Below are 136585 nucleotides of genomic sequence, written 5' to 3' on the forward strand. Positions count from 1 at the left end.
AAATTTCCAAAATGTTTGAATACAGTACTGGCTTCACATATGGCAAATTTAACCAACTGTGCACCGTTTTTGGAATTCCAAATAATCCACAAACCATTTCAATTACTATCCCGTTAAACTACAAACGCACTGATAGGGAAATTGATTGCCAGACAGTGCGGTATCATCTCACTATTCCAGAAAATGATTGAGAATGGCTATTTACAAAGAGGGGATGGCTTAATGGCCGATAAAGGGTTTTTGATCGAGAAAGACATTAAAGCAATCGGACTGCAGTTAAATCTTCCACCTTTTGCAAGGTCTAATAGGCAAATGGCTGCTGGATATGTGCTGGCAACAAAGCGCATTACAAAGCACAAGGTGCACGTTGAGAGGTCCATCGCTAAAATCAAAAAGTTTAAAATTGTGTCTGGCAGGATACCTAATTCAAGGCTTGGTGATATCAATCAGATCTGGTATGTGGTTTGCATACTTTCCAACTTCCAGCCACACATTCTTAAATTAGCGCACTGATCAGGACAATATGTCCACATGTATGTTCATTCATGAAATCTTACTGAAATGAAATTGTACTGTGTGCACGTTGTGACACAATAAACACTAAAACCAGTACAGGGAATATTGTGTTTTGTTATTCTATTAATCATCTCACCTGGTGGCTTAGACCCCTACCTATTGCATACTTCTTGCCTCCAACTTCTACCATAGATGCGGTTCTTCTATCTACAATGTAGCTTATGGGTGCATCTGTAATCTCCCTCAGTAGATCATATATGTCTGTCCCTAGAACTTTCCTATAATAGAAACACATCCTCAAGATCTTGGGAATGTCTATGTTACACAGCAAACAGACATACATTCATAATATTGATGGTAATGTAGAGTACACAGAGAGTATAAACGTACTTGTTGTGGGTATAATTAGACACTATAGGCTTACGCTTGCGGTTGACTTTGGCCTTGGCGACCACCAGGTTGAACACTGGTTGCCCAGATATCTTTTTCCCTCTGGCTTTGTGCCACTGTTGAGGTTGGCTTGTGGAAGATTCTTCATCTTTTCTTGGACGCTCAAGGTCCAAGGTATACATGAGGCCCACAACATGTGAACAGTAACCCGGTGACCTAGTAAAAAGCCATAACATTACATAAAAAACAGGGTAACGCTTTAGATTACAGCCCGGAAAGTACTGCGTAATTAAGATGAATTTATAGTGTAACTTTCGGTAATTATAGTGTACCTATAAAGTACTTACATGTAAGTAAAAGGGAATAATATGTAAAGTTTGGGGAATAAAGGGGTAACATCCAGGAGAATTTAAAATATATATATATATATATATATACTGTAAGTATTATAGAACTAAGGGGTACTTATTCTACTATTACAACAATTTTACATTTGGGAGCAATTTAGAGAACATACACTGTGCACTTTTTTGTAATAATTGTATACCAATAAATACTGTACAGGCTATTTTAAAATTACAGGGTACATATCTATGCATTTACGTAGTTTTATTTATAGCAAAAGTGCAGATGTTTAAGTTTGGGCTTATATCTTTCATATAACGGGGTTGCCTTAGGTGGGGATCGAACTCGGGTCTGCTGTGCTCAAGTGCAAGGTGTCTTCCACTGAGCTATCTCCCCAACAGTTGAACCCAAAAGCAGAAGAGAAATGATCCAGAAAGTCTGTGTTCCTTTCCAAAAATATAATCTTTACTTGAAGAAAAAATACAAAGTACAAATAAACAAGGAAAGCCGAGCTTCCATTAAACAGAGAAACAAAACAGACACGAGGGTCAAAAAGGCTTAATAAAGAACAAACTTAACTTGAGAACTGATCACAAAGCACTGAGACACAGAGTACATAGTCTCAAGACTGAACACAAAGGCAGGGAACAAACAGACTTATAAAGGGCTAGATACAGGTGATGGGAATGAGGGTTAACGAGCAGAGTGCTGAACAAGGTTAGGGACGTTGGCACCATCTGCAGGAGTGGAGAGAACAGGACCCAGAGTATAAGTGCCATCTGTAGGCCTGGAGTGAGCATGGCATAGAAGACTCAAGGAGAGCACCCCCTGCTGGTCAGGAAGGGAACAGCAACCCAAAGATGAGATCTTTACATTTCAAGGCAAGTAAAGCTAAAACTATTGCAATTTTTTTAAATACTGGAAAATATACTCTTGTTCTATGTAGTTATAGGGTAAGTGGTGCTTGTTACCCTCTTGTTTCATGTAGTTACAGGGTAAGTACAATAAAAATACATACACACAATCTAATGTTACTGATTCGGAAACCTTTATTTGAAAAACAACTTATTACAGTTGGTCTGAAGCGATAGTCTACAGTTTAAAAAGTTTAAAAAGTTTAAAATATTGTAATTTTTCTTACAAACACCTATCGTTTCACTTCAGAAGACATTTATCCACCCATTGGGGTCATATGGATTACTACAGTTATTGCAGTATATGTATTCCTAGAGATGTATTTTTTATTTTTCTAAAAACCCTCATTTGTGTTAATTTGAAGAAGGAACGTCAAATACATCTCGGATGGCATGAGGGTAAAAGATGAGTAAATAAATGGTGAGGACTTATTTCTGGGTGTACTGCATTTTCTTTTAATTAGGGCTGGGAAAAAATTAATCGTAATTAATCGCATCCAAAATAAAAGTTTTGTTTACATAATATATGTGTGTGTAGTGTGTATAATTATTTTGTATATATAAATACACACATATGCATGTATATATTTAAGAAATATTTGCATGTATATACTGTATATATATTTATACATCATTTATATTATATATAAATATACATATTTTTATATTAATAACACATTTTTCTTAAATATATACATGCATGTGTGTGTATTTATATATACAAAATAATTATACACACTACACACACATATTTTATGTAAACAAAACTTTTATTTTGGATGCGATTAATCACGATTAATTTTTTCCCAGCCCTACTTTTAATATATAATACAGAATAGCAAGAGACATGATTTCTTCTTCAGATTCATCAGTGGTACGATTTATTGTTTTGTTATTTTTAGTACTAATTTTTTATTATATTCAATGGTAACAACACAGAAAGACATTGTGACAAATCAAATACAAATACAAATATCCCCCCCCCCCCCTCCCCTCCCCTCCCCCCTCCCCTACCGCATGAGATACAACAAAAATATCAGTGTAGCACAGACAGAGTTAGAGAACAGTCAGCTTAATGTCCATCCAGCAGAATACTCTGAACTTTGGTAATTCCATCATTTCATGCTTGAATTGTCCGAGGTGTGGTGCAGTTGATCCTGGCAGAAGAGAGTTCAAGAAAAAGAATCTCCAGGAATGTATTCAGCCAATGCTTATGAGCTAAGTTGTGTGGTGGAACCAAAACTTGAACAATGATCTTCTTGGCTGCCGCTAGCCCAGCTAACCAAATTTTCCTAGACCTTTCATCCATGCCTTCAAGTTCAGAATCATCATTGAGGAGGTGTAAAACAGGGTCCATAGGGAGTTGAACATCTATCAGATCAGACAGTGATTGCAACACTTTAATCTAAAAGTCATACATTTTAGGGCAATCCCACATTATATGCATAAAAGTCCCCAAAATATTTTGTGAGCAAAGAGAACAAAAAGGGTGCGGGGCTTATCCAATTAAGTGCCTGACTCTAGGGGTAAGGTATGCCCTATGAGAGATCTTCATATGAATAAACTGATGGTTGGGATTCTGAGACGAGCTACATATGTTATTCCAGCTTGTGCCCCAGTTTATTTCCTTACCCCTGAGTGCCATTGATCGATCCCATGCCAGAGTACTAGGCTTAGGAGACAAAGATGACAGAAGCCTGGCATACAAAAAAGAAACAACACTTTTTGGGGCCACATTTATCCAGTTGATTACTGGATGTTCCTTCATCTCTGAGCCCCATACAACATTATGTGCTTTAAAGGGGTCATATAATGCCATTTTTGTACAAGCTAATATGATTCTTTAGGGTCTAAATTAAAAGTTTGTAATATACTTTAATTAAAAATTCTCATTAGTATTGTAAGAAAACACTTATTTTACCTGGTAAAAAACAGCTCTGTTTTCAGCACGCCGTTTCAGTGTATATGACTTTAAATGATCATGAGCTTTGCTGACTCCGCCTCTCTGTTCTATGCGTACACCAGAGCCGGCTCTGGCTTACACCGTTTGTAACACAATAACACAATAACCATAACACGTTGTTCAGTATAAACGTGGGATTATGCATTATATTGAGAACGTCATACATAGAAAACATGCCGTAATGTACCCTGAGTGTAAACCTTAGACGCATTCATTGTGAAGCGTGCAGCTAGCGATTTACAAGGATTAATATAAATATTAATATAAAGTTTAATAAAACGTTACACTCACTTCAGTTCTTCTGGAGCAGCTGCAGGAACACGAATAGATGGTACCGATCCTTTCAGGAGCAGCTTCTTAGCAAAACCAGCTTTATACCTCCTCGTTTATAAAGCAGTCTGGTGTGTGAAATGATTCGCGCAAACATGAGAGCATTGACGTTGCTCGTGGGGAATATTCCCTTCGAAAACAAACTCAGCCACTGCGTCTTCGGCGGTTCGGATTTAGGAACATTAAAATGACTGCTGTGTTCGTTATTACACCCAAGAACAGAACACCACAATCGCTTAGACGCCATTCCGCTCATAGACAGTGCTCCAGCATATCAACAATGACCGCGCCGGTCCGCGCAGACTATGATTGACAGCTAGCTCACGAGCGAGGGCGGGTCTGTGTTGAAAACCTTCTGTCAATCAACAATCGTGGGAGGGACGTGTGAGCTTGTGACGTCACAGGCTCGAACGGCTCGATTTGAGGCATGGGAAAACATATAAGGAGATTAAAACAAAACCACTGGATGGATTTTTATCATTATATGATGGCTGTGTACAGGCACTGCCAACACACATTTCAGTACAATCAACTTGTAAAAGTGCATGTACCATTATATGACCCCTTTAAAAGCTGATCTAAGTATGAAGTACAAGAAGTCTGGGGATACCATAAAGTGAAACCAAGTCGTTAAAGTTTAATAAAGAATCTTCCCCATTCAAGTCTCCCATGACCCATATACCTTTTTCTGCCCATACACCTTGAATAAATGGTTTATTTCCAGACAGTAATTTGTTATTACGCCAAATGGGAGATGATCTATGCCATTTTGATGCAAAACCCACTAGCCTCTCAACCTGTCTGGTAGTCTGAAGCATGTATGTCAGTACCGGGCCATACCTCAGTGTACAACGATTAATGGAGAGACCAGAAAATAAAAAATCCTTAAGCCTAATAGGGGCAATTATGTCCTGCTCTATTGTCTTCCATGGTGATGTATAATTTGGATCCAACCACTGCTTAATTGGACGCATAATAAAAGACCAATGATAATATTTAAAGTTGGGAAGTGCCCATCCTCCATCTAACTTGTTACGTTGTAGTGTGGTCCGTTTAATACGAGGTCGCATCCCATTCCACATATATTTGGTGAGTAGCGTGTCAACTTTAGACCAGTAATTCTTAACGCGTGGTAAAATGTTAATTTTCACTACTGCTATGCGAGATGGAACAGAAGCAGGCAGGGCAGTCCATCTTTTAGTATCCTCCTCAACCTTCTTCAACACACTTGTGTAATTGGATTTAGATAAGGCTGGGACAGATGTTTGAATCAACACCCCTAGATATTTGACCTCTTTGGTAATTGCAATAGTAGATAAAACCAACTGACTTCTATCCCCGTTAATTAACATCAAGGCCGATTTAGAGAGATTAATTTTAAAACCTGAGAGTGCAGCAAACATATTTAATGCTCTAATAGTGTTGGGAAGAGAATTTTGAACCTCTGACATATATTAAAGTATCATTTTAAAGACACTTTGTGAGTAGAATTGCCAATGTGAATAGGATAAATAGTTATACTGTTACGAACAGTGTTGTGCAAGTTACTTCCAAACTGTAATACATTATATATTACTTGTTACTGTTATTTGAAAGTAATTCATTACCTTACAATATTACTGTCTCAGAATTGTAATGCATTACATTACTCCTGTATTACTTTTGAGTTACTTTCACCAAAATAACTATACAGAAGTAGAACTTAACATTCTAAATGACTAGGGCTGTAACGATATGCGATATGAAACCGAAATCGCGACACTCAGATCCACGAACCTGCAGAATCGCGACACACCCCTTCCAACTCCCAGCGTTATCCATACCGTCCAGAATCCAGATCCAATGCTACCACATCTTTAAATTACTATTAGTATTATTTGAAGTTAACTTAACTGTTATGAGGTTGCAGGATAGACGAACCCAAAAGCAGACTGATTGCTCTACACACAATTTATTGAGGACAAAACAGAAAACAAAAACCCACGAGGGGGCAAAACAGGACAGATGGGGCAGTACAACTAGACTAAGACAGGAAATAAACTAGGACTAGATACTGACTGATAAAGACAAGATGAAGAAAACAAACAACTACATAAACTCACAATTCTTAATACAATATTCAGACAAAGTACTCACAGGACTCTCACAAAGAATATCACGCACAGGTTGACAATGTACCGACACAGGACAGCAAACACAAGGGGATTAAAAAGGGAGACACTAATGACAAAGACAGGTGAAGGTGACTAGACAAGGACAGGTGAAACTGACTAGACAATAATGACGAGACGAGGATAACAAGGGGGCGGGGTAACATAACGAGACAACACAAGCACATGGCACAAAACACAAGACCATGTGCTTGCACACAAAACATGGGTCTGTCATGATCCTGCCTCAAGACTAGAGAAAAGAAATGACAAGAGGGCAGAATCATGACAGAACCCCCACCTTAAGGAGCGGCTACCAGACGCTCCAAAAGAGGACATCAAACACGAGACATGACAGACTGGGAAACAGACACAAACCAACAAAACATGACAAATAAAAGCAACGGCATACAAGAATACACAATAATGGGGTTGGGATGCATCAATAAAAATAACAAACAAGGGAGGGGGGGGCGGGGGAACAAGAAAGTTCATAGGTGGTAGACCAGGGAGGGTGGGAGGGCTGGGGGTCTTGGGTTTACGGTTCGAGGGTTTAGGGCGAGGAATCCGGGCAGGTTTGGATCGGGACACATGAGGAGTCTTGGAGGAAACAGTCCGGGGTTGATCGGGGACAGGAGGAACAGTGGACAACGGAGAGGGAATCACGACAGGGGAAGCTGAGGGTGGCGAGACAAGACTTCTGACTGGGGAAACAGCGGGAAAAGGAACAGGACACATAACAGGGGACGTAGCAGACGGCTGTGGAGCGGGAACCGAACTCACAGAATCAGACTCGGCACACATGAAAACTGACTCGGATGAAGCGCTCAAATCTGACTCGGAAGGCTCTGTGACTGCAGCGGGCTCTGTGACTGCAGCGGGCTCTGTGACTGCAGCGGGCTCTGTGACTGCAGCGGGCTCTGTGACTGCAGCGGGCGAAGAACGGGAGGCTCCCCTCTTCCTCCTCTTTCTCCTAGGTCGAGAAGCTGAGACGGGTTGGGGAAGCTCAGCGGAAACCACCGCAGGTACAGCAGGCTCTGCGGAGGAGGACTCTGACGCCGACTCCCACGACAGCCGTCTTCCTCGTTTTCCACGAAGACTAACGGGTGTGGATGAGACCTCAGGAGAAGTGGAGTGGGCCTGCTCCCCTTGAGAAACGACAGCCAGGACCCGATCCTCCGGAATCAAGGGCAGCTTGGCTGGTGGCGACAACACGGAGGGACCCTGCGGCTCCTTTCGACTCAGACAGTCCACCATGTCCCGGAACGGGCGGTGAACCAGCCTCTCTCGTTTAGCCAGAGGTGGGGGAACCTTGAGGCCAGCGATGAAGTAGCGATTTAGGAGGATGTCAGGTAAGAAAAACCTCCTTTTTTCTGCGACTTGAGCGTACTCCTTCAACAGCAGATCACCCTGAGGGGGAATTGGGAGCTTGCCCCCCCTCGAGTCGGACATGGTCTTGAGCCACCAATCTTCAAGAGGATCCAACTGCTGATCTCCAGGGGAAGAGAAACAGTCTGCTGGGTTCTGCGTTGGTCGGTACATTCTGTTATGAGGTTGCAGGATAGACGAACCCAAAAGCAGACTGATTGCTCTACACACAATTTATTGAGGACAAAACAGAAAACAAAAACCCACGAGGGGGCAAAACAGGACAGATGGGGCAGTACAACTAGACTAAGACAGGAAATAAACTAGGACTAGATACTGACTGATAAAGACAAGATGAAGAAAACAAACAACTACATAAACTCACAATTCTTAATACAATATTCAGACAAAGTACTCACAGGACTCTCACAAAGAATATCACGCACAGGTTGACAATGTACCGACACAGGACAGCAAACACAAGGGGATTAAAAAGGGAGACACTAATGACAAAGACAGGTGAAGCTGACTAGACAAGGACAGGTGAAACTGACTAGACAATAATGACGAGACGAGGATAACAAGGGGGCGGGGTAACATAACGAGACAACACAAGCACATGGCACAAAACACAAGACCATGTGCTTGCACACAAAACATGGGTCTGTCATGATCCTGCCTCAAGACTAGAGAAAAGAAATGACAAGAGGGCAGAATCATGACATTAACATTATAAAATACGTAGACCTACACCACAAAACTAGTTGAGGATAAATTATTTAAAATTTGGGAATTCCAGCGTTGAAATTGAAATGTCTAATGTCTATTGAAATGTCTACTTGTAAACAGAACAATTCAAAACAAAAGAAAAAAGACTCTGCTTATGAAATTAAAAGTGCATTTCTCTCTGGTGCATTCACAAGCTGCGAAGATTTTTTTTTGTTTTACAATTAAAACTAAAAGTCTGTTGTAACGCAAGCCTTACTGAACATGTACCGAGTAAAATATTACTGAAAATTGATTAGTAATGCCTTACACTACTGCGTTACAGCAAAAAGTAATATGTTACTGTAATGCATTACTTTTGTAACGCGTTACTCCCAACACTGGTTACGAATATACTGCGCTAAAGGTTCTATAGAAAGATTAAAGATTAAAGGGGACATGGGGGATAACTGAAATAAGAGCAGTGTTAAGATCCTTGTGGAAATGTCCTTGTTCAATAGCAAAATTTATAGAATCCAGCCAGATAGGACCTAAAGTCTCCTACAGAACTGAATAGAGCTCGATCGGCAAACCATCAAGGCCAGGAGAACGCCCTTTCTTCATACTTCTTAACGCTAGATGTAATTCTTCTAGTAAGATAGGCATGTCAAGATGTTCCGCATCCTCTATGGAAAGAGTGGGAAGATTCAGATTGGTAAAGAAATTTGTATAATCACTCTCCGAGGGCTGGCATTCACTAGAGTACAGTTTGGCAAAGAAGGATGCAAACACCTCATTTATATCTACATACCTGCCAACTTTTGAGTTTTGCTCGGCGTGAGATTTGTTGACGGGGGGGGTCTCGCTCGCGCAAGGTCTCTCGCTCGCTCTACGCGGTTTGGAGGACAATCTCTGTCTCGCATGCACGCTCGCTCTAGATAACGGGAGATTTTTAACGAATTTGCGGTATAACTAGTCGATCACGAGTGGCTCAACAGGTAGATATATAGATAAACTCATCTTCCAGGCATTTGACCGACCGGGTTGACACTTCAGCGTGAGAAATCGGGAGTGTGGCGTGTGAGCGTGTGAAACCAATCAAATGCGGGTGTCTCACGGCCAATGCGTGAGAGTTGGCAGCTATGTATCTAGATTAGTTGTTGCCATTTCGCCCTGGTCCCTTTTGATGCATGCTATTGATCAACTTTCCTCCTGACGTTTCAGAGTCAGGGCAAGAAGATGACTCGGGCGGCTGCCTTGTGAATAATACTTGTGTTTAGTAATATGCATTAAATATTCCACTCTATGCCGTAGCAAACTGTTCAGTTCAGCTTGATGTGTCTTCAATTGAGATTCTGTGTCTTTACTATAATTCCTTTTAAGTTGAGTTTCTATTTGTTCACATTTTAGTTCTAAATCCGAAATCTGACGAAGTCTATTACGCTTAATGTAAGAAGAAAATCTATCTGATTACGTTGTTTCTGAGGAAACCTTTTATGGAGGCCCAGAAGAACATTGGGTTCTCTACACTCCCCTTATTAATGTCTATGAATTCGTTGAGTTCAAGCTTGAGCTGATTGAGGAAGTTTTCATTTTGTAGTAACGAGGAGTTAAACCTCCATCTAGAAGACTTATTGTCCCTAATATCTCCAAAACTAAATGTTGCTTCAATAGGATTATGGTCTGAGATAAGTCTGGGAAGAAGATTTATTGACGAAGATGTAGAAACATACTTGGTTACTAACGTAACCTCGGTTCTCTCTAGAGAGGGAACTCGTACTGCGTAATATCTTACGCTACGGGGAAACCTCTTTTCCACGAGATATTGAAGCCAAAAAATTATCCTCAATTTTGTATTAATGTAAAACGCTGTGCAGCAGCATGCAGACATAGGCAAGGCGGCTTGCGCGCCTATTGGCTGCCCTGCGGCAACAGCAGCAGCCTATCGAGAGAGGCGCTGCGTGACACCACATCCAATGGGGGCAATTCGCGCCCATTTCGTCACGTCCCACCAGAAAGGGCGTGGTCTCACCCTATAAATATAGCTCGATTAGGCTGGTACAACTGGTTTTCATCGCCGAAGCGAACCAGAGCTGTGTATGCACGGCAAGATACGCAGTACTCGTTCCCTCTCTAGAGAGAACCGAGGTTACGTTAGTAACCGAGTACGTTCTCTTACGAGAGTACTCTCGTACTGCGTAATATCTTACGCTATGGGGAACACTATGCAAAACGCCGTGCGTACTGGGATCCAACACCAAAGTCCCAAGGGCAGTAGCCCGGGGCTCATATAGTGCATAATCACCATAGACTCACAGAGAGTCGGAGAAGAGAGGCTGCAAGCATCATTCCCCATGAAATAGCATCCCACAGGAGCTAGTTATGTTACAGTGTTCCGTGCAGACAGGGTGAACGTATTCAGCCTGAACTGGGCAATAGAAAGGGTTATTCAACACCCCTGGGCTGTTCTATCGCTCGGTGAGCGATGCACAGGCAAAACTCAGTATCTGGGCCGACACAGCGGGGCAGATAGCACTGAATTCTATATCGACAGGAGCTTGGCTTGCATTTATAAGGTTATAAAACCTTATAAATGTAGACGGCGAGGCCCAGACCGCGGCCGTACAGATATCTTGCAAGGTAACCCCACTATAACACGCCCACGATGAGGCCACGCCTCTTGTGGAGTGCGCTCTGACACCTAAAGGACACTGCAGGCCCTTAGAAGTGTAAGCCAGTGCTATGGCGTCGACTATCCATCTGGATAAGCTCTGTTTTGATGCAGCCAGTCCCTTGGAGTGTCCGGCAAACAAAACGAAGAGCTGCTCGGTCTGTCTGAAGACAGACGAGTGGGACACATAAGCTCTCAGTGCCCTGACAGGGCAAAGGAGACTCGCATCCACCTCCTCAGCATGAACCGGGAGGGCGCACAGGGAAATGACCTGGGCCCTGAACGGTGTGTTGAGGGATTTGGGCACGTACCCGTGCCTTGGTTTGAGTATGACTCTTAAATCATTAGGCCCTAACTCCATACATGACGCGCTTACTGGAAGCGCTTGTAAGTCCCCTATGCGCTTCACTGAAACGAGAGCCAAAAGAAACACCGTTTTGAAAGACAGATGCTTCATGTCTGACAAATGGAATGGCTCGAACGGGGCCCCTTTCATGGCTTCCAGAACCGTAGAAAGGTCCCACACCGGGACTGAAGGAGGTCCAGGAGGGTTCAGCCTCCGAGCTCCCTTGAGGAATCGCACGACCAGGTCGTTTTTCCCCAGTGACTGGACAGACACAGGTTTTGCAAACGCTGTCATGGCCGCCACTTTCACTTTGAGCATGGATGGGGTCCTGCCCTTATCCAGCAGCTCTTGAAGGAAGGAAAGTACTTCCGTGACCCCGCAGTCTACGGGTGAAAAGCCCTGAGCTTGACACCAGGTAGAGAACACAGACCATTTCGCGGAGTAAAGCCGTCTAGTGGACGGGGCTCTCGCCTGTGTGATCGTGTTTAACACTCCCTCCGGGGGGTTAGCGGGTACCCGTTGATGGCCCATGCATGTAGGGACCATGGCTGCGGGCGAGGATGCCAAATCGAGCCCTTGGCCTGAGAGAGGAGGTCTCTCCTCAATGGTATTGGCCACGGGGCAGTGCTGGTCAGCCGCATCAGGACTGGGAACCAAGCCTGGTTCGGCCAGAGCGGAGCCACAAGCAGCACTGGGCATCTGCTTTCCCTGATTCGTTCCAGCACTTGAGGCAGGAGCGAGACGGGAGGAAAAGCATAGAGGGGACAGCGGGGCCAGACGTGGGCCAGCGCGTCCTCTCTCTTGGAGAAATATTTCGGGCAGTGAGCGTTCTCGTGGGACGCGAACAGGTCCACCTGCGCTTTGCCGAATGTCTCCCACAGCAGTTGGATCGTCTGCGGGTGCAGCGACCATTCCCCTGCTGGGATATTGTTTCTGGACAGTCTGTCTGGTCCCAGATTCAGGTGACCAGGCACATGCGCCGCTCTCAGTGAAAGCAGGTTGTGCTGAGCCCAGACCAGGAGGCGTTCTGTTAGCCTGTAAAGGTTTCGGGACTTGATGCCGCCCTGGTGATTTATGTATGCCACCACTGACATGTTGTCCGAATGGACCAAGACGTGGTGACTCTTTATCTGGGGACAGAAGCGCCGTAGCGCATTGTCGACTGCCATCATTTCCAGACAGTTTATATGTAGGAGTTTTTCCCGTTCAGACCACTGGCCAAAGAACGGTCTGCCCTCGAGCAGCGCTCCCCATCCCGAGGTGGAGGCGTCCGTGGACACCACCTTCACACTCGAGGGAGTCGCCAGACTCACATCTGACTGATACCAGTCGGTTACTTTCCATGGTTCCAGAGCTGAAACGCATTCCAGATCGACCCGGAGGCGAAACCGGCCAGCGGTCCATGCCCGGGGAGGAACTCGCGCTTTCAGCCACAGCTGCAGTGGGCGCATGCGAAGCAGACCCAGCTGGAGCACTGAAGATGCTGAGGCCATGAGGCCCAGCATTTTCTGAAACCTTTTGAGCCGGACTATCGAGCCGCGGCGGAAGGATTTCACGGCGCGCTGAATGTCCAGCCCGCGCTCTGGCGACAGGCGCGCTGTCATGGATAGCGAGTCCAGCACTGTTCCCAGAAAAGAGATTTTCTGGCTGGGAGACAGCAAACTTTTCGCCCAATTGACTGTGATACCCAGATTCTCGAGATCTATTGACATAAACCAGTCGTCCTGGCGAACTTGCGCAAGGATTTTCCTGGTTGTAATCATTCTGAACTGGCGCTTCGCGAGCGCTCTGTTCAGCTGTCGCAGATCTAGAATGGGTCTGAGACCCCCGTCTTTTTTCGGTACCAGAAAATACCTGCTGTAAAGACCCCCTTTGCTCTGAGCCTGAGATAAAGGTTCTATAGCCCCTTTGCTCAGTAGTTTCGCTATCTCGGCTCGAAGTAGATGAGATACTTCGTCTTTTACCGTCGTTTCGACTCGCGCCGCGCAACGGCGGGGGCGACGAGCGAACTGTAGCAAATAGCCTCTTATTATAGTCTTCAGCACCCATTCTGATACCCCGGGAAGCTTTGCCCACGCATCTGCATGAATAGCTAGAGGTAGAATGAAATCTGGGCTCTGGCCGCGGCATAACGGCGGCCGGAGAGCTCCGGTGTGCTGGGAAATAAACACTGTGTTTACAGTGTGCGAGGCGGGGGGTGCGCTGATCACAGCTCAGCTTCTCTCTGACATGTTGTGGAGAGAATGCGAGCGGGACGAGCCCCGTAGGGTTCGGCATGTCTGTGAGGGAATGTGGGCGCGGGATAGCGGGCACACTCACTGCACTGATAACACTGTCGGCTCGCGCCGACTGAGAATGTGTTGGTTTCGTTTTTACAGAAACCGTGGGACATGCTTTGTGTAGTGTTTGTGGGCACTGTGTTGTGGGCACGTACACTACATTTATTGCACAATCGACATGAGTCGATTTTATTTGTGCTAGCCCTGTATTGTGGCGGGCTGTGTCTGTGTGTGGGAATGGGCACTGAGACGTGGGCATTCTTACAACACTTATAACACCATCGGCCGTGGCCGGAATTCCAGAAAATACACTCTTTTGGGATTTATCTGGGTCGCCGTAAAATTGGCGTTTGTGTGCAGGCAAGCGGGCTGTGGTACCGGCTTGTTTACTGCAAAATACATTGGAACAGTCACATTGTTTGGAACTGAACGAGCGAGAAGTTTCGGTAGAGTCTGGCCGCGGCGAGACTTAAACACCGTGGGCCTTAGCTGACTGTATGTGTGTTGGTTTCTTTTACAGAAAAGGTGGCACATGCAGTGTGTAGTGTTTGTGGGCACTGGGTTGTGGGCACATTCACTATATTTAATGCACAATTGACATGAGTCGAACTCATTTGTGCGAGCCCTGCACTGTGGCGGACTGTGTCTGTGTGTAGAAATGAACACTGTGCTGTTGCATTTTTAATACACTCATAACACCATTGGCTGTGGCCGGAATACCAGAAAATACACTGCTTATATGATTTTTCTGGGTCGCCATGGAAGCGGCATTTGTGTGCAGGCAAGCGGGCCATGGTACCGGCTTGTTTACTGCAAAATACACTGGAACAGTCGCATTTTCTCGGAACTGAACGAGTGAAAAGTTTGGGTGTAAGTCTGGCTGCGGCGAGACAAAAATTTTATCTGCTGCGAGCGCTGGGATCGAACACAGGTCTCCCGTGCGAAGGCTTTGGGTTTCGCCACTGAGCCACAGGGGGAAACGACAAAAGCTTAAAATAGCCCGAGCAGATAAAGAGCATTTTCATCACAGTTTTGTGTGTGTCGCATTCGTTTGCAGGAGTGCGTGTTATACAACAGGCTCATTGCTGCAATATTTGACATTTCAGCCGCTCAAACTAAGAGGAGCTGAGAAATGTTTGATAAATGGAGATTGGTCCGGCCTCGGCGGGACTAAAACACACTCTTTCCTTATTTCGCCGGTGACGCACGCCCACGGGGGGCGTCGAGCAGATAAGAGAGCGTCATCACAGTTCTGTGTGTGTCGGCGTTTGTTTGCAGGCGTGCGTGTTATACAACAGGCTCACTGCTGCAATATTGACATTTTCAGCCGCTCAAACTAAGAGGAGCTGAGAAATGTTTGAGAAATGGAGATTGGTCCGGCCTCAGCGGGACTAAAACACACTCTTTCCTCATTTCGCCGGTGACGCACGCCCACGGGGGGCTGTCTAGCTGTCTAGCTGTCTAGCTCTGTGAGACAGTGGTTGGTGTCCTTTTTAGTCTGACGGAGCACTCCGTGCATTGTGTAGACTTTAGCGGTCACCTTTTCCATATTTTTGGCATGAGTGTTGATGTCGTTGTTCAGTGATCTCAGTAATGCCCCATTTTCAGCTATTTGACTTTCAACCGTAGTTAAAGCTTTAGCCAAAGTCTCACTCAGCATTTCGGTTACAAGGTCTCGTAGCGTCTCTCTCTCTGCCTCTACCGTCTGCCTAATGAGCAAGGAGATTTTTTTCGGGAGTAAACTAGCTGGCGAAGCACCAGAGCTCAGGCTAGTTTTGAATCGCTTACCGGGGCTTTGTTTAGCCGGCGAGCCTGCACTTTTCTTTGACGCCATTTTACGATGCTGATGTAAAAGAACAGAATAAAAACGAAAATAAACACTGTCCAGTATGTTAAATAAACAAATTGTTGCAAAAAAAGCAGTTAGGCTGCCATTTAAAGGCCTTTTGGCAGGAGCTCAATGCAATGAGACCATCTCGCTGCGCGCCTCACCGGAAGTCTCCAGATTCATCAGTGGAAAAAAACAGAGGTGTCAAAAGTATTCACATTCATTACTCAAGTAGAAGTATAGATACTAGGGTTTAAAAAGACTTCTGTAAAAGTTGAAGTATCAACTCAAGCTTTTTACTCAAGTAAAAGTGTAAAAGTACTGGTTTCAAAACTACTTAAAATATAAAAGTAAAAGTAATGTAAGGAAAAAAATGCCATTAAGGACAAAAGCTTAGGCCTCGCCACAGGGGCCTATAGTGCACTACCACCTCCTCAAAAAAAACATTTTTCTAAAGGCCATAATGTTATATTAAAATGTTAATGTTGAAAAATTTGGGATGCACTATAGGCTAAGTGATTAATCCAAGTGATTAATCAAAAATTAAAAATAACTCATAATCCTGATTGATACCTTCCTGATTGATACCTTCCTGGTATGTACTATGCTCAATATGCTCAATATGCTCAGAGCTCTCAAGTCTTGAAAACAGGCAAGAGTGACAGAATCACTTGAACAATTCCAAAATATGCTTTTTTTCATTAATTGTTGCGTTAAATCTTACCCAGATACAATAGTGCTATTTTCTGATTGGCTATTGTGTAGCCCCGTTCTTTTTTTTGATTGGCTGATAAGTGGCAGGCTCGACTAGGGCCATGTCCCAAATGGCACACTCCGGACTTGTGGACTTCCTCAGAGTCCACACTTCGGTGACGTCATGTAGTGCAGACCTATAGGGCCCTTAGCGCGAGTCCGCGAGGGCGCATTGAGAAGTATTTTTGGGACAGTCTTGATCGTCACGCCGGAAACAGGAAGACGGTCTGATTGTTGTTATGGACAGGAGCTACAGGTTCGGGGAAATATGCTGCCTATTGTTGTTGTGTTTACATATGACTCAGTAAAGCCCTGACATTCTGTTCTATTTATTTAATGAATCATAATGCTATCGTATTATTCAGCTCGCTATTATTAGCCTATGTTTGAGACATCAACCACTGGTCGATGATCATAATGTTTGTATAAACTTGTCATAAAAACCGTAATGATAATTACACTTAAATATTTTCTTCTCAGCCATGTTAACAATTGTCTGTGAGCGAAATCTCCTCCCATCCGTTGTCTGATTGGCCTTTCGCAAGGATTCCTGGGTAGTTAAAGTGCGTGGAGCCTGCATCTATGCGGGCTTCGCAGAAGACCGCTTCAAGGGTACAAAGGGGGCGCTGCTGAGCACACTTCAGAGCGTTAAAATGCTAAATGGGACGGCCTAAGGACTCGTAGACTCAGCGAGCACGCACAATTTAAGTCCACGAGACCGAAAGTCCGCATGAAGTACGCCATTTGGGACAGGGCCTAAGAACTCCAGGGGAGACACGCTTGATTCCTGCCGGTGTTCTGACGATTCATGCTACCCGTCGAGATTTGCTACTTACTGGTTATGCGCATGTGCAGACTATTCATGTGTTATAATGTAATTTCTCTTTAAAAAATGCTAACTACCATATGAATATTTGTACGGTCAGTCAGCTGAACAAGAATAACTGAAAGTTTCAGTTACTAAGCAAAGGTGTGCTTTGATAAGTCAAAGATGAATATTTGATGATAATTTTTACTTTTCACACCGTTTTAAAAATAAAAACAGTAGTCCACAGTATACAGTAGCTACTCATAACTTAGAATTGTATTATAATTGTATTTCATATAATATTAATCAACATTCTTTGTGATCGATTCGCGCTACGGTAGCATTTTTCGACAAGGCAGCACAAATCGTCAGAACACCGGTTCCATAGTGAGAGCGGCACAGCCAGAGACATTTTGGGCTCTGCGGTATATTAAATATATAATAAAAAAAAATTCTGCGTGAGAAATACAAAAGACCGAATGCGCTCAATGCGTGACACTTGAGAGCCCTGATAATATAGCTAATGGCAACAATGCCACATTGCAGGTACGATGGACCGCGTACAAACCAATAGGGTGTCGGAATGGTATATGTTTATACTTCTTATCCAACCACAATCAAATGCAGTCTATCCGGATGGCGCGATTTATCTGGATAGGTTTTTTTTTTTTTTTTAACGATGACAAGCCGGAATGAAAACAAGCCGAAATGAAATAGGAGTAACAAGGCTATTTTTAAAATGTAAGGAGTAGAAAGTTCAGATAATTGCGTGAAAATGTAAGGAGTAGAAGTAAAAAATTCGGCTGAAAAATAATTACTCCAGTAAAGTAGATACCCAAAATTTCTACTTAAGTAAGGTAACGAAGTATTTGTTACTTGACACCTGGAAAGAAAGAAAACAGTTACACTGTGTGACGATCTGCAGCTGGAGTGCCCACTTGAGCCTCTGGGGGGCACTCCTTCCTAGCTTATTGTTTCCTTTATGTTTTACCCTGGACTGATTATGGTTTATTTGTTGCACCTGTTTTAGATTTAGCGTCCCTGATTTAAGCCTGAGTTTTCCCTTTGTTCGGGGCTCAGTAGTGTAAGTGTCTTACTGCATCCTAAGCGTTTTCCTAGTTTCTTAGTGTTTCCGAGTATTTTCTAGTTTCACGGTTCCTGGATTCCCTGCCTGTATCTGGTCTTCCCGTTTGCCTTATCCCTGCATTGTTTGATCGCTTATCTGGACTGCTTACCTGGTTTTGACCCCTGCATGTTTCCCTGTACCTGTCTCTGGATTCTCCTCTTAATAAAGCCTGCGTTTGGATCACCTCTGTCCATGTTCCATGTGCAGTTTCATGACAGAATACTGATCCAGCGGCTGAGAGGAACACGGACCTCGTTATGGATCCCACAGCGCAGATCGTAAGCCTCCGCCAAGGAGAACGTCCTCTCAAGGTTTTTGTGACAGAATTTTTGAAGCTCTCTCGTCAGTCCTACTTAGATGATTTTTGTTTAATGATGTTCTTTCGGGGAGAACTGTCTGAACCGCTTGGCTCTGATATACCGTTTCCGAGTTCTAGCTGGACTCTTACCCAATATATTGATCTGGCCCTTTCCATGAGCGGTTCGCTTTTTACTGTGGTTTTTTTGGAACTTTTGCTTTACAGAAGACCCGACGATTCGCCATTTTACAAGGTACCTACTGTATCCACGCGTCTAGAGTCTCCCGGTGAACCAGCGCTTCACACGTGTTCCGCCGAGTTTGCGCTACATGAAAGCCCAGTTGAACCAGCGCTTCGTAAAGAGTCCTCCGAATCCACGCAACATGTGAATCCCGTGGTTCTAACACTTCACGTGAGCTCCGTTGTATTCCTGCCTCAAGAGTTTTCTACTGAGTCTGAGCCCGTGCCAGCCGAGTCTACCGAGTCTACCGAGTCTACCGAGTCAAGTGAGTCTACCGAGTCTACCGAGTCTACCGAGTCAAGTGAGTCAAGTGAGTCTACCGAGTCAAGTGAGTCTACCGAGTCAAGTGAGTCTACCGAGTTTACCGAATCAACCGAGTCAAGCCCAGTGACGCGACGTCGCAGAAGGAAGAGGAGGACTCGCTCCGCTCATCAGGCTCTGGTGAGCGTACCCAGACTTCTCGCCCTGCCGGCCCCGGGTCTGCGCCTCGCCCTGCCGGCCCCGCCTCTGCGCCTCAAGCTCCGGGAGGCCTTTCTTGAACCCGTGAATTTCCCCAAGTATTTTTGGGGGGGGGGGGGCAGTAGGTACTCTGTGAGGGCCATGGAGGCGACGCTGACATGGACCTCGTCTAAGTCTGCTCCGCCCTCGTCTCCCTCCGAGTCTGCTCCGCCCTCGTCTGAGTCTGCTCCGCCCTCGTCTCCGTCCGAGTCTGCTCCGTCCTGGTACCCTTCCAAGTGTGCTCCCCCATGGTCTCTTGCCCTGCTCTGGTCTCCAGGCCCCAGGTCTATCCATGGGCCTGGCCCCCTGCCTCTCCACGGGCCTGGCCCTCCATCCCATCCCCCGTCGACCTCCCTCCGGAGCTCTTAGGAGCGTCTGGAAGCTGCTCCTTAGAGGGGGGGTTATGTGACGATCTGCGGCTGGAGTGCCCGCTTGAGCCTCTGGGGGACACTCCTTCCTAGCTTATTGTTTCCTTTATGTTTTACCCTGGACTAATTATGGTTTATTTGTTGCACCTGTTTTAGATTTAGCGTCCCTGATTTAAGCCTGAGTTTTCCCTTTGTTCGGGGCTCAGTATTGTAAGTGTCTTACTGCATCCTAAGCGTTTTCCTAGTTTCTTAGTGTTTCCGAGTATTTTCTAGTTTCACGGTTCCTGGATTCCCTGCCTGTATCTGGTCTTCCCGTTTGCCTTATCCCTGCATTGTTTGATCGCTTATCTGGACTGCTTACCTGGTTTTGACCCCTGCATGTTTCCCTGTACCTGTCTCTGGATTCTCCTCTTAATAAAGCCTGCGTTTGGATCACCTCTGTCCATGTTCCATGTGCAGTTTCATGACACACTGACAAATAGTTCTCTAATAATAGGCTACTTAATTATTTTACACCTGTTACATAGGCTAGGACTAGATCGTAGCTTTTATCCTTTAACCTTTTTTTTATACATAGTAACAAAACAAAAGGAAATGCAAAGATAAAGCAGGAAGCAGGATGTCGAGGATGAATGATGAAAACATGATCGCAAATGTCATAGCCTAGGCCTACTGGTGACCATTTGAAGCAGAATGACAATGATGTAAACAAACAAAGCATGATGCAAATGTCCTATACTGGTGAATGCTTAATCTTCAGAAACGACGTCGTTTTACAAAGGCTACATTGTAAACAGAAATTATGTAGTGGTAAAATTAAGGGGCTGGGTAAACTATGAATTCGATGATAAGGGCTGTGACATGCAGTAGGAAATGTTTAAAGACACGTAGAACATATGCGATGATGAAAGGTTAAACTTGAGAGGTGGGTAAACTGTAGGCTACTTGTTTAGGCTGGTCGTCATTCTTAGCTTAGCTAGCATAGCTAACCTGTCATACCTCTGATAGAACAGGTAGAAACTGAATCTTTGTAACCTAAACTAGATTATTAGGTCTGATGCATGATAGAGAATGTTGGCTGGGAAAATATTTAAAATGTAAAACGTAGGCTACTTACCCGGCAGTGCAGGAACATGACTGGTCCACAAGGCTGTGCTGGTTGCATTGCAAGAACAGATCGTGAGGTTTCTCATTCTTGGACTGAGACCGGTACACCTTTGCCTCAATTTTTGTAATTTTCCCGTCTTTGCTTATTTTAACATCCCTCCACTGCATATTGCAGCCCTTTCTGTCGTGCCCTGGAGGATATGTCTGCTGCATTACTCCAAAACCAATCACTTATACCAATAGGTATGGAGCTCAAACCAGCCATGGTTATGTGTCTGGTTCTCAATTGTTTGACGGGCGTAGTAACAATAACTAGGGGGCGTGGCTTTTGCGAACGGTCAATTATGTAAATGTTATAATGCATTGAAAATATAATGATATCTGTGTGATATAGGGATCTCCCAGTCACGTGACCCCTAGCCGCGTGTCAGCCATTTTGACGGAATACTCATAGATCCATTGCCGTGGGTAATATATATTATTAGTATATTATACTAATAATATAATTATTAGCATATTATTATACTAATAATATAATTATTAGTATAATTAGCCTAAATATTGCAATACTTTGCGCTACAGTATTGATATAATTGCATGCGCAAAATCATGGTGCAAAATATCTCGATACTGAACAGAATCGATTTTTTCCCCCACCACGTCATGTCATCGCACTTATTATTAGCATCACAAAAATAAATATACAAGAGGAAGATAAAGGAATTAGGAATCATATATCCATATGAAGCACCACAAGATCTTTTTACAGGCATTAAATGTGTAGAAAAACTTCCTGACATTAAGTTCGGTGACATTACAGCTACCTTATTCACTTCCCATCACGCTACACCGGAGCTTCATTAAAAGAAAATGATTTTTCAATCATCACCGCAAAGGTTGGTCAATGTATTTTTATCACGAAATTATACCTGTAAAAAAAAGTTTACAGGGAAAAACACAAAACAAAATCACCAACACAATTAAGTGTATATTTAATTAATTTGTTTAATCTAGTTTGATCCAAGAAAAACGAAATATTATATACTTTTTTATACTTGTCACTGTAGTATGATAAACTGTCATTGAGACTGTTGTCTCAACCTGTGTTTCTAACGATTTATAAGAAGTGTCAAATAAAATACAAGATCAGCTTTTGGTATTTGAATTATGATAACCTCAGTCAGGATTTTTTTTCCTATGTGTTTTTATTGCTCTTAGGGCATGAAAAACAAGATTTGATTAGATTTTTTTTTTTTACAAAATTTTCAAAGAGATTTTTAGATGTCCACTTGAGTGGACAGCATGCATTTATGGTTTAAACTGAAGAGATACGGTATTAAACATAATACAATAATCAAACAGATAAAGTATGTGTTTTTAACAAACTAATCAATACAATTATATCAAATCATGTGAAAACTATAAAATATATAAAAAAATATATAAATCCGAAATATTGCAAAGGCAATTGAACTTCATACAAGTTGCACTTCGTGTATATTTGATATCAGAACATGAGGACGTGATTCCATCAGAATTTTCTACAGCCTGTCAAGGGACAACTGTGGAAACAGATGCTCCCTCCAGTGTGCCAGTATGTCCAGTATGTCAATTTACCCTTATTAGCTGATAATTCTGATTATGTTCAAGATGGACACATTTCTAGCATAGCCCTCTTCTGAGAAAACCTAGCGATACGTTTTTTTCAATCTCATCTGAAATGAGCAGTTTTGGGGCAGGCATAACGCATTCAGATAACTTTTTTAAATTTACATAATCAGATTTGTTTTAATGTTATGAGTAAAGTAATGTATTACAAGTAACATGCATTACCTGATCAGATTACTTTTTGATCTAACAAGTAATTAATTACAAGTAATGTGCATTACGTAATCAGATTCATTTTTGATGGTACGAGTAAAGAAATGCATTACAATAACGTGCATTACGAAATCAGATTACTTTTTGATCTAACAAGTAAAGTAATGCATTACAAGTAACATGCATTACGTAATCAGATTACTTTTTGATGTTACGAGTAAAGAAATGCATTACAAGCAACATTCATTACGTAAACAGATAACTTTTTGATCTAAGAAGAAATGCATTACGTAATTAGATTACTTTTTTGATGAAATGAGTAAAGCAATGCATTACAAGTCACATAAATTATGTAATTACATAACTTTTTTTGATGTCAGTGAAAATTACATTCTAATAATACAAATACATTTATTTACAGTCAAAAAAGTCACTGCAGATTAAGTATTTTCAAAAACAATATTCACAGTTTAAGTATGAATTGTAACTGAAATATAGTCATTGATCCATGAGGTCCACTATAGTGGACAGGTGATTAATCAGATTTTTCTCCCAATCTAAAATCTAAATCTAAATTAGGTTTTAGAATCTAAAATCTAAAACCTACAAGAGTCTCCTAGGATAGAAGGAATGGGTGGATATTCCGGAGCAACTTGGCATGTCTGACTGACCCTTGGCCATCTTGGTTAGGAGGGGGAAAAAATCAAAACACAATGGCTTACAACTTGGTTGCAATGTGTAGGATGATGCACCAGGGTCCAGTGAAGAGATGTGCAACTTTGCCATCAAAACCCTTGCAAATTCAAGAAAATGCTTTTTAAATAGCTGTCCACTGTAGTGACCACTATGCGTGAAAGGGTTCAGTACATTATATTTTAAGAATACTGAATCTGAATAATAAACCAAATCTGAATAATATAAAATACTCAAGTAGTATTAACATAAACCATGTGTCACTTTTTGACTGATTTATGACCCCTGTCACTCACGGCTGACAGGGGATGAGGGGATCCATGTGTCTCTGATTTACGACGGGTAGTGGAGGTTGGCGTCTGCGTGTCTAGTAAGCGTGGCGCAACGTGACATCATCCGTGCCGATGTCCGGGGGCTTTTAAAAGACAAACAAACAGATCAAACAGATGTTAAATTTTTGACTGGTTTTTACGACTGGGTTAATGAACTCACACTTCGCAACTTGCCATTGTAGTTTTTATGGTATGAGGTGTGCCTTTTTCACAACTACGTCACTACCTATGTCTTTTGTTGCAGTTTTAAATAAGGTTAGGGGGTTACACTGTTGAACACAGAAGACATTCTACGACTTTCCTGATACAATGGCTACTCCGAGAACTCCTAAAACCCCTAGAAAGGTTATGTGTATTTCGCCGACAAGAGGACCTGTTGAAATGAGAGAAGATCTAACTTTTGCTCCAAGGAAAAAGCTAAATGTTAAAAGCTTGACAAGATTTCTTCATGAAGACAGTGCTCTTGTGAAACAGGATTTCTCAATGTCTGGTGGTCGTGTGGTAAGGTATGTGTTTGACAAGGTGATGCGTACTGTGAAACTCTACACAGGAGATGTTGAAGACGATTTTACATCACAGACCCCATGTGTGATTTTCCACAAGAAGGACTGGTTTCTGTTTTTCAACTACGTTTGGAGAGATTTGAACGACTGTGGTGATGATCCGTTGTACGTAGCCGAGTGGGATGGCTCAATTCCTGACACAAGATTTCGTGTGGTCGGGGACCATAGTAAAAAGTTACCAGACGATTGTGTTTATATTTTCTGCTGCAACGACAAGACAAAGCTCTGCGAACGTGCGTGGCCTGTTCGTGAATCTGAGCATCACTTGTGCTACGACATGAAATTTTTGTTTCAGTGGAAAGATGTTCGTACGCTTGACAACGTATTTACATGCATTGACAAGATGTTTAGATGGTGCGACATGTATGACCGTTACAAGTCTGTAAAGATTAAATTGTTTCACCCTGAGCAGGGCGTTACCAACGCTGAAGACCGCCTCTTAACCCCACCCACGTATTACAGCCATTAAAAACGCCTGCAGATCGGTACAATTGCTACATTCATTCACCATGTCTCAAGAATCTACAACAGTCTACTGCTACACCAACAACCCTGAGGCTCCCCCAGCGATGCCTGATGACAATGCTACGCCGCTGGAGCCCCACCCACAAACTTGCGACAACAGTTGGTTGGATAAATTTTGCATGGATCTTGGATATCACAACATGACCTTCCTTACAACACCATACGGCAACACTGGTGCAATAGCTGGAGCTGCGGCCCTTGCTGGAATCGACAACACAGACAGTTGTATCCGCTCGGACGGATTCAAAATCATAAAAGCGACTGTTGTGGTCCTTCTGGAACACGTCATCAACAAAAAGCTGAAAGAAATCTGTTTGGGTTGTGAAGTGGATCACCCCAGTCAGATTAGACATTCCTGCCTGTTTGAACCGGGTCCCTATTTCTTTGACGCCTACTTTGAGGAACTGACACGTAATCTGGTGAAACCGGACCTTAAGCACATCGTTGCTCAAGCATTGAGCCGTTGTGGTTTAAGGGTTCACCCCCAGAGGATTCAAGGTTCAGTGGAGGCTATTTTACATGAACTGCGTGACGAAGTTTTCATTGTGGAAAAGCTTCGTGAAGTCAGAGAGAAAGTTGTGGACGTCAGCAGCGAACAAATTGTCTATGACGCTGTGGACAGCTGGAAAGGTATTGTCCAAGTTGAGTGACTGTAACACCGACATGGGGAATACGTGTTTTGCAACAGGTCTGGCAAAGTGTCTACTTAAACATCGTATTAGATGTGAGATGACCGGCTTGTTGTATAAGATTATTAATGAATGTGCCAATGTATCTGTTACTGTAAACAGATGTGCTGTAGATACCAATCGTTTTACAAACCTCATGAAACAAATGTCTGTTGTAAGAACTGTGTCAAATGAATGGACAGATTTGATGCGTTTATGCGTTAATGCTGGTGAACCAATTTGTGTGACTATCAGAAAGATTTTAGACCTGATGACTGAATGCGGCAGCTGTATTAGAATAGCTGATATATTGTGCTTATGTACATATGTGACTGATCTATGTGTAGACATATTGACAAGAAACAATCAGGCTGATGTTTGTGAAATTATTGAAACCCTGGTTGATAACATTCTTGAAAAAAACATTGTGATGTGTATAAATTTTTTACACTACATTGATGCTGTATGATACCTTTGTTTCCTTTTACTGTTTAAGAAATAAAAACCCAAATTACTTAGACCATCTGTGTTATTCTTTTTGTGGAGCGTGAAGTGGAAACATGTCAGAAGAAATGAAAAAGACTTATTACACACCTTCTAACCCTGGTTCTTTAGGGGGGGAAAAACGCTTAAAAGAAGCTGTTTTAAAAGAAACGGGTGTTCGTTTAACCAATAAAGAGGTTTCAGACTGGCTCGCTGGCGAGGATGCATATACACTACACAGAACGGCCCCACTAAAATACAAAAGGAATCGGGTTTTTGTCTATGGTATCGACATGGAGTTCCAGGCCGATCTAGTCGATATGTCTGCATATGCCCCGGTAAATGACAACAACCATTTTTTGCTGACATGCATCGATCTCTTTAGTAAATATGCATGAGCTTTAAAAAACAAGAGTGGTGTAGAGGTCTCTAAAGCTTTTGAATCCATACTGAAAGAGGGACGCGTACCACAGAAGTTACAGACAGATAAAGGAAAGGAGTTTTTTAACAAACATTTTCAAAATGTAACAAAAAAGTACAATATAGCCCATTTCGCAACAGCCACAGAATTAAAGGCATGTGTTGTCGGGCGGTTTAATAGAACCTTAAAAGGTAGAATGTGGAGATATTTAACTGCTACAAACTCCAAACGTTACATCGACATACTTCAAGACATTACACAAGGATATAATGCGAGCCATCACAGAAGCATCAAGATGAGGCCGATTGATGTGGGGAAAGAAAACGAGTCTGTGGTGCTGCATAACCTATATGGTGATACCAGACCTCATAGTGTTAACCCCGTATTTAAATACAAGATTGGTGACGTGGTTCGAATTTCTAAAGTCAGAGGACCGTTTGCAAAAGGGTATGAGGAAAACTACACACAAGAGTATTTTACTATATCAGCGTGTATCCCACGAGAACCCCCAGTTTACAGTTTGAGTGATTACGACGGGGATGTTATCGACGGCGTTTTTTATGCCGAAGAATTGCAAAAAATATTTGTCAGTAAAAACAAGACATTTAAAGTTGAAAAAAATTTAGATAAGAAGACGAAGGGTCGCAAAACATTAGTGCTGGTACAGTGGCTCGGATGGCCAGCGAAGTTTGCGTCATGGATCGACCAGAAAGAATTAGTTGATGTACAGAAGCCATAAATACAAACCACACATACAGGATGCATACATTTGTATAAAAACCAGACATGGCTGAGGGTGGATTTTATGTCACACTACCCTGCAACGCTTCGCAGTCTGTATACCCTAATAATAAAATCTCTAATTATAGAACAAGACTGGCTACCACTATAAATATAAAAGGAGAATGGGAGGTGGGGCTTGTTCAAATTGAATATCCTAGAAGCTGGTACACCTTTAACAGCAACGACGCCGTTTTCGAGATAAACATTGGACCCACCACGACCGATGGTGAAAAGTACACTAACAGCTTACGCCATGGTGTAGATGTGAAGAAGACCAGCTTATCGAAACTACGCATACCAATAAAAACAGGGTATTACGACAATGTCCCATCCCTAGTTAGTGTAATAAATGATTTAGTAGCGCCTCAGGGGGAATTCGGTTATGACCGCGTAAAAAACAAAGTATTTCTGAAAGCAAAACCTAACATTTCAATGACCTTCCATGGAAAACTAGCCATTATTTTAGGATTGAAACCAGGCGTCCCTATAGGAGATTCTATTCTGCAAAAAACAAACCCTGAAAAAACTAATTATGAAAAGGATATTGTAACATATGCAATGCATCAGTCGGACATACACGGTGGTTTCTATACTCTTTATATCTACACGGACATTATCCGTTACCAGTCCGTGGGTGATGCTTTTGTACCGCTCCCGGAGTGTGTACAAATAACAGGGGACAACAATAGCACAGTCAGTGTTCGATACGACAAACCTCACTACGCGTCTATCAACAAATCAGTCATCGCAGATATTGTTATAGAAGTGAAGGACGATCAGAACCAGCACGTCCCATTTTCTTACGGGAAAGTGTGCATCAAACTTCACTTCAGGCCTGTAAAACACTTTGTTTAAAATGGCATATTTCAACAATCACAATGTTGACCCTATGCGTTACGTTGCCTATTACCAGAATCAGGCAGGCAGCGGGCTCCCCGGGTATGCAGGAGGTGGAGTCATGTATGGGGCCGGTTTGGGGGGGATTTTTCGGGGGCTCTTTAGAATGGCTATACCCCTACTAAAACGAGGATTTAGCATAGCCAAGCCGCATCTTAAATCAGCTGCAAAAAACATACTAAGTGACGTTGTTAGTAATACGTTATCAAGATCTTTTAACAACAACTATGATGCTCAAGACGGATCCGGACTAATGGTAATGGCTCGCAAAAGAGCATCTAGGCCGCCAGGGGTGCGGAGGAGTGGCCAGAAGCAGAAGAAAACAAAACAACCTCCCAAGAAAACATCAGTTGTAAAACGCAAGCACAAGGAGACAGCTAAGCGTACTGCTTCAAAAAGATCAAGGAGCTCTGTTAAAACAATATTTTAAATCATGGCGTTACTACACAACATGTCAGAAGAGTGTTTAAAGACTGAACTGGATCTGTTTACTGTACCACTAACTCAAACAGCAATTGAAAAAAACACTTATATAGAAGTTCCACCACTATCAGCGATATCCGACACATCTCCGCTGGAATTTTTTATTGCGGGGAATGGGGAGGATTACATAGATCTAAACAGCACATTACTTTTTTTGCGCCTCAAAATCACTAATGCTGATGGGACGGATATTGCAGACGGAGATCCCGTAGGTCTTGTGAACTATCCTGGATCTACGATTTTTTCACAAGTGGATGTGTCGCTTGGAGATCGGCTTATATCACAGAGTTCTAGCACATACCCATACCGCTGTATGATAGAATGTCTTACCAATTATGGTAAAGACGCCCTTGAAACGCTTTTCTCAGCAGGGCTCTTTTACCTGGACACTGCGGGCCATATGGATGTGGCTGACCCGGCTGGGGGAAATCGCGGGCTGACAAAGAGAGCAGCCTTCACCAACGCTAGTAATGTGGTCGAACTACTCGTACCTGTTCACAGTGATATCTTCTTTCAGGAAAAACTATTACTTAATGGATTAGATCTTAAAATTAGAATGACTAGAGGTAAAGATGAATTCTGCCTGATGAGGAGCAACGCTACAGCCTATAAACTAAACATCATGTCTGCGTCGCTATTTGTGAAAAAAGTGTCTGTGTCGCCAGCTGTGAGACTGGGGCATGCACAAGCCCTACTCTCAACCACAGCCAAATACCCCATCGACAGAGTGTGTCTGAAAAACTTCTCAATACCTGCAGGCTCACGTGTCTGCAATCAAGAAAACTTGTTCTTAGGAACTCTGCCAAAATCTCTGGTTCTAGCTATGGTTGATAATGATGCATTTGTGGGTGCCTATAATAAAAACCCATTTGCGTTTAAAAACTATGATTTAGAATTTCTGGCCATTTATCTGGATGGGCAACAGTACCCAGCGAAGCCCCTGCAACCTGAATATGAAAATGGTTCTGCGGTGCGGGAGTTTTACCAGCTAGCGCTGGCTTCTGGAAGGCATCTTAAAAACCAGCCTCTATGTATCGATAGAGAGGATTTTCTGCACGGCTATACACTCTATGCGTTCAATTTCACACCAGATCAGGAGTGTAGCCAGCACGTATCGCTTATCAAAAGTGGCAATATTAGACTAGAAGCCCGTTTTAGACAGCCGCAACCACGTACGATTAACTTAATTGTTTATGCATTGTTTGATAGTTTGATTGAAGTGTCAAATCGCCGACAGGTCCTGGTTGATTACTACTAATACATTCAAATGAACACTGTACAGCTTACGGCTGTCATGGATAAGGTTTCATGCGATACTTATTTTCTCGGAGTTCTACCATGTGACTACCTACCAAAAACCCCTTTAAGAAAACTACCAGCAATGGTTTTGATCAATACACATCCTTCAGGACTCCCAGAGGAACACTGGTTGGCTATCTACATAAATGAGGATGGTGTAGGATGTTTTTTCGACAGCTTCGGTAATAAACCAGATTATCATGGTTTTCCGCCGATTATCAAAAACTTTTTAAAGCTCAACTCTAGTCAAGTACTACATTCAACTGTGCAAGTCCAAGATTTTTCATCAGATACATGTGGACAACATTGTGTGTTCTTTCTCTACCACATGGCAAAGGGATTTGATTATGATTATGTGATGAAATTGTATACCAACGATTTTATTAAAAATGACAAAAAGGTGTCAGCATTTGTGAGAAAACTAAAACAAGCACCATGTAGTGAAAATGTTTTCAAATGTGTTCAGTGTGTACAAATGGGTGAAATGTTCATGTCTCATGCTTAATATTTTTATAAAAACAACTAAAGAACGGAATTTTGTTTCTTTATCCCCACTTTTATTACACATTCATCACATCATAAGTTCTCAAAAAAAAAGAGAGAAATTGAGAACACAATACATACAAACTGTTAGTTTAAAAACTTAACCACCGACTCGGGTCTTTCTGTTTCTTACTCCTCTTAGATGATCCTGTTATAGACGTGGTCGATTTGGTTTTGAAAGAGTTAATTGCATGTCTGACATTGTGGTTTGGTACCACAGAGTATGGCAAATTTAAACTAGCAAAAGCCTCCAGAAATTCACGCCACCCGCCAGGTCTCCGCTCGTCAACAATCTTTTGTGGAGCCGTGACGCTTTTAACTAAGTCAAGCATGTGTGAACCAGGGATTGTTCTGCCTTTAAACACAAACTCTCCCGAATCAGTCCATGAAGTAACATCTTTAGTTTTAGACATTTTATCTAAAATGTAACGAACATTTTTCACACTCCTCTGTGGAATATTCTTTAAAATCTCATCTGCAAAATCACCTAAATCGTCATGGGCACGCACATGGCCTGGTGCGGGTGGGTCTTCTTTTTCAACATTACTAGGCTGTGGTAGCCTTAATGTTAATGTACCGGATTCTCTATCCCCTTGTCTAGTGAGTGTTAAAAACCGCTGCAAAACACCTGTGTACATCTTAGCTTTTTCATGGTGATCCAGATCAGACCTGTGCAAAATATTTCTTATAGTCATGTCCAGGTCATTCTCCACAACCTGTTGTATAGACTCACGGGTGTTAGAGGATTTCAGCTTATCCAACTGGTGTTGCGGTACTAAAAACATCTTCTCGGCATACTCCATCACCAAACTTTATTTAGATGTAACCAAACTGGTTATAAACGGGATTGCCGCACTTAACAAAGGTAGTAGAAATCCTCCTTGTTGGTTGATTAACAGTCTTTTACGTCTAACTCCAACCTTTTTATCTGCAACAATTTTGATCTCACTTCTTCTTCTCTTCAGTTTCTGATATTGCTGTGGTGTTAGCGGAATATTACCATGGACTACGTTAAGAGCTACTTCACACAATGTCACAATGAGTTCGTCTGCAGCCGCCTCTAAAATAACGCGTCTTTGTTTAGGCGTGGCTTTTAATAACAATTTTAAAAGAGGTAGGTTTCTTAAAAGTCTTGCAGACATTTTCAAATCTCTCTGTCAATGTTTTCTTTTCTGAATGTACACAACTGGATGTTGTGACAGAATATCTGTTCTGAGACGGTACTGTTCTGGTGTTTTCGCTTTAAAGTCAATCAATAGATACCCGAAAGGGGTGCTGGTAGCATTTTCATAACACTCCATAAAGTATTTTGTGTTCCTGGGGTACATCTGCCGCGCTAAGACATTAATTTGGGTATTGTCTCTAGGGTTTTTAAACAATACCAAATAATTAGTGTTCAAACTGATAGTCCTACTGGATTTACCTTGAAAAAATAAGTTTTGTACGATATATATTGCACTCAAGCTTCTATGGTGCACATAGTTGGTAAACAAACGTTCAACTTCTGAATTGCTGCTAGCATCTTTCATAACATCATCCAATATCACAAAATTGGTCTTGTTGGTGGGAAACAAGCGATCATCATTCAGAGTCTGCGGTATACCTTCAATAAATTTAATATCATACAGTTTCAACAATTCATCATACATAGGTTGCCAGCAGTCATAAATGTACACAATGTTTTCAATTTTTTTAGAAATTACACTTTTAGCATTTTCCAACAACTTTTTTACAAAAAAATGTTTTTCCTGAGCTAGAAGGACCGCTTAACACACATGAAAAAGGATGTTGTAATCTAAAATCAAAACCATCCGGGTCTACCACACCCCGGTGCCCAAAAACGTTGTCAGTAGCCATATGGTAGCGTAGTTAGGTCGGGTACACGCTTGTTGTATACGACTTTAAAATTTTTCACAACTGACTTGTTGTGCAATGTGAACTGCTTTTTGTTCCTCACTATACTGTCGGTGTACGCGAGAATGTAATTACTGTCACCCCGCCCCCTCACATATTGATCGACAAGCCCAATTAATGTGTCTAACCTAATGGTCTCGGAGTTTACAGGATTCAGTGTGATGCCTTTGGCTTTCATACAGACCTTACCCTTAGCAGTTCTGTACCCGTAACTTTTCGGACCACTTGCCGAAAATTCCACTATATGGTCTCCATCCCCAACTTCATCAGTAAGGTCACCAAGATATGGCCCCAGTGGGGGCTCATATTCACCCTCTTTAGACGTGAACACAACACTATCTGTGTCGCAATAAAGCAGTCTATCACCCAACCTGTCCATAAGATCATAAAGTTCTAACCGCGCGTGGGCCGTTGTAAAAGCCCCGAGAAAGACGTTAATGTCACGAGTCTGGGTCCCTTTCCCATTTGCGTAAGCCCACTGAACGATTGCAACAGTGTCTGACACAAATGAGAAATGCTTGAGGTCATACTCAGTGCCAAAAATGTATCGGGCAAACTGTTCAGGGTCTGTTAGTATTTCGGTTGTCGGTAACTCCTCGCGCATACTGAACCTCCCCCACAAAGAGTTAAGCAGTAGCTTCATGATGGATCTACGTGCAGCATTAAACTCAATCTTGTCCAGATTCAGCTTAATCCCTTCTTTCTCAAAGTAATCTCTAACATACGATTCTTTGTCGGCGTCGGTCACAACGTCTTTTGGAAAACCTGAACTTTCCTGTTTGAACTGTAAAAATGTTTTAACATAATCACAAAACAATGTTTCAGAGCGTTGGGGAAAATGCCAGACCTCATCGATTTTTGTCACTACATAACCCTTCTCAACGGCTTTTAACAGTTCAATGCTAACCCAGCACCCATGAATTGATCTTTCCTCATTAGTATGCACACACGGGTGTGTCTGGTTCTGCTGTTCAGCACATGTCCTGCAAAGCGCGAACATTAACTTACCCCCGGTCCTATAAGGCAGTACGGGGTGAAGCAACTTCCGTGGCGGAAGGACTGTTGCCTTGACGAGTCCGTAATAATCTTCAAGGTTTTGAAAATCCTTGTGTATTATTTCCGGATGCCCAATTGGGTAACATTTTCGAGCCTGACAGTAGGGATATAGTGATGTAAAGTCAACATACCTAATCCGCTCGCCCTCCGCAACTTTGTGATACAGTTTTAATGCGTTAGTTCGGCCGCCGAATAGAGCTTCACGGGGTTTCAATCTTTCAGTGTGTTTGTAAGTGGACATGAAATCCATAACTGCAACATCACTCTGTTTAGCGCGCATCCATGCACATTCCCAAATCACCTCGACCTGAAGACCGTACGCACGCTCCAAAATTTCAATCTTGTCGTCGCATTGTCTTCTCAAAACGCCATAAGGCACTTTTGATAAAGGGTTTAGGTCGTTGGGGTTCTAACATCGTTCACAACCATGAAAGAAACATCCGAGAAATTCGAATGCTTTTTTCACGTAGCCATCGTCGTAGAAACCATCCACATAGTATTTCCCAAATGACGCCTCACCAGTGTTTAAAGCATGTTGAATTTCTATGCCCCGTGATTTTCGGATGAATTCGAGCCATTCAATTGAAATGTTCGAATATGTTTTGTTCTGGTTGGTGTACGCATTGTTACGTGTCAGAGCTAATGTGTCTTTTGGGATGTAGTGTGTTTTATATGTGGCCATACATGTTGCTGCCAAAGTGGTGTAATTAAATGGATCAAGGCCTGTACACAAAATGAATTCGTCGCGGTACTTCATGCATGCCTCCCTCAGCAAAACGACATCGTTTTTACCATAAAGCGCGAGTTCTTTTTTAAAATCGAACACTTTGTCAGATATGGTATTGTACCAATCATCAAACGCAGCCCTGTCTTGGTTCGACATTGTTGCATACCCGTAAAATTTCTTGTCAGGGTACGGGCCTATGTAGTTGTCATTTTCAACGCGGTTAAAGTGGTGCGGAAAATACCCCTTCTCTGCATTAGTCAGATTAAATGCAACGGGTGTCTTGGCCAGACGCATGGGTATGAAGGAGTATGAATCAATAAAACGTTGCTTGAAAGCTGTGTCATACATTAAGATTAGCCTGCAACCTTGCATTGTGATTTTAGGAGCAATCCCCATCTTAGTAAAGAATTCCAAAATTATGAAATTGTCAAATCCTGATGCATTGTGTGCAAGCCATGTGTAATTAAGGTAACGTGGTTGTCTGAATTTTTTAACGAGATGATCCACACAATCGGCCCCTTCAGCCACGAATTCCTCGCCATTAAACGTGATAGCACATACAAAATTGGCAACGTGTTTACCATTTTCATAACGGGTCTCAAAATCGTAGAAAATGTAACGATCGTTCGGCATCTCCGGCTTAACTGGTTGGATAAAACACTGATGCATACCATCGGTGACCAAACTCTCACCACAGTGCACACAACGATCTGCAGGGCATTTATGGGGTTTGGGTTTAGTACCGCTGACATGGTAACGTCTATTGCATTTACCACAATATTTAGTCACGTCGCACTGCGCGTATTGCATACCCCGAGGTGGTTTTTTATGCATCTTGAAACAATAGTCAGACTTACAGTAGCGCAGGCAGTCGCCGCAATGTTTTGGCTTTTTGGGGTGTTTATGACATTCCGGGTCATTACAGACATCGCAGATGTACCGACATCTGTGATCTCTCCTACAGGTGAATCCTCGGTGGCAGAACTCACACACGTATGGGGTGCCAATAAATGCACGTAGATTTTTAATCATAAAATAATGATTGTCATGCAGGTACAAAAATACTGTTTTAGGATGCGGATCGTCTGTGTTTGTATACTTCTCCAAAACACCCGTATCAGACCGATAGAAGACAACTATTTTAACGCTCAGCATCTGTTCAAACCGTCTGATGTCATTAAACGCTATCTTGTATTGATCACCATAGCCAGCTGACTTCTGTATTGAAGATGCTACAGACTCAAGCTCTACGTGTGGTTTCTGTGGATTTAGGAAATGTGCCAGACAGATTGCAAAACAAAGATTGTTTGAAATGTTCGTGGGACAGAACAGATTAAGTCTGTTTTTGGTAATCACTTCATTGTGGGCAAGATCACGGATCTTTCGATAAACACCGCCGTGTTTACTTCTCGCTATCGACAGTCTTAAATTCAATCTCTCATCAAACTGTACGTCAGAGTTGCTCTGCATTATTTTTTCAAGGTCGTTTATAAATAGATCTACACTATAACCATTGCTACCCGTCAAAAGTGTACTAACATCTGATGTCAAACTCGATCCCCTCAACGTGATGCTGATTAAACACCCGTCTCCGCCTAACAGTTTGGAAAACTCCACAATTTCAGAAAGTGTGTCATGTAAAAACACTGTGTAGGCTGCTAAATCTGTCGAAGATATCTCTCGCAAATTTATAAGCCTGTGGACTTCCAGACCATTGAACCGTGCTCGTGGCAGTACCGTGTACCCACTAACATCACCACCTACTGTTACAAGTGATTCTATATCTCTATCTGTGAGACCCATATTGGGCGCTTCAGGGTTGAGTGTGCGATGTGTCTGTGTACCTGGGCCCTCGCCTGACTGGTGAAAAGACACAAGATGATCAAATGCAGAATTTGGTTCTGGAGGAGGTTCTAACACCTCTCCTGCTTGTTGGGTATTTACAACATGTTCAAAATCATTATTTTGGTCAGGATCCTCATCGGACATTGATCTCACGATGTTTAATAATTCTACCAACGTATCAGTTGAAGACTCAGACCTATTCATATCCTCCACAGTCTGTATTAAATAGAGCAATGTTTCTGTGTTACTGCACTGTTCGAGGGGCACCACGCTACCATCGTTTCGTCTAAACCTAGCTACCGGACCCTGATCACAACCATCTGGCTCCCGACAACGTTTAGGCATTTTTAAATCAGATCTTTTTTATTTTATTTATTTAAATCACATGTAGCAACACCTTAAAACTATGGATAATAAACCCTGTGTCCATACAGTAAAAAAAGATAGAATGAAAAACTGTGACAAATGTTGAAGAAAAAAAAAAAAGAAAAAAAACATAGTATGCAAAATATATATATATATAAAATGTTGTCAACTCACCCAAGTTTCTTTTTAAGCATGAGCACCAGTTGCTTTAACAATTCTGTAGTCAGGCCTTGTTCTCTGGCTACTTTTTGAACAGTACCACTATGCAACCGTTGCGCTGCTATGCATTGTTTAAGCCAAATTCCCTGTTGTTGTTGTGTTGACTCATAAGCATCTAAACGTCTCTCAATGGCATTAAGGCGTTTGTCAAAACGTACCTCGAAGGCATTCAATGCAGTCTTGACAGAGTCCTGTATCAGTCCGGCTATGTGCTGATTGTCTATAACGGGTTGTGATTCCTGTTTGTAAGCCTCGTGATTTGAAGGCAGCTGTTCAGGGTCGGATTCTTCCACGACCACGACCCGTTCGCTGGTTGGAACAGACTGCGGTGTTTCTTTAGGGTCGTTTGTAAATACACAGCCGTCCCACGATTGTATCAGACCCTCACTCCAGCTCTGAACATCATTTATATCGGGAACTACGACCACCTCTGTTAAGAAGTAGAAAAGGGTGCAAACAAAAAAAGTTAGTACAAATGTGTGTTAATATTATAATGATAACAGTAATATTAATATTAACTATATTTTCTAAGACTAAAAATAAAATAAAAATCAGTCTGGTACTAATGTAACATTAAAAAACAATACGTAGTGTCAAATTCTCTCTCTCTCTCTCTCTCTCTCTCTCTCTCTCTATATATATATATATATATATATATATATATATATATATATATATATATGTATATATAAACAAACAATCAAACAAGACCATGCTAATATGGAATGGCGCAGCAGCCTAAAATCATCATGTCTACACTTTTTTTACACACAGTTCTCCAATGGTGTCACCTAAAATTATAAATAATCACCTACTCTAAGAGATATGCAGGTTTTGTGTTTTATGGGTTTTTTTTTCAACAATTAATGCTAATGTATGATAACAACAGTTCTAAACTAGCGTATTGGCACATTATACATCCACAAACACATTCGACCTCTCACTATCACATTCAAATAAACAATATTTATCTTTCTGATTTAGTGTGAACAGAAACCAATCCATCAGCTTTTGTTCATTACTTACTTTTATCAGCTGATCGTCTTGGCTTTTTTTGGGACAGATGTCTGTGGTACGTCTCTCGATGACCCATCAGCAGAAGCTTTTGCGTCCGCATGGGACACCACTGCAGCTTTACGTTTCAACTTATTTTTCGGTTTCGCCACTATGCCCTTCAAACTAGCCTTATCCGGGTCATTCACACATTCAGACACACCGACATTGCTCACAACGTTTGATAAACCATCTGTAAATACATGTGTTAAAGTTTTAAAACAAAATCAACAAACCATAGCAGCATAACATTGTTTGATAAAGCCAAATTACAATGCACTTACCCAGGGGAATAACTTCAACGTTAGCAGACTCGCTGCTTCGCTGTGGTCCATGTACTAAGGCCTTGATAGTTACGCGTTTCGGCCCTGGTAAAAACAAAAAACCCAGAGAAGATAAGATATTTTCACACAGCCACAACACTGTTTAAACACGGGTGTAACAACATTTAACAATACCTGGCACAAGTGCTTCCGTGATCGCTCGTGAAGAGGCAACAGCGTTGTGCGTAGCAGCAGCTGTGCTAGGTCTAGCCACGCCTCCTGGCGAAAACAAAACAAAACATCATCCGTCACACACACGCACACAAACACACACACACACACACACACAACGTATGCAACATTTAAACATAATTATACGTACCGCTGGCTTGATTTAGGAAATTAATCTCCTCAACAAGATCGAAGAGACTCAAACTATCACCATCTGAAGCGGGCAGATAAAACCTTAAGTAACGCAATAGAACAGCGACACTCATATAAATAAATAATCATCCTTAACAATGTTACTAAATAATAAAAAATACTTACTGTTAAGACTGGATTCCATCTTCTTGCACTCACGTATCCAACAACACAATGTGGCTTGGAAAATAGTAACGTTATGAGAATGAGAAAAAAACTGCAGAGGAGCGTGACACGAGACACGAGACACTAGTACGCTTCAGTGACTGTGCTCGCGTTCAACACACATTTATACACGCAGCTTTTGGCGAAGTGTGAAAACGGGCCTCCCCAGCAGACAGAATACACAACGACATAACACCTATCTCGCGCAGGTAGACGGCCAATAAACCCGGAAGGCCAAGGGCCAGACACCTTTCTTTTACACCTCTGGCCAGGATGTCAACGCAGGAGGATGTCACATGGCGTCGCGCAGCCTAGACATACCGGAGCCTGTCAGCGACCCATCATAAATCAGAGACAGGGGAACCTCAGAACCATAAATCAAAGTCATAAAACACTTTTTTTGACACATGGTTTAATACTACTTACTCACCCTGGTATATATTTATTGGGCCATTGGGACTTTTGGTCAGACCATTTCATCATCTTGAAACATCTGATTAATGAGACCTGTGGGAAATGGCATCCAGTTTTGTTTATCACATTATAAACCCTTGATAAATCTCTTAAATCGCTTCAAGTAGACTCGCCAATTAGGTTTATCCATCTCCCTAATAGCAAACAATGTTGCTAATAAAACTTTGGGGATTTGTGTCACAGAGCCTACTGAAAAATATTCTAAATCATTTTTTAATCATATTTCTTAAACAACTAAACCTGCATGGGAACAGTTGTTGCACTTTTGCTTTCAAGAAATATTCCTATCATGAACTAAAACATGTTATTGTCAGATATCAGGCTTCACTTCACAAATTTCTGCATCCTGTTGTTTTTACTGAGAATGCGTAACATGAACAAATTAAACGTGAGTCACTGAACAACTTAAATTATAAATCCGTATCATTATAATCCCCATTATACACTTAAAATTAAGGTTCCAAAGTAGGCCGTATAAAATAATCATTTTGGGTTCCACAAAAATAGCTTTCAATATTCCTTTATAGACATATTATAATCTAAATAATATCTTTATAATGTAAAGAACATTTTTCCACTGTAAAGAACCTTTTGTGCAATTCAAAAGTTCCATGGATGTTAAAGGTTCCATAGATGCTAATAAAGAACCTTATTTGTAAGAGTGTATTGCAAATCGTGGAGGTCCCTTTACATAACAGGCTAATTTATTCATTAGCACATTAACACAGAGTTCATTGACCTTGATTTGAGGGTGTCAGATTAGTTAGACTTATAAAATGTGCAGTATTGAGAAGCACAGGCCCAAAAGAATACAGTTACCAAAGATTCTCTAGTTTATTTCAATGAAAACACTGACCCTACTGGGACTAAAGACCAGAGAGGATTCATATTAATTAAGTCTGTGAAACACTGGTAAGGGGACAGCCACTGTGAGCTGATTATGACTAAGGGCCTGAATTGAGTAAGTGAATTAAGCCTCAGGTCACTTTAAATGAATGTAGAATATATCAAGGCCACTTGTGGATTAGAGAGGCCTAAGTGGAACCAGGGGTTCAGAGTTACTGAACATTGTCCCTGCTGGTAGAGTTTGTAACTTCGCCTACACCAAAATGTGTCAAAAATGTGTTTTTACATTGAAAGCATTGAAATTAGCAATGTACTTTGATAAAATACTTTTGTATGTTTTACTCATTGTTCTATGGGTTCACAGAAACAAAACAGACATCTCCATGTTGTTTCTGTCAGCTGCAGTTCTAATACAGAGTGATCAGTGACATGATGGGTCATGATCCAATACATATGTATGGGTCATGACTCATGATATCTTTACGTCATGATCAATTAGTTCAGAAACATCTTTTGAGCCAATCATCTGACCCATACATATCATGTCACTGATCACTCTGTATTAGAACTGCAAAAGACAGAAACAACATAGACATGTGCTGCATGTGGAACTGTAAACAGTTTGAATCTTATTTCTGGAATTTATGAAAAGAAAGAAAAAAGAAACAATCTTCAAATAATTTCAAATATTGTAGAGGTAAAAGCTTTACAGGGAAAAACAATACATCATTTTCTGTTGTATTATTTTCAGTAGGCCTCTTGAGTGTATTAGTGTCCAGGGAACACATTAATTGGCTCTCTTGGACCTTGTCTCAGGTCTGCGTTGTTTTTGTTACTGTATCTGTAAGCAGCGAGATAATTGTCTGTCGTAACTGTTCCATAATAATGACTGTATTTGTTATTTCATACAGACAAACAACTGTAATGTAAAAAGAAAAGTCTGAAAATAAAATCATATTTAATAATGACAATAACAACATCACTATGTAACATTGATAGACCTGAAAATGTTTGCCAAACTATTCAAACATGTTTTGTGAAGCATAAAATGAAATACAGAAAAATAATACAGTTTAAAAAATGAAATAAAGTGAAGTAAAATAAAGTAAAAGAATATGCAGATTGTACATTATTTAATCATTTGTTATGGAGATGTTTTCAATCATTCACTGTAAAAAAATACCAAGTTGAGTAAACTTTAAGCAACTAGGCTGGATCTCATGTTGTAGAATCCTGGAATCCAGTCATTCAAATGGAATTTACAGTACTAGTGTAATGCCCGTGCAAAATCTGGTTTTGTGTGTTTTTAGTAATTGTTGGTTTGGTATGTTTGAGTTTGAATAGCCTAGGCTACTATTACACAGGAGCCTAAACTCTGAGAAAACGATAACATTAAGCGCACCAGAATAAAAAATAATATTCAGAATTAAGCAGTGTAGCTGACTTATATGGAGCTAATAATATGACAAAATGATTTGAATTTGAATTGTGTAAATTTGAATTATTTGCAAGTGTAATCTAACAAAATTGAATTTTAGGTGGTAGTTTAAATAGTTCTGAATTTGATTTTTTTAAACGAATATTGAACATTTGAAATTTAACAAATTGAAAGGTTTTTATGGCTGAATTTTATAGACATGTATTTTCAAACAGCTAGTTTTTTTGTTCTGAATTCAAATACTGCAAATATTCAGTTTAAAAAAATACAGATTCAAGTTTTCAAGATGAAGAAATTCGGAACTTCAAATTCAGTTTTCTAAAATTCAATCTCAAAAATTCAAACTCAAAAATTCAGGTCTTACAGAAAGTAGGTCAGAGGTCATCCACAGGGAAGAGTAGATGATCTCAGAAAAGTCGAACAGAGCATTTTGGTCCATTAGGGACTGCAGAAGGTTTCTTAAACATGAATGATTTTGTGTTTGTTAGCGTTCTCATCACTTGAGACATTTGTCTAAGCAGTCTCTGGTGTTTGTTTTAAAGTATATTTTGTGTAAAATTGATTAGAACGCCACTGTGTCACCTACAAAGACAGGACGCGAGCGGCGCGGCGCGACGCAACACAGTGCTTGAAGCGACTGTTGCAAAGAGCTGAGACTAGGTCACAAATAGGATGGGGAATCCGTGTGCTGTTGGGGATTTCACGGGTCGCATCGCTCCGCTCGCGTCTGGTCTAGACTGCGTCGTACATGTAGTAAGCATAAGGTACGAGTGTGAATTAGCCATTAAATGTCTTACAATAAGCCTACCTACCTAATGCAATTGTCCTTCAATATTAAAGTCTTCTCTACTGATTGATGACTGACTCAGTAATAAAGACGGTCTTTGCCGCCATCTAAAATTACAGGTGAAATATTTTAACTTATGCTGCTGTTCACGGCCAGGGACTATTTTTTTCCAGCGGAAGGTAGGCTTTTGGTGATTTTATTCATGAAAGTTGCACTAATATATATATATATATATATATTTAACTTTAATATGATCATTGAGTGGTAATCGCTTTAGAAAACAATAAGGTACTCAGGGCTAGTGCTGTCTCGTGAATAAGTCACGTCTGACGGCCGTTTCACACCGCATGCGTGAGCAGCGCGTATTTCTTTCGGCGTGCATGATTGCATCCACACCGGGAGCAGAAGAAGCGCGTGAGCGTCGAGCAGGAGCGGCGCGTGAGCAGCAGTGAAGCGGGGGTTTCGCAGTCGAATCTGTTTTTGCTGCACTTCTCCACGCTCAATTAAAGTAAATACACTTTTGATGGACAAAATTTCACACAAAAAGTGCCCATAATGTACAGAATAAGCATGTCTAGTGAGTTTTAACAAGAACTTGAGTAGGCAAAAAAAAGAAGAAAATGAAGACTAAAAAATAGTTAGGCCTATAGAAGATTAGGCTACCTGTTTAAACTTGTTTTTAATTATTCAGTTTGGGTGAATATATATTTTATAAATATATATTATATTTAAAATAAATATAATAGTGTATTATATTTATTTTAAATATATATATATATATATATATATTAATGGTGTATTATATATAAAAAAAAACTAGTGTAAACTAGCCAGAAAATATTATATATAATTTAAACTTTCTTTTAGTTTATGTAACACAGACAGCTACAACCCAAATTAAACCCAAGTGTGCGGTTTTGTGTGTGTGTGTGTGTTTTGTAGTCTTGTAAACATATCGAAAGTATGACTGAAACGAATAGATCGGAGCTGTTTTCTGGGTTGTTTTGTTGTTTAACATTTATGTGAATGTTGTACACCTCCCCATAACAAACTTTCAAGACTATCAATTTTATAGGCTAAATTACCAACTTCTAAAACTTCGTTGTAAAGAATTGCTCGCTTATATATGTAGCTTTGGAGCCGAGCTGCTGTGACTGTACAAAAGCTTCCAGTGTGAATACTCTCGCGCGTCTGCAGCTGCAGTGGCGATGTAGTTACGCTGACGCGCTGCTCAAGTGCCGCTCACGGATGCGGTGTGAAACGGCCGTGAAGCACTCCGGTTCGCGTCGTATTCACGATACAGCACACCCTCTCGTACCTTATGCTTACATGTACGAACGATGCAGATCTAGACCGGACGCGAGCGGAGCGACGCGACCCGTGAAATCCCCAATAGCACACGGATTCCCCATCCTATTTGTGACCATTGCAACAGTCGCTTCAAGCACTGTGTTGCGTCGCGCCGCGCCGCTCGCGTCCTGTCTTTGTAGGTGACACAGTGGCGTTCTAATCAATTTTACACAAAATATACTTTAAAACAAACACCAGAGACTGCTTAGACAAATGTCTCAAGTGATGAGAACGCTAACAAACACAAAATCATTCATGTTTAAGAAACCTTCTGCAGTCCCTAATGGACCAAAATGCTCTGTTCGACTTTTCTGAGATCATCTACTCTTCCCTGTGGATGACCTGTGACCTACTTTCTGTAAGACCTGAATTTTTGAGTTTGAATTTTTGAGATTGAATTTTAGAAAACTGAATTTGAAGTTCCGAATTTCTTCATCTTGAAAACTTGAATCTGTATTTTTTTAAACTGAATATTTGCAGTATTTGAATTCAGAACAAAAAAACTAGCTGTTTGAAAATACATGTCTATAAAATTCAGCCATAAAAACCTTTCAATTTGTTAAATTTCAAATGTTCAATATTCGTTAAAAAATCAAATTCAGAACTATTTAAACTACCACCTAAAATTCAATTTTGTTAGATTACACTTGCAAATAATTCAAATTTACACAATTCAAATTCAAATCATTTTGTCATATTATTAGCTCCATAGACTTACAGATTCAGTTAACATCCACAAATTAATAAGCGTGACGATTCAGGGAGCAGCTACACAGTGAACTCGGAGAAAACGCTACGCTTGAGAAAACAGTTTGTGAATAGGCTACTACAAATGATGGCTGTGAATAAAATATAATATTCAGATATTTTTAAAACACAACCCTCTAATGTCAGAATGTTTATTTTGGGGAGTGGCCACTCAGTGTGCAGTGTGGAGGGGGAGTGGCCACTCAGTGTGCAGTGTGGAGGGGGAGTGGCCACTCAGTGTGCAGTGTGAGAGGGGGGTGGCCCCACTCAGTGTGCAGTGTGAGAGGGGGGTGGCCCACTCAGTGTGCAGTGTGGAGGGAGAGTGGCCACTCAGTGTGCAGTGTGAGAGGGGGAGTGGCCACTCAGTGTGCAGTGTGAGAGGGGGGTGGCCCACTCAGTGTGCAGTGTGGAGGGGGAGTGGCCACTCAGTGTGCAGTGTGGAGGGGGAGTGGCCACTCAGGGTGCAGTGTGGAGGGGGAGTGGCCACTCAGGGTGCAGTGTGGAGGGGGAGTGGCCACTCAGGGTGCAGTGTGAGAGGGGGAGTGGCCACTCAGTGTGCAGTGTGAGAGGGGGAGTGGCCACTCAGTGTGCAGTGTGGAGGGGGAGTGGCCACTCAGTGTGCAGTGTGAGAGGGGGAGTGGCCACTCAGTGTGCAGTGTGAGAGGGGGAGTGGCCACTCAGTGTGCAGTGTGGAGGGGGAGTGGCCACTCAGTGTGCAGTGTGAGAGGGGGAGTGGCCACTCAGTGTGCAGTGTGGAGGGGGAGTGGCCACTCAGTGTGCAGTGTGAGAGGGGGGTGGCCCACTCAGTGTGCAGTGTGGGGGGGGAGTGGCCACTCAGTGTGCAGTGTGGAGGGGGAGTGGCCACTCAGGGTGCAGTGTGAGAGGGGGAGTGGCCACTCAGGGTGCAGTGTGGAGGGAGAGTGGCCACTCAGTGTGCAGTGTGAGAGGGGGAGTGGCCACTCAGTGTGCAGTGTGGGGGGGAGTGGCCACTCAGTGTGCAGTGTGAGAGGGGGGTGGCCCACTCAGTGTGCAGTGTGGAGGGGGAGTGGCCACTCAGTGTGCAGTGTGGAGGGGGAGTGGCCACTCAGGGTGCATTGTGGAGGGAGAGTGGCCACTCAGTGTGCAGTGTGGAGGGAGAGTGGCCACTCAGTGTGCAGTGTGAGAGGGGGAGTGGCCACTCAGTGTGCAGTGTGGAGGGGGAGTGGCCACTCAGGGTGCAGTGTGGAGGGGGAGTGGCCACTCAGTGTGCAGTGTGAGAGGGGGAGTGGCCACTCAGTGTGCAGTGTGAGAGGGGGAGTGGCCACTCAGTGTGCAGTGTGGAGGGGGAGTGGCCACTCAGTGTGCAGTGTGAGAGGGAGAGTGGCCACTCAGTGTGCAGTGTGAGAGGGGGAGTGGCCACTCAGTGTGCAGTGTGAGAGGGGGAGTGGCCACTCAGGGTGCAGTGTGGAGGGGGAGTGGTCACTCAGGGTACAGTGTGGAGGGGGAGTGGCCACTCAGGGTGCAGTGTGAGAGGGGGAGTGGCCACTCAGGGTGCAGTGTGGAGGGAGAGTGGCCACTCAGTGTGCAGTGTGAGATATATTTAATGATATCTTTTGCATTTCTAATCCAAACAACGTCAAATTTAGCACTGCACTTACTAGTGCCAGTAGCAAGACACCTGTCAAGTTGGAAATCCATCGACTAACGGTTCAAGAGATATGCGAATAACAGATATGACCGTTCAAAATCAGTTTTTGTGCGTGTTTTTAGTAATTGTTGGTTTGGTGTGTTTAAGTGCTTATTGTTACAATTACACAGCAAAAGTTCAGTGACATTTTTTTATTTGTGCATGGTAAAAAGCAAATACTGATACTGACATAATGACATACAATAAATATGGAAAATTGAACTACATGGTTGCATAACAATTTATAATGGTGATATTAGGTGTGTATTTGGGTATCTGTGTACAGGTAGCAGGAGTTTAGATTAGATTATATTAGATTTACATTAGGGTTAACTTTGTCGTCATTGTGCAGATTACAATTATAGAGACAATGAAAGGCAGTTAGCATCTTTTATGTTTAGCTGGTGAATAGCATACTATTACACAGTAGCGATAATGTTAAGCGCTTTATTTTTAAACCACAACCTTCTAAACATCATCTAAACATCTTCAATGTGTGCTTCTTTTACCGAGATATGCGAATAATAGAGACACAGACAGACATTTCTGTAATTTATATATAGATGTATGTGTGTCTGTGTATAGGCAATATTATATTTATATTAGTGCTGTCAAACAATAAAAATATTTAATCGCGATTAATCGCATTAATGTCATAGTTAACTCGCGATTAATCGCAATTAATCGCACATTCTTATCTATTCTAAATGTCTCTTGATTTCTTTTTGTCCCATTATTTTTCTCATTTTAATGCTCTTATCAACATGGAAAAGTGGATCGGCTTGCTTTGTGCAAATGTTTTTTATTGAAAACAACATTGGCATATACTGTGTTCAATTTCACACTAACATTCTCACTTGGAGCAAATAATCTCTCACACAATGTTACTGTCCATCAATAAAAGGGTGAAAGAAATATTGACGAGGTCCTGATATTGACGAGGGGGCGGAGAATTCACATCAGCTGTGTGTGTGTGTGCTTGGCCATCAAGTGGTATTTCAGACTGGACGTGCTGCGATGATGATAGCTCAGTTCACATTGACAAAACACACAGATCAATTTGGTCTTGTCAATGGAACCATTTGGCAATTTTTTAAAAGTAAACTTTCCATTCAGAATCTTATTGGCATCCATTTCGGCGTCTCGCGCTCGTCATCCACTCAAAACGTAACGTTGGCCGGCTCGCAACCCCAAACAAGTGTGTGCGGCGTGCCTGTTGTTTTGTTTCCGGTCTAGCTAGATCCGCTTGCGCTTTGGTCGACGAAGCAACAAAACGTCCAAAACGCGCATGCCGCGTCCTGTTTCAAAAGCATGTGAAAAAAACTACAAAGTTTGCTAGGCCAAAAAGGCCGTTAATCGCGCGCCAGGAAATGGGCTACAGGTGCCGCATTCCCCAGGTCAAGCCACTTTTGAACCAGAAACAGCGGCAGAAGCGCCTGACCTGGGCTACAGAGAAGCAGCACTGGACTGTTGCTCAGTTTTGCATGTCATTCGGAAATCAAGGTGCCAGAGTCTGGAGGAAGACTGGGGAGAAGGAACTGCCAAAATGCCTGAAGTTCAGTGTCAAGTACCCACAGTCAGTGATGGTCTGGGGTGCCATGTCAGCTGCTGGTGTTGGTGCACTGTGTTTTATCAAGGGCAGGGTCAATGCAGCTAGCTATCAGGAGATTTTGGAGCACTTCATGCTTCCATCTGCTGAAAAGCTTTATGGAGATGAAGATTTCATTTTTCAGCACGACCTGGCACCTGCTCACAGTGCCAAAACCACTGGTAAATGGTTTACTGACCATGGTATTACTGTGCTCAATTGGCCTGCCAACTCTCCTGACCTGAACCCCATAGAGAATCTGTGGGATATTGTGAAGAGAAAGTTGAGAGACGCAAGACCCAACACTCTGGATGAGCTTAAGGCCGCTATCGAAGCATCCTGGGCCTCCATAACACCTCAGCAGTGCCACAGGCTGATTGCCTCCATGCCACGCCGCATTGAAGCAGTCATTTCTGCAAAAGGATTCCCGACCAAGTATTGACTATTGAGTGCATAACTGAACATAATTATTTGAAGGTTGACTTTTTTTTTTGTATTAAAAACACTTCTTTTATTGGTCGGGTGAAATATGCAAATTTTTTGAGACAGGAATTTTGGGTTTTCATGAGCTGTATGCCAAAATCATCAGTAGGCCCAAGCTGATTTTTTACATGCATTTTTTAATTCTCTTTGCTATTTGGGCTTATTGGAACCTAATTATAATAAAAACTAAGAATCATCTTTTGATATGATGTACTTTTAGAGAAAAATGATGTCCACATATGTGGACTCATGGTCCGAATTTCCATAAAACACAATAAAGTCACCTTTGTGTAATAGAATGAAAAACCCTTTATTTCTGCCTTGAACACAGCAGTTTTTTTCCTGACTGTTTTTTAATGTATTAATAACACATACACACATATTTTTTAACATGTTTTGACTATCAGAGAGTAAAAACAACATGGAAACATTGCAATATTTAAAAATGTATACAATGGTTAATAGGGAGCCAATGCAATGTTGACATAACCGGGCAATATGGTCATACTTCCTGGTTCTGGTAAGAACTCTAGTGGCTGCGTTTTGAACCAGCTGAGGTTTGTTTATTAAGCGTGCAGGGCAACCACCCAGTAGAGCATTACAATGATCTAGCCTTGATGTAATGAACTAACTGTTCCACATTTTTCATTGAAAGCACATGACGTAATTTAGATTTTTTAGTTTTAAAGTTGGTAATTGCTAGTCATCCAGTTTTTTTATCAGCAATGCATTAGGTTTTTTTGTATTGGCAAGTTTCGTCGGGGCGTGAAGAAATATAGAGCTGAGTATCATCAGCATAACAGTGAAAACTAATGCCATGCTTCCTAATGATATCTCCCAAGGGGAGCATGTATAGAGTGAACAGCAACGGCCCTAGTACTGAACCTAGCCTTCTGCCTTGTGGTACACCATACTGAACTTGTGATCAATAAGACATCTCTAAGGGATCATCGTTATCAGACACATCCAAATCTGTGTTATCTCCATCAATTAACCCAAAGTAGCTCCAATGCTCTTTGCACAGAAAAACGCTCTGGAAATAAAAACATGATAAAATCAAATACAAATTAATTTAATTTATGTAGGTTTGCATTATTTATTTGTTATTTATTCCAATGGGATAATATACAAGCTAATTTACATGTGCACATTTTTACTAGCATATTACATTTTTACTAACATTTTCAACCCAACTAATTTAAGTATGTACGTATGTATTTAGTGATTTAATTGTTATTTATGTCATTGGGACCATGTGCACCTTTTTAGCTGCATCAGAGCTAGCTTTTTTCCCATTTTATGTGTGTGCATGTTTACTAGCATATTAGCTGTTTCGAGGAGCTTCAGTCCATAAGTACACATACGTGTACTTCATGTTTAGCGACCTACAAAGTTGGTAGTTTTGCACTTTTTTTTCAAATTTGCATGTCATGACAAATATACAAGGCTTTTATAAATATCTAAATCAGAATAAGCCATGAAATATGACAGAACTTCTTAACTGGTCGACGTTTGTGTATGGAGCTACCACTTGAATCTTTCCTTGTGTTTGCCGCCATTTTGAATTTTGACCATAGTGTGTTATAAATTTCTGACACTACCAGATGGCAGTATAAGTACCCCCCTACGTGTCCATAACACCACCAATTCAGCAGTGAACACAATTGTGGACATAAGAGCAAAAATGTGCTGTCCACGTATGTGGCCACTAAGCCCTAGGAGGTTAAAACAATAAAAGACCTGAAATATTTCAGTTGGTGTGCAATGAATCTAAAATATATGAAAGTTTAATTTTTATCATTACATTATGGAAAATAATGAACTTTATCCCAATATGCTAATTTTCTGAGAAGGACCTGTATGTGCAAAATCCATTTTTGTGTCTGTTTTCATTAATTGTTGGTTTGGTGTGTTTGAGTGCTCATTGTTAACAATTACACAGCAAAAGTTCAGTGACATTTTTATTTGTGCATGGTTGAAAGCAAATACTGATACTGACATATTGACATACGATAAATATGGAAAATTGAACTACATAACTAACTACGGACCACTAACTACTTCTGAATAACTACAATATTCAGAAGTAAACCGAGTAACTGACTTAATGTTTAGCTGACAGTATATTTATTTTTAAACCACAATTTTTATACCACAACCCTCTCTAATGTCAGAATGTTTATTTTTAAACCACAACCTCAATGTGTGCTTCTTTTACTGATATATTTAACGATATCTTTTGCATTTCTAATCCAAACAACGTCAAACTCGGCACTGCACTTACTCGTGCCCGTACCAAGACACCTGTCAAGTTTGAAATCCATCGGACTAATGGTTCGAGAGATATTCGATTAACAGACAGACAGACAGACACACAGACATTCCTGTAATTTATAGATAGACTAGTGCAATGCCCGTGCAAAATCAGTTTTTGTGTGTTTTTAGTAATTGTTGGTTTGGTATGTTTGATTTGCTTAATAGCCTAGGCTACTATTACACAAGAGCCTAAACTCTGAGAAAACGATAACGTTAAGCGCACAAGAATAAAATATAATATTCAGAATTAAACAGTGTAGCTGACTTACAGATTCAGTTAAATCGCTACTTTTTCAAAAATGAATCGCTACTTTTTCAAAAAATGAATCGCTACTTTTTCAAAAGTGAATCGCTACTTTTTCGAAAGAAGTGAATCGCAACTTTTTCAAAAATGAATCGCTGCTTTTTCGAAAAGAATCGATATTTTTTTCAAAAAAAGAATTGCTACTTTTTCAAAAAATAATCAATACTTTTTCAAAAAGAATCGCTACTTTTTCAAAAGTGAATCGCTACTTTTTCAGAAATGAATCGCTACTTTTTCAAAAATGAATCGGTACTTTTTTTAAAGAATCGCTACTTTTTCAAAAAGACTCGTTACTTTTTTAAAGTGAATCGCTACTTTTTCAAAAAAGAATCGCTACTTTTTCGAAAGTGAATCGCTACTTTTTCAAAAAGTATCGCTACTTTTTCAAAAAGTATCGCTACTTTTTCAAAAAGTATCGCTACTTTTTCAAAAATGAATTGATACTTTTTAAAAAAAGAATCGATACTTTTTTCAAAAGTGAATCGCTACTTTTTCAAGTGAATCGATACTTTTTCAAAAAAGAATCGCTACTTTTTCGAAAGTGAATCGCTACTTTTTTCAAAAAGAATCGCTACTTTTTCAAAAAGAAATCGCTACTTTTTCAAAAAAGAATAGATACTTTTTCAAAAAAGAATAGATACTTTTTCAAAAAGAATGTAACAAAATAATAATTTAACAAATGTATAATAATAATGTAACAAATGTAATAAATGTGGTTATTGAGGTCAATATTGCGATATGCGATTGCGATATAATAAACAAATGGTTTCATGAGTCAACTTGCTTGGTTCTAAAGCAAAATGCACACACAGATTAGTGATAATTCTGAAATGTGTATTTCTCAACTCAAACTAGCAACAACAACTAAATGATTGATAACACCTATAATGATCAATAAGCCATTGATGTCTGGATAAAAATTAATTTAATTTTAATTTAAGTGAACTTCAAACAATCCTCACATAAACCCATAATAAATGTCATATTTACCTGTGCTCTTCCTGTCTAACAGGTAGGACATAATACAGAAATTGAATAAAGTTATCAAACAGTCTGCGCAGCATAAATTATAAATTATATGGACTAAAATCCTATTTAAAGCTACACAAGTTCTTTGGTCAAGAGCAGTGAGTGTTTTTCTCTGTTCCCTTTGTTCTTTGATTAACTTTACTGACAGAAAGCATTATTGGATGCTGGCCCTTTAAGAGTTTCTGACAGAGATGCGGATCTCACACGCGCCTTATTCTCTCACAACTCTTTACGACCATCATAAGACTGCTCTTATGTTATGAAGACACTCGACAAATGATATTTTGGCATAATTGTGTGTGTTATTGTTCGTTCACTTCAAGCGGAAAGAAACTGTATTCTGGCGCGCGGTCTGTGCATGCGCATGATACTGGCGCCGCGTCTTTCAGTCAGGACATTCACAGGCAGCGCGCTCTCTTTAGCTCGATTCAAAACGGTAAGCTTGTAATTTTTTTAATTCCAGTGGTACTGGTGGATTTCCGCGGGAAATTCGAACATGTCTTTGCGTCATTACGTCACATCTGTACACATAAAGAATGAGTCTCGGCTAGTAGACTATATTGCGTGTGAGGATGTTGGAGGTGGAGATTATAGCCTTTTCTCACAGCAAGTGGATGTTACTTACTTGTTCAGATGACATTTTCCGATGAAAATTATTATGTTGGTCATACTTCCAAAAAGTACAATTATGTTGGTCATACTTCCAAAAAGTACAATCTGTGACTGTGAATGCCAGTATCCACCATAGACTGTAAAAAAAGTGTATCCACACCGGTGCGGCAACTGACATCCGCACATTCTCCTCAAAACATTGGATTCATCCACGCTGTGCCGTGCCGAGGCACAACTCAAGTAAAGTTGATAATTCCGCGAATAACTGCAATTGCAGTTTTCGAACAGAGATGGTGACAAAGAGGAAAAACTGCGGACTGCAGCTTTTAGATTCTTTATCTGCTTCATGTTTAAAATTAAATTAATTGCTTATTACAATAGGCTATTCTTGTATTCGTATTCAGCCCGAACCCAGAGTACTCCCCCCATATTCCTGGCTGTGGAAGGAACAGGCCAACAGTGTGGAGTCGGGGTGGTGGAGAGATGTTGAAAAACTGTAGAGAAATGTAGGTGAGTCGAGGAATGTAGGTGAGTCGACTGAGTGAATATATATATATATATATATATATATATATATATATATATATATATATATATGCTTCCTCTCATGTTGATAGGATAGACATGATGATTGTTGATGACAAGGTGATTGGATTGATTATTTGAACATGCTCCTCCCGATTTTTGAAACATCATATAATACAGTTACATGACCTATTTCGGAGTGCTCAGTCTTGTCTCTCGGTCTCTAAGCATGTTTGGCAACACTAAACCTAATTTATGGTGTGTGTAGCTTTTCATTTATTTAACAACTATTTAGGAAGACACATCATGGCCAGATTCCAGGGTGACAATACCAAGATTCATCAGGCTCAAACTATGAAAGAATGGTTGGGAGGGAGCATGAAGAATCATTTTCACACATGAATTGGCACCTCTTGAGTCCAGACCCTAAATTCATTCAGTCTTTGGGATGTGCTAGAGTAGACTTTACAGATTGCTGGACTCTTGCATTGCCAATACAAGATCTTGACCAAAAATGTATGCACCTCTTGATGGACATAACATCACAACAACAGCCTGTCAATCATCATTAGAGCACCACCCTCAGGCTGAACACAAAGCCAAAAGTTTGTCTGCATGTATTCAGTGATTCAAATATAAAACTTACTAAATGTTTAACATAAACTTGTCATGATTCTGCCATCATGTTATTGATTATTCCTAGTCTTGTGGCAGGATCATGACAGAACCATGTTTTGTGTACAAGCGCATGGCCAATTGTTTGGCCTTTGGGCATGTGCTTGTGGTGTCTCGTTACGTTACCCCGCCCCCTTGTTATCCTCGTCTTGTGATTATTGTCTAGTCAGTTTCACCTGTCCTCGTCATTAGTGTTCCCTTTTTAATCCCTGTGTATTTGCTGTCCTGTGCCGGTTCATTGTTTGATGTTGTGTGATTCTCTGTGAGTATCTCTGTTGAGCATAGTTATACCCTGTGAGTATTTGCCTACTGATTTGTCCTGAGAGAAAGTCATATTCTTTGTTTATCGTTTGTTCTAGTCTAGTTGTTCATCAGTCCTAGTCTAGTTTTGTCATTACGTTTGCTGTTCATGTTTTGCCCCCTCGTGGGTTTTGTTTTCTCTGTTTTCTGTTTATAATAAACTTCATGTCACTGCATCCTGTCTGCGCTTGGGTTCACCTTCCACCCTCATAACAGAATGAACCGGCCAGAACCGAACCCAGCAGACGTGCAGTCCTTGTCTGCTTGTCTTCAGCCTTCCGACCCGGAACTGTGGTGGCGCTCGGCTATCGCTGACAGTTCCAAAGGCAAGCTTCCTTTCCCCCCCCCAGGGTGAGTTGACCCTGAGGAGGTACGCACAGGTCGTTGAGGAGAGGAGGTTCTTCCTGCCGGAGACCCTGGTCAACCGCTACCTCGTCGCGGGTCTCAAAGTCCTCCCTCCCCTTGCTGAACGAGAGAGTTTGGTCCGCCGTCCGTTTCGCAACATGGTGGACTGCTTGTCTCGGAAGGAGCAGCCGGGTCCCCCTGTGTCTTCACCTCCTGCCACACTTCCAGTCATCCCTGAGGGTCGCATGTTAGCCGTCGTGACGCATGAGGACCAAGCTTCTTCCACCCTGACTCCCGATCCGCCACCCGTGTCCGCCAGCCCCCGTGGAAAGCGAGGAAGACGTTTGTCGTGGGAGTCAGCGTCGGAGTCGTCCTCCACGGAATCCCCCTTGTCTGTGGTGGTCTCCCCAGTACCTGCTTCGTCTCCCTCTACGCCCCCCTTACCGGTCTCAAGCCTGGCTACGGACTCAGCTCCTCGACCCAGGAGGAAAAGGAGGAGAAAGGGAGCCTCTTGTCCTCCGTCTCTGTCTTCCCCTCAGTTCGCTAAGGCTCTCCAACCCGCCGCTGTTTCTGAGAGCGCTGTTCCTGAGCCTGCTGCTGTAAGCACGGTTCCGGACTTTGCTACAGGAGATCCTGTTCCTGTACCTGCTGTAGAGAGCGCTGCGCCCAGGTCTGCGTTGGAGAAGGCTATTCCTGAACCTGCTTCAAAGAGAGCAGTATCTGAATCTGCAGTCGTGAGTGCTGATGATAGAGCCGCGGCCGATTCTGCTGCCAAAGCAGTGTTACAGTCTGTTTCTGCTCGTCAGGAGATGCCCATCTTCATTGCTGCCAAGACCCTGTCAGATTACCTGTCTCATCTCGCCAAGATCCTTGAGGTCCCTGTCTGTCCTGCCTTGTCCTCAGCTCCCGAGCATGTCCCTGTGAGCGCTGCACCCGAGCATGTCCCTGTGAGCGCTGCACCTGATCCTGTCCCTGTGAGCGCTGCACCTGATCCTGTCCCTGTGAGCGCTCCACCCGATCCGGCCCCTGTGAGCGTTGCACCCAAGTCTGCCACTGAGAGCGCTGCACCCAGTCCTGCCCCTTCGCCTGCCATGTCCCCCGTCAGGAGTCCCGTTTCCTCACCCTATGTGTCTGAATCTGTTGCTGCCGCCACCAATGCAGTACCCCGGACTGTTTCCCCGTTTGTCCCTGTCACCACTAGTTCTCGGACTGTTTTCCCTGTCTCCACTAAGCCCCGGACTGTTTCCCCCAAGACCTCTCCTCGTGTGTCTACGTCTAAGCCTGCCCAGAGTCCTCGTCCTCAGCCCTCATCCCGTGGACCCAAGACCCCCAGTCTTCCCATCTTCCCTGGACCTCCCCCCATGAACTTTGTGTTTCCTCCACCCCCTCTACCTTGCATGTTGTTTTTGATGCTTCAACCGAACCCTGTTATAGTTTATTTATGTATGCCATTATTGATGTTCACTATGTTTTGTTGGTTTTTGTCCATGTCTCGTTCTGTCTTGTCTTGTGCTTAGTGTCCCTTTGAGGAGCGTCTGGAAGCCGCTCCTTAAGGTGGGGGTTCTGTCATGATTCTGCCATCATGTTATTGATTATTCCTAGTCTTGTGGCAGGATCATGACAGAACCATGTTTTGTGTACAAGCGCATGGCCAAGCGCATGGCCTTCTCGTTACGTTACCCCGCCCCCTTGTTATCCTCGTCTTGTGATTATTGTCTAGTCAGTTTCACCTGTCATTAGTGTTCCCTTTTTAATCCCTGTGTATTTGCTGTCCTGTGCCGGTTCATTGTTTGATGTTGTGTGATTCTCTGTTGAGCATAGTTATACCCTGTGAGTATTTGCCTACTGATTTGTCCTGAGAGAAAGTCATATTTTTTTGTTTACCGTTTGTTCTAGTCTAGTTGTTCATCAGTCCTAGTCTAGTTTTGTCATTACGTTTGCTGTTCATGTTTTGCCCCCTCGTGGGTTTTGTTTTCTCTGTTTTCTGTTTATAATAAACTTCATGTCACTGCATCCTGTCTGCGCTTGGGTTCACCTTCCACCCTCATAACAAAACTACCGTTAAAAGATCCAGAATCTGCCCTACCTACATTTACAGCATTAAGCTACATCATGTCTCAAAGCACATAACATTACAATAATAATGAATTGAACAACTCAGAGAGCACTGACCTGTACCGCCTGACTGCTGTGGATTCAATTCGCCATTGATAGTGTTGCCATTGAAACGCATAATTTCGAGTCACAAACTGCTCTGAGTATAACGTCACAGGTTTCTATCACTTCCAAATTACAGTAGTTATGGGGCGAACGCAGCATAAGCTCGTTGTTTTGGTTCAGGAAGAACTATGGCTGTTATTTCGGTTGTGGTGCTCAGTGACTAACGTCTGACTAACTCTGCATGCATAGCATAAAAAATCTTTTCTCAAACAAAAAAAACATATACCTATTGATATATGTGACTTATTAAGTATTATTGAGACAATTCTATAAGCTTTTCTTGTAATGCAATTTTTTCTTTTTATGGGGGTGGGGGGGGGGGTAATATCTGACATTGAATATCTGACACTGAACAACGTTCAACAGCAATGAGATGAGTGGACTCATTCTTATTCATCAGCGGCCTCTAGTGGCAGTAGTTTACTATTACAAGTTAGTTTTTTTGACTGGTTAGGCCTACTGGTAGTAATGGTTTTGGTTGCACCCTTTTTTCTTGCCTGCTAATATAAATTTCATGAGCTTTATAACTTTTTTGTGATTAACTTAAACACTGACACTACAATAACAGCTTGTTGGATATTGTTGGTTGTATAATTAATTTAACAGGTAGGTTCATATCTTCAGAAGTTGTTTAGACTTAATCAACATGCTTTTTCTGTGTGCCATGCCTTTGACACTTGTTGTTGCTACTAGGCTGCAACTTTAAGAAACAGGTAATGGCCACTTCGTAACCTGATCAGAGGCTTTAATAAATGATGGAGCAGTATCTGGGTTCACTATTGCCACGGTTGTTGCTGTTTGCATTTCCAAGGACAGAACGCAGCTGAACAAAGATAATCGAGCTAAAAACACTTTTGTACAGCATTCTGTGATCAATTAACCAGAAGATGAATCCTGAGTAGTAAGTAGTTATTCCTTTCAAAGAATGTTGCTAACGGTCAACAGACTTTCTTCAATTACAATGACTAGAGAAGAATAATGGCCTCTAGTTTCTGCCTTTAATGCCAGTATAGTATCTATTGTGCCCATAATGAATGAGTAAATGCAGCTTGCACTGAGCATGAGCACCAGTAGAGTAACATGCAATGTTAATAATATGATGTTTTTTTCAGTGACTACCTGTTCAAATTGCTGCTGATTGGGGACTCTGGTGTGGGAAAGTCATGTTTACTCCTACGGTTTGCTGTAAGCAAAATCATTTTTTCAGTGATTGGTGTCATTCAATTAAAGCAGTTCACCCCAAAATCTAAATTCTATGTTATTTATTCATGGCATTTCAAATCTATATGCTGTTTTGTTTTTTGTTTTTTTGTTTTCATTTAAAACAAAATGAGTTGATTCTTCTGTTGATGAAACACATTTATTCCACCAGGATGACACCTATACAGAGAGCTACATCAGCACTATTGGGGTTGATTTCAAAATCAGAACTATTGAAATGGAGGGGAAGACTGTCAAACTGCAGATTGTGAGTTTAGAAATGTATTTCAATTCATATTCAAGTTTGCTTTTTTTGTTTGTTTGATCCAGTTATTAGTTCTGTTTTAAACAAACCCCTATGGAACAGAAACATTTCAAATCGAATTATTATCGTACAGTGACAATAACTGATCATTTGCCAATTATTTTTTACTGAAATGACTATCCAATCACTTGGGTTGGTCCCATTAGAGCAGGGGTCACCAAACTTTTTTCTCTGGGGGCCACATTATCGTTCCTGGCTGTGATGGGGGGACCGGGGCCGGGTCAGCAGGCCTCATTGTGTAGTAGAGATTACTAGCATGGCACAGCCATCCCCACTACTATATCCACACTACTATATCAACACTTGATTCCTGGCACATATTTGTTTATCTTTACTAGTGGTTTGCAAAAGTAGTAATCGAGTCTTCACACTTTGTTTTAATTTGAAATACCACAGATATTCCATTTATTTATTTTCAAATAAAAATAACATCAAAGCTGTCAAGGTAAGAAACATCTGCCTAGTTGAGGTGATTGACACTGGCAAAGGTGAGTGAAAAAATGATAAATTATAGGTAGGCCTGTTGATATTAATAATAATATTAATAATAATTGTGTGCAGCACAGGCCTATAAAATAAATTCATTCATTAAAAAAAAACATTGAAATTATAATAACATGAGTAGTAGAACAAAAAGCAATTAAAAAAAATAGGCCATGACGACTTTTGGGGATTGCCTCATTGGGCCGGTTCAAGTAGTGGGGGGCAGAGGGACTGGGGGGGGGGGGGGGCGGGGGGGGTTGGCGGGGGGGTGCAGTCAAAGGGGGGTGGCGGGCCTTAGTTTGGTGACCAATGCATTAGAGCAAAAAAGTCCTAAATGCCTGCATAAGGATTGACATCTTATCAAAGTTTCTGCAAACAACATTTTGCTTTTTTAAAACATGTGCCATGCTTTTCTCCGTCCTGAAGTGGGATACAGCAGGGCAAGAGCGATTTCGAACAATAACATCCAGCTATTATCGAGGGGCTCATGGGATTATAATTGTCTATGATGTCACTGAGCAGGTAATACTTTTGAATATTACAGAAGGTTTATTATTTTAGCATTTTGTGTAAAGAGAATTGCTTAATAATAATAATTAATAAAATACTTTGTTTATACAGGAGTCTTTCAACAATGTGAAGCAATGGTTAGAAGAAATTGATCGCTATGCATGTGAAAATGTCTCCAAGTTGCTAGTCGGTAACAAGTGTGACCTTTCCTCAAAAAAGGTGGTAGACTTTACCACAGCAAAGGTAAGCTCTCTGCTTATGCAAATTTTGGTGAGGTCTGTTCTACAGGATTGGCAGATCTAAGCTAAATTTATATATATTACATTTAATTTGTACTTTTTCAGGAATTTGCTGAGTCACTCAAAATTCCATTCCTGGAGACAAGTGCCAAGAACGCAAACAACGTAGAGAAGGCATTTTTAACAATGGCCTCTGAAATCCAGAAGAGGATCGGGACAGAGCGTGTTCAGAATGAAACTGTTAAAATGGGATCCAAAATAAACAGTGCCCCCCTATGGCCAGGTGGAGAGAAGTCAGCTGAGGAGGTCAGCTCTTGTTGCTAGTACTCAATATCATTAAAATTCAGGGTAATATGAAAATCCTTATTTTTTGTTTATCGTTCTGTGTTTTTGTTCCTTCTTTTCTTTCTTTTTCATTTTAAATGTAAAATAAGCCATTGACTTTATGTTTGCACATCCAGCTAATGAAGATGCATTTGGAAATGTTTCCGGATATCATTTTCTGATCACGCATGCATTGTTTTAGGTTAAATGCTCTTTCATCCTTTTGGTGATGGAAAAAAACTATAAACATACACTACTTTCAAAAGTTAGGGGTCTTTAAGTTTATTAAATGTTTTTGAAAGAAGCTTCTTATGCTTATAAGGCTGTATTCATTTGATAAAAAAAAAACAGTAAAATCAGTAATATAGTGAAATGTTATTACAATTTAAAATAACTGTTTTACACTTTAATATATTTTTAAATATAATTTATTCCTGTGATGGCAAACCCGAATTTTCAGCAGCTATTACTTCAGTGTCACATGATTCATCAGAAATGAATCAAATATGATTTTGCCTAATATATTTGTGGAAACCGTGATACTTTTTTTTTCAGTATTCTTTGATAAATTGAAAGTTTGAAAGAACACCATTAATTTAAAAATAGATTTTGTTTTTATAAAAGAATAGAAGTTTTTGTTTTTGCCTCTTTTGATCAGTATAGATGAATAAAAGTATTAATTTATTAAATCTTTCTGACCCCAAACTTTAGCATGTTTGCATTGTAGTGTATAAATGTCTGATACTATCACCTATTTTTAAAATAAACAGTTCTATGAAATCTAAGAGAAGTTCAGCTTAAAATATATTTACTTTTCAATTTCTCAAAAAATAAAAATGTATTTCTCTTTTTCTGAGTATAGAAGCACCTTCTGATTGTATTGAGCTTCATTTATATGGTAATCAAGCAATTATGCACTCTCACTGTGCAGTGCATATACAGAAGCTTTTGCACTGCAAGCGAAATGAACACTCACATCAACCATGTGCTAATTATTACATGTGCAGATATAGCACTGGTCCAACAGTTGTTGTGCATTGCAATACATGTGTCTCAGAAATCATGTATCATTATTTCATGGATCTCATTAATGAAATAACAGTCAAGTATTCATACAATTAAGTAGATGTAATATAATGTACATTTATAATTTGATGATCAAATTCTGACATTTTGTAGTATAATATTCATTTTTATGACATTTCAAAATTTTTGAAAGGTGATTATCTTGATTTATAATAATTGCTCTAAAAGGGTGACATTTTTTTAGGTCAAGCATTGAAAGCATTTGAATCAAACATAAAATGGCACAGAACATAACAACACAAGAACAATTCTGCTCAGCTGACAATGTCACAATAACATATTTCATCACTGAAAAGTTTCAGGCCTATTTTATACATCCTGCAGGCTAATGTTGAGCTTCACACTGATTCCTGCCTGGGTTACACTGTAGGAAAACAATTTATTTAAAAAAAAAAGATGTCCTAAAAAAATACGAGTAAAACACCTGTGTAAAAAAAAAAACAATGCAGAAAATGTCTTCATATTAACACAGTACGTCAGGCTTAATTTTTACAGACTTTTCATAGTGTGTAAGTAAGTGTTTGATATCAGCTGTCTTTTTTCAAACAAATGGGTGAGTAGATCATTGTATGTTGCTCTTATGTTGATGATAAATAAATGTAACTTTATTTTTCAAATTAAAGTGTGAGCACTTTCATTCTGTTTTCTGCTGATTTCAGCATATAATGCCCTTAACGTCCACTTTCATTGTTTCTTTTGGGACGCAGCACCACCGCATGCATTGTAAAAGCTGTAACTTGTTCAAATGGCCCCCAAAATAGATGAAACAGGCCTCTGAATGAAATGTACAACAAGCTTATGTAACGAGAATTTAAAACCATCAGTACACATTACAACCAGGACTTTTTGCCAGTAAATCTAGCCATATTGGCCAATTTCAGCCTCATGCGTTCCCTCTCCTCTGGGTTTCTCTTTGAGGTGCACTCAAGTGTAGAGTCGGTCTCGAACGAGATGGCTGGGCCATGTGAAAGCAAAGCCGTCCCCGTCTTCTCCTGAGACAGGGTGGTGGTTGGTGACTGCAGGACCAGCCTGCTCCTCATTGAGTGTCTGAGGCGTAGCAATAAAGGTTTGTGTTGAGGGTACAGCTCCTTCTCTGGCTTGCAGCACAGAAAGCAGGCGGCACACAACATGCGGAAAATGTAGATCCAGCCGAGGTAGTGAAGCTCCACAATGTTCAAGAGGAAACAACCCAGGCTGATACTAAACATAAAATTAAGGAAAATAGTCTTTTCGGTGGCTCGAGACACAAAACAATCAGTCCGTGTAGGGCAAGGGTATGTTTCACAGCGGAACAAATGAGGCACCTCAAATCCGAACAGGTAGTATTGACCGACAAGAAACGTGATCTCAAGGACGGAGCGAATCAGGACATGAACAATATAGATGAGGAGAACCTGACTGGAGAGTGTGGTTGGGTCCTTGCTGACCTCACCGAAATCATCCTGCAGTAGACTTTGCTCCACACTTTCCTCATCCTGACCAGCCCATTCTTCTCCCCGGGGTCCATATGCCACTTTGACACTCTTACCTTCCGGCCGCCCAGGTTGCTTGGCCTCTGCCTGGACCCTCTCCGTCTCCAGCTTCTCGTCTTTGGTGATTTTGTGCAGCACATAGATGATGTAGAAGATGGAGGGCGTTGAGACCAGCACAATCTGGAAGACCCAAAAGCGCAAGTGTGAGACAGGGGCGAAAGTGTCATAGCAGACGTTGTTGCAACCAGGCTGCAGTGTATTGCAGGTGAACTTGGACTGCTCGTCACTGTACACGGCGTCTCCCACCAGGGTCACCAGCAGTATGCGAAAGATCAGGAGCACAGTCAGCCAGATCTTACCGATGACCGTCGAATGATTCTGAACCTCTGTTAGAAAGCGGCCCAGAATAGACCAGTCCCCCATTTTTTAATCTGGAGAAGACAAGGAAACAGTGAAAAAGGCAAAGATATTGTGTTATGATGTCATCTAATATATTAAGTAAAATTATTTTTCTTAAGAGAGTCAAATAATCTACCGTTTATGCAAATTATTACAATATTTCACAAACTTTCGGTTGGTGATGCCCAACATGTTGATATTTGTATTTCTTCATCATGCGTAATTGATGTAAAATTGATTGATTTTTGTGTGTAATCTATCTCTTTGCATCATGATGTAATTTGGTATAGGTCAATCAATGTGCATAAAATGGCTCACTCATTTAATGAAATTGTACAAAATCATGACCATTTCATTAATGAACATACTAAAATAGAAAAGAAAAAAACACTTACCTTTGGTTAATTTGTCTTTTTTTCATACAACTTTGACAAAATGAGCAATTTCATTGCTACATTTGAAAAAGGGCTGTTTGTCACTGGGAAAGGACCTCAATGTGAGTGCTGGGTGAAATGGGCTGACCACAGGCATCCATCCAAAACCCTCATTGTACTGTAATCAGACAAAGCGTCCCAATGTACAATGTCACAAAGATTTCAAAATACAATGGGATGCAACATCTATGAATGTCCCTGAACAGTCAAACAAATTGTTTAAAAGAACCTGCTGGAATGGGCAAACAATGCTAATTCATGAGAGATTTTGTCATACCTGCTCTAAACATGTGAAAGCTAATGAAATTGTTCTTCTGCACGATAAATCGTTAAACTCATATGCCATAATATGAAAATGATCCAAATGTAAAGTAAGTACTGACCCATTACACTCATATTTTTCATATTGAATTATAGAGTCAACTCTGGCTCCCTAATGTTGAAATGTTTTATCAACACAACACAACACAACATTTCACCATATGCGTTTCTGTGCTAGAGGATGGAAATACTATATAGCAAATAAAAACTGCAAGCAAACTAAACAGTAGACAGACAGATGCACTTTAACATTTTGCATACCACCATCTGCCCGACACACAATTTCTGCCTTGATTACTCCATATACATATTATAATGTTTTGCATTTGGTTCTCTCACTCCATGCACATCAAAACAGAATGTATTATTTGTTGTACTTTGAGTTTTTCTAACTATATTTGTATGGTCCTACATTTATAAACAACAGGGCTAAAGGCGCACCGGGGTAAAAGGCGCCTTTGATTAGATTTTCCTCTAAATCACTAGATGGAGAAGAACTTGCCGCAGCACTTTCCAAAAATACGCTTTTCAAGATGCACATGGAAATTTGGCTGATCATTAACGTGATCACGGGCAGCAGCGCAAAGTAGATTTATGTGATGTTTAAAATGTTGTAGATTTGAGAATTGCTAAATTATTGAATATATTTTGAGACAAAGGTCTTCTTAATGAATTTCAGTTTTGTTCAAGCTAATTAAAGCAACAGTTTTTCAATAACGGAAAAATGTGTAAAAGTATGGTAATTGGGTTAAAAGGCACCCCTGCCGTTGGGGCGAAACGAAAGGCACAATAAATAGCTGGCTGACTTTTTCATCTGTTGACATGACATTGTTAGATTCAGATGGTAAATATCATATTTAGTGTCCACGAGATAATCGCCATATTTATAATGAAACCATTTTCAAAAATATGGTATGAATCATATCATTAAAATAATTTATTGTTACTACTGTAAATCTAAATTAAATTATTATGGGTTCTTCAATGCTTTCAGAATCTTTACTTTTTAAGATAATTTTGTTTCTGTATTTATAAGGCTATTTGTATAAATAATATGTGCCTTTTACCCAGTGTGTGGGGTAAAAGGCCCACCTTGCCACCTTATATACATTTATAATAATTTAAAACAAAATAAACAACTTTTATAAAATAAAAAAAAATCACACAAAATCTGTTGCTCTATCAATGTTCAATACAAAGATACATTTTCTGCAATCAAACATGGGAGTAGTGAAAATACAATTTTCTTAAAGGGGTCATATAATGGTACATGCACTTTTACAAGTTGATTGTACTGAAATGTGTGTTGGCAGTGCCTGTACACAGCCATCATATAATGATAAAAATCCATCCAGTGGTTTTGTTTTAATCTCCTTATATGTTTTCCCCTGCCTCAAATTGAGCCGTTCGTTTTTGTGACGTCAATAAAACGGACGCCCCTCCCACGATTGTTGACTGACAGAAGGGTTTCAACACAGACCCGCCCTCGCTCGTGAGCTTGGTGTCAATCATAGTCTGCGCGGACCGGCGCGGTCATTGTTGATATGCTGGAGCACTGTCTATGAGCAGAATGGCGTCTAAGCGATTGTGGTGTTCTGTTCTTGGGTATAATAACGAACACAGCAGTCATTTTAATGTTCCTAAATCCGAACCGCCGAAGACGCAGTGGCTGAGTTTGTTTTCGAAGGGAATATTCCCCACGAGCAACGTCAATGCTCTCATGTTTGCGCGAATCATTTCACACACCAGACTGCTTTATAAACGAGGAGGTATAAAGCTGGTTTTGTTAAGAAGCTGCTCCTGAAAGGATCGGTACCATCTATTCGTGTTCCTGCAGCTGCTCCAGAAGAACTGAAGTGAGTGTAACGTTTTATTAAACTTTATATTAATATTTATATTAATCCTAGTAAATCGCTAGCTGCACGCTTCACAATGAATGCGTCTAAGGTTTACACTCAGGGTACATTACGGCATGTTTTCTATGTATGACGTTCTCAATATAATGCATAATCCCACGTTTATACTGAACAACGTGTTATGGTTATTGTGTTATTGTGTTACAAACGGTGTACGCCAGAGCCGGCTCTGGTGTACGCATAGAACAGAGAGGCGGAGTCAGCAAAGCTCATGATCATTTAAAGTCATATACACTGAAACGGCGTGCTGAAAACAGAGCTGTTTTTTACCAGGTAAAATAAGTGTTTTCTGACAATACTAATGAGAATTTTTAATTAAAGTATATTACAAACTTTTAATTTAGACCCTAAAGAATCATATTAGCTTGTACAAAAATGGCATTATATGACCCCTTTAAGGTCTTCCTTTAGCCCTATTTTAACATAGGCTACATTTAACTAATTTCATATGTACGCTATTATTATTTTAATGTTTATTTAATTTTTTAACTTAATATCATTAATATAGGGCTAGTTTAACAATTTTTTTTTAATTTTACGCAACAATGTGGAGTAAAAAAAAAAGCTATTGCCTGTACAATTTAAATAGCTGGACAGACAGACAGACAGACAGACAGACAGACAGACAGACAGACAGACAGACAGACAGATAGATAGATAGATAGATAGATAGATAGACAGACAGACAGACAGACAGACAGACAGACAGACAGACAGACAGATAGATAGATAGATAGATAGATAGATAGATAGATAGATAGATAGATTTTCAATAATCTTACTCTAAGTCAGATGTTTTTATAGCACCTATACATTTTCCTTTTAGCATGGTTATGATAATTAATTTCCACATTGTGGTCATTCTTTGTCGTGTGAAATGTCGTTTAATGATATAATACATAAATATTTGATAACAAATAAAAAGTATCGTTGCTCTAAAGTGTTCGTGAGTGCAGTGCTGTGATGGAGTGAGCTGGCAGAATCTCAGCAGCAGCAGCAGCAGCGTATATCAGATGAAATGGTTTGGCCCTCGGGGTTACAGGAAGTTGTAGCAGCTGCCATGTTTAGCTGCTTTGTTGTAGATTTCTTGTAGGTTTCCTGCAGATTTTTTTAAGTGTTGCAATGGAGCCGAGCTGGAGTTCATTTTTATTTCAGGTAAGCCAGCCGTTCGAAATAAATACCAACCGCACAGGAAAAATAGAAAATCGATCGGGACTCTTAAAAACAGCGCGTAGCGCGGAGATTTAAGCTTTAAAAGCGGGATTTTAAGGCAGTAAAAACAATGGTAGCTAAGCTAGCTCACATTAGCCGCTAATGCTGCATCTCCCCCAGACTTCCAGCTGTGAACTATGAGGGAGACGTAAAAGGGATTTCTTTCCCTCTTTTCCACCTCTCCTTCCCATTCACACTTTTTTACGTGCCTTTTTTATCTTAAGTTTTAAACACTTTTACGCTGGCAGCTTATGCCTTAGTTTTAGGTAGCTACTCGTTGATTTTGTGACACAATTTGGATGTTTTGGCCAGACGCAACGTCCATGTCTGCGTGTATAATAATAGAAAACGGTGTTTAGGTGCATTTTTATGGCACAGCGTTTTAATACTTTATCTTCCCCTATCGATCTCCATGTTTCACCGCTTTAGCTTTTCTTTATTTTTATTTGTTGTCAACGCAGCTCCCTTGGTTACTTTTATTGGAGGGAACATGGGGATAATGGCTGTGTTTCAAAACCTTCTGACCTGCCCACCTAGACATCATAATCGAACAGAACTTGCACATTATGGACAGAATACTGTATAGAACACTTATTATGATACTGTGAAATTTTGTCTAGGTTGATTTCTCCAAGTCGTTATGAATAGTCGTTTGGTGTAAGTTTGACAACACATCTTTAATTTTGACTTGTATTCTCTGTCCAACTTTAAAAAGGTATTCATTTTAAACTATGCTTTAGTTATCTCAGGCTACTGATATCCATAATCTTATGCATGCAATGATTATGCTTGCAATGGTGTTAAAAATGCAATGCATGCTTTATGTAAGTGTGATGCAAATGTTGGTGTATGAGGAATATGTGCATGTTTATGGTGAAAGTGCAACACTTAAGTTGTGGTTGTTATTGACCGCGTGTAACTCTTTTTTTACTCTTGACCCTTATGATTTTTTATTTTTTCATTTTGTAGGTTGTTTGCTGAATGAATAAATGCAAATGCATAGAGATCAACCAATAGGCTATAATTTTTTACAACAATAATACCAATGCTGCTTTTTTTTTTACATGTATGATAATTGATATTCAAAATCAATGTTTATAAAATGTATTATTTCTGCTTTTTCACAATAATAATCATGCTTCTTTTTAATTTAAAATTATTAGTAGTAGTATTGATTATGCAAAGTTGTTTTGCAATCTAAATGGTTTATTTTAAAATAGCAGATTTGATTTCAGATTCGTTTTGGGCTGTCTAACAGTTAAGATTAAATTATATGCTTTTTTTTCTCAATCAATACATTAAATAAGAAAGAAAGTTACTTTACCTGTGAACTGTTGTTTCCTGTTTAATGCACTGGGGGCTATTCTTTAGAGCTTCACTACATGATGCAATTTATTGTTGGAACTGATGTTAAAAACTAATTAAGTAAAAAAATATATATATATATTGTTTAAAAAAAACTATTGATCAAGCCAATTATTATGTAGTCAAGACAAACTTAATCTTAGTCCAATTATGCTTTCTTTTCTAGAGGTACAAGGAAGTAGTGTTTTCTGTCTATCGACTTTTCCCCTGGGATAGAAACGCATTTGAAGCGCTCTACGACTCTAAGATTTGTTCCAGAAAAGTTTGCCAAAATGCATACTTTTGGAGTAGAAGCAGACCATGTCCAAAAATGTTAACTGTAGGAAAGGCATGCTGCATCTTGTGTGCTTCATCGTCATAATCTTACTTTTTTTTAATTGGACATGTACTGAAATATTTTTGCCATTGCAATCAGCTCCAACATTAGATTTAACATTTTCTGTAAGCATAGATTCTAGAGATGAAATGATATGAAAATTAATTTCACAATTATAGTGTCCAAAACGATCACATTTATCAATATTATCATGCGCTATTGTTAAAATGTGCTGGAAATGTTCAAAAAGTACTGATAAGCCAAGTTTCCACCGCAGGAACTTTCCCCAGGAACTAGGGACTTTGGGGTGGTACTCCGTGTGTTTTGACCGCAGATACCAGGGTCTAAATGAAGTTCCGGGTAAAAATTTTCCCCTCAGAAAGTCCCTGCTGGTGAGGAAGTACTTTTCCAAAGTTCAGGAACTTTCGGGGGTGGGACTTAGGCGCTGAACATGCTGATTGGTTGAGTTCAGACAGCATTTTGATTGGTTGACTCCACCCAGCATTTTATTTCAACCACCATTTTTAAAAGTCTGTTGCTGTGCGTGCAGTAAGAGTTGTTTGCTATTCGAATCAACAATGGAGTTTAAAAAATACAACAGATGGACCGACGACGAGGTTCAGGGCAGGCTTTATTAAGCTTATATGCGGAGAACGAAATCCAGCGGGAACTGGAAAGTCTCGCACAGTCCTACGTCACTGGACTAATTTGCCTATTTTCATGGTACTTTAGACCGCGATGGAAACGCAGACAGCAACAGGTCTGGGGGGTTGGGGGGGGCGATCGATCCTGTGACAAACTGTTCCAGGTAATTTCGGTGGAAACACGGCTATACACGCTAATCATTTGACCAAGTTTCGTCTCGAAAACCCAGTAGCACCTCATTGCAGTACATGAGATCCAGGGGGTGGAGTTGGATCCAGATCTAAGGGGTGGAGATGATGGGTAGGAATAGAGGTGGGGTCAGGGATCAGAGGGTGGAGATGGGTAGGATTAGGGGTGGGGTTAGGGATCAGAGGGTGGAGATGGGTAGGATTAGAGGTGGGGTTAGGGATCAGGGGGTGGAGATAGGTAGGATTAGGGGTGGGGTTAGGGATCAGGGGGTGGAGATGGGTAGGTTTAGGTATATGTAAGGTGGGAGGAGTTGGATCTGGATCCAACTCCTCCCCTTGGATTTTGTGTTCTGCAGTGAGGACCATCTCCGAAAACCAACAAAAACAAATAAAATTAGCAGCATTATTCACTTTTTTTTTTGTGCATAAACATTAAAATTAAAGCATTAACAACGATGGCCGGATTTGAAATGAACAAAAAAATATTAACTAGGTGACTTATAACATGTATTTATCATCTAACATGTATTGCATGTTCAAGTAAAGTTTTGACCCCAAAAAAAGATTAATCTAAATGATAAATTATAGGCATTTTATCCACTCCATAAACAATTCTATTTCTGCATAGTTGAGATTTTTAGAATGCACTTTAGCTTATTTTCCATCTGCTGCTTAATTTACAACAAAAAGCGGCCTGATTTTCACATTGGTTTCACGACAGACAGGCTGAATGAAAATGTAAATCCACTCTCCGACAGTAGGTGGCGCTTATGGAACTCCACAAATAGAGCTGTTTACCTGGTAACCTCTGTAAACAAAGAACACTACTTTATTAGGCATAACACGGAGGGAAGCTGAAAAGTAAATGGCATCTCAACTTTTCTGAAGACAGTCGGTTCCCCGTTAGAGATACATTCATATAAATAATTCATTACATACATTCTTTCATATGAACTCTGCCTTCCGTCATGTTTTCACACAAAACAAACCTAGGCTGCGTGCTGCGCTTGCGCGAGACTGTTGCTATCTTTGCTTAATTCTGAACGGTAATTATCGTGAAATGTTCAAATTATGATAATCAAATACTGTTTTAATGGATTTAACTGTTTTAAAAATGAAATTTTTATCGTGGTTTATCGTCAAACTGGGACCGCTTCATCCCTAATTGATTCATTGTTATAGACAAGCTGCAAAGTCTTGATCGCATTATGCATGTTTGTCTACTGTTCTTAGAAGTTTCTTCAATCGGCTCGCCATCCTCCAACATCTTACGTGCACTGATCATAATATTTGATTACGAGAAAGCCTAACCATACTTGCTCATCTGGATATTGTCAGTAACATCCAGAGTTTACTGAACATTTAGGAGATAAACAACACCATGTTTGTTTCTTAAAAGCTTGCTCAAATTTATTTCCAAGTGGATTATTATATTATATGTATGATGTTTGTAGCTACAAAATTTCATCAGTTTTATAAGAGATCAGTTATTTGGTTTGTAGACCAAAAAAGTGCTTAATTTGTTCTGCTTGATTTCATCCATGTGATGAGGCATCTAATGAGACGACAGTCTAGCGCGTCACTCCTCATTGTTCTCTAGGCGTCTGAGGTTATTCATGAGCAAGGCTTTGTCCGGCTCCCAACAGGCATCTCTTAATCCGTCTGCAGCAAACAAGAATTTGATTCACTGTGTTCTGTCTTTGGAGTAAAGGAGTTCTGCTCGCTCTTGCTCTTACCTACAGTTTTGGGCAGGTTACATGAGGAGATATGTCGGTTTTTATATCCCACCGATGTTTAATTTTATCATTGTTATAAGCTATTTCACCAACAACAAGGCCTGTAATAGGCTTAAACAGATTTATCCGTGCATCTGCCATCTTCACTGATCACAGCTAAAGTTTGTGCTGCAGATCAGAGTGACCTACAGTCACAGTCTTGAGTTTTATCAAGTCCAATTTCTACATTATGCCTGTCACAATGCGGATTAACCTGTATAGCAATCCAATACCATCATTTAAATATAGACTGACAATAGCACCACATTATAAATGCAATAAGTTTGCATCAGGTTCAGGGACGTGCACAGGGGGGTTGCTCAGGTTGCCCGGGCAACTGCCCATATGCCCTTCTCGACTCAGGTTGCCCTTCCGAGAAAGAAAAAAAATCGTACAATGGATGCAGAATTTCACGTAGGCCTATATTAAAATAATAATAAAAAAATAAAAAAAAATCGCAAAGCCTCATTCACTTCCATTCGGGCACCGAAAGTGAAAGTCAGTAAGGGAAGGGCAAACTGTTTACATGGCTGTAGCGCTGCACGCAACCATAGACTGCACGCGACCGGCGTAGGGCCACGCAAATTACTTAAGGCCCCGCCTCCATCTCGTGTCATAGCGCGTCAATTAATGTGTACAACATCCATGACAAAATGAAGCGACACTATCCTTCTGGTCACGAAAAGAGGAAGAAAAAACCATTAGAGTGAATTGCGGGAACAACAATCAGGTAAACTTGTGTTCTCTGTCTAAGTTTGATGTCAGCAAAGTTTGATGTTTTTCGGTCTTGCTAACCTAGCTGGGCAGGCAGTGCATCTCTTGCATCACTTTGTGCCTGACAAAAGTGAGAGTAAAATACAATTATTTATTACGTTTGTTTTTGATAAACGACAAAGTGCAACGGTGTTTGTTTACTGCAGCTCAGAAAACATAACCACGTCGTGTGTATTATCGTGCGTTCAAATGCGCGTGCACGAAATGAAACGCGCATTTTTCAAGCAGAAATATGTGGAGACCAGACATACTGTACAATATATGCACGTGAATGATGGCACTCCCAATCAAAGTACACATTATACTTTTAAAACAAGACACTGATTATCTAGTCTCAGTGTTAAAAACTCTAAACAACTACTACACTAATTATGCAAGATAGAAAGCAATGACAATTTGACATTGATTGACTATTGATTTATAGGTTATATTGAATTTAAAATGTTGATTAGCTGGACATACTGGTCAATATGGATGCACATCCCTCAGTAAATAATAACCATAAATCAAGAATTGCTTCAACATGCATAATAATAAATAAAAAAATCATACTGATGCCGAAAATGCCCAGGCTGTAGAGAGAACCAAAGTTAATCCCAAAAGCCAAAGCTCAGGGTTATAATTTATTATTTTCTTCTTATTTATGTTTACGTTAATATTCACTTACTTAATAATATTCACTTATCTTAACATTCTATAGAAAATACTCTATTCAATAAATATTGTTTGTTTGAACCTCATTCTGTTCTATACTATTGTTGTACTTATTCTTTGACTGTTTTGTTTAAAGGAGGGAGGATTGTATTGGGAGCACTGAAGTGTCAGGTGCGACTGTGGCAATGGCAAATGGTTTACATAGCTCACGACATCACGGGTCAGGTAGAGGCCCATTAGCAGAATTTTGCTTAGGGCCCCAGGGAGGTCAGGATCGGCACTGGGTTTAGCAGTCGATTCTGTTCCCGACCGGAATTCCTGTTCCCTTTACGCAATCATACTACAAATCATGCGTAGTTGCCCAGTTACCATACGTACCATCAGAACTGAATTCGAGCAAAAAGCACAATTGAATGTACGGGAAGCCAAAAGGTTAAAAAAGGATTGTATTTTTTCCCGAAATCTAAGCGTTTTTTTTTATTATTAGAAGCGAGTTTTTCCCCATCTGTCAATTCAATCCAGATTATTTATTTTCAAATTAAAAAATAAATAAATAATAATAATTTAAAAAGACAATAAACAATAATATGAGGAACTCTTTTTCTCATGTGTATTTTGGTGACATTTAACATATTGTTAATACATTTTGTATACTGTTTACAAAGTTGTATATCATAGCCCTGTCATCTCTGACGTTTTGCAATCTTTATAAATAATAATAAGACCATAATATGAGGCATTGCGTTTGGACATAAACACGATCAGATAAGGCAATTTGTATGGGCAAAATTCAATTTAATATATTCCTTCATATAGCCCGTGAGTTTTTTTTTTTTGGGGGGGGGGGTTGTGCCCCTTTTTCAGGTCAGAGCAACTGCCCCACAAAATTCCTGTGCACGTCCCTGATCAGGTTTCATTTTGCTTTTAGTCATGCTTGTCAGATATTGGTCTGTGTTTCAAAGTGTCTGCAGTGTTCTTGCATTTTTATGTGCACTGCTCATCCTCTATATTATTTCTATTGGCGTGACCTCAGCCTTCAATGCGAATTTGTGTCAAAATCATCCAAGCAGCATGAAGAGCAGGTTGCTGTCATGGTTTGAATGTTTATTGCTGCTTGAATGGGTCCATAAATATACAGTATATATACAAATATACTCTCAGAACCATGTCGCTAAAAGTACAATCCATACCAAATAATGCTGGATTAACAGTGTTCAAATCATTCAGACCTCAAAGCAGCTGGATCCTGTTTAATAGCACATTTTGTAGAGCCAGATCACCTAATCAGCTCACAAAGACCTCCTATGGGGATTTTAGGTATAAACCAAAATCAAAACTTGTATGTTCTTTCATACTTTTAGGATATGTAAGCCTGTAAGGTTTAACGTTTATAGCGTTTCCCCAGCCGTCATCAGAGGCAGGCCCAGCCTGCAGGTCTCTCCTTACTGTAGGCTTTACTATATTTCCTCAGAGGCACAATTGTGTTTGTGAATGGCCACCCCCACCCACCAACTGGATGCCGTGACCAATGGGACAATGCAGGCAGCTGCAGAACGGGGAGCCTAATAGTCGTGTAGTCTTTCAGCTGCTCTTGTTTTAGGGTTCTGCCCCCCACACACACCTTATGAGCAAGTTATGACCTCCACTCACTTATTTTTTCCTCAGCCATAATACTTTAGCTTTTTTACATTTTTATTTTACAATTTTTATATATCTATAATTCTTTATTTTATTAGTATTGTTTTTATATTGCAATGTTTGCTTTGTTGTTGTGATTATACCACTTTGTTTGTTTCGTTTCAGATTTTTCTTTTCTCGTTTTTTACTAATTCAGCCATTTGTGGATCAAATATAACTGTAATCCTATTGGTCGACTGTATCTTTAATTTATAAGTATGTTCTGTTGTGGTTCCTTTACCTGTAACAAATTTTGGCCAACACTGAAGAAAGCATTGGTTTTTCCTTTGCTATCTAATGAGGTATTTAATGGTTCACCCCAAAAATATAATTCTCGTCATTTTCACAACCTCATGTTGTTTTAAACCCATGTGAGATTCTGTCTAGGGATGCACCGTAATGAAATTTCTGGGCCGAAACCAAAAATTCTGAAACTTGGCTGAAAACCGAAAATGTTTTTTAAAATGATTTATTTTATTTTTTTGCACAATTGTGTTAATATTAAACTTTTTGATGAAAATCAAGCGTTTTAATGATACTGATTTTTTTTAAACAAGTCAATAAAATATATATTTTTTTTACTTTTATTGAAAGTAACAGTAAAATTGGACAGAAAATATATTAATATTAAATGTCAATATATTATTTATTTAGTTCTATGCAACAGAATCAGATTTAACATATTTTTTTTTACCAATTATCCAAATAATGTATAGGCTAGTCCTACAAAGCTATTATTTTCAGAGCATGTGAGCAAAGAAGTGTGGCGCTGATCAGTGAACGAGATTGTAGCGTCATTTTACCAGTGTTGCTCAGCTGAACAATGAGGGGCGAGGCAGCATGTATTTTTTTCTCTTTCGGCCAAAAACCGAAAATGCCTTTTTTGGCGAGAGGCTGCTCACTGTAGAACAAATGGGTGGAGCTTATGTCTAGCTCCTTCTCGCTAGATGTCCAGCGAGGAGGAGCGAATGTAATTTGGGCCTAATGGGTGGAGCTAGAATATCCAACCAAACCCTAACCCTACCCACAACTCTATCCCTCCACCCCATTAGACATTCAGAGAGGTGGATCTGGACTATCCCCACCCCATTAGACGTCCAGAGAGGAGGAGTTGGACGTCATTTGACTCTGCAGTGAGTACCACTTGTTTTCGGCGGCCGAAATTTCGGTGCATCCCTAATTCTGTCTTTTGTGGAGCAAAACATAAGTTTAAAAGAATTTTCGTGTTGCCCTTTTACTATTAAAGTAAGTGCAAACAGACACTGTCATGATCCAAAAATGAATTGAAAATGCTGTAATAGTAGCCTTGCACTATATTCCATGTTTGTTTTTTGTTTTTATTAAAGGTGTATATATAATAGCTCTTTGTCATAAACAGATTGTTTCCCCCTCCGCAGTAGCTCTCAAATGTCATTTGCACTTCCACATATTTAAACATGCATGAACCAATAATGTTTAGCAGCATACACATAAAAATGTCTTTATTTGCCATGTTTGAATGTGCAAATGAGATTTGAGAACTGCATTTATGGAATACATTAGATAATTTTACAGTTCTTTTTGTCAGTTTTGGAGCTTGACGGGTGGCTTTCATTGTATGGAAAAGAGCCATCATGTGAACATTCGGTAACGCTTCCTTTTACAGTACAGTACTTGCGTGTACTTACAGTGTACTTACCTAGAAAGTACTGGCTAATATAAGGTAAGTACATGGGTTAGGGGTAGGTTCAGGGTTAGTACCTAGTTATTACCCAGTAATTATAATTACTATAATAAGTACATAGTAAGTACATGGGTAACAGGACTGTAAAAGGAAGCGTTACCGAACATTCTGCCTTTAAACTTGCTCCGCTGACCATGTAATCTCACTATATGTGTATTGCAGTCGTTGTTGTCTATGATATGTAAGTTTAGCAGAGCGTCCTGACCTGAGCCTGTGAGGCCAGTCACATGAGAAACTGCTTTCATTACAGACTCAGATTATTTTACATGCAGTAGATTTATGTATGCAGGCAGTTTCTTTTGCAAAAGCGCTTGAGTCTCTGATATGATACACACGTCTGCACATTTGCTTCTTGCCCTAACGTGATCTATAAATTCCTATTAGTCACACGGGGATTAGGTTGGCCAAGAATGACTTTTTTATGCATCTGCTTTTTCTCCTCTTGAAGTGTGTTGCTGTTTTCTTAAAGAGTAGGTTGCTTTTTATGGACAGTTTTCAGCATATTCTCTCACATCTAAATAAATTATAGTTCTCTCTATTCTCTCTCTCCTTCACTTTCTGTCTAGCTTTCTCACTCTCTCCAATATCTCATTAGTCATCCTGCACTTTGCTGAACAGCTGACTCGTCCCCCTGCTAGGTCCCAGTCAGGGCTTCTCTTGTTTTCCAAGTTGCACAGATGCCCTGGAAATGAGTCAGTTTCTATTTTTGCTAAACATTTAACACCGTCTCTCAGCTGATGTCGTGTCTACTTCATACGGGCCAATAGCAAAACTGGCCCATAATATCACAGCCAGTCGATTCACACAGCTAGGGCTATGAATTTGCATCGTGTGTTCAAATCAAATGATATACAGTCAGGTTTTATTACAGGCGAATTTATTTATTAATATTGCTTAATTTTGAAAAAATAAATGTATGCATACATTAAATTGATCTAAGTTCAAGAGTTTTTATAATGTTTCAAAAGGTTTTCTCAAACATATTAAGCAGTACAACAGTTTTCAACATTGATAATAATAAGAAATGTTTCAAATAAGCAAATTAGAATGAATTCTGAAGGATAATGTGACACTGAAGACAAGTAATGATGCTGAAAATTCAGCTTTGTCATCACAGAAATAAATACAATTTTGAAATGCATTCAAATAGAACATATTTAGACAGTTTTCCTTTGATCAAATAAATTCAGTCTTAACAAACGTTAAAAAAAATCGTACCAACCTCAAACTTTTGAACTATAGTTTATTTTAATGTAGTAACAGTTTTTGGTTTTGTTTTATGTGTAAAAGCTTCAATGAAATGTTCAACATTTTAAAAGTCTTTTCTTCCTCTATTCCAGCAGGCCAATGAAGCCCTCCACCACCAGCATCAGGTCTCGCAGAACAGTCTTCTGCCTCTGCTCAACTCTGAGCCGCTGGATCAAAAGCCTGTTCTTCCCATTCCGCTCGACCAGAAGCCCCCAGTCAGTGCGGCTGACCTCCTCAAAGACAACATGGGCGGCGGGACAGGCGGAGGGGGAGGAGGTGGTGGTGGCGGCGGTGGTCCGGTGGTTATAAAGAAGGAGCCCAAGTCGAAGACGCCCTTCATATGCGGCTACTGTAACAAGGCCTTTCGGGACAGCTACCACCTCCGGCGGCACGAGTCCTGTCACACGGGCATTAAGATGGTGTCACGGCCCAAGAAGACAACCACAGCGCCCACCATGGTGCCTCTCATCTCCACTGTGCCACGAGACAACAACGGCAACCCCTCCTACGTTTCCACGATGGCGGGCATCCTCACCACGGCCACCACCTCTGCGTCCACGGCCGCAGGCATCATGTCAGTCCTGCCACAGCAGCAGCCGGCCGTGCCCAAAAAACCCCCCAAACCTGTGAAGAAGAATCACGGCTGCGAGATGTGCGGCAAGGCCTTCCGTGACGTCTACCACCTCAACCGCCACAAGCTCTCGCACTCGGACGAGAAGCCCTTCGAATGCCCCATCTGTCACCAGCGCTTCAAGAGGAAGGACCGCATGACCTACCACGTGCGCTCACACGACGGCGGCGTGCACAAGCCGTATATCTGCTCCGTTTGTGGGAAAGGCTTCTCGCGGTAGGTTCAGCAATTCACTATTGACTTAACCGCAACATTATTTTCTTTCTGGGTCTCATGAAAAAAAAACTGTTTAATATGTCTTGCATGTACTTTGAAGTTGTTTTTATTGTATGTAACTTCCTCTCCAACAGGCCGGATCATCTTAGTTGTCATGTCAAGCACGTACACTCCACAGAACGACCCTTTAAATGCCAAGTAACGGTATGACTACACACTAATATTTATATTTTTCATAAAATGCTACATTTAAAAAAAAGGTTTTTTTTTCTTTACAAAGAAAATGTAAAAAAATATTATTTATAAACATTTGTATTTAACAATGTATTTTATATTTATTATAAATAACATTTGTTTTTCATAAAACGGTTCTTTTTCACAAAAATCCGCATTTTTCTTTTACAATGTATTTTTATATTTACTAGAAATATGATTTGTTTGAATGTTTTATAAAATGTTACACTTAAAATATACCAAAAAAGTTCTTTACAAAGATTTTTTTAAAGTCTTTAGAAACATTATTTAACAATGTATTTTTATATTTACTAGATATACTATTTATATTTATCTATAAAAGGTTACATTTTCTCAAAAGATCCACAATTGTTTGTACTAATAATATTCTAATATTTACTAGAAATAATATATATTTATTATTTTTCATAAAATGTAAATTTTTTACAAAAATAAAATAAAAAATTATTTGTAAAGAAAATAAAAACAAATTTAGAAACATTTAAGGTTAAACCAACATAAAAGGTTAAATTTTCACAAAAGATCCAAAAAAAATTCTTTACTTTTTTTAAACCTTTTTCTTTAAAAGTGTATTTTTATATTTATGTTTCATAAAATGTAATATGTTTTGAGAAATATTTTTGAGTAATATTTTGAGAAAATGTTTTTTTTTAAAGAATTTAAAAAAAAAATTATTTGGAAACATTTTTTCTTTAACAATGTATTTTTATAAATATGTATAATTGTCTTAAAATGTTACATTTTTACAGAAAAACATTTTCATCCCTGCTAAGTAACATAAGATCACATGTCCCATGCTCTCTTTTGTGAGTTTCATTGGTCTATCACACTCCTTTCACACTGATTTGTCTTTCCACTACAGGCCTGCACGTCCGCCTTTGCCACCAAAGATCGTCTACGTTCACACATGATACGGCACGAAGGCAAGGTTACCTGCAACATCTGCGGGAAGATGCTGAGTGCCGCCTACATCACCAGCCACCTCAAGACCCACGGGCAGGCCGGCTTCACATCCCCCTGTAACAAAGGTATACCAATTCTCCAACAATTTTCAAATGTCCTCTAGGATGACTTTAACACTCAGAGAGAGGTCCCTCTGGAGTCTCTTGATCCTGCCACATACATTAGTGCTTCCTGAAGTGTTATTTGATGTGGCCATTGCAAAATAGAATGGTTCTTTATGTTCACTGTTGATATTACATGCTAAAAGTCTTCTTTTCCCCCCCCAACTTGGTCTTTTAAAGTCCACAAGTCAACTCTCTACTGTGAATGTTAGATATTTGTAGAGATGAATCAAAATAAGACAGTCAGGGCTCAATGGTAAGTATTTTTTTTTCTGATTTCTTCAGTATATTTTTCATGTTACATTTGTACAAAAACAAATTCCAAATTCTTTAGAATCATTTCTTTTTAACAATGTATTTTTTTTATTTTTCCAATAAATAGTGTATTTTTTATAAAAACATTTTTTTTAAATGTAAAAAAAAAAAGAGGTTTGTTGTAAATTCTTCTTGTAAAGGAAAAAATACAAATATAACATGCTTTTGCTGGAAAACGATGGTACCATGAAATGCAAAACATTAATGATGTTTTAAATGGTTTTTAATTAATGACAATCTCATATGTTAGCCACTGATTAAAATTTAGTGATGAATGAACCAGCTGAATTTGCCACAACAGCGTAGAATCTCTTACAGTAAACAAAATGTTTACATTTGAAAAAAAAAAAAAAAGTTGATGCACAGTGCACACTATCAATTAATGTCAAATTTTCAGTGGCAACATGGTACAACTAGCCTGAAACACTCTCACACTGACCCTGGGCCATCCTTATTGATGAACCCTTGTGTTGTCTGTCTTGCCCATAGAGAAACCCTAGAAATCATTTCAATGTTTTATTCACTCTCTTCTTTCCCACCTTTTTTGGCTAGACTCTAACAACGTGTGCAACTCTGCCTCAATCACGTCAGTCGCTGCTTCAACCGCATCCAACACTACGGCCATGAACCGCGGCACCGCAAGCAACCCCGTCACCATCGCCGCCCAGATGAACATCACCACCAACACGGTCAATATCACCTCCCCTGTCAGCCTTCAGCACCCGGTCACCATCACTACTCCCGTCAACATCGCCTCTGTCAACATCCCAGCCTCGGGGCCCATGAACATCGCCCATCCCGTCGCCATCACTTCTCCCATGTCAATGAACATCACCGGTCCGCTCAACATCGCCATGAGGCCGATGGAAAGCATGCCTTTCCTTTCGCAAGTCCTGCCTTCCTCCCCGCCCTGGTAGAACCGAACGTCCCACCCGGCCTCTCCTCGTAAACCTCATGTCTCCCGTTATAGTCTTCCTCTCCAGCTGTGAGGGAAAAAGAGCCTGGAGGAATGGCGAGTATAGGAAAACAACAGTCCGCAGCGGCAAGGAATCATGTGGAAGTTAGCTGGCACTTTGCGTCTCCTTCGCTCGGCTGAGAGACCAGCAGATCCAGATCGTCTAGAGTTTAGTGACGGACAGAAAAAAATAGTTATTGCATGGAGTGGAAGACTGACATGCTGTATGTTTGGTGATTTCACTTTTCTAGTGCCAGAAAATCCTTGCCAGTCGACTGTTTGAAGTGGAGCACGTCGCCGCTTCATTGTTAGTGTTAACGGTTTAAGGACTTTGGCAAATATTAACTGTGAGGATTTTATTTTTGTTACGTTAGCTTGCTTATCAGTATTTCATAGTTTTATGCATTTTAATGAGTCACGTACAACAAAAGGGACAGTGGCTTCAAATAATGGAAGATGAGAGGGTTTTTTATTTTTGAGACAATACTCTACAAATGAGGAAAACTAAAATTTAGAATATGTTTTTAAAAGGCCTCCTTACGTTGTAAGCCTTTTAATCTGTAGCTGTGTTTTTATTATTATAATTATTATTATTATTATTATTTTATAGATAATCTTTGCAGTTGGTCATTCTTGATTGTAGAATAATTGCATTCTGTTTCAGTAGCTGGGATATTCTTCTGCTTAGTGGGGTTGAACATTTACAGTAACAATCAGATGAACTCTTGCACTGAACACATATCTCTTTAGTGACTATTCTGACGGCAGTATTATCTTAGATCAAATATTTTGAGTGTTCATATAGATGCCTGGTCACCAAGTGGCCGACTTCAACACTGAAAGGTCAATTTTTATCCTGAATCTTATCTTAAGAGCATTTAGTTTTGTAGCCGTGACGTCTCTGCTCTTCCTTTCTGAAGGACGAGGGCTGTTTTTCCTTAGGACCTTTTGCTCAGGAAATATGCTGAGGGTGTCCCAACTTACTCTGCTCCTGTAGTGTACAGAATCATGCCTAACGCTTTCTTCCAGGCCTGATTTTCTTAGCAATTATCACACTAAACATTGTTTCCTTTATTGGCGAATACTGAGACGCACCTCAAGAGGTCGAGGTGCCAAATACTCTTTAGCTGTTGACGTGATCGTCCATTACAGGAGCATTAAGTTAACATCTGTTGCTTGTTTGTTTACCCCAGTCACAGTGAAAACCAAAACTGCCTTCAAATTTTCAGGGTTTGTCATCTTGTTCAGAGTAACCCTGTTCAAAATAACAGAATCGGCCATCGCAATTATCCCCAAACTAGCTTTTCTCTTTGATTTCCTCTCTGAGTGGGATATATAAAAGCAATATGCCTTTCTCAGTCCTCCCAACCGGACAGCTGCCAGCCCATTTTATGTGTTATGATATGGGGAAACTGATGCAAGGTATGTTGTCACGTGTCGCCCTCTAAACTGGGCTTGCGTGCACTTGTGTAATGTGAATGAGTCTCAAAACAAAAAGTAAAACCAGCTGAATGTGATCGTACTTTTAACTGATGATGTCATAGCTACCACCGTCTGGGTGTAAATTGCTGAAAAAAGGTTTAGTTTGTATTAACTCGCACCCCCAGTGTTTCCCAACCAGCGTTGACCTGGTAGAAAAACATTTGTGGTCTTAAAGGGATAGTTCACCCAAATATGAAAATTCTGTCAGTAATTACTCACCCTCATGTTGTTCCAACCCCGTAAGACTTTTGTTCATCTTCGAAACACAAATTAAGATATTTTCAATCCCTTAGAAGCCTATGGAGGAGTGATCCAGCTCTCAGATTTCATAAAAAATATCTTCATTTGTGTTCCGAAGATGAACGAAAGTCTTACGGGGTTGGAACAACATGAGGGTGAGTAATTACTGACAGCATGTTCATTTTTGAGTGAACTATCCAAAGTTAGTATTACATGGACTTACATGTAGGCATGCGAAAGCTAAAATAACTTAATGGCCTATTTAATTTTTCGTTCTGTTTGTTTTAAATGTTGCCTTTAGTCAAGGCGGATTATTTCGGATGAGGTTCGTGAACTGGAATTCGAGGAATGTGACTGAAAACACTACAACAACAACAACAAAAGAAAGCGTTTTTAATTGTGCTCGTGATTAAATGTGTGTCCTTCCGCAATGGCGTCACTTCCGTGCCTGAACTGCATGTCTGAAAATGCCACCGTGAAACACATCAGTCTTCTCTCTGACAAGACGAGCTGTGCTCAGCGATGGAAACAACTAGGCGGCCAACTGCAGTTTAACTGTTTACCAAATGTGTGTGGAGATTTAGAATCTATTTTGCATATGAAATATCAAGTTGCCATGTTTGAGGAATTAAGAATCTGTTATTTTTTTTTATATCCTATAAAGTATTGCTAATGAAGTTACTCCTTATGCATCAGTATCTTTTAAAGAACATTAATGGGGAAAAACAAGAAAAGACTTTGTGTTTGGTTTTGGATTGGAGAGTTTAAAATGAGTCCGGTCCTTTCATGTCCTTTTTGATTAAATTGGCAAACCCATGTGAAGGCCAATGAATGTATATCTTTGTACAAAAACATTTAGCTCAGAGAACGTGGTAGTTATGATAGACACATGCAAGGAAAATAACCTTTTATAAGACCTTTTGTATTAGAACATTAACATTGGTAATTTTGTATATACGAAGACTAGGCTTTTTTTGGTTAGCAGAAAGGTAAAAAAAAAACATTCCTACATTTTTTTTTTTTAAGTGTATGTCAAGAATAATTATGTAAACACATTGCGCAATGTTTTATGTGCCTTTTATTTGGGTTGTCTAAATAAAAGAAAACTGTCAAGTATTATTTGCCTCATTCTCTGAAAGCTATTGCAAATTGATTTAATAGAACAGCAATCTTAACGGCAAACAAAAATAAATGTGTATTCGCATCACCTCGCAAGTATAATCTTACCTGGACATTGTCAAACTGAGTATTCTTCAGTAATAATTTATAATCTGTTTTTATATTTCTGTTCAAAAGTTTGAGCTATTCAGAAAGAACACATTTTAAACTGACCAAAAGTGACAGTAAAGGCATTTGTTACAAAAATAAATATGTATTTCAAATAAACGCTGTTCTTTATATTTAAAGAACCGTTTTTAACATTCATAAGAAATATTACTTGTGCACCAAATCGGCATATAAATAATTTGTGAAGGATCATTTTACACTGAAGATTGGAGTAATGATGCTGAAAATTCAGATTTGCCATCAGGAATAAATTACATTGAACAACAGTTCATTTCAATTGCAATAATTTATTTGCAATATTACTGTTTTTATTGTATTTTTGTTCCAATAAAAGCAGCCTTGTGAGCAAAGAGACTTATTAGAAAAATAAAATCCAGACTTTTGAATGATAATATACAATTAATGTATAGTGCATTAGGCATCTGACCATACAGCGACGCACTGCTTTCATGTGTCCTGTATATGTTTGGTTATGGTAATGTCATATGGATTTAAAGGCATCCATCCATCAATACTAAACTCACTCTCATTTAGAGCTGACAAACAATATTTGTGGATGTCAACATATAGAATGACAAAATGTAACTGTCATATTGTGTCTTCTAATGCCATGAGCAATAATAATGATGTGATGGAATGTAAACTAGGTTTGCTATCTGTAAATCTTTGTTCCAGTTTACAAAGTGCAATGCAGTTGATACAAATCAATAGTAAAGTATTTTTAGTGTTATTGTTAGATATAATTTCTGTTACATAACCATTTTTAAAAAAAAAACTTGGCAAAGTGTATGTCATACTCAGGATCATTAGAGAAAGATTTAGTATTAGTGCAAGGACAGGCTCTCTATATTTTATTGTCTGTAATGTTTTTAAAGAATTGCAATGCAGATAATCATTTATTTATAAATACAAGCTGAGTACAACACTTTTATACAATATAAATAATTCAACTTATGCATAGTAATTGTAAATGATATGCATTTGAAAACTGAACACCTAAGTACAAAGGATTAAAACGTATGTGTGTGTGTGTGTGTTTGTATTCTTTACAGTATTACTTAAAATGTACATTTGTTTATTTTTTTATGACATTTACAAAATATATTTTATTAATTTTTCAAACAGGTATGCATGTAACACGTGTAAGTACAGGTAATTAAAACATTACAAAATATGTGGACTTCATTGTATTACTTTTAATGTAAACTTAGTTATTCCTGCTTTATTCATATTCTTCTTTAGAGATACATAATTATATTCATGCTAATTCTTTCAAACATGTCCAAGCAGTCTTGATGTGTTTGTTTTTTTACATTTGTGCTCAGTGGGTGTAATTCCGCTCTCTTTCCACTAGGCGGCCGTGTGGCTCTTTGTTCCCCCACACGCCACACTGATTCTGGCTGTGACAGATTTTTTCCCATCTCTTTGATTCACCCCCATACAACAACACACTGCTAGTTCCCTTTCTGTGGGATTTCAGGCGCTGAGGCATGAACACGCCGACCGGTACCGAATCAGTGTCGATGGAGATGATGCATGCCGATGTGAATAGTCTTATAAATCCAGCGAAAATGAGCAAATAGTGTTTATATTTATGATAAAAGCGGAAAACGGGACGGATTGTGAACGTGCACTGGGGCAGTCTGCTTCTGTTCACCAAGAGTAAGTAGCTTTGTTTTTTACACTAGCTTGCGTCAACATTCTACTCTGCGAATTTCACACTATGTTAGCGTTATATAACAGGTATGTAGTTACTACGCAGATAAAATCGCCATGTCTATGTTTTATGGTTGTTTTACACGTCTTTGTTTAGAGTATGGCTGTTTGGTTGCTGTTGTTGCTGATGAGTGTTGCGAACTGCTGCGGCCTCACGTCTTATTTACACTTCAATAGTATGTGTTTATTTATATGTGAAGGGGGGATTTGCTGTATGCGTGTTAAAAATTAAAGTCAGAGAAGTCCACATCTTGGATCTGAACAACGCTGTCCTTCTGCCATCAATCTGATTGGCTGTGTTTTAAAAGCTTCTGCCTAAACAGTCTGTTTGTAATCATACACATCATAGAGTTCGAATGGAATTTGTTGGTCTGCATTGGTACGTTCGATAGCGATGTCCAAGTCGTGAACGAATCATTATTTTGAATCGGATCTTTTCAGTGAATCGGTTAAACCTGTTTGCAAAACTCTCAACGTTAATCGAATGGAATCGGTTCGAGTTGTTATTGAGTCATCGACTCCTCTGGGACATGTCCGATTCCTGTTTAACCAATTTATGAACCCCCCCCCCCCCCCCCCCCCCCCAAAAAAAGTTTTTTTTGTTTGCTTAATGTGTCGGATTAAAATGTGAAAACCAACTCTGTCTCATATAATGTTATTATAACAATTAAAATGGTTCATTAGCTAAGTAATTTTATCTCAGTGTTTAATGTAAACGCACCCATTATATTTTTAAATATATTTAGATTTTTTTGATTTCCTGAAACATGGCTGAATCGAACTGAACACGGACACATTCCGTTACAATAAATGCTGTTATTAATATATGAAACAATAATTTATTTATAATACAAAATAAAAATCGATTGTTAATAATAAAAAAAAACAATATTCCTTGAAAATGGTATAAGCATGATGTAGCTCGTCACATTATAATGAACTCCTGAATCGTTTTTTGAACCAGTTCATTAAACGAGCAAGGGTACGCCGAAGTGTACGCACACACAGCCTGACGTAGCTGCCTGAGCAGCCTGACGTGAGTTCGACGCAGAAGTATAAATTGGGCAAAATTTCAGCAGATTCATAATTGACCATATTTATAAAGACTTTGCCTTATTATGGAAGAATGTTGTGTTTTGCTTTTATGAAAGTCAAACTAAAGATAAGAGGTACTTCATTATAAATTTATTAATTCTTTTGGCAAAATTTCACATTCATAAGTCCAAATTTAGCGCTAGAAACCCTAATTTTGTACTGTTTCTCCACGAAGTTGCACATTATATTATTCTGATTTCTGGTTCCAACAACAAAAAGGCAATTAAAACTGTCAACATATGGTCTTCTTTCTCTTTGTAATGGTCCGTAAGCTTCCCCTGGCAAAATTGTATTGTATTCTTTTTATGTGTTGTATTTTTGTATATTGTTATGTATATTTTGATTACTTATGTGTGATTTGTACCCTTTTCTGAAATTGAAATTAATACTTTTTTTTTTTTTTTAAGTATAAATTGGGCTTTAGAAAGAACCGATTTACGGAAATCTGGTGGCCTGGGCATAATTGCCAGCTTCAAATTGCATATTTGGGTGTCATATGTCTGTTTTCTTTTAAGTGTATAAACCAGCATAGACACAGAGGCTCAGTGAAGGCAACAGGAGATTATAGCATGTTTTTACTCATTACACTTTTAACAGCTTCCTTACAACTTTACACAAAGGAAGCAGTTTTAGCTTATTTATTAGTGCTTGGTTAAAAAAAACTGAGACTAGATGTCTCTTGTGCTTTCTTGGCTGACATGCTGTTCCAACCACAAAATAACCATTTTGTTTGAGGCCTTTAGTTTTTCCTTAGATTTCAGATCTGACAAATCAGTTCACTGTATAACCACTGCTTAACTTCATGTAGTGTTAGAAGTTAAAGTTAATATTTGTATTTAGTTTTTGCACAGTTGGTATTTGCTTTTTAATCAACCAATCTAGCAAAACCTTTCTTTGTTATTTTCTGAAGTATACTTAGTGCTTTTTCATGGATGCAATCCTTATAAGAAAACTCGACCATCACATTTTAAGAGACCTTTGTTTGGCTTGTTAAGCACATTGCTGAGTTCAAAGATCTAGGGCGCTATCATACACCCGGCGCAATGCGGTGCCAGGCAAGTGTTTTTTGCTAGTTTCAGCCATCATTTTCACGTCCTGAGCCACGTTGTTTAAATAGCAAATGCATTTGCGCCCATCTGTTCGCCCATGGGCGTGCTGGTCTGAAAACGAGGCGTGTTCAGGCGCGTTGCTATTTTGAGGCAACCTGATCTAATCTTGTCTAAAGTCAAATAGCCCAGTATGTTTTTTTTAATTTAAAGGGCGCATTAGTAATATGAGCCTATAGGCGTGTGCACACACTGTGCAGCAGCACACAAACATGCCAAATATAAAAAATAAAAGGATTACGATGTAAAATATTATTATTGTGTACATAAAGATATGGTGGAATCCGCCTTGTCCTGTAGATGGTCTGTTTGCGCGCTTTAACCTCGCACACGAGCAGATCTGTTTCCTCTCTGGAGACGTGTTCAGTCTTTCTGCTTGCAAATTATGACATGTAAATAGCAAATCCACCATGGCGCGAGCACAACTGGCTTTTAAAGGAAATGGGAGATGACTCTGATTGTTTTTTTGCACGTTACGCCCAAAAATCACACATTACTAATTAAGAGAATAGGGACAACCCTCTTAGACCATGTGCCGGGCAAGCCGACCATTTTTCCCGTCGTTAAACTAGCAAAAGTGTATTCGGACACGCCCTAAGTGCACTTGCGCCGTGCGCTTTAGACCATGCGCTTAGATCGTTAAAATAGGGCCCCTAGATGTCTGGCAGCAGCCATATTCCTGGTACTCGCAGTGTTATAAATGATGAAAGAGGGGTTGAAGGTCTGTCTGTCAGACAGCTGTGTCCACTCCTCTTCCTTTCAAGAGACTCTTGATTTGCATATGGCCACTGGCCCTGTTTTTTGCCCTTCTTGAAGATGTTGTAGTGGTTGATGGACTCATCGTGTCCACTTACACACAGCCCATTTTGTATGGCATTATCCCATTGAAAGCTCTTAAGAATGTCGCTTGATCCACCAGGACCTTAGGGGTGATGAACTGGATGTAGGTTGGCCCTTTCAGATCCCCTCCTTATTGGCAATGTCAGCGCTCACTCATATTGCCTACATGCATTAAAAAGCTTGTTTGATTATTAATGAGTTTTTTTGTGAGCATTTGAATATTTGCAGTCAGAGAATTTGGTCAGACTTTTGTGAATTAAGTGGAGGCAGAGCAGCCAGTATTGCTTTGGGACATATTCAGAGAGATTTATTCCTAAATGTGTTTAGTCCCAAAAATAGCACATCACTGTCTAATGTGTTTAAGCCTCCGTTATTTTAATAAATGACCCTAGGACAACAAACTCCCACGCCTCTTTTTTAATAATAGGAGTCATAATACAAACAATTATCATAAACAGATTAGTTTTGATAAACTGTACATACAAATATTAATAAATAAGCATTTTAATATTTCAAGGCTATTGGTTTGTAGTTATTAAAGCTGATGAGGTACATTAAAAAAATTCTTGTCTATGTTTGTGTTCTCTTGGATTCAGGCAGCATTGGAAATCAAAAGCAAAACCATACAGCGTGACCAATGCAGTCTGATTACCAAACAAATTACTCTTAGGCCTATGTGCCAATTATTATATTAAACTATTTTAAAAGACGAGTTACCACCAGTTTGAATCAGTCTGACGAATGTTGCAACATCTGATTCACTTCCTGAGCTGCAAGTTATCTTTATTTTCAGTGTTCAATCATATTTAATCAAAGCACTCACGTCCAGCAAATTAAGTGCCAAGACCTGTGTATCTATAGTCAAAAAATGCAACAAACAAAAAAGGAGATTAAAAACCAATACAAATGTTTTGCAAATCTGCCTTTGTCAGTGTTCATAAAACAAAAATACATAAATAAGGCTAACTTTGTGCCTTTTGCATATAACAATGTGTCACACACTTTTTACACATTTGTTTTCATTTATACCATGGTCTGTCTGAATACTTGATTCTGATTGGCTGGAAGGTGCAATAAAAACGTTTAATGCACAGGTAGTTTCAAGGCAGTTCCGTTCTATATTAATGCACTGTTTTCATTGAAGCAGACACACAAATACGTCACTGGGAGATCATTCAGGAGCACAGAAACTTATCAATGCTGCCCTGTGACTTTTATTAATAAAATAGCTTTACTACTGAATCGCTACATTCTTTTTCTCAGCAACAAGGTGGTAACATCACTGGTTTTGAAGTAATTAAACTCACAGCTTCGTTGTTAATATAGAGAGATGCTGCACGCAGATGCAGGTAATTCACACAAATATCTCTCTCTCGATAATTAATTCATTATATACTCATTATATTCATTATCTATACTATAATTAATTCATTTAAATACATTTAATATCTTACGCACTACTTTATCTCTGTGTCTGATTCAAAGCGGGCAGAGTGCTAGATCTAATGAGCCGTAACTGACGAAAATAACCGTCATTTTTACCCTTCCGGTCATATGTTGCGCTGCAAACATCAGTAACAACTTGTCAATGCTGGCAAATGACCATGGTATAAACATAATAATCCACGGCTAGCTGTGCATTAAACGATTTGAAATTTGAATGGATTTGTGTCTGTCTGCCTTTACCTCTATGTTGTGCAATAAAATTGTTTAATGCACTAGCTGTGGATTATCCTTTACATGATACATTTTCGTTAGTTTGAAAAGCCTGGGATTTGTAAGATTTTTTTTTCTAATTCTTTAATTAAGAAGAGAATTGTTCTTGTAAAAAAATGTTATGTTTTTAAAAGAAGTCTCATAAGGCTGCATTTATTGAATTTAAAAAAAATCTGTAAAAACAATAATATTTTAAAATATGATTAAAATATTAAAATGTTATTTATTCCAGTGTTAGCTAAACTGAATTTTCAGCATCATTACTCCAGTCTTCAGTGTTACATAATCCTTCAGAAATCATTATGCTGATTTGCTGCACAAGAAACATTTCTTTAACACTTTAACATTTACATATCAATGTTAAAAACAGTTGTTCTGCTTAATATATTTTGGGGAAACGGTGATACTTTTTTTCAGGATACTTTAATTGATAGAAAGTTCAACAGAACAGCATTTATTTGAAATAGAAATCCTTTAAGCAAATGTCTAATAATGTTTTTGCTGTCACTTTTGATGCATCTTTATGTATTTTGAGTGGATAGTGAAGTTTGGCTAAAAGGTGCTAATGTGCTTTCAGACACTGTCTTTAGCAATGTTTTGTGTGTTGGGCTCCCAGGGGACAATGGCAGACCTTTGTTCTTTATGTGGCAGATGGCCCAAAAAAAGGTCTGTTAAGATCATCTTTAATGGGTTTATGGCGCGAGCCTCAACAGATGCACTCGGGCGGTTAATGTTAATGCCATTTTAAGTTTTGGCCAAGAGTTTGTGGCAACAAGATCAATATGACATAAAGAAAATAAGAATGCATTTGAATAAGATCATAAAGATGTATGGACAATCCCTGACTTGTTATGTAACAAGCATATTTGGATTTGTTGGCTACTAAAAAAGAACATGTTTGTACACCTATTCAATTATTAGTAAAGTACTTTCGTATTATTAAAGTTATTCTTTAAGTGAGACACTCTGAAGAAGATCCTCCAGCAGTGTGACAGGAGACATGCTGGGGGTGTCATAGTCAAGTCAGCCTTTTTCTTTCCTCCTTCCTGTTTCAGTTCCCTCATGTTGGCGATGGCTTTGGAACCAGGTCAGAGAAAAGGAGGAAGAAAGGAGAGCAGGAGGGGATTGTCAAGCCCTTGTGCTATTTGGTTCAGTGCCTGCCTGACTGAGTGATTTCTGCTCATTCATCTGACCTAGAGACACAAATAAAAGTGCTTTTCCACAAAAATACTGCGGATATAAACTTTACACACAAGCCTTTTCGAGTTTGCTTCCAGAATGAACGCGAAAACAGTAATGAATCAAACCGAACTGGTTTGTGTCTCTATTCAAGTGATTTTGCCAATGAATGGCTTTGTGGCATCTATCCAGTCAGTGATGCATAGATGCACATCCCATTACAGTGAGTTACTCCCTTTCAACCTTTAATTATTCTACTTTTGCAGACTTCACACGTCCTTCATTCAGAAACACATATGAGCAGAAGCTGCCAGACATCGCAGACGGCGTAATTGATTGTGCCTCTTGTCTAAGGTCTGTTTTGCAATTAGTTTTGCTCTTGCCAAGGTGTTGGAGCTGACTGGCTCACTCAACTCGTGGAGGCTTTCCAGTGTCTCCCCCCTTGGGTCCTTTCTGTTCATCTGTTTGCTGAACAACCATATTTTTGCCTCTGACTGCTACATTTGCCTTTTTTGATTCAGAATAAAATCACCAGACCTAATATTGTCATTGTCTATTTGTTAACTTAATTTTTGTCTGTTTATGCCAGATTGATTTCGCACCCGACAGAGCAACGGTTGTCTTTAATCTGTGTTTGACAGTTTGAAGCCAGGCTGTGTCGAAGGAACGTAACGCCCTGATATTTGAGCATCCAGATTTAGCATTCTTTTGATCATGGCACGCACTGCTCGGAAAAGATCTTCTGTCAACAAGCCTGTGTTTCTTCCCTTCCTCTCTTCGCTCTTGGTGAAAGAGTTTCTCTCACTTCTTTTTTTCCCCCTGGTTTGTTTCTGTTATCTTTTTTAGCTTGTACTGTGATAGTTTCCAATCTGAAAAATGGTGCGGTGGTTTAACAGTGTCTGCTAAGATGGCGTTTGGGTCTTCAGCATTTTTTGAGCAGGTTTAAACTGCTCTTACTCAAACTCTTATATTAAGGCACTTTGACGTTATTGCTTTGTTAAATATTGATCACAGCACACACTTGAGGAATCATTACATGAAAGCTCGCCTGCCAATAATTCCTTTGAAGTCCTTCAGCCTCACAGCATTTGGAGGTCTGTCAGATTTACCGTTATTATTGCAAAGTGAAACCTATTTCGGAAAAACGCACTATAGACAAGGCCTGTGAAAACACAACCTGCAGGCTTTAATTGGCCTTTATCGGCTGTCAAAACAAGCTGAGTGCAACCAATTTGGTGTCCACAATCAGGACGGCTGGAGTCACTGTAGAAGGGCGATGGTGCACTTATGTGGGTCAACACCCAAAATGTGTTTATGTTTCCTTGATTTTTCATTAGCAATGTTTCCAATCACTTAGTTTTATGCGAATTTTGGGATTTTGCATAAAAAATACTGGATGGAAATGCCAAGATGCGCACAAAAAAATGTATGCACTCTATTGAGGTGGATACATTTTTTTTTATCCGCTAAGAAGACATGCGCATAAACTACGATGGAAACACATTTACCGAATAAATCCCTCAATGTGGGTTTGCCTCAACAGATCATGTGAGACAGCATAAGGCTGGGCATACACTGTAATTTCGTACGATTTTGAGCTGAATTCTGACTCGTGCGACTTTTGTGTCTGGACGATTTTCAGCTTTGTCGTGCATCATTTGTCATGAGTTGTTCGTGCAGTGTACTCTCACTGTGCCTGTGCGAAAACAGAAGTTAAACCATTTCATCTTTAATGCAGCAAGAAAGAAAACGAAGAGTGAGATCTTTAAGTTCTGTAGTTATCAAACTAGCTGCAATTTAGCAAACTGTTGCTTACCTCCCGTTCATGTTGCAAAATGGATAAACCATATTACATATAGGCTACACCGGCACCTCTTTCATTAATTTACTTGATCATTAATTTAGCTACTTGTTTCACTTTTAACTCTTACTTTATTTAAAATTTAGTTTATTTTATTATCATGGGAAATGTGAACCGCTGTCAATGAAAATATGCGGGGGAAATTAATTGTAATATCAATTTAATAATAAAAATAATAATACTTTAATACATACATTGGAAATGCTATATTCTCTTGATATTGATAGCTGATATAGTGTGAGCCTACAAGTCGCAGCTCGATGATCAGACTGTATAGTGTGAGCACACAAATTGTGAGCTTTGGGCTTTACATCGCATGTGATTTACTCGCACAATGAGAGTTGGGAACGTTGCTGAAATCGATTTCTGTGCGATTGATAGATAATTTGATGATTTTCAGCTACCAGTAGGAATTCATTTGTAATTCATTTAGCAGTTTCCAAATAGTTTTTATAACAAATGGCACAAAAAGGTTCATAGAAACAATAGTTACATTTAACCATTGCAGTAAGGGCATGCATGATTGTTCCCTTTTTTTTTATCTTTTTTTTTACTGTTTTTGATATCAGTATATTTATCATTTTTATTTGCATCTCAACTGAAAATCTTTGCTTTTCTGTCAAATTGGCATTATAATGAGACAAATTATGTATTAAGTACACTTATTTCTGAAATCTTTCTTCTTGTTGCTCTTATATCTTAGCCTAGATGTCTATACTATGTGTAAATCCATTCCTCTGAATTGTGCAGATTCTGTCCACAGAATTTCTACACTCAAAAATACACTTAAACTGCAGGTCTGCCAATTATGATGCCTCTTAACTACAAGCATGCTTTCTGTTAGCAAGCATAGTTTGGTGTTAAGTATTGAACACGCTTTCGTTTCGTGTCCCCCATCAAGATCTACCCACTTTAATCCATCTCTGTCTAAACGATAAGACTGAACAGAGTTAAATAATGCATGTGAAAGTGGACATCTCACATCCATGTATCCTCAAAGCGTTCAGGCTTTTCTAAATGGAGTTTTTAAAGCAACGCAGCATCTGGATGTCCACTGGACTGCAGACAGGATATGCTGTGTTTCTTTTCCCATAATTCACATCATGTGTTGGATCTGGAAACCGTCTGTGCACCATGTGAGTTATTGACTAACCTGGATGAGTTTGCTAAATCCTTGGTTCAAGAGTTCATGACTGCTGTGGTTGGCAGTTGTTTTATTATTCTGTGTCATGGGCATCTGTACTAGATTTCTTTTCAGATCCAGTTCCATTGATCTATCAGATTATAACAAGGTGCTGGGTGTTTTATCGAATTTTTCAATATTCAATAATATATTGCTGCAGATACTAAATTAAGTAGCATTATGTGTATTGTGTAGATTTTTAAATCTCTTACATGTTTTTAAGGCTTGTATCTTTTTTTCTTGCGAATATGATGCTATATGTTGAGATATTTTAACCATCTTTGATTTAAATCTTAGTAACAAAGATGCCAATATTGTGAAGTTTAACTTATTTCCTTGAATCGGTTCTTTTGAACTGTTTATTTAATTGAATCAGAAACACTTATTTCATGATTTATTTGAATCGTCGCTGAAAAATTTTCAACTGTGGTAATATTCTCATGTTCACTGTTTTTATTTTATTTCTGTTATTTGTTTAAACATTGAATCTAATTGACAGCAGCAAAGAGTTTATTTAGTGTGTGTCTGAACGAACATTTTTCGTTAAGCGACATCAAGGCTGTAAAGCATGTAGTGAAGTGGATTGTGGTCAAAGGACTTTAGAATGTTAACTTTTTTTTTAGTTATTTATTGCCTAGTTAGTAAAAAGACAAACTGCCCAAAGTTCCATAACCTTTGCTTGTTTGTAAAATATCCCACTAGACACAATTCCTAAGCGAGCAGGTAACAGAACAGAGTTATGAAGCATTTAGCATGACTGGCTTACATCCGCTCTGAATTTCTTTGTCATGACATTGGCAGTGGAGACAGTGAGGTTTTCTGGAGGAGCAAAATCGAGCTCTGGCTCCCATTAGTAAATATAGAAGGTTCTCGGATGCAGATCATAGTCATGTAAAAAATAGCTCAGTGGAATGCATGGCCTTGGCTCTGTGCAGTCCGTGCCAACTCTGAGCGCACGCATATGTGCACTGCAAGTCATCCAGGCTGTGTTCACCTTCAGTTCAAAGCTCTTTGATATCGGGTGTTAGTGATGGGTCAGACGGGTACTTCACAACAGGAAGTGAGAGTCTCAAGCAGGAAGGGTTAGTGGAAAGTAAGATGTTTGGAATTTCAGCTGATAATAAGCTCATCTATATTGACTACAGCTTTGTACATTATTTGCATCAAGCTCCATAGATTTACAGCCCTGCATTGTGAACAGTATTTTACTAAATCTTTGGCACTTCTGATTTGTTAACATTCATTTTACTTAAGAATAGGCTCTTTGCACTAACCATTCTACAAGTTTCTGGTACTTCTAAAGGCTTTGTTATGGAGTATCCTGTTCCCAATTTCCTGTCTCTAAGGATCCCTGATGGGAGTTGAAATAATGCAGAAAGAATTCCATACTGAAATATTCCAAAAGACAACCTAAATATAGTATTGGTTTTGAGGAGGATCTATTTACAGGCCCAGTAACCAAGCTGTGTTTTATGACCATGAAATTTAACTAAAAGTGTATTTTTATTAGTATTATTAATACTGTTAAATGTTCCTAATTGCAGTGAAAACTATCTGTTATTTATAGCTAAATATATAAACAGTTCACAAGTTTGGGGTCAGTAAGATTTTTTTTCAGGGATGCAGGATATATTGGCCACCATATCGATATCGGCCGATATATGTTCATTTTTAACGTTATTGTTATCGGCCTGATAAGAAAAATTGGCCGATATATTAAAGTCGATAAATAATGTATTATTTCCTTCAGCTGAGACACTTCAGATGCGCACTGTTCACCATGATGATTTTGAATTGCTTGAAATATAATTGGCATCACTTCAAAAAAGGAAAATACAGTTCAGTCATACATACAATTATAATGAGAACTTAATAATCGTGTGCTTGGGCCATGGCTTTAAATGGTGAGACTTTTATTTTTGTAACCAGGTTCTCAAAAGTGATATAAAAATTTGGTTTTAGATTTATCAGCCAATATATCTGTTATCGGCTTCCAAATCTAAAAAATGCTCGGTATCGGCCAAAATGTTCATATCGGTGCATGCATTCCTAATTTTTTTCTTATGCTCACCCAGGCAGCATTTATTTTAATTTTTTTAATGCAGTGAAACAGCAGTAATATTGTGAAATATTATTACAAGTAAATGTTTTATTTATATATATTTAAATGTAGTTTTACTCCAGTTTTCAGTGTCACATGATCCTTCAGAAATCATTCTAATGTGCTTATTTGTTGCTCATGTAGCATTGTTTGCATGTAAGCATGTTTGGGGAATTTCAATACAGCACTGCCTTGAAAGCACTAGTAAACTGTTAAATAATTATCCTAGGCTGAGGATTTTCCAGAAGTCGCAGTTCTTCTCTGCTTATTTTTCAAAGTTGCCATTACTACTAGCCAAGTAGGTCATACTCTTAGAAAAGCACTCTTGTTTCTGTGACCTTTCTTGTTGTGCGTCGTCAAGGCATCGCAGCGTCTAAGCCGAATGAGTAAGTAGATGCAAAACAGGGGCTGAGTTCAGTAGTGAACTATAACAATACCTTTTCACTCAAAACACAATCCTCAAGCCACTGAAACTGGCCACGAGAGGAATTTTTCCTCATCACTAAACCGTGCTCCCCGCTCTCTTGACGGCATCCCTGCAGGCATGCATACGCTTTCATGTCGGTGTACGGCGAAGCATCCTGTTTACATCACAAAATGTCTCCATGCCAACGAGAGGCTGGTGAGGGGTGCTGGGTCCTGGCAGTGCCATGTGGGCTTGGCTCGGGCTCGGCTGTGTGTATTGTTTCAATGAAGCAGGGATTTCTCTGCCCTGCACTGAGAGGAGTGTGGAAATGGGGCAAGGCATATGAGATCCCAGAACATCACAGCAAAGTTGTAGCCATGCTCTGCAGACTCGTGCATTTTTAGCATTCTTGTTTGTTTCGCATTTTAACAGAAAGCAGGTGGTTTGGACAACTAGATGTCGAGAGGACTGGGGCCTGAGAGTGGTCAGGATTTGCTTTTAGTAGTCTGAAGGTAAAGGAATGCACTTACGTCTTCTACAATTATGTTTTGAGCTTGGCAATAATAGATTTTGCTGTTTGTCACTAGTACTGATTGGTGTAGGTCCTAAAGAGAACACACTGAAAATAGGTTTATTTAAACCTGAAAATAAACAATATTTATTATAACTTTAAATTTATTACAATTTATTACAAATACAACAGACACTTATAAATTGATACATTTAATAATGTATTTAAAGATATATTTTTATGTATTTTTAACTTTTAAGTATATAAAATATATATATTTATATAGCAGATTTGCAAATAAAGTTACAGTATCTAGCTGGCTAACATAAATAATGTTTTGCACTGAAACTGCAAGACTGTATTCCAGCATACTACCATTCAAAAGTTTGGGGTTAGTAAGATTTTTATTTTATTTTTTTTTTAGAATTTTGAATAAATTAGTACTTTTTATTCACCAGGGATGCATTAATTTGATCAAAAGTGCCAGTAAATACTTTTACATTGTACATTTCAAATAAATGCTGTTCTGTTCATCATAAAATCCTGAAAAAAGTGAGTATAATTCCCTCAAAAATATTAAACAGCACAACTATTTTCAACATTAATAATAATAAATGTTTCTTGAGCAGCAAATCATCCTTTTAGAATGATTTCTGAAGGATCATGTGCCACTGAAGACTGGAGTAATGATGCTGAAAATTCAGCTTTGCATCATGGGAATTAATGACGTTTTAAAATATATTCAAACAAAAAATGGTTCATTTTAAATTGTAATAACATTTCACAATATTACTGTTTTTCCTGTATTTTGAATCAAATCAATGCAGCTTTGGTTTGTATAAGAGACCTTCAAAAATATTAAAGTCTTACAAACCCAAACTTTTGAACAAAATTGTACATGTGCTTATGAATTTATAGCCATCTTGGATTTGCATTTATTTCCAGCTATTATTGCAAATAAAAATAACTTTTATTATTTTTAATAATAGTAATAATAATAAAATAAAGTTATATAAAATAAAATACATTTGTGGTGGGGCCAGTGAAAATGTTGGTAAGTACAAATCTGAACTATTGGCGTGAATGTTCAGATTCCAAATGTTCAAAAATGTTTCTTAATCGTGAATTTAGTGTAATAGTTTCCATATGTAGTGGATACCCTTCCTGTCATCTAGCCCCTGGTTTCTCACCCGTTTATTTATTTATTTATTCGGCTCTACTCACTAGCTTTGTTTTTTTTTTTTTTACTTCTCTTTCGTCTGCTTATTTCTGCCAGTGTCATTATATCTGCGGATGTCATTATATCCGTCTTTTAGGGATAGATGGCTTTGTAGCAACGTGTGTGGACTAAATACAGGGCGGTTAGTCTCCAGAGCGAGCCAATGAGAAGCATGAATTTCAGACCATTAACTGGTTGATGTTTGGCAGTCAAAGGTTTTTATAATGAACTGTTTCGTTTCAAACCCTGTCTTGTTAACTCCATGTCTCTGTATTTGTTTTTTAGTTTGAGCCGAACTAATGGGGAGATCACACAGTCGGACACAAAGCTAGAACGCTCAAGACCAGATCATCTACTTCCTTCGTGCCAGGGACTCCATACTGTCGTGTTGGATGCAGCTTAATAAGCAGAAGAAGAGAAAGAAAGGATTTCTCTCACTCCAGCGGACTAGATTGTTTTCGGTATGATGAAAAAGTGAACTTGAATAGTTCCAGAAACCCCAAAAAAACACGTGAGACGGACCTAGAACTTTTGTGGGGGACATCGGGCTGAAGTGGGCGGCATCGTTGGTCAGGTAAGGAAACGGGGATCCTGTAGGATGACCAGCCTTTTCCGACGTAGCAGCAGTAATGGAGGTTCTAGGGGTGGCGGAGGCTCGGCTGCAGGCGAGCTCAACAACTCCAAGCCCAACCGGCAAGTTCGACGGCTTGAGTTCAACCAGGCCATGGAGGACTTTAAAACCATGTTCCCAAGCATGGACTATGAGGTGATTGAGTGCGTCCTGCGCTCCAACAATGGGGCTGTGGATGCCACCATCGACCAGCTCCTGCAGATGAGCATCGACGGGCAAGGCTCAGATGACAGTTCGGATTCAGATGACAGCATCCCACCAGAGGTCATTGTCTTTTTTTAAGTATACTATATTCCCCATATGATTGCATTTCTTCAGAGGAAGACAAAAGCAGTGCTCAACGCCTGGTCAGGCCAGTGGTTTAAATTTGGACGTGCCCTGCACCACAACAAAAAATAACTATTTATTTTCATTGTCTCATGTAACCTTGTAATAAATACAGTTATGGCTCCAAAATGTTAGATACCAGTGAAATTTAACAATTCTCGATTCTAATTTTAATATTTCTAATTTAAAAAACGACTTGCCTAACTAATGTACATTCCAAACATTATTAAAGACAAGTAAACAGTCAGTAATAAAATAAGAACAAATAAATAAATTAACAATAGCACAAATAGATGCATTTAAAATAAACAGTGCTTTTAGATTTTCAGGTAGGTCTAACAGTGACAATTTCCCAAGTGTCTTTCACGCTGGCCCCTGAAAAGTGAAATTTTTATAAAAGCTGAATCAGTAGCAAACTACATTTTTGTTGCATTCTTCACACCTTATTTTAAGCGGGGTGTAATAATCAATACGTTTCTTACCCACAGTCCTCTTACACCTGACTTCTCTGATAAGAAACTGTGTCAGGACTGGGCCTGGAGACGGATCTGAGACACATTACGGTGTATCTGTCTGTTTCTCCATCTGCTTCATGGCCCAGTGGAGATGCTCTGCCATTAGACTTCGATGCGATCCTAAGTGAAACATAAACTGCAGTGCATTTTGTTTATACATTCTGCCACGATTCTGTGTGTAGATGCTTTTAAGAACATTCCCCACTGGTGTATTTTTTCTCTTGCATTATTTATAATCTTCTGTTTATGGGGATGTGTTGGAACAGTATGTGCATGTGCTTTACTGCACAGGCTGTTTGTATGAAAATCACAGCAAACATTGACCTGAGATGCAAAAAAAAAAAAAGAATTAGGTCACTTTCACTTTCACTAGTCACACCAATATCAGTCTACTATATAGCCTGCATTTAATAACATTTTTAATTTGATATTAAATTAAATTGAAATATTATCCAATTAAATAAAAAAATGGCTTGGAGCTTTTAAATAAAAACACTACTTTTTTATTTATTTTTATTTTTATTTTAGCATCAACAGTTGAATGTGTGAGCACTGAGCAGTGTCTACATGCGCAGTAATTAATATTCTGTTTGCTGTGATTTTCATACAAACTGCATATCCAGTACAGCACATTGATTAATTAGAAAATGTTTCATATTTTTTATTTGTATTTTTATTTGATTATCACAATACCAAAATTTCAAATTTTTACATTATTTTTTTATTTTTAAATTTAATTTAAATATTAACAAATTTAATTAAAACAATGTCTTGTATTGTTCAAGCAAAGACTTTTCGAGTTTTATTTAATTACCAACTTGGTATCTAAGCATCCACATTTTTTGACATTCCTTCTACCATTACTCGTTTTAAATTAATAGCTGACCAATACTAAATAAATGAATGATTCTGTGCATTAGAAAAATCATTCATTTTTTCTCAATAAAAGTTTCTTGTTGCTGCTAATTGCATTTGTTTTCTCTTGTGCTTTTATCAGATTCTTGAGCGGACCCTCGAGCCAGACAGCTCAGATGAAGAGCCGCCCCCTGTCTACTCACCACCAACATATGACATGCACATATATGACAGGAAATACCCTGATGCTCCTCCTGTTCCTCCACCCAGGTTATAAACATTTTTGAGAGCAATTTTCAAAGAATTACTGAAACATCATGAAAAGTCTTGGAAATGGGGTCATCACAGGTCCTTGTTCATTTTAGTCACGGTTCTCTAAATTGATGCCCCCTGGTGTTCATAAACCATAGTGCAATTCCTGTTGAGCCTTTTGTTTGTGGTTTAATAGCCGAGATGCATGTAATTCCATTTCTCCACAGATGTAATTCTCATTAATTCACAAATGTTTAATGGGTCAGACACATTGCAGGAGCTATAATTGAATAGTCTGATGTGAGCATTGTGAGTATTGAAACAAGTGTCATCGGGCTCTGTTATCTTTCAGATTCGAGGCCCAGCCTCCCCCTGGACACAGGCAAGTCCAAGGTTACAAAAACTGGAACCCACCGTTACTTGGCAATCTGCCTGATGACTTCCTGCGAATTCTGCCCCAACAATTGGACAGTATACAGGTGAGCAATTGTCATGTGATGCAATAATATTTCAAAGTTTGGGGTCAATAAGAAATGTATTTTATTCAGCAAGGATGCGTTAAATTGATCGAAAGTGACCATAAACACATAATGTTACAAAATAATTATATTTCAAAATAAGTGCTGCTCTTTTTAACTTTATATTCATAAGAGAATCCTGGAAAAAATATTTTCCACAAAAATATTAAGCAGCACAACTGTTTTCAACATTCATAATAATAAGATATGTTTCTTTTGCATCAAATCAGAATATTGGAATGATTTCTGAGGGATCTTGTGACACTGACGAGGAGATGCTGAAAAATCAGCTTTGCGTCACATGAATAAATTAGAATATTATAATAAAATGGAATAATCGGATTTTAAATAATAGAAAATAGTTATTTTTAATTGTAATAATACTACTGTTTTTTTTTATCAACACTAAGGACTATAACGATAACAATAAAGATATCGCCCTAATAATCATTCTAAATATAACAGAAAAGCAGAGTCCACACCGCAACTATAATGATAACGGCACAGATCAATTATATCATTGGAATAATTTTCTGAAGGTTTTTTCCAGCTGATTAACGTTAAAAACATTGACAACCAATCAGAATCCATCCTGCTTTAAAGAGCACGAGCATTTAAAGCAGCAGATGTCAAAACTGCTGTGCACATTTAAAATAAACAGAACGATATCGTCCGCTGGTGTGGATGCTAATATATTTATTGTTATAGTTATCCTTCTTGGTGTGAATGGCCCTTTAGTTAGAGACATTGAAAAACATTTTAAAAAAATCTTACTTACCTTAAACTTTTGAACGGTAATGTATCGTAGACTAAACTAGAGTATCACACTGCCTTTAACACTTTTCCTTTTTGTTTAAGGATTAAAGCAGTTATCTCAGTTATCTAGCACAAACTCTGATTCCAAGCAGTTTTTTTTTTTTTCAAGTGCCCTCTGGGCTTGATGCACAAAAAACTTGGCCTTTTGATTTTCCTTCAGCTCTTTTGCTATTCAACTATATTAAAAAAACATTAATAGTTCAGAAACATCTTTAGAGGTGCAGAGGTTTGGTCATTAAAACATGATAATGCAATGCAGAAGTGCCGCAGGGAGGCCATTGTGTAGTTGCTTTTAAGCTCTTATTGCCATATCATGCTCTCTGAATGGCTAGACCAACTATAATGGTGTCCTTGATCCATTGTACATATACAGTTGTCCTGCATATGATGAATGTTCAAACATAAAGCAATGTATTTGATATTCACTATGACAGCATGACATTCTCATGTTATTAAAGTTCTCACTTAAACAGTGTGTGTTTTTAGTAGTTTTTAGTGAATCTTCTCTCAACACGTCTGGGTCATATTTCATCTAAAAATAAACAGAAATATAGGAATAACAAAACAGCCTGTTTTTAAGCATATTTTCCTCCCTTTAACAATTCTCACTGACATTACCATACAAAAAGTGTTATTTAATTTATAAAGAATTTCTTCATCAAAACGTATATAAAATGAATTTTATTATGTAATAAGACTAATAAAAATCTGAAATATGGTAATGCAAATTTTCGTGGAAAATGTGCTTATGATAATAATTGAAACGATGCAAGAAATGTGAATATAGTTGAACAATAGGCTTAATTTACTATATGCAAAACCATTTTTCTTAGGATTTGAGGTTGATATCATTATTAATATAAAATTATTTAAATGTGCGTGTGTATGTGTGTGTATATTTGGTTACACTTTATTTGAAGGTATCCTTGTTACAGTGTAACTAAATACTACATGTACGTACTATAGGGTTAGGATTAGGGTTTGTTTTATGGTTAGTGGGTTGCATGTAATTCTGCATAATTTAAAGTTATTACGATAGTAACTACATTTAACACACACGTAACAACAAGGACACTTAAATAAAAAATTTACCAAATATTTTTATATGTTTGATGAAACTGTGAGATGGAGAACTGGAATTTTTTCTTAAACTGATATTAAAATTTTAACCTAGTAGACTATTCTTTTTAGATGTTTTCAGAATCTGTTTATCTACAACATTTTACTACAGAGAACTGCACTAAAACAACCCTGTTTTAAAGTTTACCCGTTCTTTTAGATTTTAATGAAAGCGAGTCTGATTTTCTTACATATTCCGTACCCTTCAATATTCTCCAGGGCTCTCAGAGTAGCATCTCCATGCCCTCTTCCTCCTCCTCCTCCTCCTCAGTACCCCAGAAGGACCCAACTGTGGCGGCCGCCACAGGAACAGGTGGAGCTTCAGAGCAGGAACGCAAACTGAAGCAATATTTGGAGGATGAGCGTATCGCTCTCTTCCTGCAGAACGAGGAGTTCATGAAAGAGCTGCAGAGGAACCGAGAGTTCCTCGTTGCGTTGGAAAGAGGTAGGAAGACACCCGCCCACACGCTAAATGGGACAATGAGCAGTTTCTGACATAATCCACTTCCCTTCCTTTCACAGTTCCACCTACACAAATCCTAAAGAGTGAATTCTTATGCAAATTTACTCAGCACAGGCTGTGAACGTTGATGGTTTTGGTTTTTCTCCAAGGCCATTAGCAGTGTCTATTCCTCACAGCAAGATTTTGTTATGCTTAGTCATACACATTTTGTGCTTTTCCACACAGATTGTTTGATTTACCTTGACCCTATGAGCGGTCCTCGTTGGATGACTTCATATCCTTGTTGAATGCAGAATGTCAAAGACTTCCATAACACCTGCCTTCTATGTTTTAGATCGATTAAAATACGAGTCAAAGAAATCCAAATCCAGTCATTCATCAGCTAGCATGGAGAACTCCACAGGTAGATATCATTCACCTGAACTGTGGTTGTGCATTTTTGCGTGTGTGAGCATGTACATCACGCTGTGTCTGTGTGAGGGTTGATTTGTGAAGGACTACACACCTGCGCGCATACCTTTGGACTGAACACGTGAGGCGCCTGTGCGTGCCGTCTGCGTTTTGGCGGGTTTGCATTTTTGAGGTTTGCGCAGAGATAATGGATAATCGTTTGCACCCTTGAACCTATTTCAGGGAGTGCGTTCTCGAGACACCAGGCACTGTTTTGTGCGGATGGCCGGCCGGAGTGCGTTAAGAGTTTTTCTGTTAGAACGGTGTCGTGTTAGCGGACCCTAAGTTAATAACTTATGATCTTCGCAATGGAAGTGAATCAAAACTAAATTTAGCTGGACAATAACTTTATCCTCATGCTGTTGTAAAGCCTAAACAATCTGTTACAGTAATTTCTATTATAACTGTAAAGCTGCTTTGAAACAATCCATACTGTTAAAAGGTGACTTGACTTGACTTGTGTATAAGCATAAAGTTCACTAGTTGGCTCTCTCATGTTTTTACTCGCGGACGTCTGACCTTGACGGACTGAACAGAAGAAATTAACCAAAGAAGATTTCCACACAGAAGTCGTCAGAGCCACAGACCACACCTACCTATTATGTAATGGGACGACTAATGGTAGTTTAAGGTGTTTACCAGCCAGAGCGAACTTTTCGCTTCGAAGTTCGCTTTTGCAAGCTGTTTCAAACTGCAGAAACAAACTTCAATTTCACATTTTCCCTTTTCAAAACCCCTAAATTCTCAATAGTAAAAGCACCACTATTACAGTTATTCATATTAAAGGGTAGAAAGTGTCAAATGAAAAATGTAACCCATTTTGCAACATTTTTGTTGTAGACATCAAGATGCTTTACTTTTTTTTCCTGAAACACAGGTGACCACTATGCTTCCGGATCTGTAGAGGCCTGCACAGCAGTCTCAGATGATGCTCTGTTCAGAGACAAGCTAAAGCACATGGGGAAATGTAAGGGTCTTACCTAAAACACCCCAGTTCACCTGAAAATAATTGTTTATTAAAGATTTTACTTGTTGGACATTAACATTTCTGTTGAATTGTAACATTTCTGCATTCTCATCTGCAGCAACCAGGAAGAAGCTGTTTGAAATTGCCAGAGGGTTCTCAGACAAGACGAAGCGGAGGAAGTCTAAAAGAAGAACGTTGCTACGGCATCATTCGTATCCTTCAAAATGCGCCAGAACCACTTTAGCTTAAATCAAACAGTAGGAGTGTAAATAAGAAAGTACTATGTGAAATCAGAATACTTTTAGAGCAAGCTTGAAATAGAGAATATGAAATTCCTCAAAAATTAGGAAACTAGAGGAATATGTTTAGAGATATAGACTGAGTTATGATGCTGTGTTTTTAATGTTGAACTCAGTGGCTCCCCTGTTTTGTGTTCATCGACTTCCCCAACAAATGCTATTTATGGTTCTTGGCAAAGTAACTTTGGTTCAGTTTAGTTGAGTAAATTTAGTGTCGACTGTTTACTTTGACTGCTCTCAGATTGGGCACAGCCAACTCCACTGCCAACCTCCTAGACGATGTGGAAGGAAACCCATGTGGTAAGACTGTCTCTCCAATTTTCCAAGCCAATTTTTCTTAATGTCTGATTTACTCTTCCCGCCATTGACAGAATTTTCTGGCAATCTACAGAGCTGCCAACTCTCACGCATTGGCCGTGAGACACACGCATTTGATTGGTTTCACACGCTCACACGCCACACCCCCGATTTCTCACGCTGAAGTGTCAACCTGGTCGGTCAAATGCCTGGAAGATGAGTTTATCTATATATCTCCCCGTTGAGCCACTCGTGATCGACTAGTTATGCCGCAAATTAGTTAAAATCTCCTGTAATCTAGAGCGAGCGCGCACGCTAGACAGAGATTGTGCTCCAAACCACGTAACGCGTGTGCACGGGAAAGAGGGAAAGCGAGCGAGAGACCATCCAAGCTATGAATCTATATTTTCACTGTTATACAGTAGAAGGCGCTATTACCCATCTTTTGAAATAGTACAGAATCTCCAGATCAAAACAGGCGAAAGTAGTACTGTAGAGACAAGTAATAGAAGCATTGCTTATGCACATGTTGTAGTCTTTGAAAAAAAAATCTAATTCTTTTGTTCAAATTGTTGCTTTTTTTATGTAGCAAATTAGCTCAAGGGAAATATGAATACAACTCGTTATAATTAATTATAAATATTTGGATCAGTTGATAGGATTAACTTGATGTAGCAGAATTAATACCACAATAAATTAACCTCATACATTAATACAGTTTAGCAATGGAAAGAGAGCTGAAGCAGAATACAGGAAAGCGAGAAGTTATAGCATTGTTTGAAATTCAGCAGATCAACAGCTTAGAGCAAACCATTTCTAGTCTAACACATCCTTCTTTAAAAGGGGTAGGGAATAGGGATAGGTAATGTATCAAATAATTAGAATAAGTTTGATACTTGCATTTTTCTGGGATTGCCCTTTTGAATAAAAGTGTCCTGGTGCAATTTGTTGAGGCTCCAGTTGATCTTTGCTGATGTGGTCTTGACGAGAGAGAACCAGTTGGAGTCAGAGGATCTTTGGTGAATGAAAAGACAAGGCCACTGGCACAACTTTGAAATAAATCTGTATCTATATGTCTGTCTGTCTATCTATCTATCTATCTATCTATCTATCTATCTATCTATCTATCTATCTATCTATCTACCTGTCTATTTGTCTGTCTGTCTGTCTGTCTGTCTGTCTTTAATTTAATAATTTAATGAGGCCATATTGTGAATTCAGTTAATTGTACAGTCCTGCTTTGGACTACATTTATTTGTGATGCCGGGGTGTGTCTTTCTAATCTAGATGAAGAAAGTCAGCTCAGACGATTGGCTGCACAGGAAGAGGAGGAGCCACGTAAGGAACCACTATCATGGTGAGTGGCTCATGCAGTGAGATTCTTCACTTTCCTTTTGTGTCTTTTTTTGTATTTTCTAAACCCAACAACAGGGGCTTCAGTGCTACTGATTAATCATCTCAGAGATCATTTTCAAATTCGTTCCACTAGTATAATAATCCTGCAACTGACATAGATATCGAGTAGCAATTAACCTCTTGCAAATTTCATTCCAGATCCCTCCTCTGTGCTCTTGGGAAATTAGGATTTCCATGGTGACCTCAGAATGACCCATGGCTGATAGCTCCTTATCTCAGCGGCTCCAGTGCAGGCAATCCCAGACTCGAGAGGAACAGCCCAGGCAGGACTGTATGCTCATTTTGTAGCAGCCTTTTGCAAGCCTAAGATTATTGTTACCTACATTTGATTACTATTATAATTATTGTATTGTAACTGTTTGTTAATATTTGGTTTCATATGTAAAACTCAACAGCTATAGTACTGATTTCCTATGTCTTTTTCTTTTGTATCCCTAATCATCTGAAAAGAAATTCCCTTTTATGTTTGTTTAAAAATATCAGTTACCTGAGGAGTTTCTTTCCCCATTTAAGTTTGATTTGACTTGCCACCATTAGAAAAGAGGCAAATATTTGATTTAGTACTGTCCAGAAGTGACACAACTAACTGTCAGTTGTTTCAGTGCATTAGTATATAACTATTTCTTTATTTTCAATGAACCCTGCCACTCTCAGTCTAATCTGCACATTAAACATCAACAGTATTTCCTCAAAGAATGTACCCAGACTGTCACGTTTATTACTCAAAGGGTTCGGGTTTTCTTAGGGGTTTGTTTTCTCCTTTCTTAATCATTGCTATTAAGGAAAAAACAATATTCAGGTCACCATTTAGTGTGGTGTGATTTAAGGGTGCTGAATAGTCCATTTCCATGGCCCATTTTTACTTTTTTCATACAATTAAATCAATACAGAGTTCATTTAGATGAGTTGACCTCTCTTAAGGGGTCTCCGGCCAAGAAAGGCAATGCACACTGTCAATGCCAAAATTCGATTTGAGTAATTTTTACAGAAAAAGAGAAAGGGGAATCGCAGATCAACCAAAAAGTTAGCCTGCTTCTCATGTTTGCACTGCCATATCTGTTTTATAAAATATTTGAATGCTTCTTTTTTTTTTCAATTGTTTCTTTGTGAAAAGTGATTCGATTTGTTTGTTTGAGCCGGTATAGTTGCCATCTGAACATCTGTGTTTTTTTTTTTTTGTTATCTTTGAACAGGACAAGCGGAGAAAATTTGTAATGATTCTGTCTTTGAACCAACCAAAACGCTGCTGTGTGCTTTGTTTTTTCTTGCAAATCACACTGAATGATTTACCCTAACGCTGTGCTTCCAGTAGGTCACGTGACTATGTCATAAGGTCAGAGGTCTAACTGTGATCCACCAATAAGAATGTGCCATTGTTCCTTTTAGTGTTGTGCATCCCAGTATTGATTCAGTGTAAAGTAGCCTATTGGAGGACACTGTGTGACATTTATGATGTTGGTTTGTGTTTTATCTATGTCAGATTGTCCAACTGGTAAATGTGGTAGTTTGAAACCACCTAGTCACAGTATTATATGTGCTGAAGCACACTTATTGGATTCCACCATGGTACTGATACACTTCAAGCTCCTGAAATGGCCATTAAAACTTGCTATTTTTTTTAAAGGGCATTATGTACAGTATATGAAGTCATGATCATGTTCATGTCACATATGTGATTATATGATTTTTGCCATTATTACAGATTATATAGGTATCCATAGGCATCATCAATGACGTATATTTCACATACAGTAATTATATGTTCTGTGAAGTGTAATAGCCTTTATGAAATGTGCCAGTGCCATGCATATTTGCATGATGTTTTTATTTATTTATTTTTTAGATCTTTATGGATGGCACAGAGCAACAAGTCAGTAATTAGTTTTGAAAATGATGTGAATTGAAAGAACAAAGGTTTTGTAAGAGCAAAACCTTGTTGAGAGTAGCAGCGCATACCACAGAGCCCACGTTCCCAACGTTGTCGTCTGCGATTTAGGGCAGGACTGTGTGATATTTTCCCTTCCATCCTGCTTTTTAAAATATTTTATCCTCTCAGGGAACTTGCTCTCATTTCACTTTCTGCTAAAAGCACAACTAAAACTGAAAACTTCATAGCGCAGATGCTTCATTGATATGCAAGGTAGCGCCGTCTGTTTACTCGTCATGAGGTTGATATGAACTATTCAAGGACTGTGTGGATGATCTGCTTCCGTATGTAGCCAAGTTCCTTTTCTTGATCACGTGTCCTTGCGTGTTTACCTGAAATGTTTTCAAGATCTACTTCTTCATCTTCTGTCTTTATATGGGAGAGATAGAGGAAGATGTGTTCAGAGAGTGTTGTGTGCGAGCCATGTGATTTTAAGTGGCTCTTAACAATTAGTGGAATGTAATATTTATACTGTATTAGAAGGAAACAACTGAAAATAGTAATTGGCAATTTTTTTAACATAAAATATTTGATCTTGCAATTATTTTTTTCGGTCCCATTTATTTTGAAGAATATTATTCTCACCAAATTAAGTTGCTTCTTCCTCTATTTGTCCAAAATAAATGTGATTGTCCCGCATCACATCATTCACTTAAGACTATTTCAAGCTCTGGACTTTTCTTGCAATCCAGATGTTTATTAGCTATTGGAATAAATAATAAAATTGTTGTACTCTGTGTGATCACCCCCCACACACACACACACACACACACACACAAAAAGTCAAGTATTCAACCCCGTTCTATATAACTGCAACCAGTAGATGGCAGTACACAGTCCCTTATCATGAGTTTGTTTTTTCTCTTTGCTGCATTTTTAGGTTTAATTTACATAAATTTTTCTTTTAAATTATTTACCATTCTTGGTTTATTACTTATGGCAGACCACCCAGTTAAATGACCTTCCCTTGACCAACTTTCTGTGAACTGGTATTTCTTGGAATTACTAGGCAGAGCCCTATCCAACAACTCCACGGTCACGGCTCCATCAGTTATCAGCCAAAGACTAAATAAAAACATTCCATTATCAAGCATCAAGTGAGCTAACATGGCAGGAAAAACAAAGATTAACAAAACTTCCTGTATCTAACACACTTATCTGTTTGACACACTAAGTTAACCCTTAAAGGAACAGTTCACTTAAAATGACAATTCTGTCATAATTTACTCACCCTCAAGTTGTTTCAAACATGCAGTGTTGAGCATGTTACTTAAAAAAAGTAATTAGTTATAGTTACTAGTTACTTCTCCCAAATAGTAACTGAGTTAGTAACTGAGTTACATCATTATAAAAGTAACTAATTACCAGAGAAAGTAACTATTGTGTTACTTTAAAAAAAAATAAAAAAAAATAGGCCTATCAAATAATTTGGATGCCCCCAGTATTACATATGTTAAATTAATGAAATGGACACATAATAGTGTAGATTAGTGTTCAATGTTTTATAATAATAATTTATTCTATTGCTGCATGTGGGACAATGTGAGAGACGCCTATTAAATTCAATATATTATTCTAAATATTAGCATTACTATAGTAGAACAATAAAACATTATAGATGGTTTATACTTAATATCGCAGAATCGCACAGACCCCAACTGGCCAACAAATAAGTTTAAAAATAAATTATGCTTCTTAAGAAATGTACCAAAAATGAATAAATAATAATAAAAAATATACATACTCTTTGTGCATATTAAAATGATAAAACTGTTACACAACTTCACAACTAGACATACTGTAGCCTAAGTATTTTCTTCCTAACAAAAGTAAACAGTTTAACAAGTGCTCTCTCAATATAATAGCCAGTGGCGTCATGCCCATTCAAAGTGAGGGGGCACGTGCCCCCTCAGATTTTTCCTTCCTAGGGTGACCAGAAGTCCCGAAAAATTCGGGACAGTCCCGAAATCTAAGCTGTTGTCCCGAATCCCGAAACCGGCCTTAATTGTCCCGAAAATTATACTAAAGCAAAATCTTGATATAAAATATTAAAAACTGTCCGTGGAAGTTGAGTCGTCCTGCAGCCAGCCCCTTCCAATTGCAGCAGCCGCAGCCGCAGCCGCGAGGACAGTGAATGTGCAGGCAGCCAGTCTAAACTTTAGTTTTTTTTACGCGCGTCATTTGCTCTTGACGCGCGAATGGATTCAAAGTGTTCACGCGTAGGCTATAACTAGACTATGGAAAGCCGTTAGGGCCAAAAACACGCGAATTTTAACGCGTATTTCACGCGTATTTCACGCGTAAAATACGTGTATTTTACGCGTGAAATACGCGTTGATTATGTCACGCATGGTGTCCGTAAGAGACTTGGTGAAAATATGTTGGAAATTTGAGAGTAACCTGTTTATTTGTCACCCCAACAACTCAGTTATTAACAAGGATTGAATGGTTGTACTTAGTTGTGGGTGTATTAGTGTGTGGTTTTCTATAGAAACAGAAAATGCAGAGTAAATATTCTAACATTAAATATTAGAGACAACACACTGACAACATACATTATTATACTTCATCTCATTAAACAACAAATTAAACCCCATGTAGCCTACTATTTAAATCGATTGCTGGACGTCGTAATGTTATTGTAGCATAAATCTGATTTAGCATTTTATTAGCAACCCCCACCCCACCTGTTCCACCCACTTTTTAAAACAAAGTTACGTCACTGATTTTTATGTTTATATGTTTACTTAAATGTTATATGGTGTTTTACCAAAGTGTCTAATCATTTTTACAGATAAATTGCTTTAATACCAATTACCAAGGTGACCTGTAAAATACTTCTGCTGTCAGGAAAGCCAAATCAAGTTCTTATACCTGTCCTGACCTGAGCACAAGCTCCCATTCTAATCCTGAAAGCCTTAAATAACATATTTAAATACTTTAAGTCATTAAATTCCTTTAAATTGATAATATCACCTGTATACCTAATTACAGTTTGTCTGAGTGCCCAATTTCAGAACAAAAAGGTTTGAAAAAGCGCCCCCTGCTTGCTATAGCTGTAAATGTAAGCACAACAAAAGCTCACGTTGTTTTCCAAAGACAGATATTGATTACAGTGGTCTGTATCTTAAACCTGCAGTGATCATAAACCTGCATTGGTTACCTCCACTGTAACTGATTTCCCCACACACGTTAATGCTTTGATGTTAAAGCTAGAATGTCCACTAATGTGTTTATTTACAAAAAGGCATGAGTGGAGAAAAACAAGTTAATTTTATTTTTATCTAAATTGTCATAAAATTAATTGTCATAAAAAAAATTAATTGTCATAAAACTGCTATTTAAATATATTATTCATATAGGTTATACAAAAAACCTGAATAAGCTGATCCATAGAATGTAAACTATGGAGACTATGTAAGACTATAGCCTAGTCTTTGAAAGGTACACCCCTCTAAGCTCACACAAATGGTTAGACCCAAGTCTTCAGCAGCCAATGACACGGACCCGTTCATACTGATTTTTAACGCGTATTTCACGCGTATTTTACGTGTAAAATACACGTAAAATACGCGTATTTTACACGTGAAATACGCGTTGATTATGTCACGCGTATTTCACGCGTATTTCACGTGTATTTTACACGTGAAATACGCGTGAAATACGCGTGACATAATCAACGCGTATTTCACGCGTAAAATACACGTATTTTACGCGTGAAATACGCGTGAAATACGCGTTAAAATTCGCGTGTTTTTGGCCCTAACGGCTTTCCATAGACCGCAGCATTAAAGTAGTGATTGATTGGTCGCGTCACTGTGTGCAAAAAAAAACTTCGTCCGGGCCTTATAATGTCTGATGTCGGGTTAGGCCTACACAAAGCAAATCATCTACAAAATTATTTAGTTTTCCTATTTAATGACCGACAATTTAGTTGTAATAATAATTTTGCCATGAGGCTTATTTGCGTTAGGCTATAACCTGAAAGGTCTGATTTAGCCTACACACTGTTACAACAGTAACACATTTTTTTTCACAATGACATTTGAGTTCATGATTTTAATGGGTTTTTTTTTTGGCAGACTAAAGACTAATGACAGACTTTGATCTTTGAATTAAAAAATATGTTTGGTTCAGGTTTGAAATTCATTATCTTTTAATGTAGTCTAATATCATAGTAGGACTACCCCCCAAATCCCTACAGATTATTACATTATTACTACTGTTATACAGATCGCTATACATATTGCATTTGATTTGATTACTTTTTTACATTTCTGTCAAATATTAACCATTTTCAAATAAACGGGGTAGTGTTAACCTTATTCAGCACTGAAATCTGTCAAACTTCTTTCAAAGTCCTTCATCAGATATTAATATTAAAATAACTTAATTTCAGAGCACCACAAAGTCAGACCTCAGCACCTTTATGTAGGCTACCTTTAATGTAAGATCGTTCTTAGGTCACATACCAATTTAAACATAACATAAAAACTGCAATGGTACTGTTTTTAAAATCATGTGTAGTAGGCCTAAGTGCACAGTAAGTGTGTGTGTAAACATGCTTTAATGAAGTAGACTTCAAAAGCTTTTGAATTTGAGCTTACAGTTCTTTCATCAACCTGTCTTTTACATAAACTTACAAAATAGATACTTTAACTTAGTCCTCAGATAGAGGAGGGTTGCTGCTAGCTCCGTTAAGGTATTTCTGTCCCTCCCAAACTGCATTGAAATGGTATGTTTAGCAGCCAGAATTAAAAAAAATTCAGGGGGAGAAACCCCCTGACCCCTTCTAACATGATCCATATCACCCGTCAGAAAACAATTGCAACGTCTCAGATTGTGCCCCCCCAGAATTTTGGCTTGCATGACGCCCCTGATAATAGCCTACTGAACAATTTACAAAAAAAATTTATAATACTAAAATATAATATTTTGGGGGTTTATTTTTATAACCTATAGCGAACGTCATCATCAGAGGTTATTTAAGCCAAATTATAGACATTTTGCCGCACGTGTTTACAACCGGTCAAACAAAGATGTTTTCTGTGAATGTTCCCTGCAGGTTATTTTCGGGTTTATTTTATGACCTAAACAGAACGTTCCCTGAAGGTAATTTTTTAGATTTTATTTGTATAACCATGTAAATTAATTAACGTTGCAGATATGTGTCATTTATTTATAAACAAACTATATAATGCTCGGACACCCTCGGTCTCTCTTGCGCAACTGTTGAGCGCGCTCTCGGACACATTCGGTCTCTCTCGCGCATTGAGCGCGCTCGTGCCGTTCGCTTCGCTTTTGTCCACTCCGGTGTTGTGCCGAATTTCGACCCCCTGCCAAATTATTACCCCCCTCGTTGAAGTCAGTACCTGATTGCCTAATCCCAACCCCGCCCCTAATCCTAACCCCTCCCCCACAACTAATCCTAAACCTACCAAGTAGGGGGGTAATAATTTGGCGGGGGTCGAAATTCGGCACAACACCGGCACCTCATAAACACACACACACACACACACACCAGAGAAAAAAACTTTGCAGGTCCTATGGCGGAGAGAGAGCCTACTCGGATGAAAACCGCTTCAGTGAGTTCAATTATAGTAACGCCACATTTTTTTTGTCAGTAACGGTAACTGCGTTGTAACGGGGGAAACAGTAATTCGTTTGATTAACTTACTCGTTACTGAAAAAGATAACGCCGTTTATTTATAACGCCGTTATTCCCATCACTGCAAACATGTATGAATTTCTTTCTTTAGCTTGAACACAAAGGAAGATATTTTGAAGAATGTCGGTAACCAGACAGTTGTATATTGACTTCCGTAGGTGTTAGTGAAAGTTCTAGTAAACTGAGACGCTTACACGGATGTCATATTTTCTAGTTCGTTTACTTCAGAAAAACAACGACTGGAGTAGTTGACAAGGCTGAATCAATAACGATATCAGCGTAGGCTACTTAGTAGGCCTATGTAAAGGCTACTTGAAGTATATCAGGGTGGGGTGCACATCATTGCAATCTTTCAAAATAAACACAAAACGGAATAAAGTGTTTTTCCTCATTATTTACACTTGGCATCATATATGTGTCTATTCAGGAAAAATTAAATAATTATTCAACAACAAAAGTTACATCAGGAGGAAAAAAATACTAAGTCAATGGGGTCCATCAACTGTATGGTTACCGACATTCTTCGAAATATCTTCTTTTGTGTTTAAGCAGAGAGAAATTCATACATGTTGAAACAACTTGAGGGACCTTGACAGAATTGTCATTTTTAAGTGAACTGGCTATTCCTTTGAGACATTTCCTTCTTAAACACATAACAATCTGGCAAGAAATTAACATGCACTTCTCTTGAATCATTTGGTATTAATCCAAAACTCTTTGTCAATAATCATCCTTGCATACTGACTTTTTGATAAACAAGTCCAATAGCTTTAACCACATAAAGATAAACAAGGAGAACAGACAGAACTGATTGCATTCATCATAGATTATCACAACATTATACATCATACATTATTATTGTCACAGCTGTGCTGAATGTTCTGTCTCATGTATTCAAGTCCTTGATATAAATTAAACAGAAGAAAGATTATTTGATGTACTAACCATTTTATAAAAGCATTGAAGGTTCCCCCAAAAATGAAAATTCTGTCATAATTTACTAACCCTCAAGTTGTTTCAAACCTATGAGTTTCTTTCTTCTTTTGAACACAAAATAAAGTATTTTGAAGAATGCTGGTAACCAAACAGTTGACAGTGTAGCCTTTGACTTCTTCCAGGTTTGGAACAACTTGAGGGTGAGTAAATATGACAAAATTGGTGAATACCAATCATTAATCTTCCAAACCATTTCTATAGCTTTTGCTGTTTGCATTTGGGTCTTTTTTCAGCTCTTACAACATGTTTTACAGGAACCACCTGAGCCTCCATCTATTTTGCCTATAGGAACACACTTTCCAAGTTCTCCTGCCGAGGAAAAAAAAGTCACATTTTTGACTTCAGGGATTGCGCAAATGTAGTTTACATCTTTTCTTTGAAGCCAAATACCTACATTTTAGACTTATCGTACCACTTTTTCTTTCAGAATGTTTCAGGTTATTGTATAGGCTTCTAGCAATCTACAGAATGGTGCTGGACTGCTTGTATGTAGCTGGTTTCAACCCCTTCTTAAGAGGTCAAAGCTGTAAAACCTGATTTCTGGCTTTTTTCTTCTATTTCAGGACTTTGTAAGACACGTGGCAACAGCTGACCTTCTTTCTTGTTCGCAGTGTAGAAGTCTCTTTTATGTTAGAGTGCAATATTTTTTTTCCCCACCCATTTTGTTTTGAAGAACATCAGAGTTAAAAACAAAATTGGCTTTGAAACAATTTTAACTCCGAAGTTGCTAGCAAATTTCACAAATAATGACAAAGACGGCAAGTAACACAATTAATTAAATGTGAAATTTTGAAGTATAGGCCTACAGACTGAGTATTTTTTTGTAAAACATACTCCAATAATTTGTATTTTATTTACAACTTTAAAAAATAATATGATAAAATTAAATAATATACATATTGTATGGATTTATTGTAAGAAAAAAATTATAATAGCCTATAGCCCTATATTTATATGCAACCGTACCATTAAGGTGCGATAACATTTATAGGCAACCCTACCATTAAGGTGAAGATAAAATGTGTAGGCCATATAACATGTATATATATATATATGTGTGTGTGTGTGTGTTAATGTATTCTTCAGATAATTAAATACCTTCTAAGGTGTTAAACTGTTGGTAAATTAATCAGTGATTAACATTCAGATTTTTAAAAGTAAAATTCTGAAGAACAATATAATTCTTAATATAACGCTGAAGGCACCTATATTTTCATTGTAACGTTATAGAGAAATACTTTTTTGTTGTAACATTGTAGAGAAATAGGCCTACTTCAACAAGAGTTTCTGATCAACTGAATAATTTATATAAAACATTATATATAAACAAAACTTGCTTTGTTCTCTAGATGCTTACGTGGAATTTATCACAACACGAGCCATTACAGGGACAGTGAATAAATAATAAAAAAATTTTTTACTTTAAATTCCTGAAACCTATCGAGCAATTTCATCACCTATTTTGAGATTATGTTGCTCTTTCAGTTTCAGGGACAAAAATTCACCAACAATGGATTAGCGCTTCATCGTCACACTCCTTATCAGCACGTATTTCACGAATCCATTCCATTCATATTCTCGAGCCAATCAAAGGCCACGCGTAAACGGCTTTGGGCCAATCAGAGAGCGGTGCTCCTCCGTTGCCTCGGCAACTGTTATGACGTCGCTAGAGTATCCCGCCCATCAGTGTGTGTGTGTTCAAAACCTTAGGAGGACGCTCGCAGCCATTACAATACGCTGAACGCGACGCGGTTTAAGGCACTAGTCTATTATTCGCTAATTTTCTTTGTTTAATTGTCAGTTTTATTAAACTCAAGTTGTATTTCAAAGACCATACAATTGTCTATTTTCCACAGTTGTAACGTTATATGTAAATATAGGCAGCGTTGCGTCGACGTGCGACGCGCCGAATTCACTGGAGACACGCGAAAACTGATTATTCCTCTTGTCCCACGCAAACATTTTAACGCCTTTATTTCGTTAACCAAGAAGATTTAGATTGAAGAGACTCGCGTCGATTTAGATGGCAAGCTTCTCAGATTGTGTCAACGAAAATGAAATAGGTGAGTTTTGGGATTCGTTGCCACTGCTTTGAATGGGGGAGGGTACTGATTTAGTTCCGTTAAACGCGTCTTCCTTTTGAAACGTGTGTGTTCCGTATGTATAATATATAATAACTTATATTGCGTAACGTTATATACATTTGTGCAGCTATGAATTGGAGTACTCATTTCAGTGTTTGTGTCGTGTCTAGGCTATATTATACAAACGTATTACGTATAAATGTGACGGAAAAACATTGGCCGTTAGTTTGGATATTTAGTTGTTGTGCGCGTGCTTTCTTGAGCCCAACGTCCACACACCCAGATTGCGTCGAACCCCTCCCCCACCGCCAGACCCTCTGAATGACTCACCACACCAGTGAGTCACCATGAACTGCACGTTTACGTATACACGTTAATAAACTTAACATTTCAGGAGAAATAACAATTGTATGTTACTTGTGTTTTTTAAATTCTAATATCCTCGGCGTAGCGTACTGATTCATATAGTATCTATATTCAATTAGTCAGTGTCACTATTGAGGTAGCTACTAGTTGTTAGTCACTATCCTGGTTAGAGACAAGTAACTATTTTATTGTTGCTGGTAAGAAATTGCTAATGTCACTGAATTCTGCAGGATTTGTGGTTCAGACATTAACTGATTACTAGTACGTTATGCATTGAAATTGTTAAATATTAAAGTACTAGTATCTAATGAAGTTACCAGTGAATTAACTATTGGATTGCTTACTAGATGATACTAGATTAAATCAATGCTAGTAACACAAAAATAAATGCTTCACAACAAAACTTTTATTTGTGTAAAAACGTCCTCTGTTTTTTTAAGTATAATTTAAAGGGATTGTTCGGCCAAAAAATAAAATTCGGTCATCATTTACATTGGCTTTCTTTCTTCTGTGGAGCATAAAAAGATATTTTGCACACAAAAAAAAGTTTTGTTTTTGTCCATACATTGGAAGTCAATGGTAACCAAAACTGTTTGGTTACAAACATATCTTTTGAAAGGCATGCAGGTTTGGAATGACAGGAGGGTAAGTAAATTATGAGAGATTTTTTTGGATGAACTATCCATTTAAACGATTTTATCAATTGAATAGGTTTTTAATTTGCAAAAGTAGGTGAAAATGCAGTTACTAGCTATGAATTTACACATTTGCTGTAACACATTAAACATTCTGGCCTGGTTTCACAGATAGGGCTTAGATTAAGCCAGGATTAGGCCTTCGTTCAATAAGGACATTTGAGTGACTTTTAAAAAAACATTACTGGTGTTCATCTTGAGACAACAATGGCACTAACACATTTAAAGATATATCAGTGCAAGTTGCTTTCAGTTAAACCAGCTCAAACATGTATTTTAGCCTGGGACTGGGTTTAAGCCATGTCTCTGTAACCAGGGGCATGTTTAATTAAAAAGTTTTAAAGGCTTAAAATGTGCTTTCTGTTTTAAAGGCTTAAAATGTGCTTTCTGTTTTAAAGGCTTAAAATGTGCTTTCTGTTAAAGGCTTAAAATGTGCTTTCTGTTGCAACAGGTAAAGCTAAGTTCATCGGGGAACTCATACCTCCAGTTGCTCCCTTTGACCAGAAGTCTGGACGGGAGACTTGGACTGTAGCTTTTGCACCTGATGGTTCTTACTTTGCTTGGTCTCAAGGGCATCGAATAGTGAGACTTGTACCATGGAAAAATTGCTTAGCCAGCTTGTGAGTATACACAATGATCTCTTTGTTTCCCCTCTATGGTGAATTGTTACAATACAGCTTGTTTGTTGATGGACTGACAAAGGCAGTCTACGCGTGTGCTGGTTGTCTGATCTGGTCCTCTGGGCTTTCACATGGTGGCTACACCACAGTGTTTGGTCTTGTTAGCATTCAGTGGCACAGCATAAGTCATCTCACCTTACCCTGTGGATTTAGAGACCACTGTCGAGTGTGCAGCCCTGCCAACCAGCCTTTGTCCTGTTCTGAATGTGAAGTCCTCATTATGAGCTTCACATCATTGCCCTTTGGCTGCATGCCTTGAACTAAGCAATTTTGGGGCTGTTTGTTTACTTTCCTCTTTGCCAATATGAATGTAAATAGAGTTGGCTGCAAAATGATCTATCCTAACTTTTCTTTCCGCAGTCAGTATATTGAATGTTATTCTGCTTTTCTGGGGGGAAAAATATATTGTGCTTTTATTACAGATTTTTTCTGCTCATGCTAGTAGCCTTCATAAAAACACCAAAACTATCATTGCAACATGAACCATGCAGACACAGGGTAAAATTTTAACAGAGAATTTACAATAGTTTGAAGTAAAACAAACAGTTTTTTTTATATTGTCTCCATAAAAGAGAAGTATGGTATTGTAAAACTATTTTCAGTCGTTGTACATTTAAGTGTAGAAACTTTATCAGTAGTTGTACACACAAAGGACATTATGTGGCAGCTGTTAAATTAATTAAGTTTAGTTAGGAATGGTTATTACTGAACTAAAATACAGAAACAATAAGGAGAAATGCATTCGCAGTCAGGGTTATTATAGTTAACTAAAACCGTAAAAAAAAAATGTTAACTGAAATAAAATAAAGAACTTGTTTCAGCTAGTTGCCCAGCCACTAGTGTTGTCACGGTACCAAAATTTCAGTATTCGGTACCAATACCAGTGAAAATCCACGGTTCTCGGTACCAATTTCGGTACCAAAGCTTAATTTAGATCAAATTTACATATATTAAAGTGTATAGCAGTTACAAAGATGGAAACTGTAGCATTAAAAACACTTTACAATAAGATTATATTTGTTAGATAACATTAGATAAAATGACCTAACAATAAACCATAGTTATATACTGTAGCAATTATTCTCCTTGGGGTTAATTTAAAAATATACTAATACATTTTTAAAATCAAAAGTTTTATCTGTTAACATTATTTAATGCACAATGAATGAAGTGAGTGAACAAACATGAACAATCAAGTGTTTGTATTAAATAACATTCACAAACATTCATTCATGTTGTAAAAATATATTGTTCACTCAATGTGTGGATGTTAACACATTAAGTAATGTTAATGAATGGTATCTTATTGTAGTGTTACCAAACTATAGGAGATAAAACATGTTTTATTTGACTAAACTGTAGCCTACTTTTATTTATTCCAAAACTGCCAAAAATGTCACTCTTTCCTGTCTTCAAAACTTGAGAACCCTGTAGCTGATGTCTAATGCAAGGGCTAGAAATCAAATTAATTCTTTGCTGATACTTCCTCGTCATCACGGAGAGCGCAGTTTGCACCGCTTTCTCCTTCTCTCCACAAGCGCTCGCTCTCGCGTGTCTCCGCTATGCAACCATAAACAGTGACGCGCCTGGAAAAACAAGCTCGCACGTCGCTTCTATTATGAGCACGCTTCCCGCGCGCCTACATTTGAAATTTGCACGCGCAAGAAACGTGCTATGTGAACGTGTGATGAACGGCCCTTTATGGCAACGTGACATTAGCCTAATTCAACATATTTCCATATGTGGCTCTTTCCTCCTTTCGTGTCAACAAGTGGATTCAGAGCCAACGCATTAGCAGCGCCGCCGGTCGCCATGTCTCAGTGTTTTTATGAAGAGGACGCAACTCTGCACCTTTCGGACAGCGCATCAAGAACCGGATTAACCCGGTACTCGGTAGGCCTACCTAGAAAAGCTGGTACCGTAACCGTTAATTTTTTTTAGTACCGACTTGGTACCGAAGTACCGAGTTTTTTGACAACACTACCAGCCACCATTGCTCATTTTTGTTTAGTTGAACTTGATGCACTAAAATAAATAAATAAAAAAAGGATAAAAACATGTGGAGTGAGTAATGACAGAATTTTCCTTTTTGAGTGACAGTTCCTTTAATTTTAAAGCAGAAGGAAGCCACTGTGCCATTGAAAACTTGAGTGGACACGTGGCAGGCATTATCTGTTTCAGTTCTGCAGCGCCTGCTTTTTATTCACACAATAACCTCTTGTAATGATTCCAGAACCTCATACTTGATGAGTTTCTTGAACAAGAGCTTGTAGAATTGGGTTAGGGATGTTAAATGGGTCAAAGTTGATGCAACACTTCTGTAATCTCTTAGGCTGCCTGGGAGTTTACTTAGTGTTCAAATATTCCTAAGAGTTAAAATGTTCAGCTTATTTCAACAGACAACGTACTAGGTAACCTTTTTAAGTAAAACATCCTCTTGCTTGTTCTTAATTTATCTAAGAGAATTTATCAGTTTACATCAAGCAGAGGAGACATGATTCTCATACCACACAGCAATATTTTTTTCCTCTTTCCCTAACCCTAGTTCTGTAAGGAAGGAAGATCGGTCGAGCGGTGCAGGTCCTCAACGACTCTCCCGGCAGAACAGTGAGACCAGTCTGCTGCCAGGCGAGCCCAGAGAGCACACTATCGACTGTGGTGACATTGTGTGGGGCCTGGCCTTTGGCTCTTCTGTTCCCGAGAAGCAGAGTCGCTGCGTTAATATCGAATGGCACCGGTTCAAGTTCGGACAGGACCAGTTGCTGCTTGCCACCGGCCTCAACAATGGGCGTATCAAAATCTGGGATGTGTATACAGGTGAGGGTCCTCTCGGGGTGTCAGACTCAAGCATCACAGGCTAATCTAGTTAAAGGAGAACTCCGGCGCAAAATGAACCTTTGGTCTAATTACACATTGTTACCTAGACAACCGTTATCTGAGATTTGTTTTCATGATTATCGAATGTAAATAGTTTTATCTCTAAAAACAGTTTAGCCTATAAAGCTAGTATAACGCTAGTATATTGGGCATAGATCAATGACAAATAAAAATCGCTTGTTAATACCACTAACAAGGCTGAAAATAGCCCCACACTAACACGGTAGCATAATGAGGGTCCCTACCTTCAAACCGAAGCATTGAGAACTTTGTCAGTGTCCAGACTGTATGTATTAAATATCTTCTTATTAAACTGTCTGGACACTGACAAAGTTCTCAATGCTTCGGTTTCAAGGTAGGGACCCTCATTATGCTACCGTGTTAGTGTGGGGCTATTTTGAGCCTTGTTAGTGGTATTAATTTTTTTAATTAATACCACTATTTTTATTTGTCATTGATCTATGCCCAATATACTAGCGTTATACTAGCTTTATAGGCTAAACTGTTTTTAGAGATAAAACTATTTACATTCGATAATCATGAAAACAAATCTCAGATAACGGTTGACTAGGTAACAATGTGTAATTAGACCAAAGGTTCATTTTGCGCCGGAGTTCTCCTTTAATCAGTTTAAAGCAACTGGAAAATTAGTATTAGTGAGGTTGCAGGTCATGCGGTATTAACATTTGTCCAGGTGACTTTGTTTAAACTTTACATAATCCTAACAATTAATACTATTAAACAGAGGTAGGTCAATGTGTTTATATTAATCGAGGAGTTGTTGTTTTTTTATGTTTCTGTGCTGCTGAGTTAATGTGTTTTAGAAATCATAGTCCACCCATTGTGTCCTCTCTTAACACTTCTCTATGGCCGCTTCCTGTTTTTAATTTTCCCAACAGATGCGTCTGTGCGCACTTGTGTGTACGAGAGAGGAGGTGGTGGTTATATAAGCTGTTGACATGATCTTAATCGCACTTCCATCAATGTTTTCCAAATGTGTCTCTTGTATACACCTACTGACAATTCTGTTTTGTATTTTTAGTACATATTTGCTCAACCTTTGAGGTGCGCTCTCCCTTTCATAATACATCTCTCTACTTTATGAACCTTTGAACCGCTTCGGCATTCGTTCCTTGGCCACTGAGGTTCTGCTTTTGTGCCTCTGATCAGTTTTCACAGTTCTAATGATCATAACGTGTAAATCTGCTATCGGAAAACCTAAAACTAAGAGGTAGTTGTTGACTTCAGAAAAAACTGGCAGCTCTTCGAAGTTATATAATTAATTTTCACTCAGCTGCAAAATGTATTAATAGTGGGCAGGTCCTGTACAGACATTGCCATTGGTTGTTCTGAGGGCATCAAGATGTTTTCTTCAGTGGATGACTCCACCTCCCTTCTAACTAAAACAGCAATGCCATAATTTACCCAGCAGACTTGCTCTTTTCAGGGTCAGAGACTCCTCCTCCAACAGCCTTTATATTTTTTTTCCCCCTTTTTGAAAACATGCTGGAAATCTGATAGTAGTGTTTCCTAAAGTATCTCAACTGAATTTGTGCCATATATACCCGTCATTCACATAGCTAAGTGAATGCCTGTTATCACGTTTGACAGGTTGCAAATAGGCCCTGTTACTAAGCCCTAATCATATTTCCAGAAATACATGTGAAAGATTTTTCTGTTACTGTAGGTGAAACTAATTGTAGGGATTTAATGTGGCTTAGCCTGGCAGGTGTCAGTGATTGTACTTCAATATGCCTCAAAGCAATTCAATACTGTTCACAAAGAAAGAGCTTAATCAAGTGTATAACCTACTGTGTTTCTGAGATGCCTTGGGAAATGCCTTTTTGACACCTGCTTATGCTTAATAAGTGTAAACCCACAAGCTTAATCCTTCTCTCTGATTCTTAAGACAAAACATTTTCTAAAAAGTGAAATGAAATGTGTGTGAAATGCAGCTCTCAAGGTATTGATGCAACATTGATGCAGTTTAAATCGATTAGCCTATACTTTGTGCTTTAGTGTTTATCCTCAGTTTTGTTTTCTTGTGTACAGGAAAGCTATTGCTGAACCTGATGGACCACACAGACATTGTGCGGGACCTGACGTTTGCCCCAGATGGGAGTTTAGTGCTGGTTTCTGCATCGAGAGACAAGACCCTACGCGTGTGGGACCTCAAAGATGACGGTGAGGAACAAATGTTGATTTTTGTATGAGTAATTTGGCACATTGGAGTAATTTGTACTCCAATTTTTTTTTAAAGTTCTTTACATATGAATATTAACATGCTACGGCTATATGGTGTGTAACCCTCCAAACTGAAAAGTCTTTGCAGTAGAAGTTTCCTGCACTGCAGCCTGCTTTGTTTTTATTTTCATCTAATCTTCATGGAGTCCATCACACATACTTGCTCAAGTCTGCATGTGCACGCACACACTCAAAGATTCTGGTACTTGGGTTGAATGGATAATAATTAGATGCCAAGCCCAAAGGAATGTTTGCTGATGTTTTCTCTTTCTTGCAAAATCCTAGGACAAACTTGCTTTTATAATTAGATCAAATGAATCTTATTTATGTGCTGGAAACTGAGAGATAAAATGGAGCTCACTGCATTTGCAAACAGTTTTTTCTTTAACTAATCATGAAGGAATGTTGGCCAGAGTTCAGCTTAATTTCCTCTGGTCTCAAAGTGGACACCATTGAGATTGTAGCTAAGAAATTCAGCTACTAGCTAAAGTATATTTGTTTTATTGTTCCTTAGGCATCAACATAGTTTATATATTGTATTATATAATATTGTACTGAGATGCAGGAAAGGATTACTTCTGCAGTATTTGTAGGAAGCTTATCTTTAAATGTAACAAAGTATTCTTAACATTCTTGTTTTTTGCTATGAAATGATTTGATAACCAACTAAAAATTTTAACAGAAAGCTAGCTAAAGCTATTGCTATACCCTAAACAATCTAAATTGTTTGTCTAATAGGTAACATGGTGAAAGTACTCCGTGGTCATCAAAACTGGGTCTACTGCAGTGCTTTCTCACCTGATTCATCGGTCCTTTGTTCCGTAGGCGCAGGCAAAGCGGTATGTTTTGCAGTTCTTTCCTCCTCTTTATTACCTGTTTGGTGTGTTTCTCTCTGTTAATAGTTCTAAGACCAATTAATGAGTGCTAAATGAATCTTTATATCATCATAATGCTCAGTGCCATAACCTGCTTCTATAAACCCTGCTTATTTTGATTTCTGGTTTGTTGTTCAAACAAATGGGTGCCTGATTATTATGCACATGTTGATAGAAATGCAAAAAGCTCACAATTCTCCTCCATTATTCTATTAATAACATGCTAAGACATGCACGATATACAGTCCTTTTATAAAAAAAAAACAATTTGAATCATATATAATGACCCTCGACAGTAGTAATGATTTTTCCCATGTACATAGTAATTTTAACTCTGGTATCAACTGGCATCAAGAACTTTACAAGCGCTTAAAAGTGTGGGGTCAGTAAAAAAAAATGTTTACTTTTATTCGGCAAGATGCATTAAATTGTGACAGTAAAGATAAAGTGACACAAAAGACTGGATTAATGGTGCTGAAAATTCAGCTTTGCCATCAAAGGAATAAAATGGATTTTAAGATGTATTAATATAGAAGAGATTTTAATTATAAATAAATATTTTTTTATCAAATAAATGCAGCCTTGGTGAGCATAAGTACGGAGCCCCTAAAGGGACTTATATACAGACTTTCACGTGCTCACAAGAAACTATCGCGTGCTCATAGTTTTAACACGAAAGTTTCTCGTGTTGGGGACATAGTTGGACATAGTTGTCATTCTGGTTGCATGTGAAAGCCCTTAGGGCACAACAAGCAAAGTTTTCTAGCCGTCAGTAAGACGTCTCTGAAACCAGAACCAGTCTTTCTGGATCCTATCTAACTCTCCTCCCATGAACAGGCTGCAGTGGTTGAACTTTACGGTTGTGTGTGTCCATAAGTGTCTTGCTTTCCCTGTCCCAGGTGGTGGCAGAGCTCTGTGTTTGAGTGATTTTGAGGGAAGTGCCGCGCTGACATATAGAGCAGCCGGTGCGGGGCACGGCTGCCATCGCGGCCCCCGTTGGACGCTCATGTGCCCGTGCCCACGCCCCAGGGGCTTCCATGCTCCTGCCCACAAGGGCTTCCTGTACGTAGGTTCTGCTCCATGTCTGTCTACCTCCCGCTGTCACAGTTCTCACTTCTTTTACCTTGTCTCTCAAAAGAATTGACAGTGAGATCCCCCTCCTCTCCTACCCCCTACCTCCCTTCCTAATTTCCTTCCATCTCTATTCAGTAGCATTCCTATCATCTCCACATTTACCCTAAAGCAGGAGATCTAGGCATTGTGTCTGCTGTATGTGTACACAAGCCAGCCAGTAGAGCCTCTTCCTACTCATTAGTGCCTTTGTTAACTGATCTCACTACACCCTTGAGTTGCAACGCTCAGCCGCTGGTCAACTTTTCTGTACGTAATGCCTAGTCAGATGTTTTTGTAATGGGGTTAATAGTTTGGGGGGGGCGTGGTATTGGGAGCATTGTTTGTATGTGTGAGCAATGAAAGGGCTCCTTGTGCCTCAACATTCTGCCTGCATATCGATAATGTCAGTCTAATGTGGAATTACTCCGATCAGGAAAATGAGTTACACAAATGTATCATTCGTATCATCGTAACTAACGTCTTTTTAAGTTTTACCAGTTTAAACATTCAAGCAATTTTAAACCATCCCATGCTCGCGCACTCTCAGAGATGTTTTTCACTGCGTGCACATACAGTAAAGCCTAAATCCGCCTCACAAACAGCTCGCCAGTAACAAAAGTTATTTTTCGTGGATTATATCGCTTTAACAGTTAAAAACACGCAAAATTATGTCAAAACTCTGGTCTTGGTGAGTAACCTCATAAAGACAGTCGGTTATGTCTTAAATAAGCATAAAACGCGTGTGACAGACAGTATAATGAAACAGTAATGGATCCGTGCACCAGTTCTTAAAGTGAACGCAGCCATATGTGTCTGTCATTAATTCTGTTGTCATAACATAATATAGCATTAATTGTAAGCAATCAGAATTAATAGCCTATGTATTTAATTCAGTCAGGACTAAAAGACTATCCTTGGTTACTTTATTCAGTTTCTGTAGTATTTCTGACCTGCCCAAAAAACTTTTTTTCTTTTTATGTCTCTTTATTTGTGTCTTTATTCTATTGTATTTATTTGTGCTACTTTTTTCAATTTAATTCAAAGATTGAAATCAAGCTTCCATGTGTTGCATAAACTCTTAACAAAAAAATTACCCCATTGTAAAAACAAACATTTAGGTGAGATCAATGTAATAAAAAATTGTCTAAATATTTATTTATTTATCTATATCTATCTTAAACATAAAATAACCTGATCCTGTTTTAACCTGACTGTTCCGACTTGTCCAATTTTCAGCATCAATTTTGCATCTTGCATCAAAATCCTGTCTATTCATTGTATGCATTGTGTATAGTGTACCTAAAATAAAAAGTTTTATAATATATACAGGTTTGTGGCTCTTAATTTCTTTGTATTAATTAACCACTTGTAAACTTATGTCCACTGTTTTTTTTTTTTTTTGTAAATATAGGATTTGATCTATATTCATTATAATCAAATCGAAATCGAATCGAATTGAGAGCTTGCGAATCGAAATCGAATCGAATTTGAACATCTGAATTGATACCCAGCCCTAATGGTTTTCCTAATTTATAAGGTACCACTCAATAATAATAATAGGATTTATTTATCCTACAGTAGTTAAAATTGCACTAGTACAATTTCAAAAAAAGGCTGTAATGTTTCTTCTATTTGCTAGATATCTGGCTTGGCTTGCTGGCAGTCATGCACCCTGAAGCCCTTTCATCTCACATTGTAAAGTTAGATAAAATGGTACATTAGCCTTTTATACGCACCATTGTAGTTTCTCCACCAGCACCAAAATGTTTATATTGCAAAAAGCTATTGAATCATATGTACACTTTTGCTCAAGTGCAATGTCTGTAGCTGATGAAAAATTAAAAAGAATGTTTCCTTAATATTAATAACCATTCAGGAAGCTTGACTACATGGCACTCAGAAATACACTGTTAAGGTGTGGTCACATTAGTGAAATTTTGTGGTCAAAATAGGTGCAAGCCTATTGTCAAATCAAGCAGCTTTCTATTCCTGTTTTTTATTTTTTATTTTTTACCTTTTGCGGAATCCATGTGAGAATCTTTTGCCCACACTCAATTTCCCGGTTGCATGAATTCCTATTGAAATGACTGATTTCGTCCATGAAAATTTGCCAACAGCATGTGACCGCACCATTACACTTTCTAAAATCGTGATAATTTCTAAAATTGTGCTGGAGCAAAATAAGCACTAGAAAGTTATAAGCACTAGAAACTCATTCAATAGTAGAGTTTGCAGTTGTGACGTGTCTGTATTGTGTGTTTGCCAAAGGCGTCAACCTTTTGGCCATCAAATGTTCTCTTCTTTTGCAGTATCTGTGTCTCTTCGTAGGCCTCCGCCGGCGCGGTGCAAGCCTATTGTAAACTCAAGTGAACTAAAACTGAAAGGGGATGCCAGTGGAGTAACATTATGTTACCTTAAGTTACTACTTATTTTTATTTTTTATTTTTTTATTTCCACATTATGTAGTAATTCTTGGAAAAATGTTTTGGTAAATATAATTTGATATGTATGTGTTTCAATGCACATTTGTAGCTTACATTTTAATTTTGAAAAATTGAGAAGTGATGTAATTTTTGTTAAGTCTTGCTAGAGTTTTGTGCAACTAAGCCTTGCTGTTTCATTGGCATGTGCTACTTTTTACTGGGTTTGGTTTGTAGCGCTTAAGATTCTGCTTAAATGACACTGAGCACATTTTGATCTTGCTGTTTAATTTGAATTTAATTATTTGTTTGAATTCTTTGTCTCTGATCTGTGTGGGAAACACAGTTGGCTATAACACACGTTTCTTCCATTGCAGGTCTTCCTGTGGGACATGGATAAGTATACTCTGATCCGAAAGCTGGAGGGCCATCATAATGACGTGGTGTCCTGCGAGTTCTCTCCTGACGGGGCCTTGCTGGCTACCGCCTCCTACGACACTCGTATCATAGTGTGGGACCCTCACGCAGCCACTGTTCTGTTCGAGCTGGGGTATGTGACTTGCTTCTCCGCCTTCTGCTTGGTGTGGTAATTTTTGAGCTCATGTTGTTTTTCTGATCTCTTCTCTTCCCTTCAGGCATCTCTTCCCTCCTCCCTCCCCCATATTTGCAGGAGGAGCAAATGACCGATGGGTTCGCTCCGTTGCCTTTTGTCACGACGGTCGGCACATTGCCAGCGTCACTGATGACAGGTAAGATTATGCGAATCGTTGGTTATTTGTAGGGCTGAAACGATTCATCGAGTTACTCGATTAACTCAATTACAAAAATTCCTCGAGGCAAAAACTCTGCCTCGAAGCCTCATTAAATTCCTATGACGCACACTATACGCGCAGGGATCTATACTATAGCGCGTGATACATTTTGAATTTAGTTGGCGCAGTGGCGGAGAGTAAAGATGTCCATAAACGGCAGAGAATGTCTAAAGTTTGGGTTCATTACATACTTAAAAAGGAAGAGAACCAGGTGCTATGTGTCTACTGCAAAGTAGACCTGGCATAGGCTACCACAACAGTACGACTTCAATGATTCAGCATCTGAACCGAAAAGATCCACTTCCACTCCATGCTGTTTCACCAAGCGTCGCTGAAACAAGGTAAACTAATGGTGTTCGCACCGAACGCGGATAGAGCGTCAAATACGTGTTTATCGCGTCTAGTTAGACGCTTGAACATTCGCTCGAGTTCAAATTTTTCAACTTGCGCGGAAGACGTTCGCGGCAAATGCGTAGCCCAATTTGCGTCAGTCGCGACGCCCGGCGCGAATGATGCGTCTATTCGCGTCTTTGCATTGACTTTGTATGTAATCTACTCGCGCAAATAATTAAATTTGCGTTCGGTGTGAACACACCGTAAGCCTATGATACATTGATGTTCGCTGATTTTAATCCCATACTGTATTTGTAGCGATGTCGTGATGCGGTTTGACTAGATATGATGTTTAGCTTTGATGTTTTTAAGTAGTAAACGTATTCACATTCAATTGCAAGAGAGATAGCCTAAAAAAAAGAACCCCTTCACACACACGCACGCATGCACCCTCGTCTCTCTTACGCGCCAGTCAGATCAATTGTGGCAATGCATCACTAAACTTTTATGTAGCCACGCAACAATAATTTCAGCATGCATTCACTGTATACACCCCGACGTGACGGAGGAACAAATATCGTATTGCAGTCTTTGCGAGACCTTGTTTGTATGTCACGTCTTCCAAATAATTACAGACAACAACAAAAAATGAAATTCCCCAGCCTGCTTCTCCAAATCCACTCGTAGCCTACTTTTGGGGAAGACATTTTAATCGGCTACCAAAGTAATTGAGCATAGAACATTGTTGGCACTTAGCCTATACTAAATGGGTAAAAAATTGCAATAAATAGGCTTAGTTTTGGAGCCAAATGTTTGAGTTGGAATAAATACCAGTTGTTGTTTTTTTTATAAATAAAAGCCAAATGCTTGATCATTTTACAGCCACATCATTTTCGTTATCCATTATTTGTTTTGGTTGTTTAAAAACACACACAAAAATTATCCGATTAATCGATCGATTAAGTGCTAGATTAATCGATTACAAAAAGAATCGATAGCTGCAGCCCTAGTTATTTGCTCTTAAAAACTCAATGTTAATAGTTCGTTTGCAGTTAGTAGCCTGCATTAAGCGACAGGGGCTCAGGAAGGAGTGTGTGATTTGTAGCAGGGCCTCTTACTGGGAAAGATCACATGCCTCTCATATGACATCCATTAATCACTTTGAGCCGCCCAGTTTGCCTTCGCCGCACCTCCTGCTGATTCTCTTGTACTGAGAGAATGAAACCATTTGTGCTCTACAAAATGGTGGAGGAAGAACGTTACATTACTTCATGTATGATTTATTTTGTTTTTAGATTAAAGTTCTCTTTTGCTCACCGAGGCTGCATTTATTTGGTCAAAAATAGTAATAATGTGAAATATTATATCAGATGCTTAATTCAGTTAAAAATGTAATTTGGTAAAGCTGAATTTTCAGCATTATTACTCCAGTCTTCAGTGTCACATGATCCTTCAGAAATCATTCTAATATGCTGATTTGATTCTCAAGAAATGTTGAAGATAGTTTTTATCGGGGTTCTTTGATTAATGGCTTTTATTTCGAATAAAAAATCATTTGTAACGTCATAAATATATTTACTGTCACTTTTTTAATGTGTCCTTGCTGAATAAAAGTATTCATTTCTTTTAAAGAAATTAACTGAGCCCAAACTTTTGAATGTTAGTATATAAAATGCACTATTTGAATAAGTTTTGTCTAATTTTGTACTATCCTTAATTGAAATGTCATACTTTGAGTTTTATGCTTTGTATGCTTTAAAATTACATTTGTAAGACAAAGCAAACCACAGTTGTGAATAAGTCAACCGTATTTTAATTTTTCAGGCTGGTGCGTTTCTGGAGCATCGATGAGAAGAGTCCTCAAGCCATCGGCCCTCTCACTAATGGCCTCTGTTGTGCCTTTTCTACTGACGGAAGTGTTTTAGCTGCTGGGTAAGAATCTGTTATTCCACTGCTTGGTGGATAGTGTTACTACATAAATGATCAAATCTGTGTCTTGCCTTTCTAACTGCTCTTTTTTGGGATGATGCCAAAAATAACTTGAATCACACTTGCTTGTATCTTGAACGATCCATTTAAAAAGAAAATGCAGCAAACCGATTCTGCAGCTTTCTTTGTATATGAATTTTATTTCGAAGAGATGGCCGTAACTCATACTTTTCTGCATGACATTTCAATTGACTAGTACTGTACAAACACAGCAAGACCCAGTTTGATCATGATGTTTGTTTACGTTTACTAAAACAGTAGAATGTTTCAATGGCAAGTCGAATACACTTAAATCCTTCTGTTCGTCGTCTTGCAGGTCTCGTGATGGCAGTGTGCATATCTGGGCTTCCCCACACAGCATTGCGAGCCTCCAGCACCTGTGCCGTATGACCCTGCGGCGAGTCATGCCCACCCAGCAGGTTTATACGCTGCCCATTCCTTTCTCCATGCAAGACTACCTGGCCTACAAGACACTTTAACATGGAACGCAAACCACGGCACTCTGTGAAACCAAGGAATAAAAAATGTTTTTCTGTTCATACAGACCCCCTGAAGTAGGTGAGGTCAGTTCTTTTTGTATTTATTTATTATTTTTATTTTGAAAATGTACTTTTTCTAGTTGCAGGTATATTTCAGTACTTTTTATTTGTTGAGATTGTTTTCGTCTTTCTTTTTTTTTTCATATCATGTAGCGGCCTTCACAGACAGCCTTAATATATCAGCGGACCACGTTTTGTCCTTTTGATTTGCATTCTTTTTTTTTTCATCTGGCACAACTTGTACATCAACTTAGAGTTGATAAATGATGGGTGAAAGTGGTGCTTTCTTTGCCTCAGTTCAAGGTATTCCTCCACTGAGTTTAAAGCAATGTGACGGGGGATTGTCTCCCAAATGTTCTGCAGTGTTTTCTTTTTTCGTGCTGGTTATGAGAGGGATTGAAGGGAAGTGACAATGTGAAAGTGTGTATGAATGCATGCTTGTGGTAGATGGAACTGAGTTTGGTTGTTCAGGGACACAGGCAGTGCCTCCCCTTTACGTGCCTCTTTGGAGAAAATAAACTCATCCACACGCTTATGCTGCTTCAGTAATGGCCTTATGTTCATCGTCACAAACCTAAAAGAAATTCAGAAATTGTATATTTTTTACCTGTACAGAGATTTGTAAAGGCACATTTTTGTTGAGTGTTTGTGTGTATATATACATATGTTTGTATTAATGTATATATGTAGCTCCAATTTTTTTCCTTCACTTTGTAATGCTTGTATTGAAAGTCTGCCGTGATGGTCTTTTCTCTTGTGCGATGATGATGGTTTGTAGGGGAATGACACAAGTTTGCTTTGAGGAGAGACTGCCTGCCAGTTTGATGAGATGTTGCCTAACCAGTAGCGAAACTGATGCCACACCATTGATTTCTCATTCCATTTGCTGTATCTGACCCGGCCCGACACATTGCCTCGTCCTGACCATTATCTCTCAACTCACAATAAAACCTCAGTCTTTTCACCCTTCGGCATTCTAGATGAATAGCCATGATGAGTGTTTTAACAGAGAGAGCCAAAGTGTGGTTTTATGGGCGTGTCTCATCTGCCTCTGGTTTTGAGGAACTGGTCATGTTGGGGGTCTTGGATTATTGGATGTCCTGGAGCAAAATGGAATTATTCTGTTTGTGTGTATATGCATGTGACCCTGCCTGTCAATCAATCTTATTTAAGAATGTGGGAATCAGAATGTGGCGCATTCATCTGGTCATGCAGTCAAGCAGTCTTGGCAATAGAAATGTTTTGAAAAAGCTGATGCCAAAGATTCCCTTGGGTTCTTATTGATGTGGGAGTCAGTTTTATCTTTCCCTCTCCTTCATTTATGGCTAAAACTTGAAAGTCTTTATGTATGTGTTATTCTACCTGGGTGTATGAAGAATGCTGATGTTCAACCGATTGGGTTTTCTTTTGACAGATTCTTATAAAGTAACTCTAGAAAGGATACGTAGATGCACTTCAGTGTTCCAACTAGAATTTTAGAATTGCTGGGGTTTTTTTTTTTAATACGGTGGTGGTATTTTTCAATCATTAATATTATAGAGATGCTTTAACTAGTTAATTTGTCCATCTGTTTCAGACAATACCTAATGCTGTGTTCACCAGGAGCAAGTGAATTTGTCAACAAGTCATTTTTACAAGAATGTTTTTTTTTTTTTAAGCTGGTGGGATTTTTGTTTGTTTTGATTGTTGTTGAAATAAAGTATTTTACATCAATTTGTTGTCTTGAAGCAGTTTTTAGACAGTTTTAATGTTTAATGTATTAAATTAAATAGAATGTATGTATTTATAAAAAGGAAGCTTTTCATTTTTTTTTATTTAATTTATTCCAGTGAAGCTGAATTTACAGCAGCCATTACTTCAGTCTTCAGTATCGTATGATCTTTTATTTTCAGAAATCATTTTAATATGCTGATTTTATGCTAAAGAAAAAATTCTTATCAATGTTAAAAACAGTTGTGCTGCTTAATATTTATGTAAAAACTTTCCAGGATAATTTGAATTTTAAAAGAACAGCATTTACTTTTGTTACATTATAAGCGTCTTTAATAATCAATTTAATATAAAAGTATTAATTTCTTACCAAAGAAAAATCCTAAATCCACATATATAATACATATTAATGTGTGTGTATTTATATATAATTGCAAATAATTTATTTATAAGTGAATGTCTTTATAGTAGTAAAAATTGTATGCATAAAAAGCAAGAAAAAAAGGTTTGATTTAGGAGCCAGGGGTTGTACGCTCCCTGTTCATGGGACATCTGACCCTGTTGGTGACTGTACAAACAAGAATCACTGTGAGATTTCACAGCTGTGCTAATCTTCCCAGGCTCCTCACAACAAGTCACTCCTCAAGAACCTTCAGCCTTAGCAACTTAAAACTGCTACAATTAGATATGGAATTATCACCTTTTTTTTTGGTGACCTATTCATTCAAAACTGTTTTTTAAAAGAAATAATGTAATAATTTGTTTAGATTACATTCCACAGAGTGTGCAAACTTACTGAACAGCTTTAGTGTTTTTAGACTGTCCAAAAGGCATGAAAGGTCATTATCGGGTTTATTATTGACTAGCACATGCACCGGTAATGCTATCGGGTTAAATATTAATACCTTCTGCCAATAAACGCGAAGCTTCAAAGGCACAAAATCATTGCAACACGTTTCACATTACGGCCTGGAATATGAGGCCAGATCAATCTCAACATTTTCTTGTGTTTCTCAGCTTGTTTTGTAGATATGTTGCAACCTCTCTGGAGTGGCTCATCTTCCAGACGTTTCTGTAGCATAAAGCATATGAGACACAACTGTCTTTTTAATGGCCCTGAGAAGGAAAACATATTCCATGTTTTCTGTGATTGCTACAAGAATAATAAATGAATTATTGACTACACAGAATGAGGCATACAGTGTAGGCTACTGTAAAAAAAAAACCTGCAAGCTGCGGTTAATCAAAAATTGATTAAATTGATTGAACATGGCAGGATTATTTTAAATATTACATACTTATCTTGTAGTTACAATAAATAAATAAAATGCATTATTTGATGTTATGTAGGCTACATATATATTTAGTTGCTGAAAAACTAACTACTGTTGGTAATAACCTCCAATATAGATGAAAGATACATGATGAACATCACAAGATTGTTAAGTTAATATAAAAGCGGCACAGTCTGATTCACACAAACACTAAACATTCATTTAACAACATTAAATGTAACATAAAACCGCAATGTAGCCTACATAACTGATTAGAAAAAAACTACGAAGAAACTGTTATTTCAACAAAAATACATCAAATGTGAAGTGTCACGCAGGGAATTGTGGGAATGTCATTTTACGTTTTTTCAATGTAAATTACACAATGACATGTTCTTTTTCACTTCCAAAAATGTAACGGTATTTTACTGTAAAATTAGATTAAATATACGGTTAGATCGTTCACAGTTACTCACTGTAGCCTAGTAGGCCTACGGAAACTTTCTGTTAACCAATTAACAGTTTTTCACCGTATATGTTACCGTTAACATCACGATCATTTTTTACAGTGTGGACAGACTTCTAGTCACTTCTATATCCAGCAATCTAAGCAGTCGAAAGATGGCTATTTATAACCTTAAAATGTAAAATGAGCAGGTTTATGACAAACAGAACTACAAATCATTTCGACAGCCTGAGGATCATCAAGTCAAAACACACAGTAAATGTGTGCATCCTCATATAGCCTATACAAATCAACTTACACTTATATAGTTATTATTTATGAAGAATATTTGAGTATAGCCTATACAGTATCAATTTTCACATGACTGTAATTTCAGTAATTTACACTATTTTTTCACATTTTAATCTTTTGCGCGTTATATAGGCTACTGTTAGCAGCTATCAGATGTTTGCAGAAAATAAACGTTGCCAGTCTGTATCACTGCAAAAAAAAATATATATAGCCTACTTTTAAGTTTTAATTATTTATTTTTTTATCAAGATATTCATTTTAATAGTTCTTTTTTTTTCACTCGTCAATCATATCATATAGGCCTAATTTTTTTTCGCTCTTCAAACAAATTCACAAGTTGCAATTCCTAGACAAAAGCAGTTAAATCATGACACGATGTTTTAACA

The 136585-nt window shown here is 38.9% G+C and overlaps 5 protein-coding genes across 7 annotated transcripts; 4 read left to right on the plus strand and 1 right to left on the minus strand.

The window, feature by feature from the left end:
* Window positions 1–56890: 56890 nt before the first annotated feature.
* zgc:171927 (uncharacterized protein LOC100124616 homolog) lies at window positions 56891–60385 on the plus strand. Its single transcript, XM_056271988.1, has 6 exons — window positions 56891–57152; window positions 57364–57436; window positions 57624–57719; window positions 58686–58781; window positions 58881–59012; window positions 59114–60385. Exons 1-6 carry the CDS (start codon window positions 57139–57141, stop codon window positions 59330–59332), a joined length of 630 nt encoding a protein of 209 aa, XP_056127963.1. The 5' UTR covers window positions 56891–57138; the 3' UTR covers window positions 59333–60385.
* Window positions 60386–60983: 598 nt separating this feature from the next.
* On the minus strand, window positions 60984–62942 carry LOC130105797 (gap junction delta-2 protein). The gene is made up of 2 exons (XM_056271987.1): window positions 62685–62942; window positions 60984–62321 (listed from the first exon to the last, which is right to left on the minus strand). The coding sequence occupies exon 2, from the start codon at window positions 62311–62313 to the stop codon at window positions 61249–61251; it is 1065 nt and encodes a 354-aa protein (XP_056127962.1). The 5' UTR covers window positions 62314–62321; window positions 62685–62942; the 3' UTR covers window positions 60984–61248.
* Window positions 62943–65959: 3017 nt separating this feature from the next.
* Window positions 65960–81738, plus strand: vezf1b (vascular endothelial zinc finger 1b). Of its 2 annotated transcripts, XM_056271981.1 has the most exons (6): window positions 65974–66115; window positions 74619–74699; window positions 76630–77384; window positions 77519–77588; window positions 78502–78667; window positions 79571–81738. In XM_056271981.1, exons 1-6 carry the CDS (start codon window positions 66083–66085, stop codon window positions 79933–79935), a joined length of 1470 nt encoding a protein of 489 aa, XP_056127956.1. In that variant the 5' UTR covers window positions 65974–66082; the 3' UTR covers window positions 79936–81738. The 2 variants fall into 2 exon arrangements, with proteins under 2 accessions (XP_056127957.1, XP_056127956.1); XM_056271982.1 differs by lacking the exon at window positions 74619–74699 and having other exon boundaries at window positions 65960–66115; window positions 79571–81733.
* Window positions 81739–84399: 2661 nt separating this feature from the next.
* Window positions 84400–108595, plus strand: cuedc1b (CUE domain containing 1b). 2 transcript variants are annotated; one of them, XM_056271985.1, is made up of 11 exons: window positions 84400–84644; window positions 98201–98810; window positions 100386–100513; window positions 100848–100974; window positions 103168–103393; window positions 103746–103814; window positions 104739–104828; window positions 104947–105040; window positions 105369–105427; window positions 106712–106781; window positions 106979–108595. In XM_056271985.1, coding segments are annotated over exons 2-11 (1161 nt in total). In that variant the 5' UTR covers window positions 84400–84644; window positions 98201–98513; the 3' UTR covers window positions 106980–108595. The 2 variants fall into 2 exon arrangements, with proteins under 2 accessions (XP_056127960.1, XP_056127961.1); XM_056271986.1 differs by lacking the exon at window positions 84400–84644 and adding an exon at window positions 96516–96697.
* An 8628-nt stretch (window positions 108596–117223) lies between these two features.
* Window positions 117224–132582, plus strand: wsb1 (WD repeat and SOCS box containing 1). The gene is made up of 9 exons (XM_056271984.1): window positions 117224–117494; window positions 119028–119196; window positions 121802–122073; window positions 124186–124317; window positions 125116–125216; window positions 129163–129335; window positions 129421–129534; window positions 131755–131862; window positions 132236–132582. The coding sequence occupies exons 1-9, from the start codon at window positions 117455–117457 to the stop codon at window positions 132396–132398; spliced, it is 1272 nt and encodes a 423-aa protein (XP_056127959.1). The 5' UTR covers window positions 117224–117454; the 3' UTR covers window positions 132399–132582.
* Window positions 132583–136585: the final 4003 nt, after the last annotated feature.

The sequence above is a fragment of the Rhinichthys klamathensis genome, unplaced genomic scaffold (genome assembly GCF_029890125.1).
Source record: "Rhinichthys klamathensis goyatoka isolate OS25496 unplaced genomic scaffold, OSU_Roscu_1.1 h1tg000329l_1, whole genome shotgun sequence".
In the NCBI taxonomy this organism is placed as follows: Eukaryota; Metazoa; Chordata; class Actinopteri; order Cypriniformes; family Leuciscidae; genus Rhinichthys; species Rhinichthys klamathensis.

Bases quoted from the DNA above. Each gene is read 5' to 3' on its own strand.
- wsb1 (XM_056271984.1), top strand. From the start codon at position 117,455: ATGGCAAGCTTCTCAGATTGTGTCAACGAAAATGAAATAG. The intron at 125,217-129,162 runs GTATGTTTTGCA...CTTCCATTGCAG, and splicing joins CCGTAGGCGCAGGCAAAGCG to GTCTTCCTGTGGGACATGGA. The intron at 131,863-132,235 runs GTAAGAATCTGT...GTCGTCTTGCAG, and splicing joins GGAAGTGTTTTAGCTGCTGG to GTCTCGTGATGGCAGTGTGC.
- LOC130105797 (XM_056271987.1), bottom strand. From the start codon at position 62,313: ATGGGGGACTGGTCTATTCTGGGCCGCTTTCTAACAGAGGTTCAGAAT.
- zgc:171927 (XM_056271988.1), top strand. The intron at 57,437-57,623 runs GTAAGCAAAATC...TTATTCCACCAG, and splicing joins GTTTACTCCTACGGTTTGCT to GATGACACCTATACAGAGAG. The intron at 59,013-59,113 runs GTAAGCTCTCTG...GTACTTTTTCAG, and splicing joins TAGACTTTACCACAGCAAAG to GAATTTGCTGAGTCACTCAA.
- cuedc1b (XM_056271985.1), top strand. From the start codon at position 98,514: ATGACCAGCCTTTTCCGACGTAGCAGCAGTAATGGAGGTTCTAGGGGT. The intron at 100,975-103,167 runs GTGAGCAATTGT...AATATTCTCCAG, and splicing joins AACAATTGGACAGTATACAG to GGCTCTCAGAGTAGCATCTC. The intron at 103,394-103,745 runs GTAGGAAGACAC...TCTATGTTTTAG, and splicing joins CCTCGTTGCGTTGGAAAGAG to ATCGATTAAAATACGAGTCA.
- vezf1b (XM_056271981.1), top strand. From the start codon at position 66,083: ATGGAGCCGAGCTGGAGTTCATTTTTATTTCAG. The intron at 77,385-77,518 runs GTAGGTTCAGCA...CCTCTCCAACAG, and splicing joins TGTGGGAAAGGCTTCTCGCG to GCCGGATCATCTTAGTTGTC. The intron at 77,589-78,501 runs GTATGACTACAC...TTTCCACTACAG, and splicing joins CCTTTAAATGCCAAGTAACG to GCCTGCACGTCCGCCTTTGC.